This window comes from Ranitomeya imitator, chromosome 1, assembly GCF_032444005.1.
Source record: "Ranitomeya imitator isolate aRanImi1 chromosome 1, aRanImi1.pri, whole genome shotgun sequence".
Classification (NCBI taxonomy): Eukaryota; Metazoa; Chordata; class Amphibia; order Anura; family Dendrobatidae; genus Ranitomeya; species Ranitomeya imitator.
The window spans coordinates 623,175,166-623,319,344 of NC_091282.1; positions in this window are offsets into that span (position 1 = coordinate 623,175,166).

A 144,179-nucleotide genomic window follows, 5' to 3' on the forward strand; every position below is an offset into this window, starting at 1 on the left:
TAGAGTGCCATCCCTGTGTGTGCCATCTCTCAGTCAGTGGGCCATAGAAAGCCTATTTATTTTTTTGCTTGATTTGGGTTCTAAAATCTACCTGAAAAAATCACTACATCAATCAGTGGGAGAAAAATATTGGCCTCAGGGCTTGTGTGCCACTCCTGACTCCTGTGTGCATCATCACTCACTCAGTGGGCCATAGAAAGCCTATTTTTTTTTTTGCTTTATTTGGGTTCTAAATTCTACCTGAAAAAATCAATAAATCAATCAGTGGGAGATTAATATTGGCCTTTGGGCTTGTGTGCCAGTCCTAAGCGTGCCATCTCTCTCTCTCAGATAGTGGGCCATAGAAAGCCTATTTATTATTTTTTTTATTGGGTTTATAAATTTTCCCTGGAACAAAAAAAATAAAGTGGGAGATTAATATTGGCCTCTGGGCTTGTGTGCCAGTCCTGAGCGTGCCATCTCTCTCACAAATAGTGGGCCATAGAAAGCCTATTTTTTTTTTTTTTTTTTTGGTTTTATAAATTCTCCCTGAAAAAACAGTGGGAGATTAATATTGGCCTTTGGGCTTGTGTGCCAGTCCTAAGCGTGCCATCTCTCTCTCTCAGATAGTGGGCCATAGAAAGCCTATTTATTATTTTTTTTATTGGGTTTATACATTTTCCCTGAAAAAAAAAAAAAGTGGGAGATTAATATTGGCCTCTGGGCTTGTGTGCCAGTCCTGAGCGTGCCATCTCTCTCACAAATAGTGGGCCATAGAAAGCCTATTTATTTTTTTGGTTGATTTGGGTTCTAAATTCTACCTGAAAAAAATCAATAAATCAATCAGTGGGAAATAAATATTGGCCTCTGGGCTTGTGTGCCACTCCTGACTCCTGTGTGCGTCATCTCTCACTCAGTGGGCCATAGAAAGCCTATTTTTTGTTTTATTTGTTTTATAAATTCTCCCTGAAAAAATCATTTTTATTTTATTTGGTTTCTAAATTCTTCCTGAAAAAATCATTTTTTTTTTTATTATTTTTTTTTCTAAAGTCTCCCTGGAAAAAAAAAAAAATCAAATCAGTGGGAGATTAATATTGCCCTTTCTGCTTGTGTGCCAGTCTTGACTCCTGGGTGTGCCATCTCTCTCTCTCTCTCCAATTGTGGGCCATAGAAAGCCTATTATTTTTTTAGCTTGATTTGGGTTCCAAAATCTACCTGAAAAAATCACTACATCAATCATTGGGAGAACAATATTGGCCTCTGGGCTTGTGTGCCACTCCTGACTCCTGTGTGCGTCATCTCTCACTCCGAGGGCCATAGAAAGCCTATTTTTTCTTTTATTTGTTTTCTAAATTCTCCCTGAAAAAATCATTTTATTTTATTTGGTTTCTAAATTCTTCCTGAAAAAATCATTTTATTCTATTATTTTTTTTCCTAAAGTCTCCCTGAAAAAAAAAAAAAATCAAATCAGTGGGAGATTAATATTGCCCTTTCTGCTTGTGTGCCAGTCTTGACTCCTGGGTGTGCCATCTCTCTCTCTCTCTCCAATTGTGGGCCATAGAATGCCTATTATTTTTTTAGCTTGATTTGGGTTCCAAAATCTACCTGAAAAAATCACTACATCAATCAGTGGGAGATAAATATTGGCCTCTGGGCTTGTGTGCCACTCCTGACTCCTGTGTGCGTCATCTCTCACTCAGTGGGCCATAGAAAGCCTTTTTTTGTTTTATTTGTTTTCTAAATTCTCCCTGAAAAAATCATTTTATTTTATTTGGTTTCTAAATTCTTCCTGAAAAAATCATTTTATTCTATTTTTTTTTTCCTAAAGTCTCCCTGAAAAAAAAAAAAAATCAAATCAGTGGGAGATTAATATTGCCCTTTCTGCTTGTGTGCCAGTCTTGACTCCTGGGTGTGCCATCTCTCTCTCTCTCTCCAATTGTGGGCCATAGAAAGCCTATTATTTTTTTAGCTTGATTTGGGTTCCAAAATCTACCTGAAAAAATCACTACATCAATCAGTGGGAGATAAATATTGGCCTCTGGGCTTGTGTGCCACTCCTGACTCCTGTGTGCGTCATCTCTCACTCAGTGGGCCATAGAAAGCCTTTTTTTGTTTTATTTGTTTTCTAAATTCTCCCTGAAAAAATCATTTTATTTTATTTGGTTTCTAAATTCTTCCTGAAAAAATCATTTTATTCTATTATTTTTTTTTTGCCCTAAAGTCTCCCTGAAAAAAAAAAAAAAATCAAAAAAGTGGGAGATTAATATTGCCCTTTCTGCTTGTGTGCCAGTCTTGACTCCTGGGTGTGCCATCTCTCTCTCTCTCTCCAATTGTGGGCCATAGAAAGCCTATTATTTTTTTAGCTTGATTTGGGTTCCAAGATCTACCTGAAAAAATCACTACATCAATCAGTGGGAGATAAATATTGGCCTCTGGGCTTGTGTGCCACTCCTGACTCCTCTGTGCGTCATCTCTCACTCAGTGGGCCATAGAAAGCCTTTTTTTGTTTTATTTGTTTTCTAAATTCTCCCTGAAAAAATCATTTTATTTTATTTGGTTTCTAAATTCTTCCTGAAAAAATCATTTTATTCTATTTTTTTTTTTCCTAAAGCCTCCCTGAAAAAAAAAAAAAATCAAATCAGTGGGAGATTAATATTGCCCTTTCTGCTTGTGTGCCAGTCTTGACTCCTGGGTGTGCCATCTCTCTCTCTCCAATTGTGGGCCATAGAAAGCCTATTATTTTTTTAGCTTGATTTGGGTTCCAAAATCTACCTGAAAAAATCACTACATCAATCAGTGGGAGATAAATATTGGCCTCTGGGCTTGTGTGCCACTCCTGACTCCTGTGTGCGTCATCTCTCACTCAGTGGGCCATAGAAAGCCTTTTTTTGTTTTATTTGTTTTCTAAATTCTCCCTGAAAAAATCATTTTATTTTATTTGGTTTCTAAATTCTTCCTGAAAAAATCATTTTATTCTATTATTTTTTTTTTGCCCTAAAGTCTCCCTGAAAAAAAAAAAAAATCAAAAAAGTGGGAGATTAATATTGCCCTTTCTGCTTGTGTGCCAGTCTTGACTCCTGGGTGTGCCATCTCTCTCTCTCTCTCCAATTGTGGGCCATAGAAAGCCTATTATTTTTTTAGCTTGATTTGGGTTCCAAGATCTACCTGAAAAAATCACTACATCCATCAGTGGGAGATAAATATTGGCCTCTGGGCTTGTGAGCCACTCCTGACTCCTGTGTGCGTCATCTCTCACTCAGTGGGCCATAGAAAGCCTTTTTTTGTTTTATTTGTTTTCTAAATTCTCCCTGAAAAAATCATTTTATTTTATTTGGTTTCTAAATTCTTCCTGAAAAAATCATTTTATTCTATTTTTTTTTTCCTAAAGTCTCCCTGAAAAAAAAAAAAAAATCAAATCAGTGGGAGATTAATATTGCCCTTTCTGCTTGTGTGCCAGTCTTGACTCCTGGATGTGCCATCTCTCTCTCTCTCTCCAATTGTGGGCCATAGAAAGCCTATTATTTTTTTAGCTTGATTTGGGTTCCAAAATCTACCTGAAAAAATCACTACATCAATCAGTGGGAGATAAATATTGGCCTCTGGGCTTGTGTGCCACTCCTGACTCCTGTGTGCGTCATCTCTCACTCAGTGGGCCATAGTAAGCCTTTTTTTGTTTTATTTGTTTTCTAAATTCTCCCTGAAAAAATCATTTTATTTTATTTGGTTTCTAAATTCTTCCTGAAAAAATCATTTTATTCTATTTTTTTTTTTTTTCCTAAAGTCTCCCTGAAAAAAAAAAAAAAATCAAATCAGTGGGAGACTAATATTTACATTTGTGCTTCAGTGACATTCCTGCGTGTGTGGCATCTCTCTCATTTGTTGCCACTAACAACAGAGTGTGTAACATTGTGCCTGATTTTCGTTGTGGTCTCACTCACCTGTAAAGGGGTAGCTAAATCATACTGAAGTTATAGCTCACCGTGTAAGTTGTGTGACAGCAACAAATACCGTTAGTTTGGTTACGTTTTTAAAACAATGAGGAAGTCTGGTGGAAGAGGTCGTGGCCGGGGGCGTTCATTGTCAGCTGGTAATGAGGGTAGTGGTAGTGGTGGAGCATCAGCTGGTCGTGGGAAAAAAAATATTGCACCTAAGTCTGGAGCTGTGGAGCCAGGTTCGTCGTCTGGCTACACAAGGCCTCGAACGCTCCCTTTTCTGGGAGTAGGAAAACCGCTTTTAAAGCCGGAGCAGCAAGAGCAAGTTTTGGCTTATCTTGCTGACTCAGCCTCTAGCTCTTTTGCCTCCTCTCGTGAAACTGGTAAATGTCAAAGCAGCGCGTCGTTAGTGGATGTTCACGGTCAGGGACAAGTCGCTTCCTTGTCCTCTTCAGCAAAAACAACAACAGAGAAGAATGCAGCAGGCGACACAACGGGTTACTCCATGGAGCTCTTTACACATACCGTCCCTGGCTTAGAAAGTGAAGCAGTTAACAGTCCATGCCCATTACAAGTTGAATCTGACATGGAGTGCACTGATGCACAGCCACAGCTTGACTACTATGCTGGTCCTTTGACTCAGACCACAACATTGCGCTCGCAGGGTAATGATCAAGAATCAGACCCTGATGAGACTATGTTGCCCCATCACGAACGCTATACCACCGACCGACACGGTGACACAGACGAAGTTGCACACGAGCTACAAGAAGAGGTAATAGATGACCCAGTTCTTGACCCCGATTGGCAGCCATTGGGGGAACAGGGTGCAGACGGCAGCAGTTCTGAAGCGGAGGAGGAGGGGCCGCAGCAGGCATCAACATCGCAACAGGTTCCATCTTCCGGGCTCGTATCTTGCCCTTAAACGCGTGGCAAAGCCAAAACCTGTTGGAGGACAGCGTGGCCATCCGGTTAAAGCTCAGTCTGCAATGCCTGAAAAGGTATCCGATGCTAGAAAAAGTGCAGTCTGGCATTTTTTTAAACAACATCCAATTGATCAGCGCAAAGTCATCTGTCAAAAATGTTCAACTACCTTAAGCAGAGGACAGAATCTGAAAAGTCTCAATACAATACAAGTTGCATGCATAGACATTTAACCACCATGCATTTGCAAGCCTGGACTAACTACCAAATGTCCCTTAAGGTTGTAGCACCCTCGGCCAATGAAGCTAGTCAGCAACGCAACATCCCTTCCGGCAGTGTAGGGCCACCATTTTCCGCACCACCTGCAGTATCTGTGCAGGTTTCTTTGCCAGGCCAAAGCAGTCAGGGTCAGGGAATCACCAGTTTCGTAGTAGGAAACACTGCATCTAGGGCACCAGCGGCAACAATACCATCTCCCACCGTCTCTCAGTCTGCCATGTCCACCGGCACCCCTGCTAGTTCCACGATCTCCAGCTCTCCAGTCCAGCTCACCCTACATGAGACTATGGTTAGAAAAAGGAAGTACTTAGCCTCGCATCCGCGTACACAGGGTTTGAACGCCCACATAGCTAGACTAATCTCGTTAGAGATGATGCCCTACCGGTTAGTTGAAAGCGAAGCTTTCAAAGCCCTGATGGACTACGCTGTACCACGCTACGAGCTACCCAGTCGACACTTTTTTTCCAGAAAAGCCATCCCAGCCCTCCACCAGCATGTTAAAGAGCGCATCGTCCATGCACTCAGGCAATCTGTGAGCACAAAGGTGCACCTGACAACAGATGCATGGACCAGTAGGCATGGCCAGGGACGTTACGTGTCCATCACGGCACACTGGGTGAATGTTGTGGATGCAGGGTCCACAGGGGACAGCAAGTTTGGGACAGTTCTGCCTAGCCCACGGTCTAGGAAACAGTTGGCTGTAGCCGTTCGCACCCCCTCTTCCTCCTCTTCGTCCTCCTGCAGAAGCGAGAGCTCATCCACAGACCGCAGTCGCACAACCACTCCATCCGCAGCTGCCACTGTTGCACACCAGGTCTCCCATTATGGGGCAGCTACTGGCAAACGTAAGCAGGCTGTATTGGCTATGAAGTGTTTGGGCGACAACAGACACACCGCGGAAGTTCTGTCCGAGTTCTTGCAGAAAGAAACGCAGTCGTGGCTGGGCACTGTAGATCTTGAGGCAGGCAAGGTAGTGAGTGATAACGGAAGGAATTTCATGGCTGCCATCTCCCTTTCCCAACTGAAACACATTCCTTGCCTGGCTCACACCTTAAACCTGGTGGTGCAGTGCTTCCTGAAAAGTTATCCGGGGTTATCCGACCTGCTCCTCAAAGTGCGTGGACTTTGCTCACATATCCGCCGTTCGCCCGTACACTCCAGCCGTATGCAGACCTATCAGCGTTCTTTGAACCTTCCCCAGCATCGCCTAATCATAGACGTTGCAACAAGGTGGAACTCAACACTGCACATGCTTCAGAGACTGTGCGAACAGAGGCGGGCTGTTATGTTTTTGTGGGAGGATACACATACACGGGCAGGCAGTAGGATGGCAGACATGGAGTTGTCAGGTGTGCAGTGGTCGAAGATTCAAGACATGTGTCAAGTCCTTCAGTGTTTTGAGGAATGCACACGGCTGGTTAGTGCAGACAACGCCATAATAAGCATGAGCATCCCCCTAATGCGTCTGCTGATGCAAAGTTTGACGCACATAAAGGATCAGGCGTCTGCAGCTGAGGAAGAGGAAAGCCTTGATGACAGTCAGCCATTGTCTGGCCAGGGCAGTGTACAGGACGAGGTAGCGGGCGAAGAGGAGGAGGAGGATGAGGAGGATGATGGGGATGATTATATTTTTAATGAGGAAGCTTTTCCGGGGCCACTGGAAATTGGTGGCGTGGCAAGGCCGGGTTCTGGTTTTTTGAGGGACACAAGTGACGTAGATTTGCCTGAAACTGCCCCTCAACCAAGCACAACCGCAGATTTGACAACTGGGACTTTGGCCCACATGGCGGATTATGCCTTACGTATCCTCAAAAGGGACACACGCATTACTAAAATGATGAACGATGACGATTACTGGTTGGCCTGCCTCCTTGATCCTCGCTATAAAGGCAAATTGCAAAATATAATGCCACATGAGAACTTGGAACTAATATTAGCAACCAAACAATCAACTCTTGTTGACCGTTTGCTTCAGCATTCTCAGCACACAGCGCCCATGATCGTTCTCACACGAGCTGCAGGGGCCAGCAGACCAGAGGTGTTAGAGGGGCAGAAATCAGAAGTGGCGTTGGACAGAGGGGTTTTCTGACCAGGTTGTGGAGTGATTTTGCTATGACCGCAGACAGAACAGGTACTGCAGCATCAATTCAAAGTGACAGGAGACAACATTTGTCCAGTATGGTTACTAACTATTTTTCATCCCTTATCGACGTTCTCCCTCAACCGTCATTCCCATTTGATTACTGGGCATCCAAATTAGACACCTGGCCAGAATTGGCAGAATATGCATTGCAGGAGCTTGCTTGCCCGGCAGCTAGCGTCCTATCAGAAAGAGTATTCAGTGCTGCAGGTTCAATATTAACTGAAAAAAGGACTCGTCTGGCTACCCAAAATGTAGATGATCTAACCTTCATTAAAATGAACCACAACTGGATTTCGAAATCTTTTGCCCCACCTTGCCCGGCCGACACCTAGCTTTCCTATGAAAAGGTCTTGCCTGTGGACTATTCTGAATGACTTTTCCAATCTTGTAATTTGCAGCACCTGATTGTCCAGCATACGACATGTTTACACCTCCCTAAATGGCCAAACTCCCCACACGGGGCCGTGGTATCGCCACTTGGCGCCAGCACCCGTGAGAGTGCTGTTTGTCTGAAGAGGTGGGTGTGCCCGCTTTTGGTCGACGGCACTGCCACTGGGTCCCTCATAGTACAATAAAGTGTCTCTGGCGGTGGTGGTGCGCACCCAACGTCAGACACACTGTTGTAATATGAGGGGCCCTGGGCCTGTACCGCCGGCAACAAGAGAGTTCCCCAACCCCCAGCTCAAACATTGCTAAACCACTTGCACAATTATCTCTCACAGTTCCACCAATGTTTAGTCTATGCGCTGACATCCTTAAATTCCAGCCACTGACAATACCATTGTATTGACATGTATGATGGTACTTAACATAGTCCGGGGCAGTGTCCTATATTTACCCAAGTAAATACTTTGCGCCAAATTACTAGGTCTGAAACTCCGCAGAGGAGCCCACCCCAGTACCGAATGATTGCACCCTTTGGTGGTTTCGTTTTGTTGTCATGCGAGAGATTAACATCTATTTATTGTTTGGGACAACTAACTGGCAGACACTCATTACAATCGGCCTCCGCTGACAACACCAATGCTGCCCGTGTACCCCTGGAACCAATTATAAAGTGCCTACAGCCCAATTTTATTATGTTAAGCCTTCGAAGCCTGTCTGCAGTCAGTTCTTTCTACTACGCCTCCACTGACCAGACCACTGCTGCCCGTGTACCCCTGGAACCTATTTAAAAGTGCCTACAGCCCAATTTTTTTATGTTAGGCCTTCGAAGCCTGTCTGCGGTCCCTTCTTTCTACTACTCCTCCACTGACCAGACCACTGCTGCCCGTGTACCCCTGGAACCTATTTTAAAGTGCCTACAGCCCAATTTTTTATGTTAGGCCTTCGAAGCCTGTCTGCGGTCCCTCCTTCCACTAGGCCTCCACTGACCTGTCTACTGCTGCAAGTGTACCCCTGGAACCAATTATAAAGTGCCTACAGCCCAATTTTATTATGTTAGGCCTTCGAAGCCTGTCTGCGGTCCGTTCTTTCTACTACTCCTCCACTGACCAGACCAATGCTGCCCGTGTACCCCTGGAACCAATTATAAAGTGCCTACAGCCCAATTTTATTATGTTAGGCCTTCGAAGCCTGTCTGCGGTCCGTTCTTTCTACTACTCCTCCACTGACCAGACCACTGCTGCCTGTGTACCCCTGGAACCTATTTAAAAGTGCCTACAGCCCAATTTTTTATGTTAGGCCTTCGAAGCCTGTCTGCGGTCCCTTCTTTCTACTACTCCTCCACTGACCAGACCACTGCTGCCCGTGTACCCCTGGAACCTATTTTAAAGTGCCTACAGCCCAATTTTTGTTATGTTAGGCCTTTGAAGCCTGTCTGCGGTCCCTCCTTCCACTAGGCCTCCACTGACCTGTCTACTGCTGCCCGTGTACCCCTGGAACCAATTATAAAGTGCCTACAGCCCAATTATATTATGTTAGGCCTTCGAAGCCTGTCTGCGGTCCGTTCTTTCTACAACGCCTCCACTGACTAGACCACTGCTGCCCGTGTACCCCTGGAACCTATTTAAAAGTGCCTACAGCCCAATTTTTTATGTTAGGCCTTCGAAGCCTGTCTGCGGTCCCTTCTTTCTACTACTCCTCCACTGACCAGACCAATGCTGCCCGTGTTCCCCTGGAACCAATTATAAAGTGCCTACAGCCCAATTTTATTATGTTAGGCCTTCGAAGCCTGTCTGCGGTCCGTTCTTTCTACTACTCCTCCACTGACTAGACCAATGCTGCCCGTGTACCCCTGGAACCAATTATAAAGTGCCTACAGCCCAATTTTATAAAGTTAGGCCTACTACGCCTGTCTGCGGTCCCTCCTTCCACTAGTCCTCCAGTGACCAGTCCACTGCCGCCCATGTACCCCTGGAACCTATTTCAAAGTGCATACAGCCTAGATTTTTTCTTTAATTTATAATTATAAAGCCCAGATGGACTCGCTGTACCACGGTAAGTGCTACCCAGTCATCACTTCTTTTGCGAGAAAAGCCATCCCAGCCCTCCACCATCATGTAAAAATCCGCATTGTCCATGCTCTCAGGCTATCTAATAGTAGAAAGGTGCACCTGGCAACAGATGCATGGACCAGTAGGCATGTCCACGAAAGGTTACATGTCCATTACGGCGCACTGGGTTAATGTTGTGGATGCATGGTCCACAGGGGACAGCCTACTAAGTCTGTCTGCAGTCCCAAATAGAAATTGTCCTCCGCTTACCACACCAATGCTGCCTGTGTACCCCTGGAACATTTTATAAACTCCATTGACCAAAATTTTGGGTTTAAAGCCTACTACCAGTGTCTGCCGCTCAAAGGTGTCCTCCGGGTTGCCTTTTCTGAGCTTTGATCTTCAGGCTCTCATTTAGTAGTTTTTTTAAATCTAACTGCAGTGGGGCTAGTACTTGGGTTGGGGCCTACTACCAGTGTCTGCCGCTCCAAGCTGTTCTCCGGGTTGCCTTTTCTGAGCTTTGATCTTCAGGCTCTCGTTTAGTATTTTTTTGTAAATCTAACTGCAGTGGGGCTAGTACTTGGGTTGGGGCCTACTACCAGTGTCTGCCGCTCCAAGGTGTTCTCCGGGTTGCCTTTTCTGAGCTTTGATCTTCAGGCTCTCGTTTAATAGTTTTTTTAAATCTAACTGCAGTGGGGCTAGTACTTGGGTTGGGGCCTACTACCAGTGTCTGCCGCTCCAAGGTGTTCTCCGGGTTGCCTTTTCTGAGCTTTGATCTTCAGGCTCTCGTTTAGTAGTTTTTTTAAATCTAACTGCAGTGGGGCTAGTACTTGGGTTGGGGCCTACTACCAGTGTCTGCCGCTCCAAGGTGTTCTCCGGGTTGCCTTTTCTGAGCTTTGATCTTCAGGCTCTCGTTTAGTAGTTTTTTTAAATCTAACTGCAGTGGGGCTAGTACTTGGGTTGGGGCCTACTACCAGTGTCTGCCGCTCCAAGGTGTTCTCCGGGTTGCCTTTTCTGAGCTTTGATCTTCAGGCTCTCGTTTAGTATTTTTTTGTAAATCTAACTGCAGTGGGGCTAGTACTTGGGTTGGGGCCTACTACCAGTGTCTGCCGCTCCAAGGTGTTCTCCAGGTTGCCTCTCCATTGCTTCAATCTTCTGGCTCTCGTTTAGTAGTTGTTGAAAACAACACTGCATGCGGCCTACAAGTTGGGTCAGGGGTGTAGAGACGGTGTGTTCCACTCCAAGGTGTTCCCCAGGTTGCCTCTCCATTGCTTCAATCTTGAGGCTCTTCTTAAGTAGTTGTTGAAAACAACACTGCATTTGGCCTACAAGTTGGGTCTGGGTTGTAGAGACGGTGTCTTCCGCTCCAAGGTGTTCTCCAGGTTGCCTTTCCTGAGCTTCTATCTTCAGGCTCTTGTTAAATAGTTGTTAAATGGAACAACTGCATTTGGCCTACTAGTTGGGTTGGGGCCTACTAACAGTGTCTGCCGCTCCTTGCTGTTCTCCTGGTTTCCTGTCCTGAAATTCCATTTTCAGGCTCTCGTTAAGTAGTTGTTAATGTTAGACTGCATTTGGCCTACTAGTTGGGTTGGGGCCTACTATTGGTGTCTGCCGCTCCTTGCTGTTCTCCTCCACTGAACAAAGCTGTGCCGCCTGTTTACTACTGTTGCCAATTTCGAACTGCATTTAGACTAATTACTGATTTGGGCCTACTCTCTGTGTCAGCCTCTCATTACAGTTGTCCTCCACTGAACAAAGCAATGCCCCCTGGTTAGTCCTCTTACCAATTTTGAACTGCATTTAAACCACTTTATTCTTTGGGCCTATATCTGTGTTTCCTCCTCATCCTGCCCATTGCCCAGCCAGTGATAGATGAGTCTGCTGGTTAGTGTTGAGCATTCCGATACCGCAAGTATCGGGTATCGGCCGATACTTGCGGTATCGGAATTCCGATACCGAGATCCGATACTTTTGTGGTATCGAGTATCGGTATCGGATCCATAGGGATGTGTAAAATAAAGAATTAAAATAAAAAATATTGATATATTCACCTCTCCGGCGGCCCCTGGACATCACGCTGGTAATCGGCAGGCTTCTGTGTTTAAAATGAGCGCCTTTAGGACCTGCGAATGACGTCGCTGCTTCTGATTGGTCGCGTGCCGCTCATGTGACCGCCACGCAACCAATCAGAAGCCGCGACGTCATTCTCATTCACTAAACTCCTAATTCTAGGAATTAAGGACCTGCGAATGACGTCGCGGCTTCTGATTGGTCGCGTGGCAGTCACATGAGCGGCACGCAACCAATCAGAAGCCGCGATGTCATTCGCAGGTCCTAAAGGCGCTCATTTTAAACACAGAAGCCTGCCGGTTACCAGCGTGATGTCCAGGGGCCGCCGGAGAGGTGAATATATCAATATTTTTTATTTTAATTCTTCAGGTTCCTCTTCCTGCATACCATACCACCTTACACGGGGACAAAGAGGAAGGTGCAGATGAAAGTGCAGGTTCCTTCATCAGGTGGGGGGAGGAATACTCGTTGGCGACGTCACTGGCACAGGGCCCCTCATAGTACGCAAAAGTGTCGCTGCCGGTGGGAGGTGCCCCCGCCGTGCAAACACACCGCCGTACTTTGAGGGGTCCTGTGCCAGTGCCAATGCCAACGAGTGGGCCCCCCCTGCTTGCTCAGGATCACAGCACTTGCAAAGTTTAAATATTTACCTTACCTTAACCATTATTATAAGGGAAATTAAGATTGACAAGCTTCATTAAGAAGAATGCATGGTTTTGGCATTAAAATGGGCACTCTAGGTGTTTTCCTGGCCCCCACTCACTGCCAACTATGCTGCCCCATTGACTTGCATTGGGTTTCGTGTTTCGGTCGATCCCGACTTTACATCATAATCGGCCGATTTCACTCGACCCGACTATTGAGATAGTCGGGTTTTGCGAAACCCGACTCGACTCTAAAAAAGTCAAGGTCGCTCAACCCTAACGGTGACGTTTGCCTCCAAATTGTCCTTTACGGGGACAATAACAATAGGCTCATTCATTCACTCGGTAGAGCTCTGCATGGATTCTGGGGCAGAGGGCAATTTTATGTCTTCTGCCTTCGCCCAACGTCACGCAATACCCCTGGTTATTCTAGCTCAACCAGTAACGGTACGAGTGGTGAATGGGTCGACACTGCCCTCACAGAAAACACACCAGACCATCCCTTTTACTCTGTCCATGTCGCCATCCCATCAGGAGATTATATCTCTTCTCGTCATTCCAGAGGGAATTGATGAGGTCCTGTTGGGGATACCTTGGCTACGGTACCACTCTCCTCATATCGAGTGGTCCTCAGGCAGAATTCTGGGATGGGGTGAATCTCGCCCCTATGACTGTCCTAATGATCTCTTGCCTGGTGCTGAGCCTCCCTGGGGTCGAGTCTATCCGTTATCTCTCCCGGAGACGGAGGCAATGTCTCAGTACATTCAAGAGAATCTGGCAAGAGGGTTCATCAGGAAGTCAGTGTCACCTGCTGGGGCAGGGTTCTTTTTCATGCAGAAGAAGAATGGGGAACTACGTTCATGCACAGATTATAGGTGTCTTAATGCCATTACCGTTAAGAATACGTATCCTTTGCCCCTGATATCTGAGCTTTTTGATAGGCTACGGGGAGCAAGGGTATTTACTAAGTTAGATCTGCGGGGTGCTTACAACCTGATTTGCATCCGTGAGGGGGACGAATGGAAAACGGCTTTTAACACCAGGGATGGGCACTATGAATATCTGGTGATGCCCTTTGGGCTCTGTAATGCCCCAGCCGTTTTCCAAGACTTTGCGAACGACATCTTCCGGGATATGCTTTCCACCTCGGTCGTAGTCTATCTGGATGATATTCTCATCTACTCTCCAGATATAGTCTCCCACCGGAGGGATGTTTGCAAGGTCTTCGACCTCCTACGGGCTAATTCCCTCTATGCCAAGTTGGAGAAGTGTGTGTTTGAGCAGGAGTCCTTGTCTCTCTTTGGCTATATCATCTCTGCCCAGGGATTGGCTATGGATCCTGCCAAGCTACAGGCTGTGATAGACTGGCAGGAACCCCATTCTCTCAAAGCGGTGCAGCGCTTTATGGGGTTCATTAATTACTATCGCCAGTTCATTCCCCACTTCTCAACTTTTGTAGCTCCCTTGGTTGCCCTCACCAAGAAGGGGGCAAATCTCAAGTTGTGGTCGGAGGAGGTCTCCAAGGCCTTTCTCTTAATTAAGTCACACTTCGCTAGCTCTCCCATCCTGCATCGCCCCGATGTAGATAGACCATTTATTATGGATATGGATGCCTCATCCGTTGGTGCTGGAGCAGTCCTCTTTCAAAAGGATGCTCAAGGTCGGAAGCATCCTTGCTTCTTCTTCTCTAAGACCTTTTCACCAGCGGAGAGGAATTATTCCATCGGGGACAGGGAGTTGCTAGCTATGAAGTTGGCTTTCTCAGAGTGGAGACATTTTCTGGAGGGAGCTCGCTTTCCCTTTCAGGTGTTCACAGACCACAAGAACTTGGTGTTTTTACAGACAGCCCAGCGGCTAAATTCTCGTCAGGCTAGATGGTCCCTGTTCTTCTCCCGGTTCCATTTCACCCTCCATTTTCTTTCCGGGGAGAAGAACGTTCGTGCCGACGCTCTTTCTCGCTCTGTAGTATCATCATCATCATCATCAGAGGAGCCTCGGCTTATTGTCCCTTCAGAGAGCCTGAGAACGGTGGCTCCGGTTTTGCTAGAGTCTGTGCCCACAGGCAAGACTTTTATTCTATCTAATTTGCGACCGGAGGTTCTCTCTTGGGCTCACTCGTCCATGGTGGGTGGACACTTTTGGACCAAGAGGACATCTGAGCTCTTGGCAAGGACGTACTGGTGCCGCACATGGCTCGTGATGTCGCAGACTATGTTCGGACATGTGTCTCCTGCACCAAGAACAAGTCTCCTCGGCAACGGCCAGCTGGGTAGCTTTACCGCATGCCGGTGGCGGACAGGCCCTGGGAGATGGTCAGGATGGATTTTGTGGTGGGCTTACCCAAGTCTCGTAACTGCACCATTATCTGGGTGATCACCAACCATTTTTCCAAAATGGTGCACTTGGTGCCTCTTCCACGGCTACCTTCTGCACGGGCTCTGGCTGTGTTGTTCATCAAACATATCTTTCGCCTACACGGTATGCCAGACAAAATTGTTAGTCCCCAGTTTGCGTCTCGATTCTGGAGAGAGCTTTGTCGTCTACTCAGTATTGAGTTGAATCTCTCTTCGGCATATCATCCCGAGACGAATGGGTTGGTAGAGAGGGCCAACCACACCCTAGTCACATATTTACGACATTTTGTTTCTGCCAGGCAGGATGACTGGGCATCCTTGCTACCGTGGGCAGAGTTTGCTCTTAACAACACCGTAGCTGACTCCACCGGTCAGACTTCATTCCTCCTAAATTACGGCCAGCATCCGCGTGTCTCTGTGCCCATGCCCGTGTCTTCCGCCGACTCCAGGGTGGCAGACTGGGCTGTGGAGGCACGGGACATTTGGGACCGCACTCAGGACGCCATTCGGGCCTCCAAGGAGAGAATGAGGTCCTCCGCCGATGCTCATCGGCGCCCCGCTCCGACCTTTGCTCCTGGCAACTTAGTGTGGCTCTCCGCCCGTAACATCAGGCTGCGTGTTGAGTCCACTAAGTTTGCACCTCACTACTTGGGTCCCTTTAAGGTCCTCAAACAGGTAAACCCTGTGGTCTATCGTCTGGCCCTTCCTCCACGCCTGGGTATCACCGACACCTTTCATGTGTCCCTCTTGAAACCCGTATATATGTCCCGGTTTTCCGAGTCATCTTCCGGGACATCGGGTTCATCTACGGACGATTACAAGGTGAACTCTATTTTGGGGTGCAAGGTGGTACGTGGCAAAAAATTCTATTTGGTGTTTTGGAAGGGCTATGGCCCAGATGACAGGTCCTGGGAGCCTGCTGAGCACATTCGTGCTCCACAGCTCGTTGCTGCCTTCGAGCGTGGCGAGGTCCAGGGGGGGGCCCTGGGAGGGGGGGTCATGTTAGGTGTCGAGTTCCCGCCTCTGCACAGGTGGAATCTCAAACCATCTCTGCTGTGGTCTCCCATTCTTCTCCAGCCGCAGTGGAGTCTGCTCAGCAGATACGTCGGTCCCAGCATCTTGCTCAGTCTCACTCGGTGCATAGGGTTACTGCTGCTTTTCCAGCTTCTGCCATTGAAGCCAGTGCTGGGCAGTGGTGAGCAGACACTTTTGGGACTAAGTCCTGCTTTTTCTCTTCTGAGCATGCCCAGGGTGTGATCTCCCATTGGAGATCGAGGGTCACATGCTCAGATGCTGCAGCGGTTCCCATTGGTCCTCCAGGAAGGTCTTGAAGGTGCTAAACTTCTGTGGTAGCTTCCCATTGGTCCTTTATTGGAAGGTCCTGAACGTGCTGCAGCTATATAAGCTTCGCATGACTGCACGACCATGCGCTAGTGTACATTTGTAAACGTGTGTGTGTTGTGAGTGAAAGTCGTTCTTTAATAAACCCTCCCTATTGGATGACTGTTCGCGGAAGGTGTAAGATTGCTGTCTAGCGCCCGACTTACCCAACAGCACGTTACACATCAATACAGCGTCTAGTTGCTGTGTCCGCCAGTGCGGCGCCGTGTGCTTTCACAGCGCTTTCCAGACCCAAGCCTGGGTGGTTAGTGGCGTCCGCCAGTGCAGCACCGCACGCACTCTTGTGCATTCTTTAGTTATTATTTAGATTACGCTGACACCCCAGTTGCGGTGTCGACCGCAAGTAGTCTACTCAGACTCAGATCCCAAGTCTTAGGACTGAGCTCAGAGACTCTTTGCTTGTGCTCTTGTGTGTGGTACCGCGGCCCTGTGACTTAACAGGGTTCGCTTCCTTCACACTGGGTAAGGTTAACCCGTGTGTATATTCACATTGTACCGCCATATAGTCCGTCATTACTTGGCAGCAGGTTCCATCTCTGCACGGTGGACCCCGGGCTGCGAACACACCTTATTCTACCTATCTTATTATTTGGTGCGTTCCGCTAGCCCTAACACAGTATTTCTGTGGCTAACAAATTGGAGATGGTGGATTTCAACCTCTTAGCTTCGTCATTTGTAGGAGGAAAAAATATTTTACGTGACCACAACTGCAGTACCGTGGTCTGGCTGCAGTGCTAAGAAAGGGTGGAGTTCGGTGAACCGGACAAAATACTGGACCATAAGGGAGGTGCAGGCAGATATGTTAGGGTGGATTGATAAGGTTGTGGTGTGCTTGTTTGTTATGGACCTGGTGGTTAGGAGCACCCGGCACGACCTGATAGTTAAACTCACACAGGACAAGCTCTGGGATGTGGGAGCTCTGCTGACCGCAAGCCCTAATCCTATCATAACAACTAGAAATAGCCGTGGAGCGTTCTGACTCTCCCTAGACGCCTCTTCACAGCCTAAGAGCTAGCTAGCCCTAGAGATAGAAAATAAAGCCTACCTTGCCACAGAGAAATTCCCCAAAGGAAAAGGCAGCCCCCCACATATATTGACTGTGAGTAAAGATGAAAGTCACAAACGCAGAAATGAAACAGGTTTCAGCAAAGGGAGGCCAGACTTACTAAACAGACAGAGGATAGGAAAGGTATCTTTGCGGTCAGCACAAAAACTACAAAAGACCACGCAGAGTGTGCAAAAAGACCTCCGCACCGACTCACGGTGCGGAGGTGCCACTCTGCATCCCAGAGCTTCCAGCTAGCAAGACAAAATCATGATAACCAGCTGGACAAGGAAACAATGAACAAATAATAACTATCAGGAACTTAGCTTCTGCTGGAGAAGACAGGTCACCAGAAAGATCCAAGAGCGAACTGAACCAATGCAGGAACATTGACAGCTGGCATGGAGTAACGATCTGAGTGGAGTTAAATAGAGCAGCCAACCAAAGGATAAACCACGTCACCTGTGTAAGGAACCTCAGAAGCAGCAGCTTCACTCACAGCCACCAGAGGGAGTCCATGGACAGAACTCGCCGAAGTACTATTCACGACCACAGGAGGGAGTTCGACAACAGAATTCACAACAGTACCCCCCCTTGAGGAGGGGTCACCGAACCCTCACCAGAGCCCCCAGGCCGATCAGGATGAGCCAAATGAAAGGCACGAACTAGATCGGCAGCATGAACATCAGAGGCAAAAACCCAGGAATTATCTTCCTGACCATAACCCTTCCACTTGACCAGGTACTGGAGTCTCCGTCTCGAAACACGAGAATCCAAAATCTTCTCCACCACATACTCCAACTCCCCCTCGACCAACACCGGGGCAGGAGGATCAACGGAGGGAACCATAGGCGCCACGTATCTCTTCAACAACGACCTATGGAACACATTATGGATGGCAAAAGAAGCTGGAAGGTCCAAACGAAATGACACAGGATTAAGAACTTCAGAAATCTTATATGGCCCAATGAAACGAGGCTTAAACTTAGGAGAGGAAACCTTCATAGGAACATGACGAGATGACAACCAAACCAAATCCCCAACACGAAGTCGGGGACCAACACAGCGCCGGCGGTTAGCGAAACGTTGAGCCTCCTCCTGGGACAATGTCAAATTGTCCACCACATGAGTCCAAATCTGCTGCAACCTCTCCACCACCGTATCCACACCAGGACAGTCCGAAGGCTCAACCTGCCCTGAAGAGAAACGAGGATGGAAACCAGAATTACAGAAAAAAGGAGAAAGTAAAGTAGCCGAGCTGGCCCGATTATTAAGGGGGAACTCAGCCAAAGGCAAGAAGGAAACCCAATCATCCTGATCAGCAGAAACAAAGCATCTCAGATATGTTTCCAAAGTCTGATTAGTTCGTTCGGTTTGGCCATTAGTCTGGGGATGGAAAACCGAAGAAAAAGACAAATCAATGCCCATCTTAGCACAAAAGGACCGCCAAAACCTCGAAACAAACTGGGAACCTCTGTCCGAGACGATGTTCTCTGGAATGCCATGCAAACGAACCACATGCTGGAAAAACAATGGCACCAAATCAGAGGAGGAAGGCAATTTAGACAAGGGTACCATATGAACCATCTTAGAGAAGCGATCACAAACCACCCAAATGACCGACATCCTTTGAGAAACAGGGAGATCAGAAATAAAATCCATGGAAATATGCGTCCAGGGCCTCTTCGGGACCGGCAAGGGCAAAAGCAACCCACTGGCACGAGAACAGCAGGGCTTAGCCCGAGCACAAGTCCCACAGGACTGCACAAAGAACGCACATCCCGTGACAAAGAAGGCCACCAAAAGGATCTAGCCACCAAATCTCTGGTACCAAAGATTCCAGGATGACCAGCCAACACCGAACAATGAACCTCAGAGATAACTCTACTAGTCCATCTATCAGGGACAAACAGTTTCTCCGTAGGACAACGGTCAGGTCTATCAGCCTGAAACTTCTGCAGCACGTGCCGCAAATCAGGGGAGATGGCAGACAAAATTACCCCCTCTTTAAGAATACCCGCCGGCTCCGGAACACCCGGAGAATCAGGCATAAAACTCCTTGACAGGGCATCAGCCTTCAAATTCTTAGATCCCGGAAGGTATGAAACCACAAAATCAAAACGGGAGAAAAAGAGCGACCATCGAGCCTGTCTAGGATTCAACCGTTTGGCAGACTCAAGATAAGTCAAATTCTTGTGATCCGTCAAGACCACCACGCGATGTTTAGCTCCTTCAAGCCAATGTCGCCACTCCTCGAATGCCCACTTCATGGCCAACAACTCTCAATTGCCAACATCTTAATTGCGCTCAGCAGGCGAGAATTTTCTAGAAAAGAAGGCACATGGTTTCATCACCGAGCCATCAGAACTTCTTTCCGACAAAACAGACCCTGCTCCAATCTCAGAAGCATCAACCTCGACCTGAAACGGGAGCGAAACATCTGGCTGGCACAACACAGGGGCAGAAGAAAAACGACGCTTCAACTCCTGAAAAGCCTCTACAGCCGCAGAGGACCAATTGACCACATCAGCACCTTTCTTGGTCAAATCAGTCAACGGTTTAGCAATATTAGAAAAATTAGCGATGAAGCGACGGTAAAAATTAGCAAAGCCCAGGAACTTCTGCAGGCTCTTCACAGATGTCGGCTGAGTCCAATCATAAATGGCCTGACCTTTAACAGGGTCCATCTCGATAGTAGAAGGGGAAAAAATGAAACCCAAAAATGGAACCTTCTGAACTCCAAAGAGACACTTTGACCCCGTCACAAACAAGGAATTTGGACGAAGGACCTGGAACACCATTCTGACCTGCTTCACATGAGACTCCCAATCCTCCGAAAAGACCAAAATGTCATCCAAATATACAATCATGAATCTATCCAGGTACTCTCGGAAGATGTCATGCATAAAGGACTGAAATACAGATGGAGCATTAGAAAGCCCGAATGGCATAACCAGGTACTCAAAGTGGCCCTCGGGCGTATTAAATGCTGTTTTCCATTCATTGCCCTGTTTAATTCGCACAAGATTATACGCCCCTCGAAGATCTATCTTGGTGAACCAACTAGCCCCCTTAATCCGAGCAAACAAATCAGACAGCAGCGGCAAAGGATACTGAAATTTGACTGTGATCTTATTAAGAAGGCGGTAATCAATACAAGGTCTCAAAGAGCCATCCTTCTTGGCCACAAAAAAGAACCCTGCTCCCAATGGTGACGACGACGGGCGAATATGACCCTTCTCCAAGGATTCCTTTACATAACTCCGCATAGCGGCGTGCTCTGGCACAGATAAATTAAACAGACGGCCCTTAGGAAACTTACTACCAGGAATCAAATTAATAGCACAATCGCAATCCCTATGAGGAGGTAGGGCACCGGATTTGGGCTCTTCAAATACATCCCGGTAATCTGATAAAAACTCAGGGACTTCAGAAGGAGTAGAAGGCGAAATTGACAGCAATGGAACATCACCATGTACCCCCTGACAACCCCAGCCGGACACAGACATAGATTTCCAATCCAACACTGGATTATGGACCTGTAGCCATGGCAACCCCAAAACGACCACATCATGCAGATTATGCAACACCAAAAAGCGAATATCCTCCTGATGTGCAGGAGCCATGCACATGGTCAATTGAGTCCAGTACTGAGGCTTATTCTTGGCCAAAGGCGTAGCATCAATTCCTCTCAATGGAATAGGATACTGCAAGGGCTCCAAGAAAAAACCACAGCGCCTGGCAAACTCCAAGTCCATCAAATTCAGGGCAGCGCCTGAATCCACAAATGCCATAACAGAATAGGACGACAGAGAGCAAATCAGAGTAACGGACAAAAGAAATTTAGACTGTACCGTACCAATGGCGGCAGACCTAGCGAACTGCTTAGTGCGCTTAGGACAATCGGAGATAGCATGAGTGGATTCACCACAGTAAAAACACAGCCCATTCCGACATCTGTGTTCTTGCCGTTCAGCTCTGGTAAAAGTCCTATCACACTGCATAGGCTCAGGCCTATGCTCAGAGAATACCGCCAGATGGTGCACAGCTTTGCGCTCACGCAAGCGCCGATCGATCTGAATGGCCAAGGACATAGACTCATTCAGACCAGCAGGCGTGGGAAATCCCACCATGACATCCTTAAGGGCTTCAGAAAGACCCTTTCTGTAAATTGCCGCCAGGGCACACTCATTCCACTGAGTAAGCACAGACCACTTTCTAAACTTCTGACAGTACACCTCTGCTTCATCCTGACCCTGACACAAAGCCAGCAAGATTTTCTCTGCCTGATCCACTGAATTTGGTTCATCATAAAGCAATCCAAGCGCCAGAAAAAACGCATCAACATCACACAATGCAGGATCTCCTGGCGCAAGGGAAAATGCCCAGTCTTGAGGGTCACCACGCAACAAAGAGATAATGATTTTTACTTGTTGAACGGGGTCACCAGAGGAGCGGGGTTTCAAAGCTAGAAACAGTTTACAATTATTTTTGAAATTCAAGACCTTAGATCTATCCCCAGAAAATAAATCAGGAATAGCAATTCTAGGCTCTAGCATAGGATTCTGAACCACAAAATCTTGAATGTTTTGTACCCTTGCAGTGAGATGATCCACACAAGAGGACAGATCTTGAATGTCCATATCTACACCTGTGTCCTGAACCACCCAAAGGTTTAGGGGAAAAGAAAGACAAAACACAGTGCAAAGAAAAAAAAATGGTCTCAGAACTTCTCTTATCCCTCTATTGAGATGCATTAATACTTTGGGCCAACTGTACTGTTATGCATGTAAAGAAGCTGCGGAGACACCATCACGTGTTTCTCGACGCAAGCAGTGAATAGCCAGGCCTTTCCCCGGGAAGGAACAACCACGGGAAGGGCAGCATCCTATGAAGGAAAGCCACCTATGCCAAGCATGGTATCCATCCACAGACAGCTGTTTCGGGGTTTTGCCCCTCATCAGTGTGGAGTAGGAATCTGGCTATTAGGAGCAGTGCCTAGTAACTGTACTGTTATGGACCTGGTGGTTAGGAGCACCCGGCACGACCTGATAGTTAAACTCACACAGGACAAGCTCTGGGATGTGGGAGCTCTGCTGACCGCAAGCCCTAATCCTATCACAACAACTAGAAATAGCCGTGGAGCGTTCCTGACTCTCCCTAGACGCCTCTTCACAGCCTAAGAGCTAGCTAGCCCTAGAGATAGAAAATAAAGCCTACCTTGCCTCAGAGAAATTCCCCAAAGGAAAAGGCAGCCCCCCACATATATTGACTGTGAGTAAAGATGAAAGTCACAAACGCAGAAATGAAACAGGTTTCAGCAAAGGGAGGCCAGACTTACTAAACAGACAGAGGATAGGATAGGTATCTTTGCGGTCAGCACAAAAACTACAAAAGACCACGCAGAGTGTGCAAAAAGACCTCCGCACCGACTCACGGTGCGGAGGTGCCACTCTGCATCCCAGAGCTTCCAGCTAGCAAGACAAAATCATGATAACCAGCTGGACAAGGAAACAATGAACAAATAATAACTATCAGGAACTTAGCTTCTGCTGGAGAAGACAGGTCACCAGAAAGATCCAAGAGCGAACTGAACCAATGCAGGAACATTGACAGCTGGCATGGAGTAATGATCTGAGTAGAGTTAAATAGAGCAGCCAACCAAAGGATAAACCACGTCACCTGTGTAAGGAACCTCAGAAGCAGCAGCTTCACTCACAGCCACCAGAGGGAGTCCATGGACAGAACTCGCCGAAGTATCATTCACGACCACAGGAGGGAGTTCGACAACAGAATTCACAACACTTGTTCTCTGAGATCGGTCAAAAACAACAGACATGTCTGCTTCCCTTAGAGATAACGGCGGGCTCTTCGTCAGTGTGACAGGAGCAGGTAAAGAATCTGAGGTTCTGTGGTCGGAGACCTGTGTCTCAATAGTTGGCATGGTAACAGAGAAGGAGGAAGAAGCAGCAGATGCAATTGATGGGGTGGCTGATGGTTGTTGACGTCCACTGGACTGGATTTTAGCATACTGGGATTACCAGAGTAACGCATGTTGATTGCACATGTGAAGGGTCATACATGTATTAGTCAACTTATTGCACTTTTTACCTTTAATCAGTTTTTTTTGCAAAGTTGTTAGATTATGTGAGTTGGCTCATTCTCTGCAGTGGCAAAAAAGGCCCGGGCTAGGCAACCCTCGCCACCCCTGCAAACTGCAGACCGGTGGACAGCAAGAAAAAGCAGAAACATGCCATATAGCAGGGACCACCACTGATGTATAACAAAGTCAATTTTATTTATCAAGATCAACCAAAAAAAGGCACACACCACAAATATAAAAACATTTAAAACCAGACATATTTCATAGACCCCAAAGATGGGATCGACCCCCTGGACATGGCAGCACAGAACATCATCAACAGTATGAGCTAAATGTTGAATAATGGATAGCTCTTTTCTAATCTGTCCTAAGCAATGGAAAGGTAGCAGCACCCGCTAAACTGACAAGTGTGAGCGCGAAAGTGGTATCCCAGCATGCTCCAGTTCTCAACAAGATCCAGAGAAGAAGGATTTACGGTATATGCATTAACGAGCAAAAGGGAGCTATGCATAATGCAGCTCAGCTGAAAACATGAATATATGTTATTGCAATAGTGACTTAAATTAAGAAAGCGTTCTATAAATACAATATAAGTATGCATAAAACCCCCATATACTGCGAGCAATTGTGATAGGAATGGTATCCTATAGTTCTCCTAAATGTTTTTAGGGCAAAGGTTTACATATAAACTAGGCTCCATAAATGCAGTTTAGCTGGAAATAAGAAATTATTACCAAAAGAGCCTAAGTAAAAACTGATGAGTAATTGTTCAGAATGGCAAAATAGCCAGAAGTAATCAATACATAAGCCCAAAAATGCCACACACTACCATCAATGACAGAAATAGCGGAGCTTAATGAACATGACACAGAGCATATTGGCAAACCAGAGGTCCAGGGGTATGAAGAGCCCAACACGTGTCACCACAAAAGTGGCTTTGTCAGGGACAGGTGCGGTTATAATGGCTGACCCAGGATATATATATATACACACAAATGAACTTACCCATTTAGATGGAACAAGCAACAGTTGTGAGAGACGCATGTACGGCGTCCGCAGCTCCAGAAGTGTGGAGTAAAAGCGGAAGTTAGTTTGATTATACAAAGATGGCCGAAAACGTGGTTACTGCGGCTGCGCATGTCCATGTAAATAAGAGCACCACAGGAGTAGTAAGATGGCGGTAAGCCACAATATTGTGCACATGCGCCACGGCGCAATGGAATGCAACAGGCAAAATGAAACTGTATTCCAAAAGAAAGGTGCACCAGTGTCAGTGCCAATAAGAAAAGCTGCAGGCGTCGTCTACGCATATGATGAAAACACCCACTTAACAGGATTGACTATCGGTGCAGTATATTAAAATGATCTGGCTGGACACATCAAAGCGCAAATAGGGACCATGTCATATTGACATTTCCACAGACCCTACAAACAGAAACCAAGGAGCCCCCATAACAAAAATCAAATTAAATCAGGAAAGGAAGAGGAAATAAAGGGGAATAAAAAAAGGGGAATAGAAAATAGAAAGAATATATATGTAACATTAGAGTGGACCAGATCTTAAAGATAAATTATAAACCTATACAGTGCACCTATGTAGGTACCCCCTAAATAACCAAAAATAATTGCTTGTCCCAATATACCCATATATCACAAAATATGGTATAATAGCGCCAATACAGACTAAAGAATGCATCAAGTCAAAGTTGAACTGAGCATAGAATATAACACGTGACATGTCACTACGTATTTTGTGAGGACTAGTGTTGAGCATTCCGATACTGCAAGTATCGGGTATCGGCCGATATTTGCTGTATCGGAATTCCGATACCGAGTTTCGATATTTTTGTGATATCGGAAATCGGAATCGGAAGTTCCCAGTCATCTTCGGCGTGTGCGGTGCTTATGGTTCCCATTGTCTGGAGGAGAGGAAACTCTCCTTCAGGCCCTGGGATCCATATTCATGTAAAAAATAAAGAATAAAAATAAAAAGACATGGATATACTCACCCTCGGACGGCCCCTGGCTCACAACGCTGCTAGCGTCTCCCTCCGTTCCTAAGAATGCGGTGAGTGAAGGACCTTCGATGAGGTCGCGGTCACGTGAGCGGTCAGGTGACCGGTCACCTGATCGTGACGTCATCGAAGGTCCTTCACTCACAGCATTCTTAAGGACGGAGGGGACGCTTGCAGCGGTGACAGCCAGGGTCCTTCGGAGGGGTGAGTATATCCATACTTTTTTTTTTATTTTTTATTTTTTACATGAATATGGATCCCAGGGCCTGAAGGAGAGTTTCCTCTTCTTCAGACCCTGGGAACCATCCAGGATACATTCCGATATTTGTGTCCCATTGACTTGTATTGGTATCGGGTATCGGCGAGATCCGATATTTTGCTGGTATTGGCCGATACCATCCGATGCCGATACTTTCAAATATCGGAAGGTATCGCTCAACACTAGTGAGGACTAGTGTTGAGCGATACCGTCCGATACTTGAAAGTATCGGTATCGGATAGTATCGGCCGATACCCGAAAAATATCGGATATCGCCGATACCGATATCCGATACCAATACAAGTCAATGGGACATCAAGTATCGGAATGTATCCTCATGGATCCCAGGGTCTGAAGGAGAGGAAACTCTCCTTCAGGCCCTGGGATCCATATTAAAGTGTAAAATAAAGAATTAAAATAAAAAATATTGTTATATTCACCTCTCCGGCGGCCCCTGGACATCAGCGGGAGGATCCGGCGTCCGGCACGGCTTCTTTCTTCAAAATGCGCGCCTTCAGGACCTGTGGAATGACGTCCCGGCTTCTGATTGGTCGCGTGCCGCCCATGTGACCGCCACGCGACCAATCAGAAGCCGCGACGTCATTCCTCAGGTCCTAGAAGGCGCTCATTCTAGGACTTTAGCTGAGGAATGACGTCGCGGCTTCTGATTGGTCGCGTGGCGGTCACATGGGCGGCACGCGACCAATCAGAAGCCGGGACGTCATTCCACAGGTCCTGAAGGCGCGCATTTTGAAGAAAGAAGCCGTGCCGGACGCCGGATCCTCCCGCTGATGTCCAGGGGCCGCCGGAGAGGTGAATATAACAATATTTTTTATTTTAATTCTTTATTTTACACTTCCGATACCGATACCCGATATCACAAAAATATCGGATCTCGGTATCGGAATTCCGATACCGCAAGTATCGGCCGATACCCGATACTTGCGGTATCGGAATGCTCAACACTAGTGAGGACACTATCACATTTAGGTTTATATAGGCGCCAAAAGCCCAGGGATGTAAACATCCACAAAAAAAATGGGGGGAGGAGGGCAGAAGGTGACTAAAGGGCCATGGAGTAAGGCCTATATCAACGACTATAGAGAACCTTCAATACCCACAAGTCCAAAGGACATACCTACAGCATATACTGTATGTGCAAACCAAAGATCCGGGGGGTCTAGAATATATGCAAAAAGAATACATAAAAAAGGGTTAACTCACTATAAACACAGTCCAAAGTACCCCACTTTTTCTAGACCATCATAAGGACAGCAGTCAGACCAATTATTATGAAACATCACAATTGTTTATAAAATCCTGTAAAAAGAAGTTCTTCTTTGAGGCATTTAGGAGATAGACTTTAACTTATACAGGTCCTTCTCAAAAAATTAGCATATAGTGTTAAATTTCATTATTTACCATAATGTAATGATTACAATTAAACTTTCATATATTATAGATTCATTATCCACCAACTGAAATTTGTCAGGTCTTTTATTGTTTTAATACTGATGATTTTGGCATACAACTCCTGATAACCCAAAAAACCTGTCTCAATAAATTAGCATATTTCACCCATCCAAGCAAATAAAAGTGTTTTTTAATAACAAACAAAAAAACCAACAAATAATAATGTTCAGTTATGCACTCAATACTTGGTCGGGAATCCTTTGGCAGAAATGACTGCTTCAATGCGGCGTGGCATGGAGGCAATCAGCCTGTGACACTGCTGAGATGTTATGGAGGCCCAGGATGCTTCAATAGTGGCCTTAAGCTCATCCAGAGTGTTGGGTCTTGCATCTCTCAACTTTCTCTTCACAATATCCCACAGATTCTCTTTGGGGTTCAGGTCAGGAGAGTTGGCAGGCCAATTGAGCACAGTAATACCATGGTCAGTAAACCATTTACCAGTGGTTTTGGCACTGTGAGCAGGTGCCAGGTCGTGCTGAAAAATTAAATCTTCATCTCCATAAAGCATTTCAGCCGATGGAAGCATGAAGTGCTCCAAAATCTCCTGATAGCTAGCTGCATTGACCCTGCCCTTGATGAAACACAGTGGACCAACACCAGCAGCTGACATGGCACCCCACACCATAACTGACTGTGGGTACTTGACACTGGACTTCAGGCATTTTGGCATTTCCTTCTCCCCAGTCTTCCTCCAGACTCTGGCACCTTGATTTCCGAATGACATGCAAAATTTGCTTTCATCAGAAAAAAGTACTTGGGACCACTTAGCAACAGTCCAGTGCTGCTTCTCTGTAGCTCAAAAGTGGCTTTACCTGGGGAATGCGGCACCTGTAGCCCATTTCCTGCACACGCCTGTGCACGGTAGCTCTGGATGTTTCCACACCAGACTCAGTCCACTGCTTCCTCAGGTTCCCCAAGGTCTGGAATCGGTCCTTCTCCACAATCTTCCTCAGGGTCCGGTCTCCTCTTCTCGTTGTACAGCGTTTTCTGCCACATTGTTTCCTTCCAACAGACTTACCATTGAGGTGCCTTGATACAGCACTCTGGGAACAGACTATTTGTTGAGAAATTTCTTTCTGGGTCTTACCCTCTTGCTTGAGGGTGTCAATGATGGCCTTCTTGACATCTGTCAGGTCGCTAGTCTTACCCATGATGGGGGTTTTGAGTAATGAACCAGGCAGGGAGTTTATAAAAGCCTCAGGTATCTTTTGCATGTGTTTAGAGTTAATTAGTTGATTCAGAAGATTAGGGTAATAGGTCGTTTAGAGAACCTTTTCTTGATATGCTAATTTATTGAGACAGGTTTTTTGGGTTATCAGGAGTTGTATGCCAAAATCATCAGTATTAAAACAATAAAAGACCTGACAAATTTCAGTTGGTGGATAATGAATCTATAATATATGAAAGTTTAATTGTAATCATTACATTATGGTAAATAATGAAATTTAACACTATATGCTAATTTTTTGAGAAGGACCTGTAGATCCATTTTGTTTCACAACAAAGGAGTTGATTAGAGATGTCTCCACTAGGGTTGTGTGAAATGGATTGCACAAATTCAAAAATCGACGACTTTCGGCAAAGTCAGGTTTCATGAAACCCGACCCGATTCTAGTGTGGGATCGGCCATGAGGTCGGCGATCTTCGCGCCAAAGTCACGTTTCGTATGACGCTTTCAGCACCATTTTTCAGCCAATGAAGGAGGACGCAGAGTGTGGGCAGCGTGATGACATAGGTGGTGTAATGTTAGGAGTCAAGTTCCTGCCGCTGCACAGGGGAATTTTGAACCATGTCTGCTGCGGTCTCCCATTCTGCATCAGCAGCAGTGGAGCCTGCTCAGCGGAGACATCAGTCCCAGCGTCTCACTGAATCTGATACTGTGCAAAGGGTTACTGCTGCCTCTCCAGGCTCTACTATTGTACCCTGCACTGGTCTGCGGTGAGCAGGCTTTTCTGGAACTAAGTCCTGCTTTGCACACACTGAGCATGGCCAGGGTAAGATCTCTCAGTGGAGATCAAGGGTCACATGCTCAGGTATGGCAGCATCTTCCATTGGTCCTCCAGGAAGGTCCTGTACCTGATCAAGTTCTGTGGCAGCCTTCCATTGGTCCTTCTAGGAAGGTCCTGTAGGTGCTACAGCTATAAAAGGTTTTCATGACTGCACGGCCATGCGCTAGTATCAAATATGTACGAGCTCAGCACCAGTGTGGTCGTGTGTGTGGTCAGGGACCCGGCTGAAATAAGCCCTTAGAATGCTAGCACCTCCGGCAAGGAGTTTTGTGTATGCAGTCAGGGACCTGGCTGAAATAAGCCCCTAAAATGCTGGCACCTCTGGCGAGGAGTTTATGTCTGAATTCAGGGCTGGCTAATAGCCATTTGAATTTCGGCTCCACCGGAGAGGAGCTGCGTGTTGGTTGGACTGCATGACCACTGTCAGCTCTACACAGTAGCTGTGTCCCCTGTGAGCTAAATAGGGCACAGCGTTCTCTTTACTACGGGCTCTCTGAGTAGTGTAGCAGAGGGAGGTCTCGTCAAACTCAATTTGACAGGTGGACCTGCCCCTATCAAGGTTTATCAAAGTGTGTAACCCCTCCCCTCCCTGGCAAACTGCTTTCCCCTTTTGATAGTATTTGATATTGTTATCACAGTATTTGATACAGTGATTATCACAGTATTTGTTTTTATATCCTATTAGATTTTCATTTTATATGAAGCTGAAATGAGATTGCTTCTTTATTCAAAGGTTTCCCCTTTTGATAGTGTTTGATATTGTTATCACAGTATTTGATACGTTGTTTTTATATCCTTTTAGATTTTCATTTATATGTAGTTGTTTGTGAGATTGCTTCTGTAATTAGAGCAATGTATTTTATTTCCAATGATCACATATAGTGTAAAATTGTGTTTTATAACACACCATGCCGTTTATATATCAAACTCAATTTGACAGGTGGACCTCCTGTCAGAACAACGGATTACCATTTAAAAAGCTTTTACAGTGTTTCACTTCTGACTTCCAGAGAAATTATAGAATCGTATCAGATTTTGTATCATCAAAATTTTCAAGTTTAATCCGTTGTTCTGACAGGAGTTTTCAAATTCAGCAAAAATGCGCATGCAGCTGCATTTTGGCAGCGTCACAACAGTGTGTTGGTGTATGTTCAATGTACTATTTAATGTTTTTGCTTTTTATATTCTGTAAGAATTTTTATATTATTGAAATGTCTTTGAGATGTATTTATTTTACAACAATAAAATCTTTTAAACTTTTACAATATCGTGTCTTTGCTTTTTTTTCTTTTTCTTTTTTTATAAACGTATAAAACAAACCGCTTCATACTCGCTGGTGTTGTAACATGGTCATATACATAATATGACCATATAATGAGACTGGTGTTATAAACCACGTGTAAAAATGAGAATCCCTGTATCAAATAAATACACGCCTAGGATATAAAATTATATAAACGGCATGGTGTGTTATAAAACACAATTTTACACTATATGTGATCATTGGGAATAAAATACATTGGTCTGATTACAGAAGCAATCTCACAAACAACTACATATAAAATGAAAATCTAATAGGATATAAAAACAACGTATCAAATACTGTGATAACAATATCAAACACTATCAAAAGGGGAAACCTTTGATTACAGAAGCAATCTCATTTCAGCTTCATATAAAATGAAAATCTAATAGGATATAAAAACAAATACTGTGATAATAATCACTATATCAAATATTGTGATAACAATATCAAACACTATCACAAGGGGAAAGCAGTCTGCCAGGGAGGGGAGGGGTTACACACTTTGATACACTTTGATAGGGGCGGGTCAACCTGTCAAATTGAGTTTGATATATAAACGGCATGGTGTGTTATAAAACACAATTTTACACTATATGTGATCATTGGGAATAAAATGCATTGCTTTGATTACAGAAGTAATTCACAAACAACTACATATAAAATGAAAATCTAATAGGATATAAAAACAATGTATCAAATACTGTGATAACAATATCAAACATTATCAAAAGGGGAAACCTTTGATTACAGAAGCAATCTCATTTCAGCTTCATATAAAATGAAAATCTAATAGGATATAAAAACAAATACTGTGATAATAATCACTGTATCAAATACTGTGATAACAATATCAAACACTATCAAAAGGGGAAAGCAGTCTGCCAGGGAGGGGAGGGGTTACACAGTTTGATACACTTTGATAGGGGCGGGTCCACCTGTCAAATTGAGTTTGACGAGACCTCCCTCTGCTACACTACCAACATTGCCTTTGCACTCTTTGTGGGTTTGGTGCAAATCCACATGGAAAAAACTACGCAGATCCGCAACAAATTCTGCAACGTGTGTATATAGCTTAAGATCAGATAAACAGGGTGTACAGCAGTGTAAGCAGCCTCTTCTTACCTCAGCACCTCTGGTATCTCTAGTATCATATCAGATAGATAGGATGGACAGCAGTGTGAGCAGCCTCTTCTTACCTCAGCCCCCTGGTATCTCTAGTATCATATCAGATAAATAGGATAGACAGCAGTGTGAGCAGCCTCTTCTTACCTCAGCACCCCTGGTATCTCTAGTATCATATCAGATAGATAGGATGGACAGCAGTGTGAGCAGCCTCTTCTTACCTCAGCACCCCTGGTATCTCCAATATTAGATCAGATAGATAGGGTGGACAGCAACCTCTTGTTACCTCAGCACTTCTGGTATCTACAGTATTAGTTCAGATAGACTGGACTGACAGCATTGTGAGTTGCCTCATCTTATCTCAGCTCTAGAGATGAACAAAGTTTTCAAGTTTCAATTCTGTTAATTTCGCTAAACGATTAGACGGTCGCCTAACATGTTCGACAAACATGCCCAAATGCCATTAGATTCTATGGGAGGCCAAACCAAACATATACACAGCACCAAGGGATCACAAAAAGCTTTTCAAACAGATAAAATTAGGTTCAATGAGGACCTGGTGGTTAAGAGAGCAGTTTAGGCATTCTTAACTAAGAGACCTCACACCTCATGCAACACCTCCAATTTTGCTTTTTTTAATTCCTGCCACAATCAGATGGGACAAACATCAGTTTCATAGACTACTTTTGGTAGAAAAAGTAATAATACTAACACAGGTAGTTGATTGATCAATTGACCCACAGTAGAATCTTTTATATTTGCACAGAAGCAGTAAGCTATGAATAGTGCATTTGGTATCCTGGTCTGGCCCAGCATTTACAGCTTGGAACTGTAGTTTTAATGATGACCTGGTGGTTATAAGTGAATCTGTCACCCCATTTTAGGCCTATAAGCTAAGGCCACCGCCATCAGGGGCTTATCTACAGCATTCTGTAATGCTGTAGATAAGCCCCCAATGTTACCTGAAAGATAAGAAAAACAAGTTAGATTATACTCACCCAGGGGCGGGGTGCGGTCCGGCCTGATGGGCGTCGCGGTGCGGGTCCAGCGCCTCCCATATTCATACTATGATGTCCTCTTCTTTGCTTCCTGTTGCGGCTACTGCGAGGTGTACTGATTTGCCCTGCTGAGGACAGAGCAAAGTACTGCAGTCTGCAGGTGTCGGGCCTCTCTGACCTTTCCCGGGGCTTGCGGACTGCAGTACTTTCAGCAATTCAGGAACTCTCTTCACTGTGACACTGAGACAATGGTGCCAACAAAACAAGTGGTCTACTTTTTATATGGCTAGGGACATGTGACTTCAGCAGCCAAATTACAGAAGAACTTGTGTCATGTGGATGGTTTCTGCACCCTGATTGGCTAACGGAATCAACACACATAAAGATAAGGGGAAAAAAAGAGCGAGCTGCTCTTCTAACCTCTCCCCTCATCAAACACAATCCCCCGCTCACTCAGCTCATCATTCAGCACTACTATACTAGCCAGGGTAATAGCAAAAGCATTAGTGGAAACGCAATGATTTACAAAACTGTGATTGAATTTTGCTGACTTTGAATAAAAATGCTTGTGAAAGCGAACACGAATCCGAATGTGCTACGTTCATGCCGAATTTGAAATTTTTGAATCTTTTCCAAGAACGTTCACTCATCTCTACTCAGCACCCCTAAGTATCTCCAGTATTACATCAGATAGACAAAATGGACACAAGCGTGATCAGCCTCTTATTACTTATTAATTTGCTAATTAACTCCTTTGCGTCAAGGCTATTCTACATTTTAAAATTTTCCTCTCCTTCCAAGGGCCATGACTTTTTAATTTTCAGTGCCATCACTGTTTGAGGGCTTATTTTTCTTGTGAGGCGAGTTGTACCTTTTAAATGGCGACTTTCAATTTATCATGTAAAGAACTGGAAATTACAGTCACATTGCAAAAAAAGCATAATTCTGCAATTTTTTTGTGTTTTTCTGTGAGTATTTTTTAAGTTAGATCACAGGGATGCTACACACGCATATTTTTGAAGAGGTGAAAAAAACAATAGGAAATACATGAAGAAATAAAAATTTACTTTTACCACCACTTTCCAAGACTCGTTACATTTTCAATTTTCATTACTTGGAGTTCTGTGATGGCTTGTTTTTTGTGCCCTGAGCTGATGTTTTTATTGGTGCCATTGTGCGGTAGAAATAATGTTTTGATCACCTCTTATTGCATCTTTTGGTGCTGTGATAGCTGAAAAAACATAATTCTTGTATTTCGATTTTTTTGTGATTAGTTTACAAACTGAGTAAATTAATTTCAGGTTATAATAGATTGGAAATTTCTGGATCTTACATTATCACATATGTGTATTTATTTATTTTTAATGGAGGAAAGGGGCGGTGAATTGAATTTGTTATTCACCTACCAGACTTGAGCCTGGGATCATTCATTCACTTGTGCAATATGCTGCTAATGCCAATAAGTCCACAGTATTGCTGAATATAGCAAAAATTATGGTCTTCCATTAACACCAGCGAGAAGCTGGCTTACAAAGTAGAACCATCATGACAGACAAAGGTATCATCAGCAGACCACTGCCCATATCAAACCATTGTCACCACGAAATCGCATCACAGCGGTTCCAATAGGCTGTAAGAGCTGCACAGCGCTCTTTAAATATTACTCTCTAATATCGACAGCAAAATTTAACAGGTCAACAGCCGGGGCGGAGCTGCTTTCCATGAGCAGCGGTTAGAGGCAGATGATGGCTGAATATCACAGCCATTATCTGCCATGAAAGATGCCAGCTCAGGTTGGAGCCTGGGCAATGGGAAAAAAAACGTTTAGTTCACTACAAGGCAAAACTCTGTTTCTAAGCCTTCATAAATGGAACAATCAGTTGCAACTCTTCATGTATTAGCAGGAGGATACTGCCATTCAAATAAATTATAATATAATTTTAAAAAAAACATGAGTTACACAGTGTTTTTGAAGAATTCAACAATTCTAAAATGGTATCAATCCATAGCATTTATTGATGCATCGATAAAAAGCTGGTTTACATTTTTTTTACAGTCACCAAGGTCATATTAATAAGTATTTCACCACACTGTAGAGTCAATAAAATGCTAAATTGTTACATTACAGTTTGAATTGTCTGGTTATTGCAGCAGTGGAGTCGTTTTTGTATGCAGAAATATATATTTTTACAGTTTACAAATTAGATGCAATGTAAAAACATGGAAATGCTAATTCATTAATATGGGCATTAAACAATCCAGTCTTAAGGAAGAGTTCGCTGGAATACAACATGCCAATTCTTTAAGAAGCACATAATAATAATCTTTATTTTTTATATAGCGCTAACATATTCCACAGCGCTTTACAGTTTTGCACATTATCATCGCTGTCCCCGTTAGTGCTCAGATGTTGTCCTTGGCGGGATTTGAACCCAGGACTCCAGCGCTGCAATGCTGCAGTGCTAACCACTGCACCACCCTGATGCCACTTTATGAAATTGGTGTATCTTATAAGTGACATACGCTTCTTTCTATATGAAATGCTTGCACTAGTGATAAACTCGTTGGACAGGCATAGCCACTCCCCATCCAGTCCCCGATCCTGCCCAGTTGTTTCAATTATGGCTGAGCTGCTTGAAACTGGCCAAAATTCCAAAAGTTGAAGAAAAAAAAATTTTTTGAAAATTATTTACATCTATTTTCTCATTAATTCACTTTTATAAATCACCCCACAGTTTTTAGTTTAGTCTTTGGGGGTGTTTTTTTTTTTTTTCTCTTACAGTCTCTAAAAGTACACTATGCTCAAAGCTATACAACGGAAGGGAGAAACTGGGAAAGAAAAAAGCTCAATAAGGTCTTATCCGGTGACAATGGGGTGTCATAAAAAGGGGCGGTACACTCACCTTGTTAGGTTGCTGAATGGCAACACATAACAGGCATATAAAGCAGCTGCTGCACAGATACCAGTCAGGAAAATCAACCATGGATATAAACATGAAAACAGAGGTATCATTCATGCACTGCTGATGGCGAATTGTCGGTGAAATAAATTGCTTTTATTTAACCAGGTTTAAAAGTTAAAGCGTTTTGAGGTCACAAAGGACCTCTTCATCAGTACACAACCTGCAATCCGTACTTTTTCCTGATATCACGTGACCACGCGAGTCACATGACCGAAGACATCATGCAGGTCCTGTCAGGTCCTGCAAGTATACCACTGAGTATACCAACACTTCCGGATGGTAATCACTGAGCGTCTGTCACCGGCCGGGACAATGCTGCTGAACACAATCTGCAACTGACAACGGACTACTTCCTCTATGCCCATTAGGGCAACAACTCTTGCTGCCATCCGCTAGGATCTTGTCACCAAGCCCTCCATCAGCACATACTTCAACGATCTCACAGGTAACAAATCATTATAATCAATATCTGGGCAGATAGTTACCTTCATATTAGTATTTACTGCATGCATATTTTATTACATTAACTAAAATTTCTAACAAAGTGTGCAAGTTTAAATTGATCCTTGCATTTGCTTAAAATATTAATAACTAGCTTGCATTCCTCCTTTTAGTCTCTACCTACATGATTACATTGAAACTGCATAACCCAAAATGTAGTTGTAATTTTTTCTACAAATTATTATTGTACGTTGACCTATTTAAGCGATGGAATTTTCCGGCAGTTGCTTCTCTAAGTAAAAACAATTAAGCCAAACGAAATGAAGCTTTTTTTGTAACTTGCTGCTTACTATTATTAATATTGCCAAACCAAGAATATGACACAGTGCATAAAAAAAAGGACAGAGGCGATTCGATAGTTGTAATATATGGGCTGCAATTGAAAAAGTTTGTATAGCATAACATAAAAGATTAAATATGAGTAAAGAGAGAACCTTTTTCATTGCCGTGACATGAGCCTTAATATTCTGACTTCTAAAGTCTCCTGCATTATTATGCATATTATTAATATGTCTATGCAGAGATAAAATAATATTTAGAGCTGAAATGAAAAACAATGAAAAACAAAAAGAAGAAAACACAATATAGGGTGTATAATTAGCTAAAAGTTGTAAAATTGATTGTCCTGTTCTCTGTAGAGCATGTGTTGAGTTTAGAAATTGGGGTGTCCTTTGGAAAGCAGCAGTAGCACTTAGAAGAAGCGTAGTAAAGGCAGATGGAAGAAAGATCCATGGAAACATCTTGGGGAAGCCACACTGAACATAGATGTAGACCTTGTGGTTGATGTTCACGATTTTCAGGCAAAAGTGAATGGCAAGAAATGTGGAGAAGAGCAATGTACAGCATACAGTAGAGATAAACAAAAAAGTAATTATAAGTCTATCATTTGTTATACTTGTATGATATACATTTGTGATCAAAATGCAGTCAAGGATCACTTGAAGGATTCGATGAGTAAGGATGCATAGACTAATTCCAGAGATGAGTTGGTCACTTATGTCCAGTCTTTTTTTCTTCATCCAGTCCAGAGTATTCACAACCAATATGAACATGTACCCAGGGAATGTTAGGCAAAGAGAAATCAAATCTATGACCAATATGATGATATCCAAAAATGTTTTCATACTGATATGAGCAGATTAAATAGAATGCAGCGAGCAGCTCAACGTCCTCTTGTCTTTGGGAAATGCTTGTGCATTTCTCACGCATTACATAGGATATTTAACTAAAATACATTGATGCAAAGTAACATTATTTGATACGGTAAATGAAATGCAAATATTTTGTATGTTTGAATAGTACTGTGTGCGTGCCAAGTCAAGACATTTTCCAACTTGGTATGGCTACAATTCTTTAGTTTTGCCCACACATTATTCACATCATGTTGAGATATGGTAAAATAAAAATACTGTGTGACAACCAGGATCCACTATATGTTAACTCCTTAGCGACTGCTTATACACCTTTTAACGGCGGTAGTTAAGGGTACTTAAAGGGAACCTGTCACCTGAATTTGGCGGGACCGGTTTTCGGTCATATGGGCGGAGTTTTCAGCATTTGATTCACCCTTTCCTTTCCCGCTGGCTGCATGCTGGCCGCAATATTGGATTGAAGTGCATTCTATGTCCTCCGTAGTACACGCCTGCGTAAGGCAAGATTGACGGTACCCAGCAGATCTCGGAGTCTCGGCTGCCGGAGAACCCAGAGAACATAATTCGGGTTAGTTTTTACCGACCCTGGTTTCGCGATCGCCACCGCTAACCATGTAGCAGCGGTTGCAAAAAAAAATAAAAGTCTAATGTACCATTTAATTTCTCTCTCCTCTGATAGCACACACTACTCGATACTTTTCACAGCTTACGGACACGGCCCCCATTGTAATTCAATGGGGCCACAAAAACAACAGAAGTTTGGTTTTATGGTGCACCATTACTTCCAATTTCACAGACCATCGTTTTTTTTCCAATACTTTTGCCATATTATTGCATACCTGAAAAACGTCGATCCGTTTTTTTGCGGCAGACCGTGATAATTGCGGCAATACAGCCCACAATAACAGCCCGCAAAAAAACAGGTAAGTGTAAAAGAAGCCTTAACTTTGGGATTAGGGTTAGGTTTGAGATTAGCTGGTCAACTTTTAACCCTTATAACTTCCTAACAAAAAAAAAATGTTTCCAAAATCGTGCTGATGTAAAATAGACATGTGGGAAATGTTATTTATTAACTATTTTGAGTGACATATCTCTGTGATTTAAGGGCATACAAATTCAAAGTTTGAAAATTGCACAAGTTTAAAAATTTTCGCCATATTTGTTTTTTTCATAAATAAACACAAATAATATCAAAGAAATTTTTACCACTAACATGAAGTACAATATGTCATGAAAGAAAAGTCTCAGAATCAGCAGGATCTGTTAAAGCTTTCCAGAGTTATAACCTCATAAAGTGACAGTGGTCAGAATTGTAAAAATTGGCTTGGTCATTAAGTACCAAATTGGCTCTGTCACTAAGGGATTAAAAGGCTTTTTTCTTATATTTAAAAATAATAAAAAAAAGAAATATTTTTGGGGGTTCTACAATAGAGCTTAAATCATAAAGTAGACCTCAGAAAAAGTATAAAACCACTATTTATTTCTTAAAATCAAGGCGACGAACCCAACCCATAGTGACCAATAAACAAAAACAAACCAAAAAGAATACAAAACGTGCTATAAAGACACCATTGAACTAATGGGGATGGCTATATATCACCCTAGTCAGGTAAACTAGATGCTCCCCTGCCTGGCTGCGGAGGTAGACACCCTAGGGGGAACGTACTGGTGCCCCTGCTCCACGATGACTGTCCCTAGGGGCCATAGTGTACCCTACACCACCTAATGACCACCTCTACCCAGCATCTAAAGGATCCTCTAGTAGCGACCCCCGCTAGCAATATATCTAATGTCTTGTAGCTACCCGTTAGTGTCCACCCAGTACCGGAGTACTATCTGTTGTGCTGATATATGCATTTCACCTACCGCCATAGATGTCTACTATCTTCCTTGTTCGTTTTGGGGTATAGGCTTTCCCTAGCACAGTAGATCTCTGTATAGTACTAGAGGATCCTTTAGATGCTGGGTAGAGGTGGTCATTAGGTGGTGTAGGGTATACTAGGGCCCCTAGGGACAGTCATCGTGGAGCGGGGGCGCCAGTACGTTCCTCCTAGGGTTTCTACCTCCGCAGCCAGGCAGGGGAGCATCTAGTTTACCTGACTAGGGTGATATATAGCCATCCCCATTAGTTCAATGGTGTCTTTATAGCACGTTTTGTATTCTTTTTGGTTTGTTTTTGTTTATTGGTCACTATGGGTTGGGTTCGTCGCCTTGATTTTAAGAAATAAATAGTGGTTTTATACTTTTTCTGAGGTCTACTTTATGATTTAAGCTGTATGTACCTCGTGCTTATATAAATTTTTGAGAGTTCTACAATAGAGACAAGGGAACTTTTTGTAAAAAGCATGAGCTGCTGTACTCATTGATGCACAAAGGACAATAACAGACAACAGGAGTAGAGGTGGATGGACAACCGTAGACCAGATGAGGGTGAGTAAAGAACTGGAACCTGGTGGCAGCTTGGTTGTCACTACTGGAATTTGCCTCAACAGTGTTTTTACCATTTCTTTTTGGCATCATCACTTCACGAAATGTGAGATGATTTGGATGCACAGAAAACATTCCAATGCCTGATCAGTGCTGGAAACCAGTGGTCTAAAGTGAAGAGGCCACTGGTATATATACCATGCGAGAAATTCCATGCGAGACATTTCCAAGAAACTGAATATTTCCTAAAACGGTGTGTACTACTCCCTTCAGAGGAGAGCACAAACAGGCTGTAACCAGAGTAGAAAGAGAAGTGGGAGGCCCCGCTGCACAACTGAGCAACAAGGCAAGCACATTAGTGCGCAGTTTGAGAAATCGATGCCTCACAGGTCCTCAACTGGCAGCTTCATTAAATAGAACACACAAAATGCCAGTGTCAACGTCTACAGTGAAAAGGCGACTCCGGAATGCTGGCCTTCAGAGCAGAGTGGCAAAGAAAAAGCCATATCTGAGACTGGCTAATAAAAGGAAAAGATTAATATGGGCAAAAGAACACAGACATTGGACAGAGGAAGATTGGAAAAAAGTGTTATGGACAAACAAATCCAAGTTTGAGGTGTTTGGGTGTTTGGATCACACAGAAAAACATTTGTGAGATGCAGAACAACTGAAAAGATGCTGGAAGAGTGCCTGATGCCATCTGTCAAGCATGGTGGAGGTAATGTGATGGTCCGGGATTGCTTTGGTGCTGGTAAAGTGGGAGATTTGTACAAGGTAAAAGGGATATTGAATAAGGAGGGCTATTACTCCATTTTGCAATGCCATGTCATGCTCTTTGGACAGCGCTTGGTTGGAGCCAATTTCATTGTACAACAGGACAATGACCCAAAGCACACCTCCAGATTATGTAATAACTATTTAGGGAAGAAGCAGGCCGCTGGTATTCTATCTGTAATGGAGTGGCCAGCGCAGTCATCAGATCTCAACCCCAAAGAGCTGTTGTGGGAGTCGCCTGACTGTGCCCATCAAGCCAACTCAACTTGTGGGAGGGGCTTCTGGAAGCATGGGGTTAAATTTCTCCAGATTACCTCAGCAAATTAACTGCTAGAATGCCAAAGGTGTGCAATGCTGTAATTGCTGCAAAGGGAGCATTCTTTGATGAAAGCAAAATTTGAAGGAGAAAATTATTTCAAATAAAAATCTTTTTTTCGAACCTTGTTAATGTCTGGACTAAATTTTCAATTCATTTGGCATCTCAGTTAATTAATAAAAGTATGAGTATCTAAACAGCTCTGGAAACAATTAAGAGGCCACTGCAATCTTTCAGTTTGTCTTAGGGTTGAGTGACTTTTCCTTTTTTAGGATCGAGTCGGGTTTCGGGAAACCCGACTTTGTCAAAAGTCGGGTCGGGTGGAATCGGCCGATTATTTTGAAAAGTCGGGGGGCGACCAAAACACCAAACCCAATGCAAGTCAATGGGGAATCAAAGTTGGCAGTGAGTAGAGGACAGGAAAACACCTACAGTGCCCATTTTAAATGCCAAAAACATCAAATCTTATTTCTTAAGCTTGTCAATCTTGAGAAGTGTTGATAGTGTTGGCCCCCTTAAAAATAGTCTGGGTGAAATAGTGGATGAGGATGAGGAAAAAGCCAATATGCTAAATGACGTTTTTTCATCACTATTTACACAAGAAAATCCCATGGCGGACAAAATGACTAGTGATACAAAATTCCCCATTAAATGTCACCTGCTTAACCCAGCAGGAAGTGCGGCGGCGTCTGTTAGGACTGGCGGAACGCACCAAGACAGAAATGATAAAGGTGCGTTCGCAGTCCGGGGTCCACCGTGCAGGTGGAGACCTGCTGCTAGTAATTGGCAGACAATATGGCGGTACACTAAAGTATACACGCGTGGGTTAAACCTCACCCAGCGTGAAGAAAGCGATCCTGTTAACTCACAGGACCGCAGTACCGCACTAGAGCGCGAGCAAGTGGTCAGCGGACTTAACCCCAGAAGGGATTGAAGCCCGATTAGACCCTTGCTGGCGTAACACCGCAACTGGGTGTGTAGAGAACCTTAGGACAAATATGTGCACAAGAGTGCGAGCGATGCCGCACTAACGGACGCCACTAACCACCCAGACTCGGGTATGGAAAGCGCAAGGCAAGCGCACGGCGCCGTACTGGCAGGCACAGCTATAGGACGCTGAGATGTGTGTATCGTGTAGATGGCAAGTCGGGCGCTAGATAGCTACCATCATCCGCGAACAGTCAACAACACTAGGGAGGGATATTTAGGAGCTTTCATCCTTCGACATACATCCATCTACACACACACATAATAACAAGACAATACTAGCGCATGGCCGTGCGGTCATGCGCAGTTTATATAGGAGCAGCACAGGAAGTGGCCACAGCACTTTTGCCCTTCTAGGACCTGCCAAGAGGACCAATGGAATGTGCTGCAGAGCCTGAGCACATGACCCTCGATCTCCAACGGGAGACCTTACGCTGGGCATGCTCAGTACATGCAGACAAGGACTTAGTCCCAGAGAAGTCCGCTCGCTGCTGACCAGTACTGACTTTAATGGCAGAGACTGGAGAAGCAGCACTAACTCTCTGAACAGAGTGAGAATGAGCAAGACGCTGGGACCGACGTCCTTGCTGAGCAGGCTCCACTGCGGCTGGACAAGAATGGGAGACCGCAGCGGAAGTGGCTCGAGATTCCCCCAGTGCAGAAGCGGGAACTCGACCCCTAACAGCGTCTAAAAATCACTAAAATTGACAAATCTCCGGGCCCGGATGGGATACACCCCCGAGTACTGCAGGAATTAAGTACAGTTGTTGATAGACCATTATTTTTAATCTTTAAAGACTCCATAATAACAGGGTCTGTACCACAGGACTGGCGTATAGCAAATGTGGTGCCAATATTCAAAAAGGGGACAAAAACTGAACTCGGTAATTATAGGCCAGTAAGCTAAACCTCCACTGTGGGTAAAATCCTGGAGGGCATTCTAAGGGATGCTATACTGGAGTATCTGAAGAGGAATAACCTCATGACCCAGTATCAGCATGGGTTTACTAAGGACCGTTCATCTCAGACTAATCTGATCAGCTTCTATGAAGAAGTAAGTTCCGGACTGGACCAAGGGAACCCAGTAGACGTAGTTTATATGGACTTTTCAAAAGCTTTTGATACGGTGCCACACAAAAGACTGATACATAAAATTAGAATAATGGGGATAGGGGAAAATATGTGTAAGTGGGTTAAGAGCTGGCTCAGGGATAGGAAACAAAGGGTGGTTATTAATGGAGCACACTCGGACTGGTTCGCGGTTATCAGTGGGGTACCACAGAGGTCAGTATTGGGCCCTCTTCTTTTTAACATATTTATTAATGACCTTGTAGGGGGCATTCAGAGCAGAATTTCAATATTTGCAGATGACACTAAACTCTGCAGGGTAATCAATACAGAGGAGGACAATTTTATATTACAGGATGATTTATGTAAACTAAAAGCTTGGGCTGATAAATGGCAAATGAGCCTTAATGGGGATAAATGTAAGGTCATGCACTTGGGTAGAAGTAATAAGATGTATAACTATGCGCTTAATTCTAAATCTCTGGGCAAAACCGTCAATGAAAAAGACCTAGGAGTATGGGTGGATGACAAACTCATGTTCAGTGGCCAGTGTCAGGCAGCTGCTACAAAGGCAAATAAAATAGTGGGATGCATTAAAAGAGGCATAGATGCTCATGAGGAGAACATAATTTTACCTCTATACAAGTCACTAGTTCGACCACACTAAAGGTACCTTCACACTAAACGATATCGCTAGCAATCTGTGATGTTGCAGCGTCCTCGCTAGCGATATCGTTTAGTTTGACACACAGCAGCGATCAGAATCCTGCTGTGATGTCGTTGGTCGGGGCTAGAGGGCCAGACCTTTCTTTGGTCGCTGGCTCTCCCGCTGACATCGCTGAATCGGCGTGTGTGACACCGATTCAGCGATGTCTTCACTGGTAACCAGGGTAAACATCGGGTAACTAAGCGCAGGGCCGCGCTTAGTAACCCGATGTTTACCCTGGTTACCATCCGAAAAGTAAAAAAAACAAACAGTACATACTTACCTAACGCTGTCTGTCCTCCAGCGCTGTGCTCTGCACTCCTCCTGTACTGGCTGTGAGCGTCGGTCAGCCGGAAAGCAGAGCGGTGACGTCACCGCTCTGCTTTCCGGCCGCTGTGCTCACACAGACAGTACAGGAGGAGTGCAGAGCACAGCGCTGGAGGACAGACAGCATTAGGTAAGTATGTACTGTTTGTTTTTTTTACTTTTAGGATGGTAACCAGGGTAAACATCGGGTTACTAAGCGCGGCCCTGCGCTTAGTTACCCGATGTTTACCCTGGTTACCTGCATCGTTGGTCGCTGGAGAGCGGTCTGTGTGACAGCTCTCCAGCGACCAAACAGCGACGCTGCAGCGATCCGGATCGTTGTCGGTATCGCTGCAGCGTCGCTTAATGTGAAGGGGCCTTTAGAATACTGTGCACAGTTCTGGTCCCCAGTGTATAAGAAAGACAGGGCTGAACTAGAGCGGGTGCTGAGAAGAGCAACCAAGGTTATTAGAGGACTGGGGGGTCTGCAATCTCAAGATAGGTTATTACACATGGGGCTATTTAGTTTGGAAAAACGAAGACTAAGGGGTGATCTTATTTTAATGTATAAATATATGAGGGGACAGTACAAAGACCTTTCTGATGATCTTTTTAATCATAGACCTAAGTCAGGGACAAGGGGGCATCCTCTACGTCTGGAGGAAAGAAGGTTTAGGCATAATAACAGACGCGGGTTCTATACTGTAAGAGCAGTGAGACTATGGAACTCTCTGCCATATGATGTTGTAATGAGTGATTCATTACTTAAATTTAAGAGGGGATTGGATACCTTTCTTGAAAAGTATAATGTTGCAGGGTATATATACTAGATTCCTTGATAGGGCGTTGATACAGGGAACTAGTCTTTTTTGCCTTCCTCTGGATCAACATGTTAGGGCATGTTAGCTTAGACTATGGGTTGAACTAGATGGACTTAAAGTCTTCCTTCAACCTTAATCACTAGGTTACTGTGTAATCTTAATTTACTTTATAATAATAGTTAGGCATTGAAAACAGGGGGTCATTTGGCTAAAGTTGTGGGGGGGTAGGGCTGGCTCAATATTTTTGTGGGCCCAGGAAACACGGAATACGTCACGGCGGTGGAGCAGGGAGAGGTAGGTATTTCAACTTTGCAAGTGCTGTGATCCTGAGCAAGCAGGGGGGCCCACTAGTTGGCACTGGCACAGGGCCCCTCATAGTACAGCGGTGTGTTTGACGGCGGCTGGCGCCTCCCTCTGCCAGAGACTCTTTTGCATACTCTGAGGGGCCCTGTGCCAGTGCCAAGGAGTATGCCCCCCCACCTAATGAAGGAACCTGCACTTTCATCTGCACCTTCCTCTTTGTCCCCATGTAAGGTGGTATAGTATGCGGGAAGGGGAACCTGACTTTCAGCAGGGTCAGATTCTGGCTGTGTAGAGTGTAAGGGGAATGTAGTGGTCTGGATCAATGTACCAGCAGGCTCACCTAGCAGTGGCTGGGCAATGGGCAGGATGAGGAAGAAACACAGATATAGACCCAAATACAAAAGTAGGCTAAAAGCAGTTCAAAATTGGTAACAGGACTAAACAGGCGGCATAGTTTTGTTCAGTGGAGGACAACTGTAATGAGTGGCCCAGACACAGGAAGTAGGCCCAAATACAAAAGTAGGCTAAATGCAGTTCAAAATTGGTAACAGGACTAAACAGGCGGCATTGCTTTGTTCAGTGGAGGACAACTGTAATGAGTGGCACAGACACAGTTAGTAGGCCCAAAATAAAAAAGTAGGCTAAAAGCAGTTCAAAATTGGTAACAGGACAAAACAGACGGCAAAGCTTTGTTAAGTGGAGGACAACTGTAATGAGTGGCGCAGACACAGTTAGTAGGCCCAAAATAAAAAAGTAGGCAAAATGCTGTTCAAAATTGGTAACAGGACTAAACAGGCGGCATAGCTAGGTACTGGGGTGGGCTCCTCTGAGTAGTAGACAGTGGTAGTAGGCGCAAAGTGTTAACTGGTCTAAATGGAGGCCAGAGCCCCTGTATATTTTAACTATCATCTATCATTTCAACAAATTGTATTGGCAGTGCCATTGAAGGATTTAACAGCACAGACTACACAGTGGTGGAGCAGGGAGTGGTAAGTTTTGCAAGTGGTAGAACACTGTTCGAGCTGGGGAGGAACACTCTCTCGTGGGTGGTGGTACTGGCACAGGGCCCCTCATATTACGACGGTGTGTCTGACGTTGGTTGTGCACCACCACCGTCAGAGACACTTCATTGTACTAGGAGGGACCCTGTGCCAATGCCATCGCCCAAGAGTGGGCGCACCCACCTGTCCAGGCAAATGGCACTCGCATGGGTGCTTGCGCCAGGTGGTGACCACGGCCCTGTGGGGGGAGTCAGCCCATTTAGGGAGGTATAAAAATGGCCTCTGGTGGACATTTAGCAGCTGCAAATGGAGGAATTGGAGAAGTCAGTAAGAGGAGGCCAAGGCAAGACATTTTTCAGGCAAGCTACGTGTCAGCAGGAGAAGGTGGGGTGAAATATTTTGAAATCCATGATTGGTTCATTTTAATGAAGGTTAGATCACCAACATTCTGGGAAGCCAGACCTGTCCTTTTTTCGGTCAGTATTGAACCAGCAGCACTGAAGACTCTTTCTGATAGCACACTAGAAGCAGAGCAAGTGACCTCCTGTAATGCATATTCTGCCAATTCTGGCCAGGTGTCTATTTTAGATGCCCAGTAGTGTTGAGCGATACCGTCCGATACTTGAAAGTATCGGCATCGGATAGTATCGGCCGATACCCACGTGACCGCCACGTGACCAATCAGAAGCCACGACGTCATTCTCAGGTCCTAAATTCCTAGAATGAGGAGTTTAGGACCTGAGAATGACGTCGCGGCTTCTGATTGGTCGCGTGGTGGTCACATGAGCGGCACGCGACCAATCAGAAGCCGTGACGTCATGGAAGTCCCTAAACGCGCTCAGTTTAAACAAAGAAGGCTGCCGGTTACCAGCGGTGATGTCCAGGGGCCTCCGGAGAGGTGAGCATATCAATATTTTTTATTTTAATTCTTTATTTTACACATTAATATGGATCCGATACCACAAAAGTATCGGAACTCGGTATCGGAATTCCGATACCGCAAGTATCGGCCGAAACCCGATACTTGCGGTATCGGAATGCTCAACACTAATGCCCAGTAATCAAAGGCGAATGACCTGTGAGGGAGAACATCGATAAGGGAAGAAAAGTAGTTTGTAACCATACTGGACAAATGCTGTCTCCTGTCACTTTGAATCGATGCAGCACTACCTGTTGTGTCAGCGGTCACTGCGAAATCACTCCACAACCTGGTCATAAAACTCCTCTGTCCAATGCCACTTCAGATTTGTGCACCTCTAACACCTCTGCCATGTTGCCCCCTACGGCTCGTGTGAGGACCATCACCGCCGCTGTGTGCTGGGAATGCCTGAACCAAACGGTCTACAAGAGTTGCTTGTTTGGTAGCCAATATTTGCTCAAGGTTCTCATGTGGCATGATATTTTGTAATTTTCCTTTATATCGTGGATCCAGGAGGCAGGCCAACCAGTAATCGTCATCAGTCATCATTTTTATAATGCGTGGGTCCCTTTTTAGGATACGCAAGGCATACTCAGCCATGTGGGCCAATGTTCCAGGTGTCAATTCACTGCTTGTGCTGGGTTGAGGAGCACTTTCTTGCAATCAACATCACAGCAAAAACCCTGTACCTGACCTTGCAACGCCACCAGTTTCTATTGCCCCCTGAGAAGCACCCTCCGCCCATAAATATTCATCCCCATCATCCTCCTCCTCCTCCTCCTCTTCATCTGCCACCTCGTCCAGCAGAGTTCCCTGAGCAGATAATGGCTGACTGTCATCAAGGCTTCCCTCCTCCTCGGCTGCAGATGCCAGCTCCTTGATGTGCGTTAAACTTTGCATCAGCAGACGCATTAGTGGGATGCTCATGCTTATGATGGCGTCGTCTGCACTTACCAGCCGTGTGCATTCCTCAAAACACTGAAGGACTTGACAGAGGTCTTGGAGCTTCAACCACTGCACACCTGACAACTCCATGTCTGCCATCGAACTGCCTGCCCATGTATGTGTATCCTCCCACAAATTAATCACAGCACGCCTCTGTTTGCACAGCCTCTGATCCTTGTGCAGTGTGGAGTTCCACCTTGTTGCAACATCGATTATTAGGTGGTGCTGGGGAAGATTTGGCGATCACTGATGGTTAAGCATACAGCTGGAGTGTACGGGTGACCAGCGGAAGTGCGAGCAAAGTCTTTGCACCTTCAGGAGCAGGGCTGGTAACTCTGGATAATTTTTCAGGAAGCACTGCACCAGCAGGTTCAAGGTGTGAGCCAGGCAAGGTATGTGTTTAAGTTCTGAAAGGGCTATGGCAGCCATAAAATTCCTTCCGTTATCACTGACTACCTTGCCTGCCTCAAGATGTACTCTGCCCAGCCATGACTGAGTTTGTTGCAAGTACTCGGCCAGTACTTCCGCGGTGTGTCTGTTGTCGCCCAAATACTTCATTTCTAACACAGCCTGCTGATGCTTACCACTAGCTGTTCGATAATGGGACACCTCGTTTGCAACACTGGCAGCTGCGGATGGAGTGGTCGTCCGACTGCGCTCTGTGGACGAGCTTTCGCTTCTGGAGGAGGAGGGGTTGCGAATGCCTACAGTCAACTGTTTCCTAGACCGTGGGCTAGGCAGAACTGTCCCACTATGGCTGTCCCCTGTGGACCCTGCATCCACCACATTAACTCAGTGTGCCGTGATGGACATGTAACGTCCCTGGCCATGCCTACTGGTCCATGCATCTGTTGTGAGGTGCACCTTTCTACTGACTGCCTCAGTCCATGGACAATGCGGTCTTTGACATGCTGGTGGAGGGCTGGGAGGGCTTTTCTCGCAAAGAAGTGACAACTGGGTTGGTCATAGCGGGGTACTGCGTAGGCCATCAGGGCTTTGAAAGCTTCTGGATCGCCCCCACATAAGGGCAATGGGGTACTCGGTACCGGGTTCTTCAGTTCCCTCAGCAAGGATGTTACGGTGGCCCGACCTGGACCGTGGCCCTATGAGGGGCGCCCAATAAAAGGCAGAGTCCGTAGATAATGGTAGTGTTCGTGACGCCACCTGTGGTATTCGGTCAGAGTGACCGACGCTGCTCAGGGATCCGCTGGGGTGATGTTATGGCAGATAGATGGTGTAGCGTCCCACAGGTGAAGTATTTCCCCAGGGCTTCCCAGAAGTGTAGATGATGATAGTGGATGATGAAAGCCGCAGCGAATAACGAGGACACAATTGGTGCAGTCTCTTTACCTTTACTGAAGGCTTCAGCATCCACAGTCCAGAGTGCTGGATGACAGGGTAGGCAAGGTCCGGCCGGTCTGATGGCAATTCCAGAGTCCCCTTATCCATGTAGAAATCAGTAGCCTTCCCCTTGCGCACAGTAACGTAGTAGGTCCCTACTTGCATAAGCTACCATAAGGTCCTCACTGCTGTTATGTCTCTCTCTCTGTCCCCCAGATGGATAGGACAAACCCGTATGACGGTGGTGGCCTGTATCTATTTTATAGGGACCGTAGAGACGCCCCTCCTCCACAATTGCCACCGTGTCTGCTTAGGTTTTTAGGTCGAACAGCCAACTTGGAATTGACTGCCCTGCCGGTCTCTGAAGTTAAGCATAGAGTCTATTACTCCCTCGGTGTTCCGGCCACCGGATCTGCGCTTCAGATGGAGGCAGCCTGCTTCTAGCTGGTCTCCCACTGATGTTTCACTCCTGTTGCTATGACTTCTTTTCTCACTCACTACAGCACATTTCCTTTCTTGTTTTTTCTTAGGATGCTGCCGCATGGGTTGCAGGTGCGTGTCCTTCTTTCCTTCCTCCTCAGACTTCAGTCTGGATCTGACCAGGGATCACCCCAGTCAGCTTGACCTGGAGACTTTTCCTCATCGGTCTCCAGCCAGGAACCCTCCTCTCCTCGTTCTGACTGACTAACTTCCTAACCAACCCACCAGTTTTACCCTATGTGAGGAGTGGCCTAGTAGATAGAACCCTTAGCTCCCCCTGGTGGACTAGCGTATGAAGTGTGTGTGTGGCTGTGATACCTGGCAAGGTGAACTCCTTTGGTGCCATCAGACGTAACATGACTCCCCCCTGGTGGAAGAACGACATTACTGCAACTACCAGGACTCTGGGGCGCTGCACTTCGCTTTCAATCAACCAGTAGGGCATCATCTCTAACGAGATTAGTCTAGCAATGTGGGCGTTCAAACCCTGTGTACGCAGATGAGAGGATGAGTACTTTCTTTTCCTAACGAGAGTCTCTTTTAGGGTAAGCTGGACTGGAGAGGTGCATATGGTGGAACTAGTGGTGGTGGTGGTGGACATGGCGGATTGAGAGAGGTTTGGTGATGGTATTCTCAATGTTGGCCTACATACAGTGTTTGCTACCAATAACCTTGTGATTCCCTGACTGCTTTGGCCTTGCGACGATACCTCCACATTTGCTGCTGGTGGTGTCCTAACCAGTGGGCTTACTGTGAGGGAAGCAATGTAGGGTTGCTGACTACCTTCATTCTGATCAGGTGCACCAACGGTATGGGACGTTCGGTAGTTAGTTCAGGCTCCCAAGTGCATGCTGGTTAAATGTCTAAGCATGCAAGTTGTATTTAAATTTTGAAGATTCTTCCCTCTGATAAAGGTCTTTGAGCATTTCTTACAGAAAACTTTTGACTGATCATTCGGATCTTGGTTAAAAAATTGCCACACTGCACTCTTCCTACTATGGAATACCTTTTCAGGCATTGCATGCTGTGTTACTTTCAACGGATGGCCACACTGTCCTAAAACTGTTTTTGTTTTTGACAAACGTTTTTGGCCTGATACGGGCCTGCCAGATGACAGCTGTTGTGATGTAGATGGCTGCTGAGGATCATTCTCCTCTGCTTCAGAGCTACTGGCAGCGGCACCCTCTTCCCCCAATGGCTGCCAATCTGGGTCAACAACTGGGTCATCTATCACCTCCTCCACCGAAAGTCGGCGATTTTTGAATTTGTCTGATCCGCTTCACTCAACCCTAGTTTGTCTGATTTTTCTCTTTATAGGTATATTTTTGAGTAAAATCTAAATTTTTATTTTAGTGTATCAACTTCTGACATGTCTCCAAAGTTCCAAGCAATAAATTTTATATTTTTTTTCCGACAAAAAAAAATGATCAAAATTAGAAAAAAAAACAAGTGCTTTCAGGACTCAAATAATGCAAAGAACACAAGTGCATAATCATTTAGAAACAACAATACTAATGTTTTAACTCAGGAAGAGTTCAGAAATCAATATGTTGTGGAATAAACATGAATTTTAATCACAGCGTTCATGCGTCTTGGCATGCTTTCTACCAGTCTTTCACACTGCTTCTTGCACAAAAATTTAAGCAGTTCTTTTATGTTTGATGGCTAGTGACTATCCATCATCCTCTTGACTACATTTGAGAGGTTTTCAATGGGGTCTGGAGATTGGGCTGCTTATGACAGGGTTTTAATGTGGTGGTCTCTATTTTTTCCAGAGCTGTATGTACATTGCTCAAAAAAGTAAAGGGAACACTTAAACAACAGAATATAACTCCAAGTAAATCAAACTTCTGTGAAATCAAACTGTCCTTTTAGGAAGCAACACTTCAATTTCACATGCTGTTGTGCACATAGAATAGACAACAGATGGAAATTATTGGCAATTATCAAGACACACTCAATAAAGGAGAGGTTCTGCAGGTGAGGACCACAGACCACATCTCAGTACCAATGCTTTCTGGCTGATGTTTTGGTCACATTTGAATGTTGGTTATGCTTTCACACTCGTGGTAGCATGAGACGGACGCTACAACCCACACAAGTGCATACAAAACAAGAGAACGGAGCAACAAAATCCCAAAAGACATGATCATAAAAACATACAAATTTTATTAAACCAGTATTAACACATTATATCAACATATATAAATATATAGTAGGCATATAGCCAAAGAAACATGAAGTGTGGAGGAAACTGGTGGTAAGCTTGGGGACCAGGAGGGAGTAAGATATATTACATCCAAGGCATAGCCAGAGAGATCACCAGATCACATTACTGTCTCATAGCGTTATTTCATAATTTAGGGGACCTCAGTACAACTGTCCATGGCAAAGTATACCATTATACACCGCCACCCTATCAGTAAGCATAGTCACTAGCGTGAAACAAACAGGCTTACCCATTAAGTCAAGATGACTCCCTTCGGTTCCACAGGCAGACCCCCTGACGCGCGTTTCGCCGTCTGCTTTCTCAAAAGGGGTCACACAAGTGGCTCAGGTAGTACTGCTAATCCAGGATGGCACATCATTGCAAGCTGTGGCAAGGTTTCCTGTGTCTGTCAGTGTAGTGTCCAGAGGCTGGAGGCGCTACCAGGAGACAGGCCAGTACACCAGGAGACGTGGAAGGGGCAATAGGAGGGCAACAACCCAGCAGCAGGACCACTACCTCAGCCTTTGTGCAAGGAGGAACAGGAGGAGCACTGCCAGAGCCCTGCAAAATGACCTCCACCAGGCCACAAATGTGCATGTGTCTGCACAAACTGTTATAAACCGACTCCATGAGGATGGTCTGAGTGCCCGACATCCACAGATGAGGGTTGTGCTCACAGCCCAACATCGCGCAGGATGCTTCGCATTTGCCACAGGAGCATGCTCAGGCATTGTAGGGAGGTTATACAGGCACGTGGAGGCCATACACACAACTGAACATCATTTCCTTGTCTTGAGGCATTTCCACTGAAGTTGGATCAGCCTGTAATTTGATTTTCCACTTTGATTTTGAGTATCATTCCAAATCTGGACCTCCATGGGATATTCATTTTGATTTACATTGATCATTTTTATCTTTTATTGTCCTCGACACATTCCATTATGTAATGAATAAAGATTTTCAACTGAAATATTTCTTTCAGTGATATCTAAGATGTGGTATTAAAGTGTTTGCTTTATTTTTTTGAGCCGTGTATATATACAGTATGTACGTATATATATATATATATATATATATATATATATATATATATATAGTGGTACAAAAGTAGGTGGACAGTATGTGTAATAGGCAGGGGTGAACCTAGCCTCTCTGCTGCCTGAGGCGAACGGCAAAATGGCTCCCCTAACTTGACGCACATGGAAAATACATACACTTTTAAATAGGAATATATTTGAAACATCGATCTTTACACTTCTTCAGGGACTAAATGCCGCCTGAGGTGAAGTGATCAACTTGCTTCATTTTAACTGTGCCCTTGGGCGGGGAACAGTGCTTACTGTAGCGCTTCTTCCCCGGCAGGCGTCCGTGTCGTACAGATGCGGCACACAGTTGCCACACGTATTACATGGGCACGAATATCTCCAGTACCGTTTTTTCCGGTACTGGAAATATCAGGATGTGTGAAACCAGCCTAAAGCCATATTCACACGATCAGTATTTGGTCAGAATTTTACCTCAGTATTTGTAAGCCAAATCGGGAGTGGGTGAGAGATCCAGAAGTGGTGCATATGTTTCTTTATACTTTTCCTCTGATTGTTATTCTCCTGGTTTTGGCTTACAAATGCTGAGGTAAAATACTGAACATGTGAACGTTGCCTGATAGCGTGTTTCTCTTACTTCTGACTTCCCACAAACAGCTGGAGCTGGAGGGGACCGCGGCGCCCATCTGACCCGTAATGGACCGGGATCGCCCCTGGGTGAGTATAATATAACCTTTATTTCTCATCTCAGGATACATCGGGGGCTTATCTACAGCATTACAGAATACATTACAGAATGCAGGAGATAAGCCCCTGATGCCGGTGGCCGCAGCTCATATACGATTTTTGGGGTGACAGACGCCCTTTAAAAAGGTACTACTGGCCTCTTAGATCCTCAATATTAATCTGACCTGATAGCAAAATGACTATATTTGCCCATAGGATATGTCCTCCACTTGCCCAAGTAAGTCACAATAACATGTACGTTATCTTATAAGCACCACTTATTTGTACCATATAAATGAGATCATGTATATACTATTCATCCTATGGGCAAATATAGTCATTTTGCTATCAGGTCAGATTAATATTGAGGATCTGAGAGGTCAGTAGTAGGGTTGAGCGAAACGGGTCGTTCATTTTCAAAAGTCGCCGACTTTTGGCAAAGTCGGGTTTCATGAAACCCGATCCGACCCCTGTGCGGGGTCGGCCATGCGGTACGCGACTTTCGCGCCAAAGTCGCGTTTCAATGACGCGAAAAGCGCCATTTCTCAGCCAATGAAGGTAAACGCAGAGTGTGGGCAGCGTGATGACATAGGTCCTGGTCCCCACCATCTTAGAGAAGGGCATTGCAGTGATTGGCTTGCTGTCTGCGGCGTCACAGGGGCTATAAAGGGGCGTTCCCGCCGACCGCCATGTTACTGCTGCTGATCTGAGCTTAGGGAGAGGTTGCTGCCGCTTCGTCAGAAGCAGGGATAGCGTTAGGCAGGGTCCATTAACCACCAAACCGCTTGTGCTGTAGCGATTTCCACTGCCCAACACCACCTTCGGTGTGCAGGGACAGTGGAAGCTACATTTTTTTTTTTTCCCCCTCAGCGCTGTAGCTCATTGGGCTGCCCTAGAAGGCTCCCTGATAGCTGCATTGCTGTGTGTACGCCGCTGTGCAAACCAACTGCTTTTTTCAAAGCACAAATCCTCTTGTTCCTTCCTTTCTGCACAGCTATCTTTTTGGTTTGTACACACTTTTTATTTAATTTGTGCATCAGTCCACTCCTTATTGCTGCCTGCCATACCTGGCTGAGATTACTGCAGGGAGATAGTAATTGAAGGACACTCCCTGTTTTTTTTTTTTTTTTGTGGGAGATTAAGATTGACATTTCTGCTAGAGTGCCATCCCTGTCTGTGTCATCTCTCACTCAGTGGGCCATAGAAAGCCTATTTATTTTTTTTGCTTGATTTGGGTTATAAAATCTACCTGAAAAAATCACTACATCAATCAGTGGGAGAAAAATATTGGCCTCAGGGCTTGTGTGCCACTCTTGACTCCTGTGTGCATCATCACTCACTCAGTGGGCCATAGAAAGCCTATTTATTTTTTTGCTTGATTTTGGTTCTAAAATCTACCTGAAAAAATCACTACATCAATCAGTGGGAGAAAAATATTGGCCTCAGGGCTTGTGTGCCACTCCTGACTCCTGTGTGCATCATCACTCACTCAGTGGGCCATAGAAAGCCCATTTTTTTTTTTTTTTTGCTTTATTTGGGTTCTAAATTCTACCTGAAAAAATCAATAAATCAATCAGGGGGAGATTAATATTGGCCTTTGGGCTTGTGTGCCAGTCCTAAGCGTGCCATCTCTCTCTCTCAGATAGTGGGCCATAGAAAGCCTATTTATTTTTTTTTTTTTTATTGGGTTTATAAATTTTCCCTGGAAAAAAAAAAAAAAAGTGGGAGATTAATATTGGCCTCTGGGCTTGTGTGCCAGTCCTGAGCGTGCCATCTCTCTCACAAATAGTGGGCCATAGAAAGCCTATTTATTTATTTTTTTTTGGTTTTATAAATTCTCCCTTAAAAAAAAAGGGAGATTAATATTGGCCTTTGGGCTTGTGTGCCAGTCCTAAGCGTGCCATCTCTCTCTGTCTCTCAGATAGTGGGCCATAGAAAGCCTATTTATTATTTTTTTTATTGGGTTTATAAATTTTCCCTGGAACAAAAAAAAAAAGTGGGAGATAAATATTGGCCTCTGGGCTTGTGTGCCACTCCTGACTCCTGTGTGCGTCATCTCTCACTCAGTGGGCCATAGAAAGCCTTTTTTTGTTTTATTTGTTTTCTAAATTCTCCCTGAAAAAATCATTTTATTTTCTTTGGTTTCTAAATTCTTCCTGAAAAAATCATTTTATTCTATTTTTTTTTTCCTAAAGTCTCCCTGAAAAAAAAAAAAAAAAAAACAAATCAGTGGGAGATTAATATTGCCCTTTCTGCTTGTGTGCCAGTCTTGACTCCTGGGTGTGCCATCTCTCTCTCTCTCTCCAATTGTGGGCCATAGAAAGCCTATTATTTTTTTAGCTTGATTTGGGTTCCAAAATCTACCTGAAAAAATCACTACATCAATCAGTGGGAGATAAATATTGGCCTCTGGGCTTGTGTGCCACTCCTGACTCCTGTGTGCGTCATCTCTCACTCAGTGGGCCATAGAAAGCCTTTTTTTGTTTTATTTGTTTTCTAAATTCTCCCTGAAAAAATCTTTTTATTTTATTTGGTTTCTAAATTCTTCCTGAAAAAATCATTTTATTCTATTTTTTTTTCCTAAAGTCTCCCTGAAAAAAAAAAACAAAAAAAAACAAATCAGTGGGAGATTAATATTGCCCTTTCTGCTTGTGTGCCAGTCTTGACTCCTGGGTGTGCCATCTCTCTCTCTCTCTCCAATTGTGGGCCATAGAAAGCCTATTATTTTTTTAGCTTGATTTGGGTTCCAAAATCTACCTGAAAAAATCACTACATCAATCAGTGGGAGATAAATATTGGCCTCTGGGCTTTTGTGCCACTCCTGACTCCTGTGTGCGTCATCTCTCACTCAGTGGGCCATAGAAAGCCTTTTTTTGTTTTATTTGTTTTCTAAATTCTCCCTGAAAAAAATCATTTTATTTTATTTGGTTTCTAAATTCTTCCTGAAAAAATCATTTTATTCTATTTTTTTTTTCTAAAGTCTCCCTGAAAAAAAAAAAAAAAAACAAATCAGTGGGAGATTAATATTGCCCTTTCTGCTTGTGTGCCAGTCTTGACTCCTGGGTGTGCCATCTCTCTCTCTCTCCAATTGTGGGCCATAGAAAGCCTATTATTTTTTTTAGCTTGATTTGGGTTCCAAAATCTACCTGAAAAAATCACTACATCAATCAGTGGGAGATAAATATTGGCCTCTGGGCTTGTGTGCCACTCCTGACTCCTGTGTGCGTCATCTCTCACTCAGTGGGCCATAGAAAGCCTTTTTTTGTTTTATTTGTTTTCTAAATTCTCCCTGAAAAAATCATTTTATTTTATTTGGTTTCTAAATTCTTCCTGAAAAAATCATTTTATTCTATTATTTTTTTTTCCTAAAGTCTCCCTTAAAAAAAAAAAAAATCAAATCAGTGGGAGATTAATATTTACATTTGTGCTTCAGTGACAGTCCTGCGTGTGTGGCATCTCTCTCATTTGTTGCCACCAACAACAGAGTGTGTAACATTGTGCCTGATTTTCGTTGTGGTCTCACTCACCTGTAAAGGGGTAGCTAAATCATACTGAAGTTATAGCTCACCGTGTAATCTGTGTGACAGCAACAAATACCGTTAGTTTGTTTACGTTTTTAAAACAATGAGGAAGTATGGTGGAAGAGGTCGTGGCCGGGGGCGTTCATTGTCAGCTGGTAATGAGGGTAGTGGTAGTGGTGGAGCATCAGCTGGTCGTGGGAAAAAAAATATTGCACCTAAGTCTGGAGCTGTGGAGCCAGGTTCGTCGTCTGGCTACACAAGGCCTCGAACGCTCCCTTTTCTGGGAGTAGGAAAACCGCTTTTAAAGCCGGAGCAGCAAGAGCAAGTTTTGGCTTATCTTGCTGACTCAGCCTCTAGCTCTTTTGCCTCCTCTCGTGAAACTGGTAAATGTCAAAGCAGCGCGTCGTTAGTGGATGTTCACGGTCAGGGACAAGTCGCTTCCTTGTCCTCTTCAGCAAAAACAACAACAGAGAAGAATGCAGCAGGCGACACAACGGGTTACTCCATGGAGCTCTTTACACATACTGTCCCTGGCTTAGAAAGTGAAGCAGTTAACAGTCCATGCCCATTACAAGTTGAATCTGACATGGAGTGCACTGATGCACAGCCACAGCCAGACTACTATGCTGGTCCTTTGACTCAGACCACAACATTGCCCTCGCAGGGTGCTGATCAAGAATCAGACCCTGATGAGACTATGTTGCCCCATCACGAACGCTATACCACCGACCGACACGGTGACACAGACGAAGTTGCACACGAGCTACAAGAAGAGGTAATAGATGACCCAGTTCTTGACCCCGATTGGCAGCCATTGGGGGAACAGGGTGCAGGCGGCAGCAGTTCTGAGGCGGAGGAGGAGGGGCCGCAGCAGGCATCAACATCGCAACAGGTTCCATCTGCCGGGCCCGTATCTTGCCCAAAACGCGTGGCAAAGCCAAAACCTGTTGGAGGACAGCGTGGCCATCCGGTTAAAGCTCAGTCTGCAATGCCTGAAAAGGTATCCGATGCTAGAAAGAGTGCAGTCTGGCATTTTTTTTAAACAACATCCAATTAATCAGCGCAAAGTCATCTGTCAAAAATGTTCAACTACCTTAAGCAGAGGACAGAATCTGAAAAGTCTCAATACAAGTTGCATGCATAGACATTTAACCACCATGCATTTGCAAGCCTGGACTAACTACCAAACGTCCCTTAAGGTTGTAGCACCCTCGGCCAATGAAGCTAGTCAGCAACGCAACATCCCTTCCGGCAGTGTAGGGCCACCATTTTCCGCACCACCTGCAGTATCTGTGCAGGTTTCTTTGCCAGGCCAAAGCAGTCAGGGTCAGGGAATCACCAGTTTCGTAGTAGGAAACACTGCATCTAGGGCACCGGTGGCAACAATACCATCTCCCACCGTCTCTCAGTCTGCCATGTCCACCGGCACCCCCGCTAGTTCCACGATCTCCAGCTCTCCAGTCCAGCTCACCCTACATGAGACTATGGTTAGAAAAAGGAAGTACTTAGCCTCGCATCCGCGTACACAGGGTTTGAACGCACACATAGCTAGACTAATCTCGTTAGAGATGATGCCCTACCGGTTAGTTGAAAGCGAAGCTTTCAAAGCCCTGATGGACTACGCTGTACCACGCTACGAGCTACCCAGTCGACACTTTTTTTCCAGAAAAGCCATCCCAGCCCTCCACCAGCATGTTAAAGAGCGCATCGTCCATGCACTCAGGCAATCTGTGAGCACAAAGGTGCACCTGACAACAGATGCATGGACCAGTAGGCATGGCCAGGGACGTTACGTGTCCATCACGGCACACTGGGTAAATGTGGTGGATGCAGGGTCCACAGGGGACAGCAAGTTTGGGACAGTTCTGCCTAGCCCACGGTCTAGGAAACAATTGGCTGTAGCCGTTCGCACCCCCTCCTCCTCCTCTTCGTCCTCCTGCAGAAGCGAGAGCTCGTCCACAGACCGCAGTCGCACAACCACTCCATCCGCAGCTGCCACTGTTGCACACCAGGTCTCCCATTATGGGGCAGCTACTGGCAAACGTCAGCAGGCTGTATTGGCTATGAAGTGTTTGGGCGACAACAGACACACCGCGGAAGTTCTGTCCGAGTTCTTGCAGAAAGAAACGCAGTCGTGGCTGGGCACTGTAGATCTTGAGGCAGGCAAGGTAGTGAGTGATAACGGAAGGAATTTCATGGCTGCCATCTCCCTTTCCCAACTGAAACACATTCCTTGCCTGGCTCACACCTTAAACCTGGTGGTGCAGTGCTTCCTGAAAAGTTATCCGGGGTTATCCGACCTGCTCCTCAAAGTGCGTGGACTTTGCTCACATACCCGCCGTTCGCCCGTACACTCCAGCCGTATGCAGACCTATCAGCGTTCTTTGAACCTTCCCCAGCATCGCCTAATCATAGACGTTGCAACAAGGTGGAACTCAACACTGCACATGCTTCAGAGACTGTGTGAACAGAGGCGGGCTGTTATGTTTTTGTGGGAGGATACACATACACGGGCAGGCAGTAGGATGGCAGACATGGAGTTGTCAGGTGTGCAGTGGTCGAAGATTCAAGACATGTGTCAAGTCCTTCAGTGTTTTGAGGAATGCACACGGCTGGTTAGTGCAGACAACGCCATAATAAGCATGAGCATCCCCCTAATGCGTCTGCTGATGCAAAGTTTGACGCACATAAAGGATCAGGCGTCTGCAGCTGAGGAAGAGGAAAGCCTTGATGACAGTCAGCCATTGTCTGGCCAGGGCAGTGTACAGGACGAGGTAGCGGGCGAAGAGGAGGAGGAGGACGAGGAGGATGATGGGGATGATTATATTTTTAATGAGGAAGCTTTTCCGGGGCCACTGGAAATTGGTGGCGCGGCAAGGCCGGGTTCTGGTTTTTTGAGGGACACAAGTGACGTGGATTTGCCTGAAACTGCCCCTCAACCAAGCACAACCGCAGATTTGAGAACTGGAACTTTGGCCCACATGGCGGATTATGCCTTACGTATCCTCAAAAGGGACACACGCATAACTAAAATGATGAATGATGACGATTACTGGTTGGCCTGCCTCCTTGATCCTCGCTATAAAGGCAAATTGCAAAATATAATGCCACATGAGAACTTGGAAATAATATTAGCAACCAAACAATCAACTCTTGTTGACCGTTTGCTTCTGGCATTCCCTGCACACAGCGCCCGTGATCGTTCTCACACGAGCTGCAGGGGCCAGCAGACCAGAGGAGTTAGAGGGGCAGAAATCAGAAGTGGCGTTGGCCAGAGGGGTTTTCTGACCAGGTTGTGGAGTGATTTTGCTATGACCGCAGACAGGACAGGTACTGCAGCATCAATTCAAAGTGACAGGAGACAACATTTGTCCAGTATGGTTACAAACTATTTTTCATCCCTTATCGATGTTCTCCCTCAACCGTCATTCCCATTTGATTACTGGGCATCAAAATTAGACACCTGGCCAGAATTGGCAGAATATGCATTGCAGGAGCTTGCTTGCCCGGCAGCTAGTGTCCTATCAGAAAGAGTATTCAGTGCTGCAGGTTCAATACTAACAGAAAAAAGGACTCGTCTGGCTACCCAAAATGTAGATGATCTAACCTTCATTAAAATGAACCACAACTGGATTTCGAAATCTTTTGCCCCACCTTGCCCGGCTGACACCTAGCTTTCCTATGAAAAGGTCTTGCCTATGGACTATTCTGAATGCCTTTTCCAATCTCGTAATTTTCTGCACCTGATTGTCCAGCATACGACATGTTTACACCTCACTAAATGGCCAAACTCCCCACACGGGGCCGTGGTATCGACACTTGGCGACAGCACCCGTGAGAGTGCAGTTTGTCTGAAGAGGTGGGTGAGCCCGCTTTTGGTCGACGGCACTGCCACTGGGTCCCTCCTAGTACAATAAAGTGTCTCTGGCGGTGGTGGTGCGCACCCAACGTCAGACACACCGTTGTAATATGAGGGGCCCTGGGCCTGTACCGCCGGCCACAAGACAGTTTCATAGTAACATAGTAACATAGTAACATAGTTAGTAAGGCCGAAAAAAGACATTTGTCCATCCAGTTCAGCCTATATTCCATCATAATAAATACCCAGATCTACGTCCTTCTACAGAACCTAATAATTGTATGATACAATATTGTTCTGCTCCAGGAAGACATCCAGGCCTCTCTTGAACCCCTCGACTGAGTTCGCCATCACCACCTCCTCAGGCAAGCAATTCCAGATTCTCACTGCCCTAACAGTAAAGAATCCTCTTCTATGTTGGTGGAAAAACCTTCTCTCCTCCAGACGCAAAGAATGCCCCCTTGTGCCCGTCACCTTCCTTGGTATAAACAGATCCTCAGCGAGATATTTGTATTGTCCCCTTATATACTTATACATGGTTATTAGATCGCCCCTCAGTCGTCTTTTTTCTAGACTAAATAATCCTAATTTCGCTAATCTATCTGGGTATTGTAGTTCTCCCATCCCCTTTATTAATTTTGTTGCCCTCCTTTGTACTCTCTCTAGTTCCATTATATCCTTCCTGAGCACCGGTGCCCAAAACTGGACACAGTACTCCATGTGCGGTCTAACTAGGGATTTGTACAGAGGCAGTATAATGCTCTCATCATGTGTATCCAGACCTCTTTTAATGCACCCCATGATCCTGTTTGCCTTGGCAGCTGCTGCCTGGCACTGGCTGCTCCAGGTAAGTTTATCATTAACTAGGATCCCCAAGTCCTTCTCCCTGTCAGATTTACCCAGTGGTTTCCCGTTCAGTGTGTAATGGTGATATTGATTCCCTCTTCCCATGTGTATAACCTTACATTTATCATTGTTAAACCTCATCTGCCACCTTTCAGCCCAAGTTTCCAACTTATCCAGATCCATCTGTAGCAGAATACTATCTTCTCTTGTATTAACTGCTTTACATAGTTTTGTATCATCTGCAAATATCGATATTTTACTGTGTAAACCTTCTACCAGATCATTAATGAATATGTTGAAGAGAACAGGTCCCAATACTGACCCCTGCGGTACCCCACTGGTCACAGCGACCCAGTTAGAGACTATACCATTTATAACCACCCTCTGCTTTCTATCACTAAGCCAGTTACTAACCCATTTACACACATTTTCCCCCAGACCAAGCATTCTCATTTTGTGTACCAACCTCTTGTGCGGCACGGTATTTCCCCCCACCCCAGCTCAAACAGTGCTCTATCACTTGCAAAATTATCTCACAGCTCCACCAATGTTTAGTCTATGCGCTGACATCCTTCAATGCCTGCCACTGACAATACCATTGTATTGACATTATTGTTATGTTAGGCCTTTGATGCCTGTCTGTGGTCACTCCTTCCACTAGGCCTCCACTGACCACACCACTGCTGCCCGTGTACCCCTGTAACCAATTTAAAATTGCCTACAGCCATGTGTTATTATTTTAGGCCTTCGATGCCTGTCTGCGGTGACTCCTTCCACTAGGCCTCCACTGACCACACCACTGCTGCCCGTGTACCCCTGTAACCAATTTAAAATTGCCTACAGCCATGTGTTATTATTTTAGGCCTTCGATGCCTGTCTGCGGTGACTCCTTCCACTAGGCCTCCACTGACCACACCACAGCTGCCCGTGTACCCCTGGAACCAATTTAAAATTGCCTACAGCCATGTGTTATTATTTTAGGCCTTCGATGCCTGTCTGCGGTGACTCCTTCCACTAGGCCTCCACTGACCACACCACTGCTGCCCGTGTACCCCTGGAACCAATTTAAAATTGCCTACAGCCATGTGTTATTATTTTAGGCCTTCGATGCCTGTCTGCGGTCACTCCTTCCACTAGGCCTCCACTGACCACACCACTGCTGCCCGTGTACCCCTGTAACCAATTTAAAATTGCCTACAGCCATGTGTTATTATTTTAGGCCTTCGATGCCTGTCTGCGGTGACTCCTTCCACTAGGCCTCCACTGACCACACCACTGCTGCCCGTGTACCCCTGGAACCAATTTAAAATAGCCTACAGCCATGTGTTATTATTTTAGGCCTTCGATGCCTGTCTGCAGTGACTCCTTCCACTAGGCCTCCACTGACCACACCACTGCTGCCCGTGTACCCCTGGAACCAATTTAAAATTGCCTACAGCCATGTGTTATTATTTTAGGCCTTCGATGCCTGTCTGCGGTCACTCCTTCCACTAGGCCTCCACTGACCACACCACTGCTGCCCGTGTACCCCTGGAACCAATTTAAAATTGCCTACAGCCATGTGTTATTATTTTAGGCCTTCGATGCCTGTCTGCGGTCACTCCTTCCACTAGGCCTCCACTGACCACACCACTGCTGCCCGTGTACCCCTGGAACCAATTTAAAATTGCCTACAGCCATGTGTTATTATTTTAGGCCTTCGATGCCTGTCTGCGGTGACTCCTTCCACTAGGCCTCCACTGACCACACCACTGCTGCCCGTGTACCCCTGTAACCAATTTAAAATTGCCTACAGCCATGTGTTATTATTTTAGGCCTTCGATGCCTGTCTGCGGTGACTCCTTCCACTAGGCCTCCACTGACCACACCACTGCTGCCCGTGTACCCCTGGAACCAATTTAAAATTGCCTACAGCCATGTGTTATTATTTTAGGCCTTCGATGCCTGTCTGCAGTGACTCCTTCCACTAGGCCTCCACTGACCACACCACTGCTGCCCGTGTACCCCTGGAACCAATTTAAAATTGCCTACAGCCATGTGTTATTATTTTAGGCCTTCGATGCCTGTCTGCGGTCACTCCTTCCACTAGGCCTCCACTGACCACACCACTGCTGCCCGTGTACCCCTGGAACCAATTTAAAATTGCCTACAGCCATGTGTTATTATTTTAGGCCTTCGATGCCTGTCTGCGGTCACTCCTTCCACTAGGCCTCCACTGACCACACCACTGCTGCCCGTGTACCCCTGGAACCAATTTAAAATTGCCTACAGCCATGTGTTATTATTTTAGGCCTTCGATGCCTGTCTGCGGTCACTCCTTCCACTAGGCCTCCACTGACCACACCACTGCTGCCCGTGTACCCCTGGAACCAACATCAGAAAATATAAAAATAAGTATTTTGCTTATAAAAAAGAAAATACTGGAGAGATATCAAATGCAGACATTTTAACATTAAAAACAAACACATACAACAAAAATCTGGTACAGTACTAAAAATGGCCACCAGCTACAATAACTTTCTCCTGCAAGTAGTTAACTGAAAGGTTTTTTCAATTTTAAACACAGATATGGCATCCACCGAGTGTTGTCCTGTCGCGTCTTCTTTATATTATTGCCAAGAAGATGCAAAACAATGAAAATAATAAAATCATTATTTACCAAAAAAATAGAGTAAGTCAAAACCACATTGCAAATAAACATTCATTACAAATAAAGAAGCAGGGCGCGTCCGAGGGTGAGTATATACCTAATAAGAATATAATCACCCTCGGACGCGCCCTGCTTCTTTCCGACAGCCTTCCTTCCTAAGAATCAGCCCTTCCGTGGTGTAGAGAGAGGGTTTGTTACACTCCAAGGTGTTCCCCAGGTTGCCTTTCCTGAGCTTCGATCTTCCGGCTCTCGTTTAGTAGTTGTTGGAAACTACGCTGCATTGGGCCTACAAATTGGGTATGGGGTGTAGAGAGATGGTGTGTTCCACTGTAGAGAGATGGTGTGTTCCACTCCAAGGTGTTCCCCAGGTTTCCTCGCCAATGCTTCGATCATCATGCTCTCGTTTAGTAGTTGTTGGAAACTACGCTGCATTAGGCCTACAAATTGGGTATGGGGTGTAGAGAGATGGTGTGTTCCACTCCAAGGTGTTCCCCAGGTTTCCTCTCCATTGCTTCGATCTTCATGCTCTCGTTTAGTAGTTGTTGGAAACTACGCTGCATTAGGCCTACAAATTGGGTATGGGGTGTAGAGAGATGGTGTGTTACACTCCAAGGTGTTCCCCAGGTTTCCTCTCCATTGCTTCGATCTTCCGGCTCTCGTTTAGTAGTTGTTGGAAACTACGCTGCATTAGGCCTACAAATTGGGTATGGGGTGTAGAGAGATGGTGTTTTACACTCCAAGGTGTTCCCCAGGTTTCCTCTCCATTGCTTCGATCTTCCGGCTCTCGTTTAGTAGTTGTTGGAAACTACGCTGCATTAGGCCTACAAATTGGGTATGGGGTGTAGAGAGATGGTGTGTTCCACTCCAAGGTGTTCCCCAGGTTTCCTCTCCATTGCTTCGATCTTCATGCTCTCGTTTAGTAGTTGTTCGAAACTACGCTGCATTAGGCCTACAAATTGGGTATGAGGTGTAGAGAGATGGTGTGTTACACTCCAAGGTGTTCCCCAGGTTTCCTCTCCATTGCTTCGATCTTCCGGCTCTCGTTTAGTAGTTGTTGGAAACTACGCTGCATTAGGCCTACAAATTGGGTATGGGGTGTAGAGAGATGATGTGTTACACTCCAAGGTGTTCCCCAGGTTTCCTCTCCATTGCTTCGATCTTCCGGCTCTCGTTTAGTAGTTGTTGGAAACTACGCTGCATTAGGCCTACAAATTGGGTATGGGGTGTAGAGAGATGGTGTGTTACACTCCAAGGTGTTCCCCAGGTTTCCTCTCCATTGCTTCGATCTTCCGGCTCTCGTTTAGTAGTTGTTGGAAACTACGCTGCATTGGGCCTACAAATTGGGTATGGGGTGTAGAGAGATGGTGTGTTCCACTCCAAGGTGTTCTCCAGGTTGCCTTTCCTGAGCTTCGATCTTCCGGCTCTCGTTTAGTAGTTGTTGGAAACTACGCTGCATTAGGCCTACAAATTGGGTATGGGGTGTAGAGAGATGGTGTGTTCCACTGTAGAGAGATGGTGTGTTCCACTCCAAGGTGTTCCCCAGGTTTCCTCGCCAATGCTTCGATCATCATGCTCTCGTTTAGTAGTTGTTGGAAACTACGCTGCATTAGGCCTACAAATTGGGTATGGGGTGTAGAGAGATGGTGTGTTCCACTCCAAGGTGTTCCCCAGGTTTCCTCGCCAATGCTTCGATCATCATGCTCTCGTTTAGTAGTTGTTGGAAACTACGCTGCATTAGACCTACAAATTGGGTATGGGGTGTAGAGAGATGGTGTGTTCCACTCCAAGGTGTTCTCCAGGTTGCCTTTCCTGAACTTCTATCTTCAGGCTCTCATTAAATTGTGGTTAAACGGAACAACTGCATTTGGCGTACTAGTTGGTTTGGGGCCTACTATCGGTGTCTGCCGCTCCTTGCTGTTCTCCTGGTTTCCTGTCCTGAAATTCCGTTTTCAGGCGCTCGTTAAGTAGTTGTTAATGTTAGACTGCATTTGGCCTACTAGTTGGGTTGGGGCCTACTATCGGTGTCTGCCACTCCTTGCTGTTCTCCTCCACTGAACAAAGCTGTGCCGCCTGTTTACTACTGTTGCCAATTTTGAACTGCATTTTGACTACTTACTTATTTGGGCCTACTCTCTGTGTCAGCCTCTCATTCCAGTTGTCCTCCACTGCAATGCCCCCTGATTAGTCCTGTGTTACCAATTTTGAACTGCATTTAGCCCACTTTATTCTTTGGGCCTATATCTGTGTTTCCTCCTCATCCTGCCCATTGCCCAGCCAGTGATAGATGAGTCTGCTGGTACATTGACCCATAACGCAACATTTCCCGTGCACGCTACACTGCAAGACTGTGACCCTGCTGAAAGTCAGGTCCCCCTTCCCGCATACCATACCACCTTACACGGGGACAAACAGGAAGGTGCAGATGAAAGTGCAGGTTCCTTCATCAGGTGGGGGGAGGAATACTAGTTGGCGACGTCACTGGCACAGGGCCTCTCATGGTACGCAAAAGTGTTGCTGCCGGTGGGAGGCGCCCCCGCCGTGCAAACACACCGCTGTACTTTGAGGGGCCCTGTGCCAGTGCCAATGCCAACGAGTGGGCCCCCCCTGCTTGCTCAGGTTCACAGCACTTGCAAAGTTGAAATACTTACCTCTCCCTGCTCCACTGCCGTGACGTGGTCCAGATTTCCTGGGCCCACTAATTACTTGAACCAGCCCTACCCACCACAACTTTAGCCAAATGACCCCCAATTTCAAATGCCTTCCAATTATTATAAGGTAAATTACGCTTGACAAGCTTCATTAAGAAGAATGGATGGTTTTGACATTAAAATGGGCACTCTAGGTGTTTTCCTGGCCCCCACTCACTGCCGACTATGCTGCCCCATTGACTTGCATTGGGTTTCGTGTTTCGGTCGATCCCGACTTTACGTCATAATCGGCCGATTTTACTCGACCCGACTTTTGAGATAGTCGGGTTTCGCGAAACCCGGCTCGACTCTAAAAAGGTCAAGGTCGCTCAACTCTAGCCAGTAGTACCTTTTTAACACCCCGCCCCCTTTTTCTGTTCGTTGGTTATAGGGAAAGGAAGAACAGAGAGAGAAAGAAAGAAAAGAGAGAAAGAAAGAAAGAACAGAGAGAGAAAGAAAGAAAGAAAGAAAGAAAGAAAGAAAGAAAGAAAGAAAGAAAGAAAGAAAGAAAGAGAAAAAGAAAGAAAGAAAGAACAGAGAGAGAAAGAGAAAGAAAGGGGAAAGAGGGGAATGAAAGAAAGAGGGGAAAGAAAGAGAGGAATGAAAGAAAGAACAGAGAGAGAAAGAAAGTGGGGAAAGAGAGAGAGAAAGAGAGAGGGTAAAGAAAGAACAGAGAGAGAGAGAGAAAGAAAGAACAGAGAGAAAGAAAGAAAGAACAGAGAGAGAAAGAAAGAACAGAGAGAAAGAAAGAAAGAACAGAGAGAGAAAGAAAGAACAGAGAAAAAAGGAGAGAGAAAAAAAGAATAGAGAGGGAAATAAAGAACACAGAGAAAGAAAGAGCAGAGAGAGAAAGAAAGAACAGAGAGAAAGAAAAAGAAGATTAGAGAGGGAAAGAAAGAACAGAGAGAGAAAGAAAAAAGATTAGCGATGGAAAGAAAAAACAGAGAGAGAAAGATAGATTCTATAAAGATACTATAGCGGCCCGGCTCCCATTGTAATGCCCACCTCAGCATCCCGCTGCAGGACATATCATGATCCGCTCACATGGCCGGCATCCCTGATTTCAAGGCGATCCCGCTGTCCACGCTGTTGGAGGAGGACACGGTGATGGATCTGAAGCATTCCCTGAAGTGCCTCCATGGTTCCGTCACAATCTCCTCCTGAAATTACATCACTTCCGGTCAGCTTCCAGCACGTCACTTCCAGTGGAACGTCACGTGCGAGCTTTAAAGTGCTCCTCGGGGCTCCGCCGTGTACTCCTGTGTCCACAGCAAAAGTAAGCTCCCGGCCAGGACAGCCTCTCAAAATCGGGACTATCCCGCTGGATCCGGGACGGTTGAGAGGTATGAAATTTGCTCCCCACCATACACCGACCTTGTATACGCACGGTTCCACACACCTCATACTCGTACACACACGGCTCCGCTCCGTACACCTCGTACACACACGGCTCCGCTCCATGCACCTTGTACGCACGCGTCTCTGCTCCACACAAATCGTACACACATTGCTCCGCTTCACACACCTCGTACACACACGGCTCCGCTCCGTACACCTCATACACACACGGCTCCGCTCCATATACCTCGTACACACATGGCTCCGCACACCTCGGACACACACTGCTCCGCTCCGTACACCTCGTACACACACGGCTTAGCTCCGTACACCTCGTACACACATGGCCCCGCTCCGTACATCTCGTACACACATGGCTCCGCACACCTCGTAAACACACGGCTCCGCTCCGTACACCTCGTACACACACGGCTCCGCTCCGTACACCTCATACACACACGGCCCTGCTCCGTACACCTCGTACACACACAGCTCCGCTCCGTACACCTCGTACACATATGGCTCCGCACACTTCGTACACACATGGCTCCGCTCCGTACACCTCGTACACACATGGCTCCGCACACCTCGTACACACACGGCTCCGCTCCGTACACCTCGTACACACACGGATCCGCTCCGTACACTAGGGTTGAGCGACTTTTAGTTTTTTAGGGTCGAGTCGGGTTTCGCGAAACCCGACTATCTCAACAGTCGAGTCGAGTGGAATCGGCCGATTATCGCGAAAAGTCGGGGATCGACCGAAACACGAAACCCAATGCAAGTCAATGGGGGAGCATAGTCGGCAGTGAGTGGAGGCCAGGAAAACATGTACAGTGCCCATTTTAATGGCAAAAACATCCATTCTTGTTACTGAAGCTTGTCAATCTTAATTTACCTTATAATAATAGTAAGGCATTGGAAATGGGGGGTCATTTGGCTAAAGTTGTGGGGGGTAGGGCTGGTTCAAGTATTTACTGGGCCCAGGAAATCCACAGCAGTGGAGCAGGGAGAGGTAAGTATTTCAATGAGTATTCCCCCCCCCCACCTGATGAAGGAACCTGCACTTTCATCTGCACCTTCCTTTTTGTCCCCGTGTAAGGTGGTATGGTATGCGGGAAGGGGAACCTGACTTTCAGCAGGGTCACAATCTTGCTGTGTAGCGTGCACGGGGAATGTTGCGTTATGGGTCAATGTACCAGCAGACTCATCTATCACTGGCTGGGCAATGGGCAGGATGAGGAGGAAACACAGATATAGGCCCAAAGAATAAAGTGGGCTAAATGCAGTTCAAAATTGGTAACAGGACTAACCAGGGGGCATTGCTTTGTTCAGTGGAGTACAACTGTAATGAGAGGCTGACACAGTGAGTAGGCCCAAATCAGTTAGTAGGCTAAATGCAGTTCAAAATTGGTAACAGAAGTAAACAGACGGCACTGGTTTGTTCAGTGGAGGAGAACATCATGGAGCGGCAGACACCGTTGGTAGGGCCAACAAAACAAGTAGGCCAAATGCAGTGTTATATTAAAAACAATTTAACGAGAGCCTGAAGATAGAAGCTAGGGAAAGGCAAACTGGAGAACACCTTGGAGCGGCAAACACCGTTTTTAGAACCCAGACCCAACTTGTAGGCCTAATGCAGTGTTGTTTCAACAACTATTTAACGAGAGCCTGAAGATTGAAGCTCAGGAAAGGCAACCAGGAGAACAACTTGGAGCGGCATACACTGGTAGTAGGCCCCAACCCAACTAGTAGCCCCACTGCAGTTGTTCGATTAAAAAACTATTAACGAGAGCCTGAAGATTGAAGCTCAGGAAAGGCAACCTGGAGAACACCTTGGAGCGGCAGACACCGTTAGTAGGCCCCAACCAAACTAGTAGCCCCACTGCAGTTGTTCGATTAAAAAACTATTTAACAAGAGCCTGAAGTTTGAAGCTCAGGAAAGGCAACCTGGAGAACACCTTGGAGCGGCATACACCGTTGGTAGGCCCCAACCCAACTAGTAGGCCAAATGCAGTTGTTCAATTTAACAACTATTTAACGAGAGCCTGAAGATTGAAGCTCAGGAAAGGCAACCTGGAGAACACCTTGGAGCGGCAGACACTGGTAGTAGGCCCCAACCCAACTAGTAGCCCCACTGCAGTTGTTCCATTAAAAAACTATTTAACGAGAGCCTGAAGATTGAAGCTCAGGAAAGGCAACCTGGAGAACACCTTGGAGCGGCATACACTGGTAGTAGGCCCCAACCCAACTAGTAGCCCCACTGCAGTTGTTCCATTAAAAAAACTATTTAACAAGAGCCTGAAGATTGAAGCTCAGGAAAGGCAACCAGGAGAACACCTTGGTGCGGCAGACACTGGTAGTAGGCCCCAACCCAACTAGTAGCCCCACTGCAGTTGTTCCATTAAAAAACTATTTAACAAGAGCCTGAAGATTGAAGCTCAGGAAAGGCAACCTGGAGAACACCTTGGAGCGGCAGACACCGTCTCTACAACCCAGACCCAACTTGTAGGCCTAATGCAGTGTTGTTTCAACAACTACTTAACGATAGCCAGAAGATAGAAGCTATGGAGAGGCAACCTGGAGAACACCTTGGAGCGGAAGACACCATCTCTACAACCCAGACCCAACTTGTAGGCCTAATGCAATGTTGTTTCAACAACTATTTAACAAGAGCTAGAAGATAGAAGCTATGGAGAGGCAACCTGGAGAACAGCTTGGAGCGGAAGACACCGTCTCTACAACCCAGACCCAACTTGTAGGCCTAATGCAGTGTTGTTTCAACAACTACTTAACGAGAGCTAGAAGATCGAAGCTATGGAGAGGCAACCTGGAGAACACCTTGGAGCGGCAGACACCGTCTCTACAACCCAGACACAACTTGTAGGCCTAATGCAGTGTTGTTTCAACAACTACTTAACGAGAGCTAGAAGATAGAAGCTATGGAGAGGCAAACTGGGGAACACCTTGGAGCGGCAGACACCGTCTCTACAACCCAGACCCAACTTGTAGGCCTAATGCAGTGTTGTTTCAACAACTACTTAACGAGAGCTAGAAGATCGAAGCTATGGAGAGGCAACCTGGAGAACACCTTGGAGCGGCAGACACCGTCTCTACAACCCAGACCCAACTTGTGGGCCTAATGCAGTGTTGTTTCAACAACTACTTAACGAGAGCTAGAAGATCGAAGCTATGGAGAGGCAACCTGGAGAACACCTTGGAGCGGCAGACACCGTCTCTACAACCCAGACCCAACTTGTGGGCCTAATGCAGTGTTGTTTCAACAACTACTTAACGAGAGCTAGAAGATAGAAGCTATGGAGAGGCAACCTGGAGAACACCTTGGAGCGGCAGACACCGTCTCTACAACCCAGACCCAACTTGTAGGCCTAATGCAGTGTTGTTTCAACAACTACTTAACGAGAGCTAGAAGATAGAAGCTATGGAGAGGCAACCTGGAGAACACCTTGGAGCGTCAGACACCGTTAGTAGGCCCTACCGAAGTAGTAGCCCCAATGCAGTTTTCAAATTCCTATAGGCTGAAAACCAGACTATTGACGCTCAGCTTTTTTCAGAGGAGGACAGCTGTATTGAGTGGCACAGACAGACACAGGTAGTAGGCCTTAAACAAAATTTTTGGCTCCATGCAGTTTAAAAAAGGTTACAGGGGTACACAGGCAGCATTGCTCTGGTCAGTGGAGGACAATTTAAATTATGGACCGCAGACAGAATTAGTACGCCTACAATTAAAAAAGGATGCTCTATGCAATTTAAAATAGGTTCCAGGGGTACACGGACAGCTTTGGTCTGGTCAGTGGAGGACTATTGGAAGGAGGGACCGCAGACAGGCTTAGTAGGCCTAACATAACAAAATAGGCTGTAGGCACTTTAAAATAGGTTCCAGGGGTACACGGGCAGCAGTGGTCTGGTCAGTGGAGGACTATTGGAAGGAGGGACCGCAGACAGGCTCATTAGGCCTAACATAACAAAAGTAGGCTGTAAGCACTTTAAAATAGGTTCCAGGGGTACATGGGCAGCAGTGGTCTGGTCAGTGGAGGACTATTGGAAGGAGGGACCGCAGACAGGCTTATTAGGCCTAACATAACAAAAGTAGGCTGTAGGCACTTTAAAATAGGTTCCAGGGGTACACGGGCAGCAGTGGTCTGGTCAGTGGAGGACTATTGGAAGGAGGGACCGCAGACAGGCTTAGTAGGCCTAACATAACAAAAGTAGGCTGTAGGCCCTTAAAAATAGGTTCCAGGGGTACACGGGCAGCAGTGGTCTGGTCAGTGGAGGACTATTGGAAGGAGGGACCGCAGACAGGCTTAGTAGGCCTAACATAACAAAAGTAGGCTGTAGGCCCTTAAAAATAGGTTCCAGGGGTACATGGGCAGCAGTAGTCTGGTCAGTGGAGGACTATTGGAAGGAGGGACCGCAGACAGGCTTAGTAGGCCTAACATAACAAAAGTAGGCTGTAGGCCCTTTAAAATAGGTTCCAGGGGTACACGGGCAGCAGTGGTGTGGTCAGTGGAGTACTATTGGAAGAAGTGACCGCAGACAGGCTTAGTAGGCCTAACATAACAAAAGTAGGCTGTAGGCACTTTAAAATAGCTTCCAGGGGTACACGGGCAACAGTGGTCTGGTCACTGGAGGACTATTGGAAGGAGGGACCGCAGACAGGCTTAGTAGGCCTAACATAACAAAAGTAGGCTCTATGCACTTGGAATTATCTTGCAGGGGTACACAGGCAGCATTGGTGTTGTCAGCGGAGGCCGATTGTAATGAGTGTCTGACAGTTAGCACTCCCAAAAAATAAATAGATGTTAATGTCTCGCAATACAACAAAACCAAAAAACAAAAGAGTGGCATACTTAGGTACAGGGGTGGGCTCCTCTGCTGAGTTTCAGACCTAGTAATTTGGCGCAAAGTATTTACTGGTGTAAGTATAGGACACTGCCCCTGACTATTTTAAGTAGCATCATACATGTCAACACATTGGTATTGTCAGTGCCAGGCATTGAAGGATGTCAGTGCATAGACTAAACATTGGTGGAGCTGTGAGATATAATTTTGCAAATCGTAGAGCACTGTTTGAGCTGGGGGGGGAAACTGTCTTGTGGCCGGCGGTACAGGCCCAGGGCCCGTCATGTTACAACGGTGTGTCTGACGTTGGTTGCGCGCCACCACCGCCAGAGACACTTTATTGTACTATGAGCGACCCAGTGGCAGTGCCGTCGACCAAAAGCGTGCTCACCCACCTCTTCACACAAACGGCACTCTCACGGGTGCTTGCGCCAAGTGGCGAGACCACGGCCCCGTTGGGGGGAGTTTGGCCATTTAGGGAGGTGTAAACATGTCATATGCTGGACAAACAGCTGCTGCAAATTAGGAGATTGGAAAACTCAGTCAGAGCAGTCCAGAAGCAAGACCTTTTCATTGGAAAGCTAGGTGTCAGCCGGGAAAGGTGTGGCAAAATAATTCGAAATCCAGTAGTGGTTCATTTTAATGAAGGTTAGATCATCAACATTTTGGGTAGCCAGACGAGTCCTTTTTTCGGTTAATATTGAATCAGCAGCACTGAATACTCTTTCTGATAGCACACTAGCTGCTGGGCAAGCAAGCTCCTGCAATGCATATTCTGCCAATTCAGGCAAGGTGTCTATTTTGGATGCCCAGTAATCAAATGGGAATGACGGTTGAGGGAGAACATCGATAAGGGATGAAAAATAGTTAGTAACCATACTGGACAAATGTTGTCTCCTGTCACTTTGAATTGATGCTGCAGTACCTGTCCTGTCTGTGGTCATAGCAAAATCACTCCACAACCTGGTCAGAAAACCCCTCTGTCCAACGCCACTTCTGATTTGTGCACCTCTAACACCTCTGGTCTGCTGCCTCCTGCAGCTCGTGTGAGAATGATCACCGGCGCTGTGTGCTGGGAATGCCTGAATCAAACGGTCAACAAGAGTTGATTGTTTGGTTGCTAATATTTGTTCCAAGTTCTCATGTGGCATAATATTTTGCAATTTGCCTTTATAGCGAGGATCAAGGAGGCAGGCCAACCAGTAATCGTCATCGGTCATCATTTTAATAATGCGTGGGTCCCTTTTGAGGATACGTAAGGCATAATCCGCCATGTGGGCCAAAGTTCCAGTTGTCAAATCTGCGGTTGTGCTGGGTTGAGGGGCAGTTACAGGCAAATCTATGTCACTTGTGTCCCTCAGAAAAACAGAACCCGGCCTTGCCACGCCACCAATTTCCAGTGGCCCCGGAGAAGCTTCCTCATTAAAAAAATACTCATCCCCACCATCCTCCTCATCCTCATCCTCCTCCTCCTGTTCGCCCGCTACCTCGTCCTGTACACTGCCCTGACCAGACAATGGCTGACTGTCATCAAGGCTTTCCTCTTCCTCTGCTGCAGACGCCTGCTCCTTTATGTGCGTCAAACTTTGCATCAGCAGACGCATTAGGGGGATGCTCATGCTTATTATGGCATTGTCTGCACTTACCAGTCGTGTGCATTCCTCAAAACACTGAAGGACTTGACACATGTCTTGTACCTTCGACCACTGCACACCTGACAACTTCATGCCTGCCATCCTACTGCCTGCCCATGTATGTGTATCCTCCCACAAATACATAACAGCACACCTCTGTTCGCACAGTCTCTGAAGCATGTGCAGTGTTGAGTTCCACCTTGTTGCAACGTCGATGATTAGGTGATGCTGGGGAAGGTTCAAAGACCGCTGATAGGTCTGCATACGGCTGGAGTGTACGGGCGAACGGCAGATATGCGAGCAAAGTCCGCGCACTTTGAGGAGCAGGTCGGATAACCCCGAATAACTTTTCAGGAAGCACTGCACCACCAGGTTTAAGGTGTGAGCCAGGCAAGGAATGTGTTTCAGTTGGGAAAAGGCGATGGCAGCCATGAAATTCCTTCCGTTATCACTCACTAGCTTGCCTGCCTCAAGATCTACAGTGCCCAGCCACGACTGTGTTTCTTTCTGCAAGAACTTGGACAGAACTTCCGTGGTGTGTCTGTTGTCACCCAAACACTTCATAGCCAATACAGCCTGCTGACGCTTGTCAGTAGCTGCCCCATAATGGGACACCTGGTGTGCAACAGTGGCAGCTGCGGATGGAGTGGTTGTGCGACTGCGGTCTGTGGACGAGCTCTCGCTTCTTCAGGAGGACGAGGAGGAGGAGGGGGGGCGAACGGCTACAGCCAACTGTTTCCTAGACCGTGGGCTAGGCAGAACTGTCCAATTATTGCTGTCCCCTGTGGACCCTGCATCCACCACATTCACCCAGTGTGCTGTGATGGACACGTAATGTCCCTGGCCATGCCTACTGGTCCATGCATCTGTTGTCAGGTGCACCTTTGTACTCACAGATTGCCTGAGTGCATGGACGATGCACTCTTTAACATGCTGGTGGGCGGGCTGGGATGGCTTTTCTCGAAAAGAAGTGTCGACTGGGTAGCTCGTAGCGTGGTTCAGCATAGTCCATCAGGGCTTTGAAAGCTTCACTTTCAACTACTGTAACTGGTAGGGCATCATCTCTAATGAGATTAGTCTAGCTATGTGGGTGTTCAAACCCTGTGTACGCGGATACAAGGATGAGTACTTCCTTTTTCTAACGAGAGTCTCAAGTAGGGTGAGCTGGACTGGAGAGCTGGAGATCGTGGAACTAGCGGGGGTGCCGGTGGACATGGCAGACTGAGAGACGGTTGGAGACGGTATTCTTGCCGGTGCCCTAGATGCAGTGTTTCCTACTACGAAACTGGTGATTCCCTGACCCTGACTGCTTTGGCCTGGCAACGAAACCTGCACAGATACTGCAGGTGGTGCGGAAAATGGTGGCCTTACAGTGACGGAAGAGATGTAGCGTTGCTGACTAGCTTCATTGGCCGAGGGTGCTACAACCTTAAGGGACGTTTGTTAGTTAGTCCAGGCTTGCAAATGCATGGTGGTTAAATGTCTATGCATGCAACTTGCATTTAGACTTTTCAGATTCTGACCTCTGCTTAAGGTAGTTGAACATTTTTGACTGATGACTTTGCGCTGATCAATTGGATGTTGTTTAAAAAAATGCCAGACTGCACTCTTTCTAGCATCGGATACCTTTTCAGGCATTGCAGACTGAGCTTCTTTAACTGGATGGCTACGCTGTCCTCTAACTGGTTTTGGCTTTGCCACGCGTTTTGGGCCAGATACGGGCCCGGCAGATGGAACCTGTTGCGATGTTGATGCCTGCTGTGGCCCCTCCTCCTCCGTTTCAGAACTACTGCCGCCTGCACCCTGTTCCCCAATGGCTGCCAATCGGGGTCAACAACTGGGTCATCTATGGCCTCCTCTTCTATCTCATGTGCAACTTCGTCTGTGTTACCGTGTAAGCCGGTGGTATAACGTTTGTGACGGGGCACCATAGTCTCATCAGGGTCTGATTCTGGATCAGTACACTGCGAGGGCAATGTTGTGGTCTGAGTCAAAGGAACAGCATAGTAATCTGGCTGTGGCTGTGCATCTGTGCACTCCATGTCCGATCCAACTTGTAATGGGCATGGCCTGTTAACTGTTTCACTTTCTAACCCAGGAATGGTATGTGTAAAGAGCTCCATGGAGTAACCCGTTGTGTTGCCTGACGCATCCTTCTCTGTTGTTCTTGGTGAAGAAGACAAGGAAGCGACTTGTCCCTGACCGGGAACATCCACTGACGACGCGCTGCTTTTACATTTAGCAGTTTCAGAAGAGGAGGCAAAAGAGCTAGAGGCTGAGTCAGCAAGGAAAGCCAAAACTTGCTCTTGCTGCTCCGGCTTTAAAAGCGGTTTTCCTACTCCCAGAAAAGGGAGTGTTCGAGGCCTTGTGTAGCCAGACGACGAACCTGGCTCCACAGCTCGAGACTTAGGTGCTATATTGTTTTTCCCACGACCACCTGATGCTCCACCACCACTACCATCATTACCAGCTGGCAATGAACGCCCACGGCCACGACCTCTTCCACCAGACTTCCTCATTGTTTTAAAAACGTAACCAAAGTAACGGTATTTGTTACTGTAAAACAACTTACAAGGTGAACTCAAACTTCTGTAGGATTTAGATATCCCTTTATAGGTGGGTGAGACTGCAAGGAAAATCAGGCACAATGTTACACACTGGGTTTTCTGTGGCACAAAATGAGACAGATGCCACACACGCAGGACTGGCACTGAAGCACAAATGCCAATATTAATCTCCCACTATTTTTTTTTTTCAGGGAAAATTTAAAAACCAAAAAAAAAACAGACACTAGGCTTTCTGTGGCCCACAATTTGAGAGAGATGGCACACACGACTGGCACTGAAGCACAAATGCACAAATTGCGAAATTTTCAAAATTTTAGCCAAATTTCCATTTTTTTCACAAATAAACGCAAAAATTATTGACCTAAATTTGCCACTAACATGAAGCCCAATATGAAACACAGGATAAACCACAGGATCAAAATAGTAGAAACTCCAAACAATACATAACACAACCAGGGAAAACTGAAACATAAGAGACCCAAAGGAGTATATAACAAAAATTTATTAATTGCAAAATACCAGAGCAGAATAAACACTACCAAGCAGGTAAAAGACAAATACAGGTGGTCCGCATAAAATACAAAATCCCAAACCCTGACCATATACTGAAAAAAAGGAAAAACAATTGCACTATGCTAGAAAATAACAAAATTAACCAAAATTGGTATAACTGTGCAAATAACAAATGTAAAATCTAAAGTGCAAATGCTCGCTAAAGTGCTGTAGTAATATAGGTGCTGCACTAATTAATCCACCAAGGCCCCACTCAAATACCTATGCTGGGAGCACACCAATCCTCAATAGTATGCAAAGTGCCAGGAGTGCCAGTATAGGGAGAGATGGGATAAAGTGCACGCTATCTATAAGGTCAGGGAATACCAGGAATAAAGGCTGAGTACATAAGAGGGAAGAATACCTACATGCGGAGAACCATCTGAAGTCCTAGCCTGCCGCCTCAACGCGCGTTTCGCCGGTCTTCGTCAGGAGGCGCCTCCTTTTAACCTGGTTGTCCCCAACCATTGTAAAAATACTTTAATAAATACAATCATTACCAGAATAACAACACTAAAGGTAGATAAAGGACTCAATATAAGTCAAGTCCAAATATAATTTTTCTTCAAAGAGAGATATTCCCCCATTCCTTTGAATATCGTATTTCTGTACCCTGGAACACAGTTCATAGCAAAGTTCTACTGTTCAGCAGAATTGGCAACAGAACAAAAAGATTCCATAGGCTCCAGATAAGAACACCTAGCTCACAGTCCTCCAGGCCAGAACAAAAATAAAAGTAAACAAAAGGGAATGTCCTTATCACCAGTTTTTGCCACGTAACTCTTCCATTCTTTAAGGAGAAAATGTCAGGGCTTTTCCTTTACCCTGAAGGATGCAGAAAAGTCCTTTTATATGTTCTTTAGGTGCTATGGCACATCAAGACATACAGACAGCAAAACTTTATCTTCAGCGGCACGCATTCCGTGCTGCTCCACTCCACCTCGGGCTCTTTGCCCATACTCCAGTAGACGACCCTGCAGCCACAGGTGTCATATCTTCCGGTTATCCCAATGACAGGAGAGGGGCAAAACCCAGCAATTCATTAACCGAGAAACAGGGGGCCGTTTGCGCCTGCTCCGGGCCCTCATATAACTCTAGGTGATCCTCTGCACTCCATGTGGCCAGCCCGGGGGATGAGAAGGGGCCCTCCGCTGGGTGAAGGAAGCATGAGGCGCCCAGGGGCATGGCCTTGCTGATGGTTGGCCCAGCCTCCGGGGTATGGGGTTGAGATGCCAACCAGTCATCAAGGGCGAGGGATCGGGCAACAGCTCCCGCAGCGACGGGCTGAGGCAAGGACCATCTATCTGGGATCAAGGGTCGTGGTACACTCACCCTTTCCTGCTTGCTGTCGCTGACCGTGCTCATCCCGAGCCTGCTGTATACTTCCATGGTTGCGACTGCTCACTCTGGTGTTGACTGAAGTTCCGGCTCGGCCTTCAATTCCGGTGCAGTCTCCTCCGAGGCAGTCGTTGTTTCCGGTCCGCCGGTCTCCAGCTCCTGATGACTTGGTTCCTGTCCCGGGTGACGAGGTTCCTGCTCTGGAGGATGTTGAAGCTCCGCCAGAAAAGGTTCCAGCTTCTATTGACACTCCGGCTCCTGCATCCACCGGCAACGCTCCTCTACAGGTAAAGGGAACCGGTCGCTCTCGATTTCATCTGCGACTCCTCTCAGTCTTCTAGGTCGGGTCTTTTCCTCCGTCGTCTGTCGCCATCTCCATTCAATGAGGCCTAGGATGCTGCAGTTACACACAAGATTTTCTTCTGGGACCCTCCCATTCCAGGGTGGGGTCGCTTCTAGCCGCTCCACCCATTTCACAGCATTTAGTGGCAGAGGGTGGGGTCCTTCCCTTTTCATCCACACCCACCATGGGCAGACCGAGGGATGCTGCCAGCCAGACTTTGGCGCCATTTTTGAGCCGTGACGCCCACGAAGGAGGGAGTCACATTGGTTGTCTTCTTCTTTGGCGCCAAATTCCGCCATCTTCTCAGTCGCCATATCTGTTATAATTAAGGTGTCAGTCCCATGTAGATTCTTAGTCACATCCAGGTTACTTGCCATTTCCATGGCATCTGTTCCTCCTGGATTCACAGTCTTGGTCAAGTCCATATTGTGTGGCACATGCAGAATATCACTGCTTCTTTCTTTTGCAGCTTCAATCACATTGACTTCACTTGCTGCTTTCAGCACATCATTCTCTTCTCTCACAGCATTCTCACACTGCACAATTTTGGAATCCTGCCGACTATGCCAAGTGTACAGGTCAGCCAGGGCTGTAGTCGTGGCTGAGTTACTTGGGATTTGTAGGCCCTGGCCTCCCTCTACATAAACATCATGTCCCTTTAATAGCTCACCCACTGTTCCATTCTCTGGACAGGCTGATTTTCAGTTCAGCTCCAGAAAGACTGCCCTGGTCCCTTTGAGACTAACTGAGACACAGTCCAAGTATAACTTCAAACACAACAGTTTACTTTCAATTCTTCACAGCTCATCCTGTTCCATCACAACAGATACATCAGGTTTTACAATATACGTCACTTCAGCCTTCCATGTTTTTTTCTCTTCTCCTCACACGGCTCGATCCCGGGTCCTACCATCTCATATGGTATTTCAGTGTCCTCCCTGCCCAGATTCCTTGCCTTATGTGAGGGTTCCCTGAGCAGCTGCTTCGCCCCAGCTCCAAGGGCATCAGCCCACGCAATCTTCGGCCACATGGTGAGCGACCTGCCCTTCTTTCCTGCCGTGTCTACTGATAAATATAACCTTCTTCCAGAAGCTGCTGATGCTTCCATGTCTCTGGCCAAGCTTTTAATGGGGGTGCTGGATGGCTGGGCACTAAGCTTAAGCACCAATGTTGCAGGGCATTTATCTGGCTTCTGGGCATCTAAGCCCTTCTGCACTTTACGGGTGCCCAGGCCCTTCTGACTACAACCAGGAAGATCCCTTCCTTTTACTACAGTGACCCCTCATACAGTTAACTATTTCTATAATATGTTCTACAATTCCCCATCTAGTGGCTGATATGAGGCAATGCATTTACATTGTGCCCCATATAGTGGCCGACCTGGGGTGACACACTTTCCCTTAATATAACATGCATATTATAAACATATTACATAAGACATCTTACAAGGAATACACATCATAGCAGCATAGCAAACATACTTAAAGGGGTTGGGGAAAAGGTGCTACATATATTATAACCCTTTACACCTTTATAAAGGGAAATTCGACATAATACTTCTGTTAGAATGCGCCATATCCTGCTCACATACGCAGCACCACAAGAGGTGGCCGGAACGCCTGGGTGCAAAATATGTGTCTGACGGTGAAACCACTGGCCCTTCCCCTGTCTTACTTCATTCCCACTCTGCTGTCCAGGAAGGAGGCGCTGAAGCCACTTGTCTACAACCTGCAGTTACACAGACACAACAGTCAGCAACCATGCCCAGTTCATCGTCCCATCGCAGCGTTCAGTTGTCCTTTGTCAGCATGTATGTCTTTTGACAAATTGTTACTTAAATAGCGCATACATATTCATTATCAATTTACATTGTCCGGTGCTGGACAAAGACCATTGCTGACTTTTCCAGGTTCCTAAATGAGACGTGTGTCTCTTTAATAAATTGTTGCTTCCCTTACATTTTTTAAATTTGAGTCCATCCAAAGAAATGGTGGTGTGGTAGTGGCCAGTTTTTATATATTTTAAGCACATCTAAGAGACTGGTTAATATGGTCCACAGACCTATTCAGGCCGCAGCCTTATACATATTGGAACATGGTCATTGCCACGCTAAGGCCTTTCCCCGAGCTCTGTAGCACTGCCTGTCACCTGAGTAATGTACTCGATGGACCTCGACACTCTCTGGGACATATTCTGTAGTTACTCCTTTGCTAGTCAATACCATGCAAAAGATACATTCTGCGTGGTTGTGTAGTTTCCAGAAGAAGTGCGTAGGCTTGTGCAGATTGGTCAATGGCACTCCTGTTTACCTTGAGGAGGCTGCTTCCAAGTATTATGAGGCTTGTACGTGTTCCTAAAATAGGTTTCAGGCCTGGCAGACTAACAACAATACATGCCCTCACTTGCATACACTGTGTTCAGAATTTAATTCTAATGCTTTTGGTGTCTGGTAGAATCCTATTTACTGACATTGATCACACAGCTCACTCAACTCCTGTATTATATTCACCTTACAGCAGCTTCACTCGCTATGACAGTGGTTCATTTGTGGTCCTGTGGCAAAAATGAACTGTGGTCCTTACAAATCACAGGTATCACAGCACCTGCTGGCCCTCTGAAAATTAAAAGCGAGAGCTGCATTATGACATGGCGGTGGATATGGTGGTGGTGGCTGGCAAAGCCCAAAATTCAAATGGGCATATTTTAGCTGGCATTGTAAAGGAATTGGGAATATATATTCCACTATCTGGCTAACTATTTGGAATGAGGGTGGAACTTCTCGAATATAGGAGTGAGAGCTCTCCCAAATGTCTAATATAGGGCCACCTGAGGGCCCTTACATAACTCAAGTTTCACGGCACCTGCTGGCACTCTGTTAATTGCCAGTGAGGCTCGCATAATGACATGGTAGTGGGTATGATGGTGGTGGCGGGCGATGCACAAAATTCAAAAGGCCATGTTTAAAATGGAATTATAAAGTGATGGGAAATATATAATCCACTCTCTTGCTAACTATTTGGCAGGAGGGAGGGTCCTCCAAAATGTAGGATTGAGAGCCGTCACAAATGTTAAAATAAAAAATAAAGCCAAATGCTCCATGTGAACATATGCTAAAGGGGAGGTATACAGTATATATTGTTAGGGTTGGCGGAACGCACCAAATATATAATTTATTAAATGGAATTGGTGCGTTCGCAACCTGGGATCCACCGTGCAGGAAAGCACCTGCTGCTAAATAATGGCGGCTCTATATGGCGGTATATACCAACTCTGTTAGCTTCACAGAGTAACCACGAGAGGAAAGCTCTGTGCCCTGTTAGACTTTCACAGAGGCACAGGCCAACTACCCAGATGTGAGCAGTGAGTGGTCATGCATGCATACAAAACTCCTCGCCGGAGATGCCAGCATTCTAGGGGCTTATTTCAGCCGGGTCCCTGAACACACTTAAACACAATCTCCTCGCCGGAGGTGCCAGCATTCTAGGGGCTTATTTCAGCCGGGTCCCTGAACACACTTAAACACAATCTCCTCGCCGGAGGTGCCAGCATTCTAGGGGCTTATTTCAGCCGGGTCCCTGAACACATTCAAACACATGACCACATTGGCGCAAAGCATATAGCATAAGACGATACTAGCGCATGGCCGTGCGGTCATGCACAGTTTATATAGTTGCAGCACAGGAAGCTGCTACTGAAGTTTTTGCCCTTTCAAGAGCTTCCAGAAGGACCAATGGAAAGTGCTGCAGTACCTGAGCATGTTTTGCCCTTTCAGGACCTTCCAGAAGGACCAATGGAATGTACTGCAGCACCTGAGCATGTGACCGAACATGTGGCCCTCGACCTCCAATGGGAGACCCTGCCCTGGGCATGCTCAGTATGAGTAAACAAGGACTTAGTCCCAGAGAGGCTCGCTCGCCGCAGATCAGTGCAGGGTATCATAGGAAAGCCAGAAAAGGCAGTAGTGACCCTATGCACCGAATCAGCCCCAGCGAGACGCTGGGAGCGACGTCTCCGCTGAGCAGAGCCCACTGCGGCCGATACCGAATGGGAGACCGCAGCAGACACGGATCGAGATTCCCCCTGTGCAGCAGAGGAAACTCGACTCCTAACATATATATTTTTATATTTTTATTTTGCATAATATACATGTAATTCTGAAGGAAAAAATCTTTCTTAACATTGTTTCCTTTAAAAAAAAAATTTGGTTTGGCTTGGTAGGTCTTTTTAAAAATCAGTACAACTGTCGCAATAGTCTGACAACATTGTTCGCAAATACCATATGTGAGCGAGAAAGGCATTCAGGCATATTCTCCATGCTGTTCCCATTTAGTTTTAGCTCTTTCCCATAAATTTCTGCTTTTTTCCCATGCCCCCAGACCTGTTTGTTGGGTCCAGCAGAAAAATGTTAGACTTTCGCTTTGACTTGCATTGGATTCGTTATTTGGTACGAATACAAGCATATTAGAAATTATGCATGCCGATTTTCCCAAATCCGAATATTTCACTATTCTATCATCACTACTTTTTTCTATACAGAATATAACCTATTATCTACTTCTCTGAACATAATTCACATCAAACTCAACAGTACCCAAAAGGTTCATGCAGCATTTATCTACCCCCATTTCCTCAAGATGGTTGTACCATCATTGAAAATAAAAGTAGCCAGAAAAGCAAAATCCAGCTTCCAAAAAAATTCCAAATTTATTGTGAATAAAACTTGAAGTCAAGTAGGATGAATTCACATGATAATGAGTAACAGGTTACGCGTTTCGAACAATAGCACACAGAAAACTATAGAGCAGATACAGTCAGTGGTCACGCAGTCAGGAAAGCACACAACCAATTCCTCACCGGAGGAGCCAGTATTCTAGTAGCTTACTTCAGCCGGGCTCTGAATACATGCAACCAAACTCCTGGCCGGAGGTGCCGGTATTCTAATGGCTTTTACAGCCGACCCTGACCACAGGCATACATGACCACACTGGCGCAAAGCACATAACAATGATTAATACTAGCGCATATCCATGTGGTCATGCAAAACTTTTATAGTTGCAGCAACTACAGGACCTTCCCAGAAGGACCAATGGGAGGCTGCCACAGAACTTGAGCAACTTCAGGACCTTCCTAGAAGACCAATTGGAATTGCTGCAGTACCTGAGCATGTGACCCTTGATCTCCAATGAGAGATCTTACCCTGGGCATGCTTAGAAAGGGAAAAGTAGGACTTAGTCCCAAAGATGTCTGCTCGATGCTGACCGGTACTGGCTACAATGGCAGAAGCTGGAAAAGCAGCAGTAACCCTTTTCACAGTGTCAGACTGAGTGAGACACTGGGACCGACGACTCCGCTGAGCAGGCTCCACTGCGGCAGGAGAAGAATGGGAGACCGCAGCAGAGATGGCTCGAGATTCCCCCTGTGCAGAGGTGGGAACCTGACCCCCAACATTACCCCCCCAGGGCCACCCTCCCCCCAGATTCCGCCATGCTCGAAGGCAGCAATGAGCTGCAGAGCCTGAATGTGCTCAGCAGGCTCTCAGGACCATCACCCTTCCAGTCCACCAAATAAAAATTTTTGCCACGTACTACCTTGCACCCCAAAATAGCGTTCACCTCCTAATCATCCGTAGACTAACCTGATGTCCCAGGAGATGACTCGGAAAACCGGGACATGTATACGGGCATCAAGAGGGACACATGAAAGGTGTCGGTGATACCCAGGCATGGCAGAAGGGCCAGATGGTAGACCACAGGGTTAACCTGTTCGAAGACCTTGAAGGGGTCCAAGTAGTGAGGTGCAAACTTAGTGACTCAACTCGCAGCCTGATGCTTCGGGCGGAGAGCCACGCTAAGTCACGAGGAGCAAAGGTCGGAGCGGGGTGCTGATGTGCATCGGCAGAGGACCTCATTCTCTCATTTGAGGCCCGAATGGCATCCTGAGTGTGGTCCCAACTGTCCCATGCCTCCACAGCCGAGTCTGCCACCCTGGAGTTGGCTGAAGATAAGGCATAGGCATAGGAACCCGTGGATGCTAACCATAGTTAAGGAGGAATGGAGTCTGTCCAGTGGAGTCAGCTACGGCGTTGTTCAGCGCAAATTACGCCCATGATAGCAAGGATGTCAGTCATCCTTCCTGGCTGAGACAAAATATTGCAGATATGTGACCAAGGTCTGGTTGGCCCTCTCTACCAACCCATTCGTCTCAGGATGATATGCAGAAGAGAGATTCAACTAAATGCTGAGAAGACACCAAAGCTCTCTCCAGAACCAAGCCGCAAACTGGGGACCCCGGTCACTGACAATTTTGTCCGGCATACCGTGTAGGCGGAAGATATGTTTTATAAACAACGCTACCAAGGCCCATGCAGAAGGTAGCCGTGGAAGTGTCACCAAGTGCAACATTTTAGAGAAATGGTCGGTGATAACCCAAATGATGGTGCAGCCACGAGACTTGGGTAAGCCTAACACAAAGTCCATCCTGACCATATCGCAGGGCCTGTCTGCCACCGGCAAGGAATAAAGTAACCCAGCTGGCCATTGTTGAGGAGACTTATGTTTGGTGCAGGAGACACACGCCCGAATAAAATCTCTGATGTCACGGACCATATGCGGCCACAAGTATGTCCTCGCCAGCAGCTCAGTTGTCCCTCTGTCCCAAAATGTCCACCTACCCTGGGAGAATGAGCCCAAGAGAGAACCTCCGGTCACAAATTAGTAGGTACAAAAGTATTTCCCGGAGGCACTGACTCTAGTGAAACCGGAGCTACGGTTCTCTGGCTCTCAGAAGGGACAATAAGCCGAGGCTCTCCTTCCTCCTCAGAAGAAGACACAAGAGAGCGAGACAGAGCGTCAACACGACTGTTCTTCTCCCCAGAGAGATAATGGAGGGTGAAGTGGAACTGGGAGAAGAACAAGGACCATCTGGCCTGACGAGAATTTAGCGGCTGGGCTGTTTGTAAGTATACAAAATTTTTGTGGTCAGTGAAGACTTGGAAGGGAAAGCGAGCCCTCTCCAAAAGATGTCTCCACGCCGAGAAGGCCAACTCCCTGTCCCCGATGGACTAATTCCTCTCCGCAGGTGTGAAGGTCTTGGAGAAGAAGAAGCAAGGATGCTTCCGACCTTGAGCATTCTTTTGTGAGAGGACTGCTCCAGCACTAACGAATGAGGCATCCGCCTTCAATATAAATGGCTTATCAACATTGGGATGATGTACGACGGGAGGGCTAACAAAATGACAATTAATAGAAGTGAAAGCCTTGGAGACCTCTTCAGACCACAATTTGGGATTTGCTCCCTTCTTGGTGAGGGCTACCAAGGGAGCTACCAAAGTTGAGAAGTGGGGAATGAACTGGCGATAGTAATTAATGAACCCCATAAAGCACTGCACCGCTTTAAGAGAATGGGGTTCTTGCCAGACCATCACAGCCTGTAGTTTGGCAAGATCCATAGCCAATCCCTGGGCGGAGATGATATATCCTAGGAAAGGCAAAGACTCCTGCTCAAACATACACTTCTCCAACTTTGCATAGAGGGAATTTGCCTGTAAGAGGTCGAAGACTCTACAAACATCTCTCTGGTGGGAGTCACTATCTGGAGAGAAGATGAGAATATCATGCAGGTAGACTATGACCGAGGTGGAGAGCATATCCCAAAAGATATCGTTAACACAGTCTTGGAAAATGGCTGGGGCATTACAGAGCCCGAAGGGCATCACCAGATATTCATAGTGCCCATCCCTGGTATTAAAAACCGTCTTCCATTCGTCCCCCTCACGGATGCGAATCAGGTTATAAGCACCCCGCAGATCTAATTTGGTAAATATCCTAGCTCCCTGTAGCCTATCAAAGAGCTCAGAAATCAGGGGCAACGGGTACTTATTCCTAACGGTGATGGCGTTAAGACCCCTGTAATCTATGCATGGACGGAATTCTCCGTTCTTCTTCTGCACGAAGAAGAACCCCGCCACTGCAGGTGACACTGACTTCCTAATGAACCCTCTTGCCAAATTCTCCTGGATGTATTGGGACATAGCCTCCGTTTCCGGGAGAGAGAGGGGATAGACCCGTCCCCGAGGAAGTTCTGCTCCAGGCATGAGATCAATAGGACAGTCATGGGAAGGTGAGGCGGAAGGATCTCCACAGCCTTATTGGGGGAAGACGTCTGCATAGGATCAATAGCACTTGGGAAGGGAAGAAAGATCTGCGGATATCTCGGTAGTGGAAACCTGAACACACTGCCTCACACATCTGCCCTTACATGATTCACTCCAACCCAATATCCTCCCAGAGGTCCACTCAATATGTGTCGAATGGAAATGGAGCCAGGTTATTCCCAGCAGAATCTCGTCCATTCCTTCGGGAAGGACAAGAAGGGAAATAATCTCCTGGTGGGAAGGGTACATGGATAACGTGAAAGGGACAGTCTGGTGTGTGATTTGTGAGGGAAGTGTCGACCCATTCACTATTCTAACAGTCACCGGTTTGGCGAGCATCACCAGAGGTATTGCATGGCGCAGAGCAAAAGCAGAGGACCTGAAATTCCACTCTGCTCCACACAGTCCACACAAAGCTCGACTGTTAGAGTGGATGAGCCTAACGTGATTGTCCCTTTAAAGGACAGCTTGGAGGAAAATGCCGCTGTGTCTAGTGAACCTCCTGCAATGGTAACTAGACGCGATTGTTTCCCGACCGCCGTGCACATTTATTGGCACAATGTCCTAGCTGTTGGCAATTTTTACAAACCATGGGTACTCGAGCGGTCCGAGACTTTGGTCCCACTCGAGAAACCTTCATGGCCTCATGGGAGTCAGATGCCTGAACAGGACATTATAGAGGGCTGGAGAAGGTAGGAGCCAGCTGAAACCTCTGCCTACACTGGGTCCGCTCTAACCTCAACTTGTTAAAATGGAGGTCGATGCGGGTAGATATTGAAATGAGCTCCTCCAGTGTGGCAGGAATCTCCCTGGTGGTCAAGGCATCCTTCACATGGTCTGCCAGTTCTTTCCAGAACACCGGAATAAGGTCTTTATCCGGCCACTCCAGCTCAGAGGCCAGAGTCTGGAATTGAACGGCGAACTGGCTGACCATGGACGAACCCTGTGTAATTGCCAACAATTGGAGGACAGCATCGTGGGTGACTTGAGGTCCCAAAAAGACCTGTTTCAGAGCGTCCAGGAAGAGAGGAGTACTCTGCACCACACGATCATTACGCTCCCATAGCGGCGATGCCCACTCCAACGCCCTGCCCGACAAAAGGGATAAAATAAATCCCACTTTCTCCCATTCCATAGGAAAACGTGCACCAAGGAGCTCTAGATGTATGGAGCACTGACTCACGAATCCCTGACATAGCTTACTGTCACCAGCAAACTTGTCTGGAAGCAGGAGACGGGATAAAGTCAGAGCAGGGGTGGCAGAAGACAAACTGGCTGCAGCTACACTTGCAGCCTGAACAGCAACTGTGGTAGAATCCACAGCTGAGGTTGTGCGTTCAAGAGCCGCCAACCTGCTCTCCAGCTGCTGAATGTGCCGCTGTACATGCTGATCGTCCGCCATTTACTAGCCAGACTCTGGCGCTAGTATTCTTTTAGGGCTGGCGGAATGCACCGAATAAATAGTGAGATGATATTTGGTGCGTTCGTAGCAGGAGAGAACCTGCTGCTGGGAAATGGTGGCCCTATATGGCGGTAGAAGCGAACTCTGTTACTTCACAGAGTCACCTATAAAGCAAGCACTGTGTCCTGTTTAGCTCACCGGAGTACACAGCAACTGCGAAGCAGATAGCAGTTTGTGGTCACGCATCATACAATCTCCTCACCGGAGGAGCCTGTATTCTAGTGGCTTATTTCAGCCAGGGCCCTGAATGCATACACACAATCTCCTCACCGGAGGTGCTGGTATTCTAGTGTCTTATTTCATCTGGGGCCCTGAGTACACACATGAATGACCACATTGGCGCAAAACTCATGACATGAATTGATACTAGCGCATGGCCGTGCGGTCATGCGAACCTTTTATAGGTGCAGTAAGTACAGGACCTTCCCAGAAGGACCAATGGGAGGCTGCCACAGGAGTTGAGCACCTTCAGGACCTTCCTGGAGGACCAATGGGATTTGCTGCAGTATCTAAGCATGTGACCCTTTATCTTCAATGAGAGATCTTACCCTGGGCATGCTCAGAAGGGGTAAAGTAGGACTTAGTTCCAAAAACGTCTGCTCGCTGCTCCCCAGTACTAGCTACAATGGCAGAAGCTGGAAAAGCTGCAGTAACCCTTTGCTCAGAGTCAGACTGAGCAAGACGCTGGGACCGACGTCTCCGCTGAGTAGGCTCCACTGTGGCAGGAGAAGAATGGGAGACCACAGCAGAGATGGCTCGAGATTCCCCCTGTGCAGATATGGAATTCGACCCCTAACACTTGGCTTTAACCCCTTTCTGACCTCGGACGGGATAGTACGTCCGAGGTCAGATCCCCTGCTTTGATGCAGGGCTCCGCGGTGAGCCCGCATCAAAGCCGGGACATGTCAGCTGTTTTGAACAGCTGACATGTGCCCGCAATAGGTGCGGGCAGAATCGCGATCTGCCCGCACCTATTAACTAGTTAAATGCCGCTGTCAATCGCAGACAGCGGCATTTAACTACCGCATCCGGCCGGGCGGCCGGAAATGACGTCATCGCCGACCCCCGTCACATGATCGGGGGTCAGCGATGCATCTCCATTGTAACCATAGAGGTCCTTGAGACCTCTATGGTTACTGATCGCCCGTCGCTGTGAGCGCCACCCTGTGGTCGGCGCTCACAGCACACGTGCAATTCTGCTACATAGCAGCGATCAGCAGATCGCTGCTATGTAGCAGAGCCGATCGTGCTGTGCCTGCTTCTAGCCTCCCATGGAGGCTATTGAAGCATGGCAAAAGTAAAAAAAAAAAGTTAAAAAAAATGTGAAAAAAATAAAAAAAATATAAAAGTTTAAATCACCCCCCTTTCGCCCCAATCAAAATAAATCAATAAAAAAAAAAAAAAATCTACACATATTTGGTATCGCCGCGCTCAGAATCGCCCGATCTATCAACTAAAAAAAAGCATTAACCTGATCGCTAAACGGCGTAGCGAGAAAAAAATTCAAAACGCCAGAATTACGTTTTTTAGGTCGCCGCGACATTGCATTAAAATTCAATAACGGGTGATCAAAAGAACGTATCTGCACCAAAATGCTATCATTAAAAACGTCATCTCGGCACGCAAAAAATAAGCCCTCAACCGACCCCAGATCACGAAAAATGGAGACGCTACGAGTATCGGAAAATGGCGCAATTTTTTTTTTTTTAGCAAAGTTTGGAATTTTTTTTCACCACTTAGATAAAAAATAACCTAGTCATGTTAGGTGTCTATGAACTCGTAATGACCTGGAGAATCATAATGGCAGGTCAGTTTTAGCATTTAGTAAACCTAGCAAAAAAGCCAAACAAAAAACAAGTGTGGGATTGCACTTTTTTTGCAATTTCACCGCACTTGGAATTTTTTTCCCGTTTTCTAGTACACGACATGCTAAAACCAATGATGTCGTTCAAAAGTACAACTCGTCCCGCAAAAAATAAGCCCTCACATGGCCAAATTGACGGAAAAATAAAAAAGTTATGGCTCTGGGAAGGAGGGGAGCGAAAAACGAACACGGAAAAATGAAAAATCCCATGGTCATGAAGGGGTTAAGAATGCTATTTTCCAAATCAGAACCTAATGCTGCCACAACCACCCCTCTCTTCAGCATAGATTCTTCCTTTTCATTGTTAACCGCTGGGGAGAAACTGCAAGGCAAAGCATCAGCTTTAACATTTTTTGTTCCAGGGATATATGTCACAGAGAAATGGAAAAGGGCAAAAAACAATGCCCACCTAGCTTGTCGGGCATTCAAAAGTTTAGCAGTATCCAGATAGATCAGGTTCTTATGATCAGTAAAGACTTGTATAGGATGTCTAACACCCTCCAAAAAATGTTGCCAATGCTCAAACGCAAGCTTAATAGCCAGCAATTCTCGGTTCCCAACATAATAGTTGAGCTCCGCCTCTGAAAATTTCTTAGAAAAGAAAGCACAGGGATGCACTCCATCCTCTCTCTCCTGGGACAGCACAGCCCCCACTCCTACTGATGAGGCGTCCACCTCTACCAGAAAGGGCATAGTCTCATCTGTCTGGATAAAAACAGGAGCAGAGCTAAACCTCTCCTTGAGATGCTCAAAGTCCTTAACAGCCTCAGGGAACCATTGGACAGTATTGGAACTCTTCTTAGTAAGATCAGTAAGGGGTTTTGCGATAACAGAAACATTCTTTATGAATTTTCTATAATAACTAGCAAACCCCACAAATCTCTGAATTGACTTCAAGCATTCAGGTCTAGGCCACTCCAAAACCGCCTGAACCTTCACCGGGTCCATCCAAAGCCATCACTGGAAACAAAGTACCCCAAAAAAATTATTTTCTGTACCGCAAACTCGCATTTCTCCAGTTTAGCAAAGAGTGTGTTTTCTCTCAGAATCTGCAGAACCTCACAGACTCTCTGCCAATGCGACTCCAGATCGGGCGAATAGATCAAAGTATCATCCAAATAAACAATCACACTCCTACCGATCAACGGCCTCAGGATGTCGGTAATGAAATTTTGAAAGAACGCCGGAGCATTTGTAAGGCTGAAAGGTATAACTAGACACTCAAAATGACCTTCCGGGGTATTAAAGGCTGTCTTCCATTCATTGCCTTCTTTAACCCGCAGCAAATTATATGCCCCACGGAGATCAATTTTAGAGAACCACTTGGCTCCAACTAATTGGTTAAAAAAAATCCGGAATTAGCGGCAAGGGGTAAGGATTGCGCACAGTGATCTTATTAATCTCCCTGAAATCCAGACACGGCCTAAGACCCCCATCTTTTTTTGACAAAAAAGAACCCCACAGCCACAGGGAATTTAGAGGGTCTTACATGACCTGCAGGAAGACTGGATATAACTATATGACAATCACCCTTGCATGTTTTCGACATTGTATATAGACTTCTGCAAATTGTATATTTGTATAGTTTGATTTGTAAATATTTATTGTCTATTTCTATGTCTGTTTTCAGCGATATTGTGATCAATGCCACGGAGTGGCCGAAACATTTATTCTGCCTATCGCTTCACTACTTCAATATTGGTTAAATACATTTTTCACTTGAATCAAGTACCTTTAATAGTACGAGTGCAGTGATTATACAGCTCTGTGACTACTCGAACCATTGGCTCCGTTCACTTGCACCGTCAAGCTCACACCAGTCAAGTGCTAGCCTTCTATGTTCTCTACGTTGTCTCCTTTTGAGCTTTAAGCACGGACCAAATCCATGTCAGCCGAGACTTATGTCGATGATGATATCACAGGTTCCACCATCTTGTCCAAAATAAAAACCAAAACAGACTTTCTTCACCTACCCAGCAAGGATGTTAAATCAAGAGATTGGGAGAGGAAGAAGAAGAAACTGATTGGATATGACCTACATTGTGCAACTCTAGGTGAATATCACCGACAAGGTAAAATACCGTGAGGCTTACGTTGCAATCTACGACCAACCTTATTCTCTGACAACGAAAATTATTGTGCAACATTTCAGAAGATCATTAACAAATGTTCATTCGACATCATACTATTAACCATAGAATATCTCCAGGAAGCTATTAAAAGCACTGAGGAGAAAATAGAAACCATAGAAACCCAATTGACTTCAACTCAGAGCAACTCTGAATTTTCTACACTTAAGAACAAAGTGGACTCTATACTATGTGTACATCAGAAAACTTTGGAGAAGAGAAAACGTACTAAATTCCAGAGCTCTGGCTGGGCCATTCAAGAATGGTCACAGAGTTGTTCTGAAGCCACTCCTTTGTTATTTTAGCTGTGTGCTTAAGGTCATTGCCTTGTTGGAGGGTGAACCTTTGGCCAAGTCAGAGGTCCAGAGCACCCTGGAAGAGGTTTTCATCCACGATATCTCTGTACTTAGACACATTCATGTTTCCTTCAATGGCAAACAGTTGTTCTGTCCCTGTAGCTGAAAAACACATCCAAAGCATGATGCTGCCACCACCATGTTTCACTGTTGGGATTCTATTGGGCAGGTGATGAGCAGTGCCTGGTTTTCTCTACACATACTGCTTAGAATTATCACCTAAAAGGGCTATCTTCATCTCTTTTGACCACAGAATCTTATTTCTCATAATCTGGGATTCCTTCATGTGTTTTTTTAGCAAACTCTATGCAGACTTTCATATGTCTTGCACTGAGGAGAGGCTTCTGTTGAGCCAGTCTGCCATATGCGCCCGACTGGTGAAGGTCTGCAGTGATAGTTGACTTTGTATAAGTTTCTCCCATCTCACTAGTGCATCTCTGGAGATCAGCCACAGTGATCTTGAGGTTCTTCTTTACCTATCTCAACAAGGCTCTTCTCCCACGATTGCACAGTTTGGCTGGATGTCCAGGTCTAGGAAGACTTCTGGTGGTCCCAAACTTCATCCATTTAAGGATTATGGAGGCCATTGTGCTCTTAGGAACCTGGAGTACTGCAGAAATTCTTTTATAACCTTGGCAAGATCTGTGCCTTGCCACAATCCAGTCTTTGAGCTCCTTTTCCAGTTATTAGTACTATTATTTATTATTATTATTATAGCACCATTTATTCCATGGCGCTTTACATGTGAGTTCCTTTGACCTCATGATTCTCATTTGGTCTGACATGCACTGTGAGCTGTGAGGTCTTATATAGACAGTTATGACTTAAGTATGAGTGTTCGAGCAAAGGGTCTGAATACTTATGACCATGTGATATTTCAGTTTTTCTTTTTTAATAAATATGCAAAAATTTCTACATTTCTGTTTTTTTCAGTCAAGATGGGGTGCAGAGTGTACATTAATGAGAAAAAAATAACTTTTTTTAATTTACCAAATGGCTGCAATGAAAGAAAGAGTGAAAAATTTAAAGGGGTCTGAATACTTTCCGCACCCACTGTACCTTTTGTATAGGACAATGTTATTCCTGTGGGGATTACTAGTGATTGAAAGTTCCTGATGAAGAGGTCCTGTGTATGACTTCGAAGCACGCTGACCTGAAACCTGTTCAATAAAGCTTTTGAATATACCAGCAACTATCTGAATATATTCATCAGCAGTGCATCCACTTACACTTCACTCGAATCCTTGGTGCTTTACATTGAGGAGGGGTATACATAGTAAAAAACAAGTACAATAATCTTAAACAATACAAGTCATGACTGGTACATGAGGAGAGAGGACCCTGCCTGTGAGGGCTCACAATCTGCAAGGGATGGGTGAGAATATAGTAGGTGAGGGTATCTTATCAAGCTCTGTGGCTTTGTTTACTTGCAATGATAGTTTTAGCACCAGGAGCTTATCATTGCTTGACACAGCAGCGTGCGCCTTCTGGTCCGGCAGCGCCCACTGCTGTATTAACCCCTTAGTGACAGAGCCAATTTGGTACTTAATAACCGAGCCAATTTTTACAATTCTGACCACTGTCACTTTATGAGGTTATAACTCTGGAATGCTTCAATGGATCCCAGTGATTCTGAGAATGTTTTTTCGCGACATAATGTACTTCATCATAGTGGTAACATTTCTTCGATATTACTTGCGATTATTTATGAAAAAAATGGAAATATGGCAAAAATTTATAAAATTTTGCAATTTTCAAACTTTGTATTTTTATGCCCTTAAATCAGAGAGATATGTCATGAAAAATAGTTAATAAATAACATTTCCCACATGTCTACTTTACATCAGCACAATTTTGGAAACAAATTTTTTTTTTGTTAGGGAGTTATAAGGGTTAAAAGTTGACCAGCAATTTCTCATTTTTACAACACCATTTTTTTTTAGGTACCACATCACATTTGAAGTCATTTTGAGGGGTCTATATGATAGAAAATAATGAAGTGTGACACCATTCTAAAAACTACACCCCTCAAGGTTCTCAAAGCCACATTCAAGAAGTTTATTAACCCTTTACGTGCTTCACAGGAACTGAAACAATGTGGAAGGAAAAAATGAACATTTAACTTTTTTTTGCAAACATTTTAATTCAGAACCATTTTTTTTATTTTCACATGTGTAAAAACAGAAATGTAACCATAAATTTTGTTATGCAATTTCTCCTGAATATGCCAATACCCCATATGTGGGGGTAAACCACTTTTTGGGCGCACCGCAGAACTTGGAAGTGAAGGAGCGCCGTTTGACTTTTTCAATGCAGAATTGGCTGGAATTGAGATCGGACGCCATGTCACGTTTAGAGAGCCCCTGATGTGCCTAAACAGTGGAAACCCCCCACAAGTGACACCATTTTGGAAACTAGACCCCTTAAGGAACTTATCTAGATGTGTGGTGAGCACTTTGAACCCCCAAGTGCTTCACAGAACTTTGTAACGTAGAGCCGTGAAAATAAAAAAATCGCATTTGTTTACACAAAAATGATCTTTTCGTCCACAAATTTTTATTTTCACAAGGGTATCAGGAGAAATTAGACCACAAAAGTTGTTGTGCAATGTCTCCTGAGTACGTCAATACCCCATATGTGGGGGTAAACCACTGTTTGGGCGCACCGCAGAGCTTAGAAGAGAAGGAGTGCCGTTTTACTTTTTCAATGTAGAATTGGCTGGAATTGAGATCGGACGCCATGTTGCGTTTGGAGAGGCCCTCATGTGCCTAAACAGTAGAAACCCCCCACAAGTGACCCCATTTTGGAAACTAGACCCCCCATGGAACGTATCTAGATGTGTGGTGAGAACTTTGAATGCCCAAGTGCTTCACAGAAGTTTATAATGCAGAGTCGTGAAAATAAAAAATATTTTTTTTTCCACAAAAAAGATTTTTTAGCCGCCAAGTTTTTATTTTCACAAGGGTAACAAGAGAAATTGGACCTTAAAAGTTGTTGACCAATTTGTCCTGAATATGCTGGTACCCCATATGTGGGGGAAACCACTGTTTGGGCGCACGGCAGAGCTCGGAAGGAAGGAGCGCCATTTTGGAATGCAGACTTTGATAGAATGGTCTGCGGGCGTTAGGTTGCGTTTGCAGAGCCCCTGATGTACCTAAACAGTAGAAACTCTCCACAAGTGACCCCATTTTGGAAACTAGACCCCCCAAGGAACTTGTCTAGATGTGTGGTGAGTAGGGTTGAGTGACTTTTCGCAAAACCCGACTATCTCTAAAGTCGAGTCGAGTGAAATCGGCCGATTATGGCGAAAAGTCGGTGATCGACCGAAACACGAAACCCAATGCAAAGTCAATGGGAAATCTTTTTTTTTTTTTTCCTCTCTTTCTCTCTCTCCTCCGTCCCTGAATAGAAAAGCTGGTGTTACACATTGCAAATCGCTTCTGCGCACAATCGACAAGATGACAATAGGCGTCCACGCCCCTAAGACCTATGTCATCACTCTGCCCACGCTCCTTCATTGGCTGAAAAAATGGCACCAATCGCGTCATACGAAACGCGACTTTGGCGCGAAAGTCACGTACCACATGGCCGACCCCACACAGGGATCGGGTCGGGTTTCATGAAACCCGACTTTGCCAAAAGTCGGCGACTTTTGAAAATGAACGATCCGTTTCACTCAACCCTAGTGGTGAGAACTTTGAATGCCCAAGTACTTCACAGAAGTTTAGAATGCAGAGTCATGAAAATAAAAAATATTTTTTTTTCCCCAAAAAAGATATTTTAGCCCCCAAGTTTTTATTTTCACAAGGGTAACAGGAGAAATTGGACTGCAATAGTTGTTGTCCAATTTATCCCGAGTACGCTGATGCACCATATGTGGGGGTAAACCACTGTTTGGGCACACGGCAGAGCTCGGAAGGGAAGGAGCGCCGTTTTGGAATGCAGACTTTGATAGAATGGTCTGTGGGCGTTATGTTGCGATTGTAGAGCCCCTGATGTACCTAAACAGTAGTAACCCTCCACAAGTGAACCCATTTTGGAAACTAGACCCGCCAAGGAACTTATCTAGATGTGTGGTGAGAACTTTGAATGCCCAAGTGCTTCACAGAAGTTTAGAATGCAGAGTCGTGAAAATAAAAAATATTTTTTTCCGCAAAAAAAGATTTTGTAGCCCCCAAGTTTTTATTTTCACAAGGGTAACAGGAGAAATTGGACCCCAAAAGTTGTTGTCCAATTTATCCCGAGTACGCTGATGCCCCATATGTGGGGGTAACCCTCTGTTTGGGCGCACGGCAGAGCTCAGAAGGGAGGAAGCACCATTTGACTTTTTGAGCGCAAAATTGGCTGTCGTGTTTGGAGACCCCCTGATGTACCTAAACAGTGGAAACCCCCCAATTCTAGCTCCAACCTTAACCTCAACACACCCCTAACCCTAATCCCAACCTGATCCATAATCATAATCACTAACCCTAACGATAATCACAACCCTTACCCCAAAACAACCCTAATGTCAACCCTAACCATAACCTTAATCAAAACCCTAAATCCAACACACCCCTAATCCTAATCTCAACCCTAACCTCAAACCTAACCCTAATCCCAATACACCCCTAATCACAACCCTAACCTTAACCCTAATCCCAAACCTAACCCTAATCCCAAGCGTAACCCTAATACCAACCCTAATCCAAACCCTAACCCTAATCCCAACTCTAACCCTAACTTTAGCTGCAATCCTAGCCCTAACTTTAGCCCCAACCCTAGCCCTAACTTTAGCCCCAACCCTAACCCTAAGGCTACTTTCACAATTGCGTCATTTGGCATCCGTCGCAATCTGTCATTTTGGATAAAAAACGGATCCTGCAAATGTGCCCGCAGGATGCGTTTTTTGCCCATAGACTTGTATTGCTGATGGATCGCGATGGATGGCCACACGTCGCGTCCGTCGTGCACTGGATCAGTTGTGTTTTGGCGGACCATCGGCACAAAAAAACGTTCAATGTAACGTTTTTTTGTACGTCGCGTCCGCCATTTCTGACCGCACATGCGTGGCCGTAATTCCGCCCCCTCCTTCCCAGGACATAGATTGGGCAGCGGATGCGTTGAAAAACTACATCCGCTGCCCACGTTGTGCACAATTTTCACAACGTGCGTCGGTATGTCATGCCGACGCATTGCGACGGCCCCGTACCGACGTAAGTGTGAAAGAAGCCTAATCCTAAATTTAGCCCCAACCCTAACCCTAAATTAAGCCCCAACCCTAACCCTAAATTTAGCCCCAACCCTAACCCTAAATTTAGCCCCAACCCTAACCCTAAATTTAGCCCCAACCCTAACCCTAGCCCTAATTTTAGCCCCAACTGCTCTTCTCCTGCCGGCCGGCAGATGGCGACAGATGGTGGGCGCACTGCGTATGCGCCCGCCATTTTCTTTCCCCATGAAGACGCCGGCGGGCAGGAGAGGACACAGGAGGACCCGGGGACACCGCTAAGTATAACAGGGTCCCCGAATCCCCCTATTTCTCTGTCCTCTGATGTGCGATCACATCAGAGGACAGAGAATTACACACTGCTTTTTTTTGCAGTCGTCGGTAAACAGTTAATTACCGGCGATCGCAAAACAGGGGTCAGTAAAACCGACCCCGATCATGTTCTTTGGGGTCTCAGCTACTCCCGGCAGCCGAGACCCCAAACATCCACCCGGTGCCGGCCGGCGGGCACATGCGCCCACCATTATTTTGCCGGAAAAAGATGGCGGCGCCCATCGGGAGCCACGAGGAGCATCGGGGGAGACAGGTGAGTATCGGGGGGCTATCTGGGACCCCTTTTCTCTGTCCTCTGATGTGCGATCACATCGGAGGACAGAGAAATTAAAAGGGAAATTGCGTTTTTTTTTTTGCGATCGCCGGTAAGCGGTTAATTACCGGCGATCGCAAAAGTGGGGTCAGTAAAAAAAAACCCGAATCATGTTTTCTGGGGTCTCGGCTACCCCTGGCAGCCGAGACCCCGGAGAAAATCCGACTCTCGGGGGCGCTATTTACTTTTTCCCCAGCGCCGTTAATTAACGGCGCTGTGGTTTAAGTACCCTTAACTGCCGCCGTTAATAGGCATATCGGTGATCGTTAAGGGGTTAAATACCTTATCTTCTATGGACTTTATAAATACAAAGCCTGGTGTGGGTCAGCTTCTTTAGCTCTGCTGTATTGCTAAGTCTAAAAGTGCTGATTGTGTCAGAACAGCTGCAACCAATAATCTAAGTGATACATCGTTGGATTCCGCATCTCTTTTCCTACATCAGGCTGCTTTCAGATGAGGAAGCAAAAACCTGCTGACAGATTTCCTTTAACGCTAAAAGATAAGCCAGTAAGGTCAAGTGGTAGCAAAGAAACATTGAAGCATTCAAAGGGCTCTCAGTGTTCCAAAGACGCAGCTAGCTATAATCTTAAAGCCACAGATTATTGAGGGAAGTTCTAGAATTTGGATATGTTCTTTACTTGTTAAACTTTACAGATACTTTGTTTCCTAAATTGAGCTACTGTACAAGTTTTCATTTATCTATTTATTTTAAAGTTTCATAAAGCAAGAGTTAACTAAAACCAGACTCCCTCATGTCTGGATTACGCCGGTTCTCACATTACATATCAAGCATCGAATAACATAGAGGAGTGTTTCAGTTTCATAGATAATTTTTTCAAGATATGTAAATTATGAAGCTATTTTCCTACGTCGGAGAATAATCTGGCAGTATACAAATGCAATCTTTTATCAAACTATTGAAACCTATTTGCAAAAAGTATGGCATTTGATAGATACGACTGGAACAGAATTTGCATCCAAGTCGACTTTAATATCCAATTTATATAATAACAAGTACAATGGAAAAGCTCATCATACCAATAAGCCATCACTGACCCTTTCCATCATCTACAGTTTTGTACAGATACAAATATGAGTAAAGCTTGGAATTACTTTTTTGTTCTTACAGATTTTGCTTCTTTGCTTATTGTTCCCGGCTACCTGTTCATCTTAGTTGTGAATTTTCTGGAGTGGATAAAGACTAAACGGCTTAAAATAAGTGACCAACTCAGCTGTGGATTGAGTATATTATGCTGTATTCATCGATTCCTGCAACTAAGCGTCCACTACATTATGTTCAGCCAAACTACCTTTTATCCAATGCTGACCACATTTTTGCATCTGTCTCTAGTTTTCTGTACTTTACTTTTCTCAATGTGGCTCGCCGTTCACTTCTGCCTGAAGATTGTGAACATCAACCAAAAACTCTACCTCTATATTCAACGTAGGTTCCCCAAGATGTTCCCATGGATCCTTCTTCCATCCGTCCTTGTTTCTCTACTTATAAGTGGTCCTGTTGCACAGAACATGGCACACTTAAATTTTACTAACATTTCACTAAAATACTTATCTCTAAAATCATTCCTATTTTTTCGATTGTATTTTGGGGCTTCCTACATCTGCTTTTTTGTATTTGTGATTGCCATCATGTTTCTCCTCTTTTCTTTGTGTGGACACATTAGACTAAGAGCAGGGACTATTAAAGCTCATATGATCGCAGTGAAAACTCTGACCTCTTTACTGTTTGCTAATGTCTTATATTTCATTTTAGTTCTTTTATCGGCAGAAAATTTGGATGGCAAAATAGTGATCCGCATTCTTCTCTTTTCATACACAGTGTTACATGTTCTTGCTTTACCACTATTAATATATATGAACAGCAAATTACGAAATAAGTTTTGGAGTATTTGGTCTAAATTGTTATGTTTTAAAAGATCTACACAGGCGGTTCAACCAAAGTAATAGAAGTAAAGCATGTTTAAGATAGGAAATTAGTAGTTTGACTACATTTAAAGAGAATGTGTCAGAGAATAACCTGCTGTTTCATTTTTTTAATTTAATTTTTAAATTACAAATTTTAAAAATGTTGGTAATTTATTTTTCATGTCACAATAGTAATTTAATTTTTGTTCTATTTTAAATGTATTTTTAGAAAAGTTTATTATTTTTTATATCGCAATACGTTTAAAATATTTTTTCATTTTAAATGCATTTAAAAAATGTTCCTTTCATATCACAAAAGAATGTTTAAATCTTTTTCTATTTTAAAATTCTGTATAAAAAAAAATGTTAGTAATTTTCTTTTTCACATGAATATATTATATTTAGTCTTTTGCTTTATTTTAAATGTATTTATTTTTTTCAACTCTTTTTAATAGTATGCTTAAAATAGGTTTAAAATATTTTTTGTTATAATTTTAAATGTCTAATAAAAAGTTAATTGCTTTTAATATCACAATAGTGTATTTAAATCATTTTATTTGTTTTAAATGCATTTTTACAAAATGTTGTCCATTTTTTCACATCAGAATAGTATGTTTAAATTAGTTTATTTTTTATTTTGAATGAATTTTCATAAAAGGCTGTTTTAAAATCAAGATAATATGACTTTTTTTATTTTAACAGTATTTTTTTAAATGTAGGTATTTTTCAATCTATATATATATATATATATATATATATATAAAGCTGAGTGTATGTATGTGTGTATGTGTCAAGCCACGCCCATTCCACATAGCCCCAACCCACTTAGCAGACAGTATCACAGGATCGGATTACATAAACAGCTCACCAGACAATAAGGCCGGCCTCACACTCAGCGTTTAAAAATACGGTCCGTATTTTACGGCCGTAATACGCCACAAAATCCAAAAAACAGTGATCCGTAAGTACTCCGTAGGCAGGGTGTGTCAGCGTATTTTGCACATGGCATCCTCCATATGTAATCCGTATGGCATCCGTACTGCGAGATTTTCTCACAGGCTTTCAAAACCGACATATGGACATACAATGGATCCACGTGCTCAAAAAATCGTAAAAACATATATACTGTCTATATATATATGTCAGTGAGACACATATATGTATATATATTAATATTTCATACAGCGCTAGATAGAAAAGCCGGTAATTCAATTGCCGGCTTTTGCTATCTCCTTCCCAAACCCGACATGATATGAGACATGGTTTACATACAGTAAACCATCTCATATCCCCTTTTTTTTGCATATTCCACACTACTAATGTTACTTGTGTGTAAGTGCAAAATTTGGGCGCTCTAGCTATTAAATTAAAGGGTTAAATCGCGGAAAAAATTGGCGTGGGCTCCCGCACAATTTTCTCCGCCAGAGTAGTAAAGCCAGTGACTGAGGGCAGATATTAATAGCCTGGAGAGGGTCCACGGTTATTGGCCCCCCCCTGGCTAAAAACATCTGCCCCCAGCCACCCCAGAAAAGGCACATCTGGAAGATGCACCTATTCTGGCACTTGGCCACTCTCTTCCCATTCCCGTGTAGCGGTGGGATATGGGGTAATGAAGGGTTAATGCCACCTTGCTATTGTAAGGTGACATTAAGCCAGGTTATTAATGGAGAGGCGTCGATTATAACACCTATCCATTATTAATCCAATTGTATGAAATGGTTAAAAAAAACACACACATTATTAAAAAGTATTTTAATGAAATAAATACACAGGTTTTTGTAATATTGGGGGCTTAACTACAGCATTACAGAATGCATTACAGAATACTGTAGATAAGCCCCTGATGCCGGTGGCCGAAGCTCATATACGATTTTTGGGGTGACAGACGCCCTTTAAAAAGGTACTACTGGCCTCTTAGATCCTCAATATTAATCTGACCTGATAGCAAAATGACTATAGTTGCCCATAGGATATGTCCACCACTTATAAATGAGATCATGTATATACTATTCATCCTATGGGCAAATATAGTCATTGTGCTCTCAGGTCAAATTAATATTGAGGATCTGAGAGGCCAGTAGTACCTTTTTAACACCCCCGCCCCCTTTTTCTGTTCGTTGGTTATAGGGAAAGGCAGAACAGAGAGAGAAAAAGAAAGAACGGAGAGAGAAAGAAAGAAAGAAAGAAAGAAAGAAAGAAAGAAAGAAAGAAAGAAAGAACAGAGAGAGAAAAAAGAAAGAAAGAAAGAAAGAAAGAAAGAAAGAAAGAAAGAAAGAAAGAAAGAAAGAAAGAAAGAAAGAAAGAGAGAAAGAAAGAAAGAACAGAGAGAGAAAGAAGGAGGGGAAAGAAAACAGAGAAAGAAAGAGGGGAAAGAAAGAACAGAGAAAGAAAGAGAGAAAGAAAAAGAAAGAACAGAGAGAAAGAAGGAAAGAAAGAAAGAAAGAAAGAAAGAAAGAAAGAAAGAAAGAAAGAACAGAGAGAGAAAGAGAAAGAAAGAGGGGAAAGAAAGAGGGGAATGAAAGAAAGAAAGAAAGAAAGAAAGAAAGAAAGAAAGAAAGAGGGGAATGAAAGAACAGAGAGAGAAAGAAAGAGCGGAATGAAAGAACAGAGAGAGAAAGAAAGAGGGGAAAGAACAGAGAGAGAAAGAAAGAGGGGAAAGAAAGAACAGAGAAAGAAAGAGAGAAAGAAAAAAGAAAGGAGAGAAAAAAAGAATAGAGATGGAAATAAAGAACACAGAGAAAGAAAGAACAGAGATAGAAAGAAAGAACAGAGAGAGAAAGAAAAAGAAGATTAGAGATGGAAAGAAAAAACAGAGAGAGAAAGAAAGATTCTATAAAGATACTATAGCGGCCCGGCTCCCATTGTAATGCCCACCTGAGCATCCCGCTGCAGGACATATCATGATCCGCTCACATGGCCGGCATCCCCAATTCCAAGGCGATCCCGCTGTCTGCGCTGTCGGAGGAGGACACGGTGATGGATCTGAAGCATTCCCTGAAGTGCCTCCATGGTTCCGTCACAATCTCCTCCTGAAATTACATCATTTCCGGTCAGCTTCCAGCACGTCACTTCTGATGGAACGTCACGTGCGAGCTTTAAAGTGCTCCTCGGGGCTCCGCCGTGTACTCCTGTGTCCACAGCAAAAGTAAGCTCCCAGCCGGGACAGCCTCTCAAAATCAGGACTATCCCGCTGGATCCGGGACGGTTGGGAGGTATGAAATTTGCTCCCCACCATACACCGACCTCGTACACGCACGGCTCCACACACCTCATACACACACGGTTCCACTGTGAATGCCTCTTACACACACGGCTCCGCTCCGTACACCTCGTACACACACGGCTCCGCTTCGTACACCTCGTACACACACAGCTCCGCTCCGTACACCTCGTACACACATGGCTCTGCTCTGTACACCTCGTACACACATGGCTCCGCACACCTCGTACACACACAGCTCCGCTCCGTACACCTCGTACACACACGGCTCCACTCTGCACACCAAGTACACACATGTCTCCGCTCCACACACCTCGTACACACACGGCTCCACTCCATACACCTTGTACACATGCGTCTCTGCTCCGCACAAACTGTACACATATGGTTCCGCTCCATACACCAAGTACACACAAGGCTCCACTCCATGCACTTTGTACACACGCATCTCTGCTCCACACAAATCGTACACACATAGCTCCGCTTCACACACCTCGGACACACACACGGCTCTGCTACACACACCTCGTACACAAATGGCTCCGCTCCGTATACCTTGTACACACACGGCTCTGCTCCATGCACCAAGTACACACACGTCTCCGCTCCATGCACCTTGAACACACACGTCTCCGCTCCGCACACCTCGTATACAAACGGCTCTGCTCCACACACCTCGTACACACACGGCTCTGCTCCGTACATCTAGTACACACACGGCTCCACTCCATACACCTCGTACACACACGGCTCCGCTCCGTACACCTCGTACACACACGGCTCCGCTACGTACACCTCGTACACACACGGCTCCGCTCCGTACACCTCGTACACACACGGCTCCGCTCCGTACACCAAGTACACACACGGCTCCACTCTGCACACCAAGTACACACATGGCTCCGCTCCACACACCTCGTACACACACGGCTCTGCTCCATACACCTTGTACACACACGGCTCCGCTCCATACACCTTGTACACACGCGTCTCTGCTCCGCACAATCTCTACACATATGGCTCCGCTCCGTACACCTCGTACACACACGGCTCCGCTCCATACACCAAGTACACACACGGCTCCGCTGCATGCACCTTGTACACAAACGGCTCCGCTCCGCACACCTCGTATACACACGGCTCTGCTCCACACACCTCGTACACACACGGCTCTGCTCCGTACATCTAGTACACACACGGCTCCACTCCATACACCTCGTACACACACAGCTCCGCTCCGTACACCTCGTACACACACGGCTCCGCTACGTACACCTCGTACACACACGTCTCCGCTCCGCACACCTCGTATACAAACGGCTCTGCTCCACACACCTCGTACACACACGGCTCTGCTCCGTACATCTAGTACACACACGGCTCCACTCCATACACCTCGTACACACACGGCTCCGCTCCGTACACCTCGTACACACACGGCTCCGCTACGTACACCTCGTACACACACGGCTCCGCTCCGTACACCTCGTACACACACGGCTCCGCTCCGTACACCAAGTACACACACGGCTCCACTCTGCACACCAAGTACACACATGGCTCCGCTCCACACACCTCGTACACACACGGCTCTGCTCCATACACCTTGTACACACACGGCTCCGCTCCATACACCTTGTACACACGCGTCTCTGCTCCGCACAATCTCTACACATATGGCTCCGCTCCGTACACCTCGTACACACACGGCTCCGCTCCATACACCAAGTACACACACGGCTCCGCTGCATGCACCTTGTACACAAACGGCTCCGCTCCGCACACCTCGTATACACACGGCTCTGCTCCACACACCTCGTACACACACGGCTCTGCTCCGTACATCTAGTACACACACGGCTCCACTCCATACACCTCGTACACACACAGCTCCGCTCCGTACACCTCGTACACACACGGCTCCGCTACGTACACCTCGTACACACACGGCTCCGCTCCGTACACCTCGTACACACACGGCTCCGCTCCGTACACCAAGTACACACACGGCTCCACTCTGCACACCAAGTACACACATGGCTCCGCTCCACACATCTCGTACACACACGGCTCTGCTCCATACACCTTGTACACACACGGCTCCGCTCCATACACCTTGTACACACGTGTCTCTGCTCCGCACAATCTCTACACATATGGCTCCGCTCCGTACACCTCGTACACACACGGCTCCGCTCCATACACCAAGTACACACACGGCTCCGCTCCATGCACCTTGTACACAAACGGCTCCGCTCCGCACACCTCGTACACACACGGCTCTGCTCCACACACCTCATACACACACGGCTCCGCTCCGCACACCTCGCACACACACGGCTCTGCTCCACACGCCTCATACACACACGGCTCCGCTCCGTACACCTAGAACACACACGGCTCCGCTCCATACACCTCGTACACACACGGCTCTGCTCCGTACAGCTCATACACACATGGCTCCGCTCCGTACACCTCGTACACACATGGCTCCGCACACCTCGTACACACACGGCTCCACTCCTTACACCAAGTACACACATGGCTCCGCTCCGTATACCTTGTACACACACGGCTCTGCTCCATGCACCAAGTACACACACGGCTCCGCTCCATGCACCTTGTACACACACGGCTCCGCTCCGCACACCTCGTACACACACGGCTCTGCTCCACACACCTCGTACACACACGGCTCCGCTCCGTACACCTCGTACACACATGGCTCCGCACACCTCGTACACACACGTCTCCGCTCCATGCACCTTGAACACACACGGCTCCGCTCCGCACACCTCGTACACACACGGCTCTGCTCCACACACCTCGTACACACACAGCTCCGCTCCGTACACCTCGTACACACACGGCTCCGCTCCGTACACCTCGTACACACATGGCTCCGCTCCACACACGGCTCTGCTTCCTACACCTTGTACACACACGGCTCCGCTCCATACACCTTGTACACATGCGTTTCTGCTACGCACAAACTGTACACACACGGCTCCGCTCCGTACACCTCGTACACACACGGCTCCGCTCCATACACCAAGTACACACACGGCTCAGCTCCATGCACCTTGTACACACGCGTCTCTGCTCCGCACAAATCGTACACAGATGGCTCCGCTTCACACACCTCGTACACACACGGCTCTGCTCCGTATACCTTGTACACACACGGCTCTGCTACATTCACTCCTGACTGCACACATCAACTTCCCCTCATCCAGCACCATGATAATCACCTCACCACAGCAGAGTCCTGAATACACTAGGACCCTGATCATGTGACCGCTGACTCCTCCCCTCCTGTGACCTCATCACAGGTCCTGTGTGCATAGAGAAGCCATCCATGAGCAACCCGAGGAGATGCATGGATAAGAGCGACTTCAGCGTCAGGACCTGTGATGTCACGTGAGTTGGGGAGGGCAGTTGGGGAGGGCTGGATGAGGAGATCCAGGACGGAGCAGACTCAATAGTGTAGTAACTGAACCTGCGTCTCTGACGCAAATCCAGTTACTACACCAGCAGATTCTGCCGCCCCCTCTCCTCAGGGACGGCAGTGCCGCCTGAGCCAAAGAGCTCAACTCGGCTCATGGTAGCGGTGCCACTGCTTACATGAGTGATAGCTATTGTAAATTCTACAATACCATACAGCAGAGGGGCTTTATATAAGTCAACCCCTCATATGCCAATTTTTGTAACCTACTCCCTCTTCCTAAGTTAACAGTAGACATTTTATTGTTAGCTGAACTTGCTGCAAAGAAAAACTGCATACATTGAATATGAATATTTTTAATGGAAATCTTTATAAAGTAAACATGTGAAAGTATTAATGTAGAACATTTGTAAAAGTGCAAAATTGGTAGCATATTGCACAGTCACGTAGTATATAGCACAGCCACGTAGCATATAACACAGCCCACATAGTATATAACACAGGCAGCGTAGCATATAACACAGCCCACGTAGTATATAGCACAGCCACGTAGTGTATAGCACAGCTACGTAGTATGTAGCACAGCCACGCAGTATATAACACAGCCACGCAGTATATAACACAGCCCATGTAGCATATAACACAGCGCACATAGTATATAGCACAGCCACGTAGTATATAGCACAGCCACATAGTATGTAGCACAGCCACGTAGTATATAGCCCAGCCACATAGTATATAGCACAGCCACTTAGCATATAACACAGCCCACATAGTATATAACACAGCCCGTGTAGTATATAGCACAGCCACGTAGAATATAACACAGCCCACGAAGTCTATAGCACAGCCACATAGTATATAGCACAGCCAACGTAGTATATGCACAGCCACGTAATATATAGCACAGCCACGTAGCATATAACACAGCCCACGTAGCATATACCACAGCCCACATGATATATAGCACAGCCATGTAGTATATAGCCCAGCCACGTAGTATATAACACAGCCCCCGTAGCATATAGCACAACCCACGTGATATATAGCACAGGCACGTAGTAAATAGCACAGCCACGTAGTATATAACACAGCCCACATAGTATAGAACACAGCCAACATAGTATATAACACAGTCCACGTAGTATATAGCACAGCCCACGCAGCATGTAACAGCACACATAGTATATAGCACAGTCACATAGTATATAGCACAGCCACGTAGTATGTAGCACAGCTGCGTAAGTATATGTTAGGGATAGCGGAACGCACCAAACAATAAGACAGATAGTGTATGGTGCGTTCGCAGCCCGGGGTCCACCATGCAGAGATGGAACCTGCTGCTAAGTAATGACGGACTATATGGCGGTACTCATAAGTATACACACGTGGGTTAAACTTCACCCAGCGTGAAGGAAGTGATCCTGTTGCGTCACAGGATCGCGGTACCGCACATAGAAGGCGAGCAAGTAGTCAGCAAACTCAACCCCAACTAGGATTGAAGTCCGATTAGACCCTTGCTGGCACAACACCGCAACTGGGTGTGTAAGGAATCAGAGTAACAATATTAGGGCACAAGAGTGCATGCGGTGCCGCACTGATGAACACCACTAACCACCCAGGCTTGGGTAAGGAAAGCACAGAGGAAGTGCACGGCGCCGTACTGGCGGTCACAGCAACTGGACTCTGTAACGTGTGATTTGTGCTGTAGGATAAGTCGGGCGCTAGATAGCAACCATACACCTTCCGCGAACAGACATTCAATAGGGAAGGGGTATCCAAGGATGACTTGCACTCACAACAAACACACGTAAGCAAATGTACACTAGCGCATGGCCGTGCGGTCATGCGCAGTTTATATAGTTGCAGCACAGGAAGTGGCCACAGAAACTTTGCCCTTCCAAGACCTGCCAAGAGGACCAATGGAATGTGCTGCAGAGCCTGAGCACATGACCCTCGATCTCCAACGGGAGATCTTGCCCTGGGCATGCTCAGTGTGTGCAGACAAGGACTTAGTCCCAGAGAAGTCCGCTCGCTGCTGACCAGCACTGGCTTTAATGGTAGAAGCTGAAGAAGCAGCAGTAACTCTCTGTACAGAGTGAGACTGAGCAAGACGCTGGGACCGACGTCCCTGCTGAGCAGACTCCACTGCGGCTGGATAAGAATGGGAGACCGCAGCGGAGATGGCCCGAGATTCCCCCTGTGCAGAAGCGGGAACTCGAGACCTAACAGTATATAGCACAGAATGGCCCCACAGTCCAGTACTTACTGTTATAGCAAAAAACAAAAAAACACACTCCTCAGCTCTCCTTGTGCCTGCACTGCTTGCTGCTTCTGTCTCATCGGCTGCACTGCCTGGCACACAGTGAGTGCGCGATGACGTCATCGCGCACCCGCAGTGTCAGAAGCAGAGATGGGAGAGAGAGCATCAGCTGATGTTCTCTCCTCCATTATTGCTTTGAACTGTACTGGCAGACGACGGTATAGATCAATGCAGTGGCAGTGGGGGAGTCAGCGCTGGCAGCAGGCGAGCCCCCCTGCCTCACAGGGACCCATAGCGGCTGTGTGATGTGCCACTAGCTGAGGGACCCTGGGGGAGTGGGGGTCCTAGGTAGCTGAATGCCCCTAATGACGGTGCTGCCTGCAGGGGCCCCCCAGAGCCTCTGTGTACCATACTGTGAATGGGCCCCCCCATCTCGCCAAGGCCCCGGCACTTGCCCGGGTTCACCGGGTGCTGACACTGGCCCTGGACACAATTGTCAGGAGGAGGACCAGGGTGCAGAAGTGGAAGACCTTGGTGGATGATATAGTAACTGACCCAAACTGGCAGGAGAACATGCAGAGCGAGGACAGCAGCACACAGGGGGAGGGAGGAGTAGAACCCCAAGAGGCTGGAAGAAGCATTGTGGTGGCTGCTGACAGAAGGCAGACAACCGATCCTCATAACATCAACATGACGGAAATTGGCAGTACAACTGTTAGGTCTTCCTGAGTCTGATTGTTTTTTAAAGACTCTGCTGATAACCCCAAACAGGCCATGTGCACCACCTGCCATGCCCGCATCAGCAGGGGTAGCAAAACTACCAGCCTGACCACTCCCAACATGATCAGGCGCATGACAGCAAAGCACCTGACTTTCTGGGCCGAACCCCAGGCTCCAGGAACTGTATCTGCAGGTGACACCATGGCTTCTTCCTCTGTTGTGCATGCCAGCCAATCCCCTGTCCACGCTGCATGTAAAGATGCCTCCTGCCCTACTCCTGCCAATGCCCACACTCAACTAGTGCCATCATCAAACACATCCACATCCTTGTCCCAGTGCAGCCTTCAGTTGTCCATACCCCAGTCACTTGAACGCAAGAGGAAATATGCAGCAAACACCCAACAGGCCACAGTACTAAATTTACACATTTCTCATTTGCTTGCGCTCTAAATGTTGCCTTTTAGGCTCGTGGAGATAAAAACTTTCCACAACCTGATGGTGGCAGCCGTCCCAAGGTACTCTGTCCCCAGCCGCCACTATTTCTCCCGGCATTATACAAGAACGTGTCCCACAAAATTACCCATACCCTCAACAATGCAGTTACTGGGAAAGTCCTCCTAACCACAGATACGTGGACAAGTGCTTGTGGGCAGGGATGGTACATCTCACTGATGGCACACTGGGTTAACATAGTCGAAGCGGGGACCCAATCGGACCTTGGGAACACGTCCTCCCGATGACAAGGATTGCAGTCCCTATATCTATCAGTGTTGCCCCCCATAGTCTACAGCTCCAGCTCCTCCTCCTCTTCAGCCTCTATCTCTGAAATGAACACATCAGTCACAAGCTGGAAGCACTGCAGCACTGCCTCCGTCAACCGTCAACAGGCTGTCCTGAAGCTAATATGTTTGGTTGACAAATCGCACAATGCTGAAGAGTCGTGGACAGCTCTGAAAGAGCAGTCAGATTTGTGGCTGACACCATTAAACCTACAGCCAGGCATGGTCATGTGTGACAATGGCCGGAACCTGGTGGCAGATCTGAGGTGAGGCAAGCTCACACACGTACAATGACTGGCCCATGTGCTTAATATTGTTGTTCAATGGTTTCTCAAAAGCTACCCAGAGCTGCCGGATCTACTTGTGAAAGTACGCCACCTACGTGAATATTTTAGAAAGTCAGCTATAGCTTCAGCACCATTTGCAGCTTCCGGCTTACTGACTGGTGTGTGATGTCTTACCTTGTTGGAACTCTACACTCCATATGTTGGAAAGGATTTGTGAGCAGAAGAGGGCAGTTGTTGACTACCAGCATCAACAAGGCCGTCGATATTCTGTTCAGACTCCCCACATAAGACCTCAGGAGTGGACATGGATGTCAGTCATATGTACTATCCTGCAAAACTTTGAGGACTCCACCAAAATGGTGAGCAGCGATGACTCCATAAGCATCACCATCTCGCTTCTATGTATTCTGAAAAGCTCTCTGCTCACAATGAAAGAGTAAGCATTGCAGGCGGAGCACGATGAGCAAGGAACCATACAGGGTGATTACACACAGGCCAGCCTCATATCATCCCATTGTTGATTGGTTGACAATGAGGAAGAGGAGGAGGAAGAACAGGAGCTACTCTCATGCGCTGTAGAAGGTACTACAAGCACAACTGCTGTCTGTCCAGCATGGATGACCTGAGGACAGGGAGGAGGAGGGCAGCATAGTCATTCTTCCTCTTGGTGAGGACGCAGAAGTCTGGCACGCATGGCTGACTTTATGTTGCGCTGCCTTTTCCATGAATCTCGCATTATCAAAATTTTCAGTGACACTCGTTATTGGTTGGTGACACTTCCAGACCCAAGCTACAAAGAGAACTTTCAATCTCTTCTTCAAGAGGCAGATAGGTGTACTAAAATGTTGCAGTACCAGAGGGCCATTGTTGCGGAATTATTAAAAAAATTCCCATCTGAAAATGCTGGCGGCAGAGGTCACAGTTCGTTGGACAACCAAGGAATACAGGTGAAGGAGACACAACTCCAATTCAACAGTCAGGGGAACACTGCAAAAGTTCTGGGAGAGTTTTCTCAGACCCTCTCATCGCCCTAGCCCAGAGGCCCCCACAAGGAGTGCAAAGTTTGGGAAGATGGTGAGGGAGTACCTTGCTGACAGTATCAACGTCCTCGGTGATTCCTCTGTGTCTTTTAATTATTGGGTATCTAACATGTACATGTGGCATGAATTGGCTCTCTATGCCTTGGAGATCCTTGCCTGCCGCTAGCATTTTGTCAGAGTGGGTTTTTAGTGCCGCTGGTGGAAATATAACCGATAAGCGCATCCACCTGTAAACTGAAAATGCTGACAGGCTGACTATTATAAAAATGAACAAGGGCTAGATTGGGCCAGACTTGTCAACACCACCGTATGATAGCAGCATAAGAATCTCAAATCCAGTGTCTTTTTTTGGGAGGTATATTCCCATGCACCACTTCACACCCACACATGGGTATACTCTTCCTAATTTTGACTATTTGCTTTTGTCCTCCTCCTCCTCATCCTCCACCACCAGACTTCACAACAAAACCGAATGATAACAGTGAAAACATAACCTCCAATACAGTGTCTTTTTTGGGTGGTGTATTCCCATGCACATCTACACACCCACCCTTGGGTATATGCTTCCTGACTTTGGCTATTTGGTGCTATCCTCCTCATTCTCCTCATCCTCATAATAATAATAATCTTTATCTGTGTAGTGCCAAAATATTCCGCAGAGCTTTACAGTTAAACAGTTTTAAACACAACAGTCATAAGTAACAGCATTAACAATAATATAATGATTAAAGCAAAATAAAACAAAATAAAATAAAGCAAAATAAAACAACCCTGCTCGTGAGAGCTTACAATCTACAATTAGGTGGGCGAGATACAAAGTATAGGTATGTATTTACAATGATGTATTTCCAGTGAAGGTCCAGCCATCTTCAGGGGGTGGGAGATAGGTGGAGATAGTGAATAGGCTACACACGCACACTTACACAGAAAATTACTTTGATTAGGGAACGTGATATGCCGCTCTGAACAAATGAGTTTTGAAGGAGAGCATAAAACTATGCAAGTTGTGGCTGGTCCTAATTTCTTGGCGTAGAGCATTCCAGAGGATTGGCGCAGCATGGGAGAAGTCTTGGAGTCGGAGGTGGGAGGTACGAATTAGTGCATCCGCCACCACTAGTGTTATGACCTGGTGGTTAAGAGGCCACACTGAAATGACCTTGTGGCTAAAACGCAACATGGAACGAGCTCTGAGAAGGTGGTATCTCTACTGACCGCAGTCCCTAATCCTAACAATACAACTAGAAATAGCCGAGGGATGTTCCTGACACTCCTTAGACACCTCGTCACAGCCTCAGATACAACTACCCCTAAAGAAGGAAATAGAAAGCTATCTTGCCTCAGAGAAACCCCCAAAAGGAAAGACAGCCCCCCACAAATATTGACTGTGAAAGGAGAGGGAAATGACGAACACAGAAATGAAATAAGATTTCAGCAAAGGGAGGCCAAAATTAAACTAGATAGACAGAGAGCAAAGGATACTGTGCGGTCAGTATTAAAAACTACAAAATCCACGCAGAGTTTACAAAAATGAACTCCACACCGACTCACGGTGTGGAGGGGCAAATCTGATTTCCCAGAGCTTCCAGCTAGCCTGAATAAGACATAGTGACAAGCTGGACAAAAGAGACAAAATGCAAAGCAATAGAGTCCAAGCAAATGGACAAACAAAACTAGCAAAACTTATCTTTTGCAGACAAGGACTGGCCATATGAGAAATCCAAGGGAAGAATCAAATCCAACCAAGAACATTGACAGCAGGCATGGACTAAGGCCCAGAGCAGGTTTAAATAACAAACCCAGGCAAGGCGATTAGTGAAGGCAGCTGCCACAGCTACCTAACGGAGCAGCAGTTCCACTTGAAACCACCAGAGGGAGCCCAAGGGCAGAACTCGCAAAAATACCATTAGCAACCACAGGAGGGAGCTCCAGAACGGAACTCACAACAGTACCCCCCCCCCCCCCCTTGAGGAGGGGTCACCGAACCCTCACCAGAGCTCCCAGGCCGATCAGGACGAGCCAAATGGAAAGCATGAACCAAATCGGGAGCATGAACATCGGAGGCAACAACCCAAGAATTATCCTCCTGGCCATAACCCTTCCACTTGACCAGATACTGAAGCTTCCGCCTCGAAAAACGAGAATCCAAAATCTTCTCTACCACATATTCCAATTCCCCCTCAACCAACACCGGAGCAGGAGGATCAACGGAGGGAACCATAGGTACCACATATCTCCGCAACAAGGATCTATGGAACACATTATGAATGGAAAAAGAAGCTGGAAGGGCTAAACGAAAAGACACTGGATTGATAATTTCAGAAATCTTATAAGGCCCAATAAAGCGAGGCTTGAACTTAGGGGAAGAAACCTTCATAGAAACATGACGAGAAGACAACCAGACCAAATCCCCAACACGAAGCCGGGGACCAACACACCGACGACGGTTAGCAAAACGCTGAGCCTTCTCCTGAGACAACGTCAAATTGTCCACCACATGAGTCCAAATATTAGGTCTCGAGTTCCCACTTCTGCACAGAGGGAATCTCGGGCCATCTCCGCTGCGGTCTCCCATTCTTATCCAGCCGCAGTGGAGTCTGCTCAGCAGGGACGTCGGTCCCAGCGTCTTGCTCAGTCTCACTCTGTACAGAGAGTTACTGCTGCTTCTTCAGCTTCTGCCATTAAAGCCAGTGCTGGTCAGCAGCGAGCGGACTTCTCTGGGACTAAGTCCTTGTCTGCACAAACTGAGCATGCCCAGGGCAAGATCTCCCGTTGGAGATCGAGGGTCATGTGCTCAGGCTCTGCAGCACATTCCATTGGTCCTCTTGGCAGGTCTTGGAAGGGCAAAGTTTCTGTGGCCACTACCTGTGCTGCAACTATATAAACTGCGCATGACCGCACGGCTATGCGCTATTGTACATTTGCTTACGTGTGTTTGTTGTGAGTGCAAGTCGTCCTTGGATACCCCTTCCCTATTGAATGTCTGTTCGCGGAAGATGTATGGTTGCTATCTAGCGCACGACTTATCCTACAGTACTAATCACACGTTACAGCGTCCAGTTGCTGTGACCGCCAGTACGGCGCAGTGCACTTCCTCTGTGATTTCCTTACCCAAGCCTGGGTGGTTAGTGGCGTTCGTCAGTGCGGCACCGCATGCACTCTTGTGCCCTAATATTGTTATTCTGCTTCCTTACACACCCAGTTGCGGTGTTGTGCCAGCAAGGGTCTAATCGGACTTCAATCCTAGTTGGGGTTGAGTTCGCTGACTACTTGCTCGCCTTCTATGTGCGGTACCGCGATCCTGTGACGCAACAGGATCGCTTCCTTCACGCTGGGTGAAGTTTAACCCACGTGTGTATACTTATGAGTACCGCCATATAGTCCGTCATTACTTAGCAGCAGGTTCCATCTCTGCATGGTGGACCCCGGGCTGCGAACGCACCATACACTATCTGTCTTATTGTTTGGTGCGTTCCGCTATCCCTAACATATACTTACGCAGCTGTGCTACATACTACGTGGCTGTGCTATATACTATGTGACTGTGCTATATACTATGTGTGCTGTTACATGCTGCGTGGGCTGTGCTATATACTACGTGGACTGTGTTATATACTATGTTGGCTGTGTTCTATACTATGTGGGCTGTGTTATATACTACGTGGCTGTGCTATTTACTACGTGCCTGTGCTATATATCACGTGGGTTGTGCTATATGCTACGGGGGCTGTGTTATATACTACGTGGCTGGGCTATATACTACATGGCTGTGCTATATATCATGTGGGCTGTGGTATATGCTACGTGGGCTGTGTTATATGCTACGTGGCTGTGCTATATATTACGTGGCTGTGCATATACTACGTTGGCTGTGCTATATACTATGTGGCTGTGCTATAGACTTCGTGGGCTGTGTTATATTCTACGTGGCTGTGCTATATACTACACGGGCTGTAGTCCGTCATTACTTAGCAGCAGGTTCCATCTCTGCACAGTGGACCCCGGGCTGCGAACGCACCATACACTATCTGTCTTTTTATTTGGTGCGTTCCGCAAGCCCTAACATTACACTAGCGCCAGGGTCTGGCTAGTAATGACGGACAAACAGCAATCCTTGCAGTATATCCAGCAGCTGGAGGGTAGGTTGGCGGCTCTTGAGAGCGCAACCTCAGCTGTGGATGTTACCGCAGTTGCTGTACAGGCTGCTAGCGTGGCTGCAGCAACCCTGTCCATTGCCACCCCTGCTCCGAAAAGGCGTTTTCTCGCCTCCCGCTGCCAGAAAAATTTTCTGGTGATAGCAAGTTTTGTAGGGGATTTGTGAGTCAGTGCTCTATTCACCTCGAGCTCCTAGCTGCACGTTTTCCCACAGAGCGGGCTAAGGTGGGATTTATAGTGTCTCTCGGACAGGGCGTTGGAATGGGCTACGCCGCTGTGGGAGCGTGGTGATCATGTGGTGCAGAGTGCTCCGCTGTTTCTGAGCACTCTGAAACAGGTCTTTTTAGGACCTCAATTCACCCATGATACTGCGCTCCAACTGCTGGCATTAACTCAGGGTGAGTCCTTGGTCAGTCATTTTGCCGTCCAATTCCGCACTTTAGCTTCTGAGCTGGATTGGTCGGATAAAGCTCTTATCCCCATATTTTGGAGGGACCTGGCTGACCACGTTAAGGATGCTCTGGCCACTAGGGAGATTCCTGCCACACTGGAGGAGTTAATAACTGTCTCCACTCGAATTGACCTCCGTTTTAACGAGCGGAGGTTAGAGCGAGCCCAGTGTAGGCAGAGGTTTCGGCTGGCTCCTACCTTCGCCAAACCTCTGGAATCTCCGGTCCTGGTTCCTGAGTCACATGAGGCCAGGGAAGTGTCACAAGCGGGATCTAAGTCTCGGACCGCTTGTGCACTCAAGGTCTGTCATGTTTGCCAGCAGTCAGGACATCAAGCCACCAGATGTTCTCAGCGGTTGAGGAAACGTCAGCGTCTAGTGGTAGTAGGTGGAGGTACACTAGACACGGCGACGTTTGCCTCTAAATTGTCCTGTAAGGGGACAATTACTATAGGCTCATTCTCCCACTCGGTAGAGCTCTGCGTGGATTCTGGGGCAAAGGGCAATTTTATGTCTTCTGCCTTCGCCCAACGTCACGCAATACCCCTGGTTATGCTAGCTCAACCAGTAACGGTACGAGTGGTGAATGGGTCGACACTGCCCTCACAGATAACACACCAGACCATCCCTTTTACTCTGTCCATGTCGCCATCTCATCAGGAGATTATATCTCTGCTCATCAGTCCAGAGGGAATTGATGAGGTCCTGTTGGGAATACCTTGGCTACGGTACCACTCTCCTCATATCGAGTGGTCCTCTGGCAGAATCCTGGGATGGGGTGAATCTTGTGGGGGTAGGTGTCAGAGGGAGTGCGTTCAGGTTGCTACTACAGAGGTACCCGCAGATCTTTCCTCTCTCCCCAAGCAGTATTGGTCTTATGCAGACGTGTTCTCCAAAAAGGCGGCGGAGATCCTTCCGCCCCTATGACTGTCCTATTGATCTCTTGCCTGGTGCTGAGCCTTCCCGGGGTCAAGTCTATCCGCTATCTCTCCCGGAGACGGAGGCAATGTCACAGTACATCCAGGAAAATCTGGCAAGAGGATTCATTAGGAAGTCAGTGTCACCTGCTGGGGCAGGGTTCTTCTTCGTGCAGAAGAAGAATGGAGAATGGCGTCCATGCATAGACTACAGGGGTCTTAACGCCATCACCGTTAAGAACAAGTATCCTTTGCCCTTGATATCTGAGCTCTTCGATAGGCTTCGGGGAGCAAGGGTATTTACTAAACTAGATCTGCGGGGTGCTTACAACATGATTCGCATCCGTGAGGGGGACGAATGGAAGACGGCTTTTAACACCAGGGATGGGCACTATGAATATCTGGTGATGCCCTTCGGGCTCTGTAATGCCCCAGACCTCCTACGGGCAAACTCCCTCTATGCCAAGTTGGAGAAGTGTATGTTTGAGCAGGAGTCCCTACCTTTCCTAGGCTACATCATCTCTGCCCAGGGATTGGCTATGGATCCTGCCAAACTACAGGCTGTGATGGACTGGCAGGAACCCCATTCTCTTAAAGCGGTGCAGCGCTTTATGGGGTTAATTAATTATTATCGCCAGTTCATTCCGCACTTCTCAACTTTGGTAGCTCCCTTGGTTGCCCTCACCAAGAAGGGGGCGAATCCCAAATTGTGGTCTGAGGAGGTCTCCAAGGCCTTTAACTCTATAAAGTCACACTTCGCTAGCGCTCCCATCCTACATCGCCCCGATGTTAATAAGCCATTTATCATGGAGGTGGATGCCTCTTCTGTTGGTGCTGGAGCAGTCCTCTTCCAAAAGGATGCTCAAGGTCGGAAGCATCCTTGCTTCTTTTTCTCCAAGACCTTCTCACCAGCAGAGAGGAATTATTCCATCGGGGACAGGGAGTTGCTAGCCATGAAGTTGGCTTTCTCAGAGTGGAGACATCTCTTGGAGGGAGCACGTTTTCCCTTCCAAGTCTTCACAGACCATAAAAATTTGGTGTACCTGCAGACAGCCCAGCGGTTGAATTCTCACCAGGCCAGATGGTCCTTATTCTTCTCCCGGTTTCATTTCACCCTCCATTTTCTTTCTGGGGAAAAGAACATTGGGGCCGACGCTCTCTCTCGCTCCGTTGTGTCATCTGCGGAGGAGGAGGAGGCGCCTCGGCTTATTGTCCCCACCGAGAGCTTGAGAACTGTGGTCCCGGTTTCGCTAGAGTCTGTGCCCCCGGGCAAGACTTTTGTTCCATCCAATTTGCGACCGGAGGTTCACTCTTGGGCACACTCGTCCAGGGTGGGTGGACATTTTGATACCAAAAGGACATCTGAGTTACTGGCGAGGACGTACTGGTGGCCGCATATGGCTCGTGATGTCGCAGAGTATGTTCGGGCGTGTGTCTCTTGCGCCAAGAACAAGACTCCTCGGCAACGGCCAGCTGGTTTGCTTTTTCCTCTGCCGGTGGCGGACAGGCCATGGGAGATGGTCGGGATGGACTTTGTGGTGGGCTTACCCAAGTCTCGTAACTGCACCATTATCTGGGTGATCACCGACCATTTTTCCAAAATGGTGCACTTGGTGCCTCTTCCACGGCTACCTTCTGCACGGGCGTTGGCTGTCTTGTTCGTCAAGCATATCTTTCGCCTACACGGTATGCCAGACAAAATTGTTAGTGACCGGCGTCCCCAGTTTGCGTCTCGATTCTGGAGAGAGCTTTGTTGTCTACTCAGTATTGAGTTGAATCTCTCTTCGGCATATCATCCCGAGACGAATGGGTTGGTAGAGAGGGCCAACCAGACCTTGGTCACATATTTACGACATTTTGTTTCTGCCAGGCAGGATGACTGGGCATCCTTGCTACCGTGGGCAGAGTTTGCACTTAACAATGCCGTAGCCGACTCCACCGGTCAGACTCCATTCCTCCTAAATTACGGCCAGCATCCGTGTGTTCCTGTGCCCATGCCTGTGTCTTCTGCTGACTCCAGGGTGGCAGACTGGGCTGTGGAGGCACGGGACATTTGGGACCGCACGCAGGATGCCATTCGGGCCTCCAAGGAGAGAATGAGGTCCTCCGCCGATGTTCATCGGCGCCCCGCTCCGACCTTTGCTCCTGGCGACTTGGTGTGGCTCTCCGCCTGTAACATCAGGCTGCGAGTTGAGTCCACTAAGTTTGCTCCTCGCTACTTGGGTCCCTTCAAGGTTCTCGAGCAGGTTAATCATGTGGTCTACCGTTTGGCTCTTCCTCCACGCTTGGGTATCACCGACACCTTTCATGTGTCCCTCTTGAAACCCGTATACATGTCCCGGTTTTCCGAGTCATCTGCCGGGACATCGGGTTCGTCTACGGACGATTACAAGGTGAACGCTATTTTGGGGTGCAAGGTGGTACGCGGCAAAAAGTTCTATCTGGTGGATTGGAAGGGTTATGGCCCAGAGGACAGGTCATGGGAGCCTGCTGAAAACATTCGGGCCCCACAGCTCATTGCTGCCTTCGAGCGTAGCGAGGCCCAAGGAGGAGGGGCCCTAGGAGGGGGGGTAATGTTAGGTCTCGAGTTCCCACTTCTGCACAGGGGGAATCTCGGGCCATCTCCGCTGCGGTCTCCCATTCTTATCCAGCCGCAGTGGAGTCTGCTCAGCAGGGACGTCGGTCCCAGCGTCTTGCTCAGTCTCACTCTGTACAGAGAGTTACTGCTGCTTCTTCAGCTTCTACCATTAAAGCCAGTGCTGGTCAGCAGCGAGCGGACTTCTCTGGGACTAAGTCCTTGTCTGCACACACTGAGCATGCCCAGGGCAAGATCTCCCGTTGGAGATCGAGGGTCATGTGCTCAGGCTCTGCAGCACATTCCATTGGTCCTCTTGGCAGGTCTTGGAAGGGCAAAGTTTCTGTGGCCACTTCCTGTGCTGCAACTATATAAACTGCGCATGACCGCACGGCCATGCGCTAGTGTACATTTGCTTACGTGTGTTTGTTGTGAGTGCAAGTCGTCCTTGGATACCCCTTCCCTATTGAATGTCTGTTCGCGGAAGGTGTATGGTTGCTATCTAGCGCCCGACTTATCCTACAGCACAAATCACACGTTACAGCGTCCAGTTGCTGTGACCGCCAGTACGGCGCCGTGCACTTCCTCTGTGCTTTCCTTACCCAAGCCTGGGTGGTTAGTGGCGTTCGTCAGTGCGGCACCGCATGCACTCTTGTGCCCTAATATTGTTACTCTGCTTCCTTACACACCCAGTTGCGGTGTTGTGCCAGCAAGGGTCTAATCGGACTTCAATCCTAGTTGGGGTTGTGTTCGCTGACTACTTGCTCGCCTTCTATGTGCGGTACCGCGATCCTGTGACGGTACAGGATCGCTTCCTTCATGCTGGGTGAAGTTTAACCCACGTGTGTATACTTATGAGTACCGCCATATAGTCCATCATTACTTAGCAGCAGGTTCCATCTCTGCACAGTGGACCCCGGGCTGCGAACGCACCATACACTATCTGTCTTATTATTTGGTGCGTTCCGCTAGCCCTAACACCAAATTTGCTGCAACCTGTCCACCACGGAATCCACACCAGGACAGTCAGAAGGCTCAAGCTGCCCTGAAGAAAAACGAGGATGAAAACCAAAGTTACAAAAAAAAGGCGAAACCAAGGTAGCCGAACTAGCCCGATTATTAAGGGCAAACTCGGCCAACGGCAAAAAGGTCACCCAATCATCCTGATCAGCAGACACGAAGCATCTCAAATAGGTTTCCAAGGTCTGATTGGTCCGCTCCGTTTGGCCATTTGTCTGAGGATTGAATGCAGAAGAAAAAGACAAATCAATGCCCATTCTAGCACAAAAGGACCGCCAAAACCTAGAAACGAACTGGGAACCTCTGTCAGACACAATATTCTCCGGAATACCATGCAAACGAACCACATGCTGAAAAAATAATGGAACCAAATCAGAAGAGGAAGGCAAGTTAGGCAACGGCACCAAATGGACCATCTTAGAAAACCGGTCACAAACCACCCAGATGACAGACATCTTCTGAGAAACAGGAAGATCAGAAATAAAATCCATGGAAATATGAGTCCAGGGCCTCTCAGGAATAGGCAAAGGCAAAAGCAACCCGCTGGCATGGGAACAGCAAGGCTTAGCCCAAGCACAGGTCCCACAGGACTGCACAAACGAATGCACATCCCGCGACAAGGAAGGCCACCAAAAGGACCTAGCCACCAAATCTCTGGTACCGAAAATCCCAGGGTGACCAGCCAACACTGAACAATGAACCTCAGAAATGACCCTACTAGTCCATCTATCAGGAACAAACAATTTCCCCACAGGACAGCGGTCAGGTTTATCAGCCTGAAACTCCTGAAGTACCCGCCGTAAATCAGGGGAGATGGCAGAAAGAATCACCCCCTCCTTGAGGATCCCAGCCGGCTCAAGAACTCCCGGAGAATCAGGCAAAAAACTCCTAGAAAGGGCATCAGCCTTCACATTCTTAGATCCAGGAATATACGAGACCACAAAATCAAAACGTGAGAAAAACAAAGACCACCGAGCCTGTCTAGGATTCAACCGCTTAGCAGACTCGAGGTAAATCAGATTCTTGTGATCAGTCAAGACCACCACGCGATGCTTAGCTCCCTCAAGCCAATGTCGCCACTCCTCAAATGCCCACTTCATAGCCAACAACTCCCGATTGCCGACATCATAATTACGCTCAGAAGACGAAAAGTTTCTGGAGAAGAAGGCACAAGGTTTCATCAAAGAGCCATCAGAATTTCTCTAAGACAAAATGGCCCCTGCCCCAATCTCAGAAGCATCAACCTCAACCTGAAAAGGGAAAGAAACATCTGGCTGACGCAACACAGGGGCAGAAGAAAAACGATGTTTAAGCTCCTGAAAGGCCTCAACAGCCGCAGAGGACCAATTCACCCCATCAGCGCCCTTCCTCGTCAAATCGATCAGAGGCTTCACCACACTAGAAAAATTAGCAATAAAGCGACAATAAAAATTGGCAAAGCCCAAAAATTTCTGAAGGCTCTTCACAGATGTAGGTTGAGTCCAATCATGAATGGCCTGGACTTTAACAGGGTCCATTTCAATAGCCGAGGGGGAAAAAATGAAACCCAAAAAAGAAACCCTCTGAACTCCGAAGAGGCACTTAGACCCCTTCACAAATAACGCATTAGTACGAAGGACCTGAAACACCATCCTAACCTGCTTCACATGAGACTCCCAATCATCGGAGAAAACCAAAATAACATCCAAATACACAATCATAAATTTATCCAGATAATTCCGGAAGATATCATGCATAAAGGACTGAAATACCGATGGAGCATTAGAGAGCCTGAATGGCATTACAAGATATTCAAAATGGCCTTCAGGCGTATTAAATGCTGTTTTCCATTCATCACCTTGTTTAATACGCACAAGATTATACGCCCCTCGGAGGTCGATTTTAGTAAGCCAATTAGCACCCTTAATCCGAGCAAACAAATCAGAAAGCAAAGGTAACGGATACTGGAATTTGACAGTGATCTTATTGAGAAGGCGATAATCTATACAGGGTCTCAAGGAGCCATCCTTCTTGGCAACAAAAAAAAATCTGGCTCCCAACGGTGACGAAGACGGGTGAATATGCTCTTTCTCCAAGGACTCCTTTACATAACTCCGCATAGCGGCATGCTCTGGCACAGACAGATTGAAAAGTCGGCCCTTAGGGAACTTACAGCCAGATATCAAATTAATGGCACAATCGCAGTCCCTATGAGGAGGCAGGGAACTGGACTTGGGCTCATCAAATACATCCTGGAAATCCGACAAAAACTCAGGAACTTCAGAAGAAGGGGACGAGGAAATGGACATCAAAGGAATATCACTATGTATCCCCTGACAACCCCAACTAGTCACAGACATAGATCTCCAATCCAGCACTGGATTATGTTCCTGTAACCATGGAAAACCCAGCACAACAACATCATGCAAATTATGCAACACCAAAAAACGAATATTTTCCTGATGTGCTGGATCCATGCACATAGTTAACTGTGTCCAGTACTGAGGTTTATTCTTGGCCAATGGCGTAGCATCAATCCCCTTCAAGGGAATAGGACTCTGCAAAGGTTCCAAGGAAAAACCACAGCACTTGGCAAATTCTAAGTCCATTAAGTTCAGGGCAGCGCCAGAATCCACAAATGCCATAACAGAAAAGGACGACAATGAGCAAATCAGGGTAACAGACAAGAGAAATTTAGGCTGCACAGTACTAATGGTAACAGACCTAGGGACCCTCCTAGTACGCTTGGGGCAAATAGAAATAGCAAGAGCTGAATCACCACAGTAAAAACACAGGCCATTCTGACGTCTGAATTTCTGCCTTTCTGCTCTAGTCAAAATCCTATCACATTGCATAGGCTCAGGACTTCGCTCAGAGAACACTGCCATATGGTGCACCGCCTTGCGCTCACGCAAGTGCCGATCAATCTGAATGGCCAAAGACATAGATTTGCTCAAACCGGCAGGCGCAGGAAAGCCCACCATAACATCTTTAAGGGTTTCAGAAAGACCTTTTCTGAAAATAGCAGCCAGCGCCTCTTCATTACATTTAGTGAGCACAGACCATTTTCTAAATTTCTGGCAATATAACTCTTCCGCTTCCTGACCCTGACACAGGGCCAACAGTGTTTTCTCAGCATGCTCTACAGAGTTAGGTTCGTCATACAACAATCCGAGTGCCTGAAAGAATGCATCTACATTCAATAATGCCGGATTCCCTGTTTCAAGAGCAAATGCCCAGTCTTGAGGATCACCACACAGTAAGGATATGATGATTTTCACTTGCTGAATGGGATCACGAGAAGAACGGGGTTTCAAAGCAAAAAACAATTTGCAGCTATTTTTAAAGTTCAAAAACTTGGATCTGTCCCCAAAAAACAAGGAGTAGGAATTCTTGGCTCTAGAGCCGGAGTCTGAACAATATAATCTTGGATACTCTGGACTCTTGCAGCAAGTTGATCCACACGAGAAAACAAACCCTGAACCTCCATACCAGAGCAAATATCCAGCACCACCCAGATATCAAGAAGAAAAAGAAGACAGAACAGAGCACAGAAAAAAAATGGTTCAGAACTCTTCCTTTTTCCTTCTTTTGAGATGCATTCAATTCATTCTTGGCTTGCTGTACTGTTATGACCTGGTGGTTAAGAGGCCACACTGAAATGACCTGGTGGCTAAAACGCAACATGGAACGAGCTCTGAGAAGGTGGCATCTCTACTGACCGCAGTCCCTAATCCTAACAACACAACTAGAAATAGCCGTGGGATGTTCCTGACACTCCCTAGACACCTCGTCACAGCCTCAGATATAACTACCCCTAAAGAAAGAAATAGAAAGCTATCTTGCCTCAGAGAAACCCCCAAAAGGAAAGACAGCCCCCCACAAATATTGACTGTGAAAGGAGAGGGAAATGACGAACACAGAAATGAAATAAGATTTCAGCAAAAGGAAGGCCAAAACTAAACTAGATAGACAGAGAGCAAAGGTTACTGTGCGGTCAGTATTAAAAACTACAAAATCCACGCAGAGTTTACAAAAATGAACTCCACACCGACTCACGGTGTGGAGGGGCAAATCTGATTTCCCAGAGCTTCCAGCTAGCCTGAATAAGACATAGTGACAAGCTGGACAAAAGAGACAAAATGCAAAGCAATAGAGTCCAAGCAAATGGACAAACAAAACTAGCAAAACTTATCTTTTGCAGACAAGGACTGGCCATATGAGAAATCCAAGGGAAGAATCAAATCCAACCAAGAACATTGACAGCAGGCATGGACTAAGGCCCAGAACAGGTTTAAATAACAAACCCAGGCAAGGCGATTAGTGAAGGCAGCTGCCACAGCTACCTAACGGAGCAGCAGTTCCACTTGAAACCACCAGAGGGAGCCCAAGGGCAGAACTCGCAAAAATACCATTAGCAACCACAGGAGGGAGCTCCAGAACGGAACTCACAACACACTAGATCACCATGGTGACTGTGGTCCGTGATTAGTGTTGAGCGATACCTTCCGATATCGGAAAGTATCGGTATCGGATAGGATCGGCCGATATTCAAAAAATATCGGATATCGCCGATACTGATACCCGATCCCAATGCAAGTCAATGGGACCAAAATATCGGAATTAAAATAAACCCTTTCTTGCCTTGTAGGTTCATTCTACATGAAGGAAAACAACTAAGAATAATGCCGGATGTATTTGGGGAGGTGGCGGAGACATTAAAGTCATAGAGGATTATCCCAATCAAATAGAATAGCATGTTTTTTGTTTTTTTTTAAGACGTTCGGAGTGACAAAGATATTGACTATGTAAAATTTTTTTTTTATTTTGTCAGATATTGATGTTTCACTATTCCACGCCCTTCCCCTTCTTTTTTTTCTTTTTTTTTTTTCTTTTCCCACACTTTCATCTTCATCATCATCAGCATCTTTGACATCAACTTCTTCTTCACCTTATTCATCTTCTTCTTCATCCTTTACCTTTTTTTTTTTTTTTTTATTACATTCTTCATATTCATTTTATTCAACTATTATTATTCTTCCTATTCTACATATTCTTTTTATTCCACTGTTATTATTCTTCCTATTCTACTTCTTCATCATATTCTCATTTGTGACAGGCATTCCCGTAGTTGTTATCTATAAAAGTTGGAAGATTACACCTTCCGTTCTGCCAGTCACAAAAGTAACATTTGTCCGCGTTCAGTTTGGCCTGCAGCATCAGGCTTTATCCAGGGGCACCACGAGGAGGAACGGACTCACCCCCATACACTGCTTAGTCTTCTTCTGCATATAATTTAGATAATATCTTTTGCTCTGATATTAAGTCTTATGCTTAATGTTCTTCTGCTCTTTCTTCTGCAGCCTCTTGTTCTTCTGCTTCTCGGTCTTCCATGTCGTCGTCTCCAGGGTCGTCGTCTCCAGTGTCGTCATCTCCGCCGTCGTCGTCTCAGCCGTCGTCGTCTCCGCCGTCGTCGTCTCCGCCGTCGTCATCGGGGTGGTCTTCCGGGTCGTCGTCGTCGTCGTCATCGGGGTGGTCTTCCGGGTCGTCGACTTTAGGGTCTTCAACTTGGAAAAGTAGCAGAAGGTACAAGAAGGCTGAGAAAATGCCAAGAACCTGATGATGGAACTGGAACTCGGATGGCTACCCGAAGGTTCAAGAGCCTATGGAATTACCGAGGACCAGCTGACGTTACTGGAACCCGGTTACTAAGCAGGAGGTACCCGTGCTAAAAAGCACTACCAAGGACCGCCTGACTTTGGCGGAACTCGGATACCCAGAAGGAGGCACCTAAGCCAAAGGCTCTGCCCGGAACCAGCTGACGGTACTGGAACCAGGATGGGGAGCAGAAGGTACAAGAGCAAAAGACACTGCCGAGAACCAGCTGACGGTACTGGAACCCGGATGGGTAGCCGAAGGTCCAAGAGCCAATGGAACTACCGAGGACCAGCTGACGTTACTGGAACCCGGTTACTAAGCTGGAGGTACCCGTGCCCGAAAGCACTACCAAGGACCACCTGACGTAGGTGGAACTTGGATACCCAGAAGGAGGCACCTAAGCCAAAGGCTCTGCCCGGAACCAGCTGACGGTACTGGAACCAGGATGGGGAGCAGAAGGTACAAGAGCAAAAGACACTGCCGAGAACCAGCTGACGGTGCTGGAACCAGGTGGTGGACCTGAAGGTCCACAGGAGAGGAGAGAAAAGCTAGGCCGCGAGGCAGCCGCAGTTACCGAACCTCAACAGTCTTACAGGGGGAGCTGGGCCTACTGGCACTACAGAACCAGCCTTGACTACCAGTTCACGCAGCCCACATAGGAAGCTCCTAAACTGGAGGCACCCTGGAGTTGGCTAACCCGACCGCAACACGACGGGGCAAGCATAGGCGTCTCAGCGAGTTTGACACAACCCGGAAACAGCTGACGGTGCTGAAACCAGGTTTGGCACGAGGGAGTACCTGTGACAAAAACACTGCGAGAACCAGCTGGCGGTGCTGGAACCCAGATGCGTTGCCCCAGTGTGCAAGAGCCAATGGCACGACCGAGGACCAGCTGACGGTGCTGGAACCCGGTTACTAAGCTGTAGGTACCCGCGCTTAAAAGCACTACCAAGGACCGCCTGACGTTGGCGGAACTCGGATACCCAGGAGGAGGCACCTAAGCCAAAGGCTCGGCCTGGAACCAGCTGACGGTGCTGGAACCAGGTGGTGGACCCGAAGGCCCACAGGAGAGGAGAGAACAGCTAGGCCGCGAGGCAGCCGCAGTTACCGAACCCCAACAGTCCTACAGGGGGAGCTGGGCCTACTGGCACTACAGAACCAGCCTTGACTACCAATTCATGCAGCCCACATAGGAAGCTCCTAAACTGGAGGCACCCTGGAGTTGGCTAACCCGACCGCACCACGACGGGGCAAGCATAGGCGTCTCAGTGAGCTTGACACAACCCAGAAACAGCTGACGGTGCTGAAACCAGGCTTGGCACGAGGGAGTACCTGTGTCAAGAACACTGCCGAGAACCAGCTGGCGGTGCTGGAACCCAGATGCGTTGCCCCAGTGTGCAAGAGCCAATGGCACGACCGAGGACCAGCTGGCGGTGCTGGAACCCGGTTACTAAGCTGTAGGTGCCCGCGCTTAAAAGCACTACCAAGGACCGCCTGACGTTGGCGGAACTCGGATACCCAGGAGGAGGCACCTAAGCCAAAGGCTCGGCCTGGAACCAGCTGACGGTGCTGGAACCAGGTGGTGGACCCCAAGGCCCACAGGAGAGGAGAGAACAGCTAGGCCGCGAGGCAGCCGCAGTTACCGAACCCCAACAGTCCTACAGGGGGAGCTGGGCCTACTGGCACTACAGAACCAGCCTTGACTACCAGTTCACGCAGCCCACATAGGAAGCTCCTAAACTGGAGGCACCCTGGAGTTGGCTAACCCGACCGCACCACGACGGGGCAAGCATAGGCGTCTCAGCGAGTTTGACACAACCCGGAAACAGCTGACGGTGCTGAAACCAGGTTTGGCACGAGGGAGTACCTGTGACAAAAACACTGCCGAGAACCAGCTGACGGTGCTGGAACCCAGATGCATTGCCCCAGTGTGCAAGAGCCAATGGCACGACCGAGGACCAGCTGACGGTGCTGGAACCCGGTTACTAAGCTGTAGGTGCCCGCGCTTAAAAGCACTACCAAGGACCGCCTGACGTTGGCGGAACTCGGATACCCAGGAGGAGGCACCTAAGCCAAGGGCTCGGCCTGGAACCAGCTGACGGTGCTGGAACCAGGTGGTGGACCCGAAGGCCCACAGGAGAGGAGAGAACAGCTAGGCCGCGAGGCAGCCGCAGTTACCGAACCCCAACAGTCCTACAGGGGGAGCTGGGCCTACTGGCACTACAGAACCAGCCTTGACTACCAGTTCACGCAGCCCACATAGGAAGCTCCTAAACTGGAGGCACCCTGGAGTTGGCTAACCCGACCGCACCACGACGGGGCAAGCATAGGCGTCTCAGTGAGCTTGACACTACCCGGAAACAGCTGACGGTGCTGGAACCAGGTTTGGCACGAGGGAGTACCAGTGACAAAAACACTGCCGAGAACCAGCTGGCGGTGCTGGAACCCAGATGTGTTGCCTATTAAAGATTGTCTTCCTAGAGCCCCAACTAGCGGTGCTGGAGCAAAGGGTAAGCAGGGGGAGAAGAGTGTAGGCCGAAGCCTGCACTGGAGGCAGCTTTGTGTCAGCATTGCGTTTGCAGGACACTTTGACGGCTACACAGTGTGGGAACAGCTGGCGTTGCTGAACCCCACTAACACAATGGTGGGTGTTTTTCTCTGTGCAGCTAGCACTTGCGGGCAAAAACTTGCGATGTTAGAGCCCGTGGTGAAGCAGGAGGAGGAGGAGAGGAGCAGAGTGTAGGCCGAAGCCTAGTTGAACCAATTTCAAAGGAAACCTTTAACCCCCCCTCAGGTGTTACAAACTACAAGAGACACACCTTGTGCAGTATTAATGCTGCACAAGTGAAAGGTTGCTCAATTAATTTGTCTACTTGCACACGCTGAATGAAAGACGTACACAATTTAGCCCATTCTACAGTCAAACTGTAGTGGATGCGTGACTTGGCTTTTTAAGGAGACGCAGCACAGGTGTCCCAAATAACGCCTTGGTGCTTGGCGCAGCTTCCTGAGCGTTGTTATTTGCTGTACAGGAGTCTGCGCTCTTGTGTTATCCCTCGGCAATGCCCTGTTAGAGCTGCCCGTCTTATGACCTCATTTCATGTTGGCCGGTGCGGTTAACGATGGCCATAAATCCCAGACCCACAGTGCCTTTTCCTAAAGTCACACTGCGGTGCTGGGATTCGTGGCCTTGTGCAGTAAATATGTCCGCCGCTCACACATGTCCTTACACCTGCTTCAGACTGGGCGGCCTCAGCTGATCCCTTATCGCATGCCGCGGCCATGAGGCCGCACAGTCAGAAGAAGGCGGAAGGAGGGGAGTGAAGACAGGGGAACATATGCACTGCTCGTGCCCATCAATCACACCCTCGCAGTCAAAATATATGAGACAACGAGGGGCGTTGTGTCGGGCAGGGCGGACGCACAGGCACAGCCAGCCAACCAATGATGTCAGAAGACGGGCAGTGCTAACAATGGGGGTGCTGCGTGTCATTAGAAAGGAAAGTCACACCTCAGGGACAGTGGAATGGTCTCTAATGAGACACATTTTGTACGTGTTGAGTTCCACGTGGGCAAGGAGAAAAAGTCAGCCACCTTGTACAAATGCAGCAGTACTGCTGTACAAGGTGGCTGTTATACATAGAAACACCTGGGGGGGTGGGGCCAGGTTCCCTTTAATTTCAGTTCATGTGCCTGCGTGGCGTTTGCAGGTCACGTTGCCGGCTACACAGCAGGGGAACAGCTGGCGGTGCTGAACCCCACTGACACATTGGCTGGTGTTTTTCTCTGTGCAGCTAGCACTTCCGGGCAGAAACTGGAGGTGTTTGAGCCCAGGGTCAGCAGGAGGAGGAGAGGAGCAGAGTGTAGGCCGAAGCCTGCACTGGTGGCAGCTTTTGGTCAGTTGTGCCAGCGTGGTTTGTGCTGGACACGATGCCGGCTACACAGCGGGGGAACAGCTGGCGGTGCTGAACCCCACTGACACAATGGTGGGTGTTTTTCTCTGTGCAGCTAGCATGTCCGGGCAGAAACTGGCGGTGTTTGAGCCCAGGGTCAGCAGGAGGAGGAGAGGAGCAGAGTGTAGGCCGAAGCCTGCATTGGTGGCAGCTTTTGGTCGGTTGTGCCAGCGTGGCTTGTGCTGGACACGATGTCGGCTACACAGCAGGGGAACAGCTGGCGGTGCTGAACCCCACTAACACATTGGCTGGTGTTTTTCTCTGTGCAGCTAGCACTTCCAGGCTACAACTGGCGGTGTTGTAGCCCAGGGTCAGCAGGAGGAGGAGAGGAGCAGAGTGTAGGCCGAAGCCTAGTTGAACCAATTTCAAAGGTAACCTTTAACCCCCCTCAGGTGTTGCAAGGTACAAGAGCCACACCTTGAACTGCATTAATGATGCACAAGTCAAAGGTTGCTCTCTTAATTTTGCTCCTTGCACACGCTGAATAAAACACGTACACTATTTAGCCCATTATACTGTCAAACAGTAGTGGAGGCGTGACTTGTCTTTTTAAGGAGACGCAGCACAGGTGTACAAATTTACACCTAGGTGCTGGGCGCAGATTCCTTACCGTTGTTATTTGCAGTACAGGAAACTGCGCTCTTGTGTTATCCCTTGGCAATACCCTGTTAGTGCAGGCCGTCTCATGACCTCATTTCATGTTGGCCGGTGCGGTTAACGATGGCCATAAATCCCAGACCCACAGTGCCTTTTCCTAAAGTCACACTGCGGTGCTGGGATTCGTGGCCTTGTGCAGTAAATATGTCCGCCGCTCACACATGTCCTTACAGCTGCTTCAGACTGGGCGGCCTCAGCTGATCCCTTATCGCATGCCGCGGCCATGAGGCCGCACAGTCAGAAGAAGGCGGAAGGAGGGGAGTGAAGACAGGGGAACATATGCACTGCTCGTGCCCATCAATCACACCCTCGCAGTCAAAATATATGAGACAACGAGGGGCGTTGTGTCGGGCAGGGCGGACGCACAGGCACAGCCAGCCAACCAATGATGTCAGAAGACGGGCAGCGCTAACAATGGGGGTGCTGCGTGTCATTAGAAAGGAAAGTCACACCTCAGGGACAGTGGAATGGTCTCTAATGAGACACATTTTGTACGTGTTGAGTTCCACGTGGGCAAGGAGAAAAAGTCAGCCACCTTGTACAAATGCAGCAGTACTGCTGTACAAGGTGGCTGTTATACATAGAAACACCTGGGGGGGTGGGGCCAGGTTCCCTTTAATTTCAGTTCATGTGCCTGCGTGGCGTTTGCAGGTCACGTTGCCGGCTACACAGCAGGGGAACAGCTGGCGGTGCTGAACCCCACTGACACATTGGCTGGTGTTTTTCTCTGTGCAGCTAGCACTTCCGGGCAGAAACTGGAGGTGTTTGAGCCCAAGGTCAGCAGGAGGAGGAGAGGAGCAGAGTGTAGGCCGAAGCCTGCACTGGTGGCAGCTTTTGGTCAGTTGTGCCAGCGTGGCTTGTGCTGGACACGATGCCGGCTACACAGCAGGGGAACAGCTGGCGTTGCTGAACCCCACTGACACATTGACTGGTGTTTTTCTCTGTGCAGCTCGCATGTCCGGGCAAAAACTGGCGGTGTTAGAGCCCAGGGTCAGCAGGAGGAGGAGAGGAGCAATGTGTAGGCCGAAGCCTGCACTGGTGGCAGCTTTTGGTCGGTTGTGCCAGCGTGACTTGTGCTGGACACGATGCAAGCTACACAGCAGGGAAACAGCTGGCGTTGCTGAACCCCACTGACACATTGACTGGTGTTTTTCTCTGTGCAGCTCGCATGTCCGGGCAAAAACTGGCGGTGTTAGAGCCCAGGGTCAGCAGGAGGAGGAGAGGAGCAATGTGTAGGCCGAAGCCTGCACTGTTGGCAGCTTTTGGTCGGTTGTGCCAGTGTGGCTTGTGCTGGACACGATGCAAGCTACACAGCAGGGGAACAGCTGGCGTTGCTGAACCCCACTGACACATTGACTGGTGTTTTTCTCTGTGCAGATCGCATGTCCGGGCAAAAACTGGCGGTGTTAGAGCCCAGGGTCAGCAGGAGGAGGAGAGGAGCAGAGTGTAGGCCGAAGCCTAGTTGAACCAATTTCAAAGGTTACCTTTAACCCCCCCTCAGGTGTTGCAAGGTACAAGAGCCACACCTTGTGCAGCATTAATGCTGCACAAGTAAAAGGTTGCTCTATTTAGTTTGCTCCTTGCACATGCTGAATAAAACACGTACACTATTTAGCCCATTATACTGTCAAACAGTTGTGGAGGCGTGACTTGTCTTTTTAAGGAGACGCAGCACAGGTGTCAAAATTTGCACCTAGGTACTGGGCGCAGATTCCTGAGCGTTGTTATTTGCTGTACAGGAGTCTGCGCTATTGTGATCCCTTGGCCATGCGCTGTGAGCGCTTCCTGTCTTCTGACCTCATTTCATGTCGGCCGTTGCGGTTAGCGATGGACATGAATCCCAGACCCACAGTGTGTTTTCAAAAAATCACACTGCGTGGCTGGGATTCGTGGCCTTGTGCAGTAAATAGGTTTGCCGCTCACACATGTCCTTACACCTGCTTCAGACTGGGCGGCCTCAGCTGATCCCTTATCGCCTACCACGGCCAGGGGGCCGCACAGTCTGAAGAAGGCGGAAGGAGATGAGTTAAGACAGGCGAACATATGCACTGCTCGTGCCCATAAACCACACCCTCGCTGACAAAATAAATATGACAACGAGGGGCGTTGTTTCTAGCAGGGCGGATACACAGGCGCAGCCAGCTAACCATGATGACAAAAGACGGGAAACGCTACCAAGGGGGGTGCTGCGTATCATTAGAAAGGAAAGTCACACCTCAGGGACAGTGGAATGGTCTCAATGAGACACATTTTGTACGTGTTGAGTTCCACGTGGGCAAGGAGAAAAAGTCAGCCACCTTGTACAAATGCAGCAGTACTTCTGTACTAGGTGGCTGTTATACATAGAAACACCTGGGGGGGTGGGGCCAGGTTCCCTTTAATTTCAGTTCATGTGCCTGCGTGGCGTTTGCAGGTCACGTTGCCGGCTACACAGCAGAGGAACAGCTGGCGGTGCTGAACCCCACTAACACATTGGCTGGTGTTTTTCTCTGTGCAGCTAGCACTTCCAGGCAAAAACTAGCGGTGTTTGAGCCCAGGGTCAGCAGGAGGAGGAGAGGAGCAGAGTGTAGGCCGAAGCCTGCACTGGTGGCAGCTTTTGTTCTGTTGTGCCAGCGTGGCTTGTGCTGGACACGTTGCCGACTACACAGCAGGGGAACAGCTGGCGGTGCTGAACCCCACTGACACATCACCTAGTGTTTTTTCTGTGTAGACAACACTTCCAGGTGGCAACTGACAGTGTTGAAACCCAGGGAATCAAAGAGGAGCAGAGTGTAGGCCGAAGCCTGCAGTGGAGCAAGTTGAAAGGCAACCTTTAACCCCCCCCCCCAGGCATTTGTTGCTGAAAGAGCCATCTTGTACAGCAGTAATACTGCACATGGAAAATGGTGGCTCCGAAAATTATGCTCCTTGCAAACGCTGAAGTACACACTCATATAATGTGTCCCCTCACACCGTCAAACCATCCCGGAAGTGGGACTTTCCTTTGTAATGTGACACAGCACAGCCGTCATTCCAACCCCCTTGGTGCCGGGCGCCACCTCCTCAACGTTGTTTGGTTCTGTCACGGAGCCCGCGCTGTAATGTTATCCCTTGGCCATGCACAGTTAGCGGTGGCCGTCTTCTGACATCATGTAGGTGTCAGGCTGGCAGTGCCTGTGCGTCCAAGCTGCCCGAGATCCAACCTTGCAGTGTCATCTAATGTAGTCCCACTGCGGGCCAGGGATCCATGGGCATGCGCAGTGCATATCATCGCCTCTCACTCACCTCCTTCCTGCTTTTTCAGACTGTGCGGCGTCACGGCCGTGGCATGCTATTAAGGATCAGCTGACGCCGCCTAGTCTGAAGAAGCGTGAAGAAGGGAAGTGAGAGGCTAGCATATGCACTGCGCATGGCCATGGATACCAGGCCCACTGTGGGATCAAATTAGACGACACTGCGAGGTGTGATTTCGGGCAGCGTGGACGCACAGGCGCAGCCAGGACGACAACAAATGATGTCAGAGGACGGGCAGCGCAAACTGTGCATGGCCAAGGGATAACATAACAGCGCAGGGTCCATGACGGAATCAAACAACGCTAAGGAGGCAGCGCACGGTGCCAAGGGGGTAGCAATGACGGCTGTGCTGCATCACATTACAAAGGAAAGTCCCACCTCCGGGACGGTTGGACGGTGTGAAGGGACACATTACATGAGTGTGTAGTTCAGCGTTTGCAAGGAGCATAATTTCAAGAGCGACCTTTCCCTTGTGCAGTATTAGTGCTGCACATGGTGGCTCTTTCAGTAACAAACGCCTGGGGGGGGGGGACAGGTCCCCTTACATTTTAGTTGTGCCAGCGTGGCGGTCGCATGACACGTTGCCGGATACACAGCTGGGGATCAGCTGACGTTACTGAACCCCAATAACAGAGGAGCGACTGTTGACTGTGCACACAGCACTTCCAGGCACCAACTGGCGGTGTTAGAGCCCAGGGACAGCAGGAGGAGCAGATTGGAGGTATTGCCGCACACACAGCTGGGGATCAGCTGACGTTACTGAACCCCAATAACAGAGGAGCGACTGTTGACTGTGCACACAGCACTTCCAGGCACCAACTGGCGGTGTTAGAGCCCAGGGACAGCAGGAGGAGCAGATTGGAGGTATTGCCGCACACACAGCTGGGGATCAGCTGACGTTACTGAACCCCAATAACAGAGGAGCGACTGTTGACTGTGCACACAGCACTTCCTGGCACCAACTGGCGGTGTTAGAGCCCAGGGACAGCAGGAGGAGCAGATTGGAGGTATTGCCGCACACACAGCTGGGGATCAGCTGACGTTACTGAACCCCAATAACAGAGGAGCGACTGTTGACTGTGCACACAGCACTTCCAGGCACCAACTGGCGGTGTTAGAGCCCAGGGACAGCAGGAGGAGCAGATTGGAGGTATTGCCGCACACACAGCTGGGGATCAGCTGACGTTACTGAACCCCAATAACAGAGGAGCGACTGTTGACTGTGCACACAGCACTTCCAGGCACTAACTGGCGGTGTTAGAGCCCAGGGACAGCAGGAGGAGCAGAGGAACAGAGTGTAAGCCGAAGCCTGATTGGAGCAAGTTGAAAGGGAACCTTTAACCCCCCCCCAAGACGTTTGTAGCTGAAAGAGCCATCTTGTGCAGCACTAACGATGCAAAAGGAAAAGGTGGTTCTTTTAATTATGCTCCTTGCAAACACCGAAGTAAACACTAAAAATGTGTCCCCTTATACCGTTAAATCGTCCCGGAGGTGCGAATTTCCTTCGTAATGGGACACAGCACAGCTGACATTCCTATCCCCTTGGTGCCGTGCGCTGCCTCCTCAGCGTTGTTTTAAGCTGTCACGGAGCCTGCGCTGTTCTGTTAGCCCTTGGCCATGCCCAATTAGCGCTGCCTGTCTTCTGACATAATTTGGTGTCAGGCTGTTACTGCCTGTGCATCCACGCTGCTCCAGATCCCACCTCGCAGTCTCGTCCAACGTAATCCCACTGCGGGCCTTGGAACCATGGACATGCACAGTGCATATCCTCGACTCTCACTCCCCTCCTTCCCTCTTCTTCAGACTGTGCGGTGTCACGGCCGTGGCATGCTATTAGGGATTAGCTGACGGCGCACAGTCTAAAGAAGGCGGAGGGAAATGAGCGAGGGGAAGATATGCACTGCGCATGGCCATGGATCCCAGGCCCGCAGTGTGACTCAATCAGAAGACACAGCGAGGCGGGATCTCGGGCAGCGCGGCCGCACAGGCGCAGCCAGCCTGACACCAAATTATGTCAGAAGACAGGCAGCGCAAATAGGGCATGCCCAAGGGATAACAGAACAGCGCAGGCTCCGTGACAGCTTAAAACAACGCTGAGGAGGCAGCGCATGGCACCAAGGGGGTAGGAATGACGGCTGTGCTGCGTCACATTGCGAAGGAAAGTCCCAGCTCCGGGACAGTATAACGGTATCAGTGAACACATTTTATAAGTGTTAAGTTCTGCGTGTGCAAGGAGCTAAAAAAAAAGAGCTACCTTTTCCTTGTGCAGCATTACTGCTGCACAAGATGGCTCTTTCAGTAACAAACGACGGGGGGGGGACAGGTTCCCTTACATTTAGGTTGTTGTGCCAGCGTGGCGGTCGCAGGACACATTGCCGGCTACACAGCTGGGGATCAGCTGACGTTACTGAAACCCAATAACACTGGGTCGTATGTTTTTACTGTGCAGCCTGCACTTCTGAGCCGCAACTGGCGGTGTTGGAGCCCAGGAATAGCAGTTCAGGTGGTAGAAAGATGAACACAGCAGGAGACCTGGATGACACCCAATTACTTAATCAGGCAGAGGAGTGGCAAATTCCTGCGAGATCCAGGCCTGGTTAATTTTCAGGAAAGTAAGCCGGTCAACGTTATCGGAGGATAGTCGCATGCGACGGTCTGTTAGTACACCACCTGCGGCACTAAAGACACGTTCCGATAAGACACTAGCCGCAGGGCAAGCCAGCACCTCCAATGCATACTGGCTTAGCTCTGGCCATGTATCCAGCTTAGAGACCCAAAACTTGAACGGGGAAGAGCCGTCTGGGAGTACAGTAAGAGGGCAAGCCATGTAGTCTGTCACCATCTGACGGAACCGTTGCCTCCTGCTGACTGGAGCCGCCGGTGATGGTGTAGACATTTGGGGCGGGCACACAAAAGTGTGCCAGAGTTGTGCCATACTGGGCTTGCCTTGGGCAGAGGCACTGCTTCTGCTCCCTCTTTGGGCAGAGCCTCCCCCACTGCCTCGACGCACTGAGCTGCTTTGTAAAGCACTAGCAGCACTCCTCTCAGTTGGACAGGAGAAGATGATGGAATTCACCAGTGTGTCGTGGTACTCCCGCAATTTACGCTCCCGGGTCAACGCAGGGATGAGGTTTTGGACGTTGTCCCGGTAGCGAGGATCGAGGAGGGTGAACACCCAATAATCAGGCATGTTGAGAATGTGGTCGATGCGGCGGTCGTTTCTCAGGCACTGCAGCATGAAATCCACCATGTGCTGCAGAGTGCCAACTGGCCCAGAAACGCTGTCCCCTGCTTGAGACATGATCTCTGCCCGCTCGTCATCACCCCACCCTCGCTGTACACACTGACCACTGGACAATTGTGTCGCTCCCTCCTCTGGACGGAGCTCTTCCTCCTCCATTGACTCCTCCTCATCCTCCTCACAAATTGGCCCCTGCGTACCCCTTTGTGAGGAACCACGTGGCGCTGACTCTCCAGAAGCTGATGGAAAAGGTGACTCCTCATCCTCCACCTCTTCCACAACATCATCCCTTAACCCTTGCAAAGTTTGCTGAAGCAGGCAGATAAGGGGGACAGTCATGCTGACTAGTGCATCATCTGCACTTGCCATCCGCATGGAATAATCAAAAGGACGCAAAACCTGGCAGACGTCCTTCATAGTGGCCCACTCTGTGGTTGTGAAGTCTGATCGGCGCTGACTGCGACTTCTTTGCGCCTGATGCAGCTGGTACTCCATAACTGCTTGCTGCTGCTCACACAACCGCTCCAACATATGTAACGTGGAATTCCACCGGGTAGGTAGGTCACATATGATGCGGTGTTCCGGAAGGCGGAATCGGCGCTGCAGAGTAGCAATGCGGGATCTGGCCAAGCTGGAACGCCGCAAGTGAGCACACTCTAGGCGGACCTTGTGCAGCAGGGCATCAAGATCCGGATAGTCCCTCAGAAAACTCTGCACAACCAAATTGAGCACATGTGCCAGACATGGGATGTGAGTGAGGTTGCCAAGGGCCAAAGCTGCCACCAGATTTCGGCCATTGTCACACACTACCATGCCTGGCTGGAGATTCGCTGGCAGTAACCACACATCGCTCTCCTGCTTGATGGCATTCCAGAGCTCCTGCGCTGTGTGGCTTCGATGCCCCAATGAAACTAGTTTCAAGACGGCCTGCTGACGTTTGGCCACGGCTGTGCTCATGTCGGTCATAGGTAAACGTTCACGGGTCCATGTGGAGGTGGACTGTGACGGATCCTGCAGAGAGGAATCTGAGGAACTGGTGTAAGAGGAGGAGTCGATGCGTACAGACTGGATTCCTGCAATCCTTGGAGTGGGCAGGACACGTCCTGCGCCACTCGCACGATCTGTACCTGGCTCAACAACATTAACCCAATGGGCAGTGAGGGAAACATATCGCCCCTGTCCATGCTGACTGGTCCACGCATCGGTGGTGAGGTGGACCTTGCTACTGACGGCGTTCAGTAGCGCATGTTTTATGTTTGCCTCAACATGCCTGTGCAGGGCAGGGACAGCCTGCCTGCTGAAGTAAAAGCGGCTGGGCACCTTGTACTGTGGGACTGCCAATGCTATCAAGTCACGGAAGCTGTCAGTCTCCACCAGCCTGAACGAGAGCATTTCCAGGGACAACAGTTTGGCAATGCCTGCATTCAGAGCCTGTGCTCGGGGGTGGTTGGCCGAGAATGCCCGCCTTTTCTCCCATGCCTGTACTACCGATGGCTGTAGAGTAGACTGGGAGTGTGAGGATGACTGGGAAGGTGGTGCTGTGGGTGGAATTACACTAGGTCTCTGGACAACAGTGGAGGAAGAGGCAACACGAGATGAAGAGGTGGTAGCTGCCGCTGTTGGTTGGCCTACGTCTTCACTGTGTTTCTGTAACTCCACCGCGTGCCTGGTCCGCACATGTTTCCACATATTTGTGGTATTGAGGTTGCTGACACTTTTACCTCTTTTTACTTTCTGATGACACAGCTTGCATTTGACAAAACAAATGTCATCTGCAACTGTGTCAAAAAAAAGGACCAGGCACTGCAAGTCTTGGGAGCGCCCTTTTTGGCTTTGGAAAGAGACAGGCTCCTAACGGGTGCCAAAGTGGAGGCTACAAGCTCCGCAGTCTTCCCCCTCCTTCTCCCTCTTTGGCCCGTAAGGGGAAGCTCTTCCTCAGAGCTGCTCCCACCACCTTCCTGTTCCTCACGCCACGATGGGTCAAGGACCTCATCATCTCCACTACCCTCTGCCACCAACTGCTCCTCCTGGGTAGTCTCGGCAGCACAGTACGCATCAGAAAGCGGCACCTGAGTTTCATCATCAGATGCGTACTGCGCTGTGGTCACCGGAGGCACTGGCCCACCTGCCTCTTCAGAGTCAGAGAGAAAAAGGTGTTGGGCATCACTGCACACTGCCTCTTCTTCCATTTCTCCAATGCTGCTTGGCTGGCCCCCTGTTTCCAAGCCAAGAGATTCAGAGAACAGAAGTAGAGACGGCTCCTGTCCTGGGCTCTCTGACTGCCTGGCCAATTTGGCAGGTGGTGAAGAGACAGATGGCTGCTCTCCAGTGCTCTGTGCCTGAGAGGATGTGGCACTAACTGAAGTCGATGCCGAGGCGTTAGCTGCCATCCAACCGACAACGGCTTCAAGTTGGTCTTCACGCAGCAGCGGTGCACGGCGCTCTCCGACAAAGCTGCGCATGAAGGACTGTTCCCTGCTGAAACTGAGTGACGACGAGTCACCAGCGCCCGCAGCAGGCACAGAATCACCACGTCCTCTCCCTGCTCCTCTCCCTGCTCCGCGCCCACGCCCACGTGCCTTACTCCCTGCCCTCTTCATCTTGGTTGACAGATAAAGATAAGCAGAAAAGTACTAAGGCCTTAGCGTGCTTATTCCTGAAATGCTCCTTCTAACAGGTGTAAGAAACACTAATGTTGTAAAGTGTGGACTAAACTTTATTATTTTTCAAATGTGGCCTACACAAGTGTTAAGTTGTGTTTGGTGAACTTTACTTTTTTTTTTGTGCAGATCGGGCTACAGAGCTAGTTTAAATCACACGGAGACCGTGCAGACAGCCGTAAACGGCGCTGCAAGGCCAAAAAACCCTCCTCTAGGTTATCCTATGTAGTGTTTTTCCACTATTTAGCTGGAGACGGGTGGAAAGACACTAATAGGAATTTTTTTTTTTAATTTTAAACAGGCTGCACTATTTGAAAAAAAGGAAATTGTTTTTCAAGGTATGAGGCAGTAACGCACCCTGAGCTGAATCCAACCGGCTATAGCTGCACACAGACTACAGGGCGAGCTGCGCTCACACAGAGACCGTGCAGACAGCCGTAAACGGCGCTGCAGGGCCCAATAAACCCCCTCTAGGTTATCCTATGTAGTGTTTTTCCACTATTTAGCTGGAGACGGGTGGAAAAACACTAATAGGGAATTTTTTTTTTAATTTTTAAACAGGCTGCACTATTTGAAAAAAAGGAAAATTTTTCTCAAGGTATGAGCCAGTAACGAACCCTGAGCTGAATCCAAACGGCTATGGCTGCACACAGACTACAGGGCGAGCTGGGCTCACACGGAGACCGTGCAGACAGCCGTAAACGGCGCTGCAAGGCCCAAAAACCCCCCTCTAGGTTATCCTATGTAGTGTTTTTCCACAATTTAGCTGGAGACAGGTGGAAAAACACTAATAGGGAATTTTTTTAAAAATTTTTAAACAGGCTGCACTATTTGAAAGAAAGGAAAATTTTTCTCAAGGTATGAGCCAGTAACGAACCCTGAGCTGAATCCAACCGACTATGGCTGCACAGACTACAGGGCGAGCTGGGCTCACACGGAGACCTTGCAGACAGCCGTAAACGGTGCTGCAAGGCCCAAAAACCCCCCTCTAGGTTATCCTATGTAGTGTTTTTCCACAATTTAGCTGGAGACGGGTGGAAAAACACTAATAGGAAATTTGAGAAAAAATGTGCAGCAGGCTGCACTATGAGCAAAAAAGGACAACTGTGTGAGGCAGTGTGAACCCCCCCTGAGCTGAATACAACCGGGTATATGGCTGCACACAGACTACAGAGTGAGCTGCACACACACACACACACACACAGAGACCTTGCAGAACGCTGTTAAAACAGCGCTGCAAGGCAAGAGCAAGGTGAACAGTGAAGAACACACAGCGTTTTGCTAAATTAGCCTTTGGAAAGGAAAATAAAGCAATTAGCTAGCTCAACTGGCCCTCAGTTAGAACACAGCGTCCTGTCCCTAACTGAAATCACAGCAGAGTGAGCGCAAAATGGCGGCAGCATTTTTTATAGTGCAGAGTGACATCATTTCAGCAGCCAATCACAGCCTTGCCAGTACTTAGATGCCCACCATGCTAAACAGGATGTGCCCACACTTCCAATCATTCCTCATTGGCTGCTGCGTTCTGTTTGAATTCTGGGAACTTCCGATTCCGGTATCCGATACGCGGGAAGTATCGGAATTCGGTATCGGAATTCCGATACCGCAAATATCGGCCGATACCCGATACTTGCGGTATCGGAATGCTCAACACTATCCGTGATGCAACTTCCAACTTATTGTGTTAAAGGGTGTTTTGATGCATTTAAAAAAATATTTACACAATAGGTTGATATGTACCCCCCGGGGGAAATGTTTGTCAGCCCATACAGTACACTTAGTGTATGGCATTACAACTATAGGAGACCCGCTTCTTTAAAGTGGGAAAACATTTTTGGGAGGACATCCTCCACATTTCTTCCTTGGGAGATTGGTGTGTGTGCAAATTTTCGGCAGGCCTTATGTTCACTTCATGGGCAAACTTTAGGTGACTTAAAAAAACATTATAATGGGAACTTTGGTCTGCTATGGACATGCAGTACGTGAGTTCAGAGGCTTATTGGGGTGTGTGTAACTTTGGTGCAGGGCAGGTCTTGTATTCAATGCATAAGCAAACAGTATGGGAGTACCAAATTAATACTGAGAATTTTGGTTGCACATGGTCATCCATGACATCTGTTGAATGGGTTGTTGGGATGCGTCCAAATTTTGGGCAGCCTTGCCGCTCACTGCATGTGCAATAACAGTATAAGGGTCCCATTGTTTAACCCCTTCATGACCCAGCCTATTTTGACCTTAAAGACCTTGCCGTTTTTTGCAATTCTGACCAGTGTCCCTTTATGAGGTAATAACTCAGGAACGCTTCAACGGATCCTAGCGGTTCTGAGATTGTTTTTTCGTGACATATTGGGCTGCATGTTAGTGGCAAATTTAGGTCAATAAATTCTGCGTTTATTTGTGATAAAAACGGAAATTTGGCGAAAATTTTGAAAATTTCGCAATTTTCACATTTTGAATTTTTATTCTGTTAAACCA